The sequence below is a fragment of the Ictidomys tridecemlineatus genome, chromosome 8 (genome assembly GCF_052094955.1).
Source record: "Ictidomys tridecemlineatus isolate mIctTri1 chromosome 8, mIctTri1.hap1, whole genome shotgun sequence".
Taxonomy (NCBI): Eukaryota; Metazoa; Chordata; class Mammalia; order Rodentia; family Sciuridae; genus Ictidomys; species Ictidomys tridecemlineatus.
The window spans coordinates 116951405-117076181 of NC_135484.1; the positions used below are offsets into that span (position 1 = coordinate 116951405).

The following is a 124777-nucleotide window of genomic DNA, read 5'->3' on the forward strand; positions in this document are numbered from 1 at the left end:
CCTCATGGTGACCAGTAAATGAAAGAGAGAGAATGGCTCGGGGTCCCAATATCCCCTTCAAAGGCACACCCCCAGTGACCTAAGTTACTTCCACTAGGTCCCACATCCAGAGGCTGGCAACCAAGCCTTTAGCATATGGACCTTTGGGGGATATTTAAGATTCCCCCCAAACTGTAAGAGACATCATGTATCCATGTATCGGAAGTTATTAGCACAATTAGTTCAATCATGTGTATCCCTGAATTACAGCAGAGTGGGATAGACCAGAACCAGGCTCATCCAGCATGCAGAACAGGAGGGGCTAAAGCACCAGACAATTTGGGGAGGTGAGGATGGAGGGTTAAGCGGGAGTGGGCAGACCATGAAGGCTTTACCTGGGGATAGGAGCAAGAGGTGGTAGAGGACTGGACGTGGTGGCACCTTCTTATACTCCCAGCTACTTGGGAAGTTGAGGTAGGATTGCTTGAGGTGAGGAGTTATAGGCTAAAAAAAAAAAGTTAGTAGAGGAAGTCATCTATAAAGCTTCCAGTAGGCGTGGGCCCCTACTTCCAGGTTGGGGAAGAATGAAACTTTACAGGGACAAAGACTATGCAAAAGTAAATGCTCCTCTTCGTATGCACTGAGCAGTTACACTACTTGGAAGCAATCTGCCACCATCTGCCAGTGGAAAGGCCCATTGGGCAAAGTTTCCTGATGGGACACTTCAGATGTGGTTGGGCTGCCTGGTGTCCAGGGTTACTTCTGGCCCAATCATTCAACCTTCGGCCCATGTTTTATACTGGGCAAATACTTATGAAAACCACAGCAGTATTGCCTTGGGGAGAAGCTTCTGGGCCTGCTCCCCACCTCCACATTATTTCTTTAATTTAATTAAAGAAATTAAATTAATTTAATTTAATCCATTGATGAGTTACATCCCCAGATATGTAATTTTTATTTGTTCTTTTTAGTTTCACATGACAGTAGGATGTATTTTTTTAAAAAATTTTTTTGTAGTTATAAATGGACAGCATAACTCTTTTTTTTTTAATTTTATGTGGTGCTAAGGATCAAACCCAGTGCCTCACACATGCTAGGCAAGTGCTCTGCCACTGAGCTATAGCCCCAGCTCAGTAAAATGTATTTTGACATATTATACATACATATATATACATTAGAGTACAACTTCCCATTCTTGTGGTGGTACATGATGTGGAGTTATACTGGTCATGTATTCATATATGAACATTCCTCTTTTTTTTTTTTTAAACCCAGGGTCTCCTACATGGTAGGTAAGTACTTTATCACTGAGCTACATCCCCAAACACTCTTTATTTTGAGACAAGGTCTTACAAAGTTGCCCAGACTACCCTTGAACTTTCCTCCTGCCTCAACCTCTTGAGTAGTTGGGATTACAGTTGTGCATCAGCCTTGTCTGCTTCACTTTTTTTTTTTCCATTTAATAAATCCTGAATATTTAACAAGACACCTATTTTTTAAAAAGAACCTTACTGGGTGCTGTGGTGCACGTCTGTAATCCCAGCAGCTTGGGAAACTGAGGCCAGAGGATCATGAGTTCAAAGCCAGCCTCAGCAACAGCAAGGCCCTAAGCAACTCAGGGAGACCTGTCTCTAAATAAAATATAAAAAAGGTCTGGGGATATGGCTCAGTGGTTGAGTGTCCCTGAATTCAATTCCAGATACCTCCACCCCCAAGAAAAGACCCCCAATTTCCAGTCTTCCATGACACTAGGTATGACAGTGATTTGGGTTCTGGCCCACAGAATACAAATACAAATCATTTATTTACATTTCAGGGAGGGCTCTTGAAGGCAGGATGTGCCCTCCTCCTGTGTTCTGTGCACATACAGTTGACAAACAGGAGGTATGAGCCATTTTTTGAGGATGGAAGAATAACAACTTAGAAACATCTTACCTCCCTAATGATCTTGGAGGTGCCACACCAGATGGAGGCTAATCACCTCAGATTTCCTGAACTTTCCTGAAGTTCATTTCTCTCTTGTATAAGCCATTGTTATTTGAGGTTCTCTGTCACATGCTGCTGAACCAGTCCTATCTGATGTAGGCATAATTAGAACTTATTCAGGGTGTACAAGATTCCAGTCACTGCATCGGTTTGTAGCTAAAGCTGCCAGTGACCTCTGGTACCTCCCAGAACTTCAGTCCAGGATATGTTGACAAAGGAACTCCCAACTCACCACCTCAGCCCCTGGGGATCAGCTTTCAGCCAGTGAGTGAGTCAGTAAAATCAACCCTGCTTCAACTCCTCATCCTTTCCACTTACTACTTCTATGTCCCTTTATGTCCAGACTTATACAGCAAGGTGTCTGCGTTGTCTCCGCTTGCCCGTTCCCTCCTCACTCTCATGGGCTTCTATTCCTAGCTCTCATCTAAAACTGAGATTGCGAAGGTTGCCCCCGCCACCTGCATGTCAATGAAGCCAGTAGCAGTTGGAATCTTCCTCCTACTAGACTTCTCAGCAAGAAGGAAGTTGCTGACCATACCTTTGTTCTTGAAATCTTCAATAATTTACCTCTATGATGTTTCCGAGTCTATTTTCAGGCTGTTATCCTCCCCCTGTCCTTCTAGCAGCTCTGATTTCTTAGTTCTTCTGGTCTTTCTCTCTAGATGATCACATCCAATCCTCTGCTTTGATGGTCTCTGTATGTTTATGATTCCGAATCTCCATCCAGCACAGACTTCTGAGTTCTAACATCTATGTCCAGATTTCTTTTAGACACCTATTCTTTTTTATTTTTAATATTTTTTAGTTATAGATGGACATAATACCTTTATTTTATTTATTTATTTTTATGTGGTGCTAAGGATCGAACTCAGTGCCTTGTACGTGCTAGGCAAGTGCTCTAGCATTAACCCACAACCCCAGGCCTAGACACCCATTCTTGCTGTGCCTTAGCACAATACCACCCTCAGACCTAAGTAGTGTTGGCCACTGCCCCTGACCAGGTGCTTCAGGGAGCCCTGCACTTTGGATTATCTTCCTTGACATTTCCTAAGTAAACCTACAGAGCTTGGAATCAGCCTAGGCCAGCATAGGATTCACTTTCGTGGGGTGATTATGGGGTTCTGTAACCCCACAGAACCACTCTGGTCCTGCAGTCCGGAGTGGTATTTTGTTCATAGATCATACATTATCAGGCTAATGTCATGGTTTAGATATTTGGTGTCCTCCAAAAACTCCTGTGTGAGACAATGCAAAAACATTGAGAGGTGAAATGATTGGGTTATGACAGCCTTAACCCAATCCTGATGGGGATTAATTGAGTGATAACTAAAGGTTAGTAGGGTGTGGCTGGAGACGTGGGTCCATGAGGCGTGCCTTTCAGGTATATAATTGGTGAGCTGAACCTAGGATCTCTCTGCACTCTGATCATCCTGTGAGCTGCTTCCCTCCACCACACTCTTGCACCATGATTTGCTGCCTTATCTCAAGCTAGGAGGAATGTAGTCAGCTCTCTGTGGACTGAGGCCTCTAAAAGTGAGCTCCCCTATAAACTTTTCCTTCTCTAAAGTTGTTCTTGTCAGTCTTTTAGTCACAGCAGCAAAAAGGATGACTAAAATAGCTACTAAATGGTATACCTTGACCTTGGGCTTGAGCTCTGTGTGTCAGCCCTGGCATTGGCTCCCAATCCCAGCTCTCTGCATCTCTGCCACCCTAGGGTGGCAGGTGGTTGACATACCCTGTGTGCCCCCCACTATTGGCATCAGTCCATAGGCTCTGCTGGCATCCAGGGAAGTCACCACAAGTACCCCCCAAGTCTCTGTGCTACATGGTAGGCTGTCTTCTGCCAGTCTCCTCTCAGAACTTTCAGGATAATTGTTCCACAACCCAACATGCTCTTCCCAATAATGTCCTTTGTTCCCTTCAATTGATGTGGTGACTCCAAGCTCTCAGAGCTGGGTTAGTCTTTAGCTATATAGGCCAAGGGCTGGGCATTCCTTGTGTAAATGGGACTATTCTTACTCCACTTACCAGCCCAGCCATCTCCTATCCACCCTGCTGGCAGTGTGGGAAAGGCAGGAATGCCACCATCAGTGAAACTGGTCATATTCTAGGAATGCAGTGATTATGGTCTATAACCTCAAGAGAATAAATGGGAGAAAAGGGTCATTCTATGCCTACATTATCAAATTCCACATAACAAACTTAACATGACCAAAAAAAAAATTATCCCTTACATTTTCCTGCATATCCTGCATAAGATTTGCAATTGTGGTCAATATCAGTGAAACTCTGTGATAACTGTTGAGAGTGTTTAGAAGCAAGAATCATAATATGATACAGGGTCATGAGTAATGACATAATGACATATTAACATTAAGTAAATGGTATGAGAGGATTGCAAAAGTAAGAAATTTATGATTTCATACAAAGAGCCATGACATTGTGCATGATAATATCATTGCTGACTGATTCTTTTGGTAGAAGGTATGAAGAGTAGCATATTTGACAATAAAGAAAATGAAGCAATGGTCCTTGAACCATAATGGGAAGAGATGCTATCTTCAAACAATCTTCATGTGCATTAATTAGACAATTAGAAATGCATAAGTACATTTTTTTACCCATTAATCTAGACTTCCTTCAATACATCACTATACTTCACATAGGCCTTGACCTTCTATAAAACTTATAGAAGGTACTTGACTTTCAGTGATGAACTTTTCCACCCAGTTTCTCAATCCAGAAACTTAACATTCCCCCTCCAACTATGCTTTCTCCTCTAACACCCGCCTTAAATCTCATCCGAGTTCTGCAGGTTCTACCTACTAAGCTTCCTTCCCCATCTCTGACCTCTCTGAATCTCCAAGCTTGCACCTTTATCTAGGTTTCTTTTTCCTCTCACCTGCATGACTACAATAGCATCCTGATTCCCCTCATCCTTTCCTAATTCTTGCCAACCTATTACGACATCTGACCCTGGATTAAGAGCATTGCCTCTCATGGCTAAAGTGTAAAGTCCAAACTTCTTAACAGGGCCTAAAAGAGAGTACTAAAGAGCATTGTTCCAAGGGCCTGAGAGTATAGCTCAGTGGTAGAATGCTTCCCTAGCAGGAGTGAAGCACTGAGTTTGATCCTCAGCACTCCATTAAAATAAATAAATACATAAAATAAAGGTATTGTGTCCATTTGCAATTAAAAAAAAAAAGCATTGTTCCACGTTTGGGATTCAGGGGGTTAAACATTTACTGCATGGAGCTCTGTCCTCCATCTTTCCATGTCACTATAGGGTGTCAAGAATATCCTAGCTGTTGTCAAGAGAATCAGCAATGCTGAAAAAAAAAAAAAAAAGAGGTAAACACCAAGTTATTATTAGGTCATGTCTAAATTTATTGTCTGATTTCTAATTGTGATGATAAAACATGATTATATTGGCAAGTTTGAGATTATTGATTATCATAAAGCTGGGGAAATCATGAACTTCACTGGTAGTATGGAGTGATCAGCTCCAGATCTAATGTGCAACTCAAAGACCTAGAAAAATGGCAGAATAATCTAATCCCATCCTGTCAGTTTGATTTCATTGTACTGACAACCTCAAGGTATCCTGGACCACAAAGAAATAAGACAAAGACCCACAGAAAGGAAAATCTCAGGATTTTCTTTCTAGGGAGTTGATACATTACACACAATGAAATGCACTGATGGACAAAAAAATAAATTTAAAAAAGTAGTCTTTAACTACTTTTATCACCAGTTTTTGTTTTGTCTTTAAAAAAATAGCACAATTTTGGGGAAAACCTAGTAAATTTACTTATGCCTCATTAATTAACTTACACAAATTTTTAAACCACCATTAAATTTCACAGACACCCTTATAATTTCTCTAAACAATGTGCTGGAAGCATTTGAAACAACTGAATCATATAATAACAGGTCTTCACAAATTACCAGCCCTAGGAGAATTCTTTTTTATTATTATTATTTTTTTTTTGTAGTTGTAGATGGACAGTATGCTTTTATTTGTTTCATTTTTTATGTGGTGCTAAGGATCTAACCCAGTGTCTCACACAGGCTACACAAGTGCTCTGCCACTACTGAACTACAGCCTCAGCCCCAAACATTGTAATTTTTTTTTTTTCTTTTTGGTGCTGAGAATCAAACCCAGGGCCTTGTGCATGCAAGGTAAGCACTCTACCAACTGAACTATATTCCCAGCCCTGAGAATTCTTATTTTTTTTTTCCCCTTGGATACTAGGATATTGAGAGCAGTGAGTGCAATCCAAGAAAAAAAATGCATTTGCTTTGAAAACTTTTTTAGCTTTTTCAGGTTTCCTAAATCTAGCCAGTGATCCTTTTGCTAATTAAAAACATACTTCTACTCTTCAAAGGAAAATTCATATATCTGATCTTATGTTTTCTTTTAAAAGAAGGCCTTAGCCAGGCCTATAATTCCAATGACTTTGGAGGCTGAGGCAGGAGAATTACAAGTCTAAGTCCAGCCTGGACAATTTAGCAAGGCCCTGTTTCAAAATAAAAAGGGCTAGGATGTAATTCAGTGGTAGAGTGCCTTGGGTTGAATCCTCAGTACCAGATGATTTGTACCCCCATAGCCAGACTTCTGACAGGCAAGTTTTCTCATAGCAAAATCCAGCCATAGAAGCTTTTTTTTTTTTTTCCCCAAATTCCTCCAAAATGCCACATTCTCTCTCACATCCAGGCTTTCATGCTTAAACTAAAAAAAAAAAAAAAAAAAAGTTCTCCCATCTCTTTCGCTTTGGGAATTATAAAATACTTAAGTAGAAAACTATAGAATAACTCTAAGGAATGTCTGAGCCTCCACCCTCTTATCCAACTGTAAAAGGAAAAACCATACTGTTTTTCTCTTACTATGCTCCCACATGACACAGAATACTGTGACCAGATGTGGGGGAGGGGGTTCCTGAACTGTTCTCCAGTGGACACCAGCTGAGTACCCTCTAATTCAGTTCAGTTGATCTCCAGGTAGATGGTGTCAGCTTCCACAGGGCAAGAGCTCAGTCCCACAAGACTGCCCGCCCCCTTCAGAAGTCAATCAAAAGTTCTTGTTGGGCTGGGGTTGTGGCTCAGTGGTAGAGGGCTGGCCTCGCATGTGCAAGACCTTGGGTTCCATCCTCAGCACCACATAAAAAAATAAATAAGTGAAATAAAGGTACTGTGTCCAACTACAACTAAAAAATAAATATTAAAAAAAAAGTTCCTGTGCTTCTGACCAACTGGCTATAAATCAGCATTCCCACAATCCTCTTCTTTGGGTTCCACAATTTGCCAAGATGGCTCACAGAACTAAAGGCACGTGTTTTTTGTTGTTGTTGTTGTTTGAGAGAGAGAGAAATTCTTTTTTAATATATATATATATTTTTTTTTTAGTTCTCGGCGGACACAACATCTTTGTTGGTATGTGGTGCTGAGGATCGAACCCGGGCCGCATACATGCCGGGCGAGCGCGCTACCGCTTGAGCCACATCCCCAGCCCCTACCATTTTTTAAAAATATTTATTTTTTAGTTGTAGTTGGACACATACACTTATTTTATTTATTTATTTCTATGTGGTGCTGAGGATCCAACCCAGGGCCTCCCACCTGGGAGGTGAATGTTCTACGGCTGAGCCCCAACCCCAGCCCAGGGCACCATTTTAATTGGTTTAGTATAAAGGATATTTTACAAGATACAGATGAACCATCAGATAGGAGAGGTGTGTAGGGGGAGGTATGAGGCAGCAGAGGTTCCCAGTCTTCATGCCTTCTCTAGTCATACCACCTTCCCAGTATATCCACATGTTCACAACCAGGAAGCTTGTCAATTCTTCCCCAAAGGAGACAGGATTTCACTATGTTACCCAGGCTGGCCTTGAACCCCTTGACTCAAGTGATCCTCCTGCCTCAGCCTCCTGAGTAGTGGAACTACAGGTACACACTCAACCATTGCATTTTTAAATGGATTTATTTATGAGCTAACACATTGAAGTTTAATTTTGTATTCAAATTATATTTGTCTGTTCCTTCTTCCTTTACAAGCACTTTTAAGACTTTTGGCTACACCCAAAGGTTTTCATTTCCATATGAAACAAATGCAGAGAACTGAGCAAGAGTTTACTGTAGAAGTTTGGGTGCAAATATTCAGATATCACATTCTGGGGGCTGGAGTTGTGACTCAGTGGTAGAGTGCTCGCCTAGCATCCATGAGGCACTGAGTTTGATCCTCAGCACCACATAAAAATAAAATAAAGATACTGTGTCCACCTAAATCTAAAAAATAAATATTTTTAAAAATTCATATTCTGTTGACAGTATAAAATCATCACTGAGAAGAAAAACAAGATTTCTTTTACCTGGTGAATGGGTTTCAATAAATACCAATAAAAATGTTTTTGATAAAATCCCAAAAAGCTGTGCAAGCATTGGCTCTTTTTCTTGGACTTGGTTGAGGTTAGGAGAATTTATTTGATTATTTTTGAATAGATGATACAGTTGCATGGTTCAAAGTTTAAAAGATACAGCCTATAGTCCAGCAATTTGGGAGGCTGAGGCAGAAGGATCACTTGAGTCCACAAGTTCAAGGGGCCAGCCTGGGCACCATACAAGACCCAGTCTCAAAAGAAAAAAAAAAATTAAAAGATGCTAAATGGTGTATATAAAAAGTTTCTCTGCCACTTTGTCCCTCATCCACATACTTCCTTCCCCTGAAGGCAACTAATGTTATCAGTTCCTTCCAAACTTTATTTAAATGTGAAGATATTCCAAGTATACTTCTGAAACCTGCTTACTTTTTTCAACCAGCTTTATATTTCTGAGACCTATATTTTGAAATATGTAGATCCAGATGGCTCATTTTGTTCCCTAGCAGTGCCGTCCAATAGAATTTTATGCACTGATGGAAATGTTCTATATCTGCATTGTCTACTATGGTACACACTAACCACACGTGGCTACTGAGCATGTGAAATGTGGCTAATGTGATTCAGCAACTGAATTTAAAATTTAAAACATAGAATTAATTTTAATGAATTTAAATTTAATTAGATTTAAGTTTAAATAGCCACATGTAGCTTGTGGAACCATATTGGACAGTGCAGTTCTATAATATCCAATTATATAAATATACCACAAATAAAGTATCTATTTTTGTGTTTATGGGTATTAAAAATAGTTTCTAGGTAGGAAGATCTCAAGTTCAAGGCCAGCCTCAGCAATATAGGAAGACCCTCTCTCAAAATTTTAAAAAGGGCTGGGGCTGGGCACAGTGGCCCATGCCTCTAATCCCCATGGCTCAGAAGGCTGAAGCAGGAGGATAGCGAGTTCAAAGCCAGCCTCAGCAGAAGCAAGACACTAAGAAACTTAGTGAGACTCTGTCTCTAAATTAATCAATAAATAATACACTGATGAGGTCAGAGCCCTCATGATCTAATTGGTTCCTCAAATCCATAGCTCTGAACATTGCTACCCTGAGGAACACACTTTCACCACATGAGATTTCGGGGTCATTCCAGATCCAACCCATAACAATGCCATATATGATGTTTACTACGCTGTGCCTTTCATTTTAATTTTTAATTTTTGCATTATCAGTATATTCACCTGGGTCTGGTCATGATGCTCTATGGTAAAGCCCTTTAACATGTGAGAGGCCCTGGGTTTGATCCTCAGCACTGAAAGAAAAAGAAAATGCACACACCTATACACACGTATTTCAAAAGGTGCCAAAAGATAATCAGGATCTTCAAAAAAGTTCAACAAAAGTGCATATGACTGACAAAAATTCTCTTCTGATCAAACTCTAGCCAGGAAGATAAAGACAAACTAAATTTCTAACATAGAAACTGTGTTTTTGTTTTTGGGTGGTAATGGTGGTGGTGGTGGTGTTGGGATTGAACCCAGGGCCTCACAAATGCTAGGCAAGTGCTCTATCACTGAGCCATATCCCCAGTCCTTCTCTCTCCTCTTTCTCTCTATTCCCTCAAACCTTTTTTTTTTTTTTTTTGGGGGGGGGTGGGAGAAACTGTGTTATAAAATAGCTTGAAAGTATACTTCCTTTAAGCTTTTATGGAAAGGTGTATTTTTTGGTCTTTTTTTGTTTGTTTATTATAAATTTTTTTTAACATTGATTATAACTCTGGGTGAGGGGATAATAGTCTCATGAAGTGTTTCTATGCTATTGAAAGCAATTTGTATAAATCAGTGAGCCTCCCTTCCCCAGCTCCGTCTCTGGGCTAATTTCTATTCATCCCTCAGTTCTCATTTAAACCTCATATCCTCAGAAAGATCTTTGCTGTCTCTTGCCCTGGCGTCAGTGTTCCTGTTCCTCACGCTCATGGCACACTGTATTTCCTGGGTCCTGGCTCTGCATTTCATTGGTGCGCATCACTAAACATTGGTAATCTTAGCCAGACCAAAGACTACAGGAAGGCAGGGGCCTAATGTTTGTTCACCACTAGCCCAGTGTTCACCATGTTGATGTCACAAGTTGGCCATCGATAAAAATGTGTTGACTGAGTGAATGAATGAAAGGAACAGCCTCAAAAGAGGACATAAATCAAGTTGTCCCTCCATATGGGCAAACCTAGCTCCCTGTGAAGGCCTCCTGCTTCAGAACAAGGGAGAAGACAAGAATCGAGGCAGGTTGCAGCCTCTCTGCAGAGCAGAGGCCTATGGAAGGAATGAGTGGTCCCCACCCCTCTGTACAGGAGTGTGGTATAAAAACAGGGACCCCATCATCACTGGAGGCCAGGGACATCAAGGAATTTCAGCAGATGCAGCACAGCTAAACACTTAAGAGAGTCTGGGACTCATCAGGCCACCTGGGAGGGAACAACAATGCAGGGTCATGGGGCCCACAGCAGAGCTTCCTAGGGATTCCCTTCACAGAGAGAAGGGCTGGAAAGGGACTAGATTTCTCTTAATAGTGCAGGTCCCCCATGCCCCAAATATCAACTTAAGTGTTTTTTGTGTGTTTGTTTTGTACTTTACGGTCAAATTGTATCCAAGCCTGTGGATTAGATTACATTTTTAAAACTCCCAAATCCAGGGCTGGGGAGATAGCTCAGTTGGTAAAGTGCTTTCCTCACATGCACAAGGCCCTGGGTTCAATACTCAGCACCACACACACACACACACACACACACACACAAAAAAAAAAAAAAAAACAAAAACAAAAACAAAAAACCTCCCAAATCCAGGCTGGGGGTATAGGTCAGTGGTAGGGTGCTTAGCATGGAAGAGGCCCTGTGTTCCATCTCCAGCACCACAAATGAAACCCAAAACTCCCAAATCCACTCAAAGCCAGGATGAGTCAATGGCTTCTGCAGGTCACCATGACCTTGCCTCTCTAACTCATGCTCAACAACCACCTCATTTAGAATATAAACTCAATACTAGGCAGTGCCTTGGACAGAGGCCCTCCCTGGGCAAACAGGATATTCTGGACTCCAGATTTTGTCAGACTCTGTGACTCTGGCTAATTATGAGATTACATGCCTCTGCTACAAGGTCACAGTCTTCCTGCCACACCACACTCCACGGTAGACTCACCATTGGGGAAGGGCTGGAAAAGGAAACTAGACCCTTTTTTTCAGCCAGTTCATCCTGATGTGCCCATTTACCTGTACTAGGCAAAATGTTTTACTAGCTTCAATAATTTCTTAGATTTTCTAGATATTTCTGAAGGCACTTCCCAAGTTAGGGCCCAATGATGCCTATCTTACTTGAACCTCCCAGTCAATCCTAGAGAAGAAGAAGAAGGGGTAGGGTAGGCTTCTCTTACACACACACACACACACACACACACACACACACACACACACGAGCTGGGGACTGAACTCAGAGCCTCACACATAGTAGGCAGTTGCTCTACCTCTGAGCCACACCCTGAACCTGCTTTTACTGCTTTCACATCATATCTTCAGCTTTCTGGCTATAGTGGCCCCTTCAGCAGACAAAGGTTCCTTTTAGAAACAATCCTTTGAGGTAAGTGTTACTATCCTCATCATGGACAGATTGGAAATTAGAGATGAGAGAGTCAATTACCTCCTCCTTTGGGAGAAACTTGATTCTAGATCTGTATCTTGATTATGTTAAAAGGGAGCTTAATGAATGCAGAAAATTGTTTCTTTCTCACAGAGTTCGGTTTTCGATCTATTGTCTTTGCGCAAACCCCTATTTTGAATTTCAGTAGATGCATATAAGGTTTTTTCCTTCTCTTTTTGCTTCTAAAACAAACTTAATATTCTCAGAAACAAATGGATGCTACAGCCAAATAAGGGGGAACTTATTATTTGCTGAGGGCAAATGAAAAAATAGTCCCTTCATACATTTTCCATCCCAACTACCTGCTTCCATCAGACTTCCCCCACTCCAAAGTCTGGAGAATTTTTATCTAGTTTTTCAATGTATACAGGTACATGTGTGAGAGTGTGTACATAAGTGTATATGTGACAATGTTAAGAAAAATGAACTCAATTATTCTTCCAAAGCTGTATGTATTCATAATGAGTCCTTGGCCTTTAAAACTCCAAAGTTAATAATTTGACTCATTTATAATTGATGTCTGCTGCCATTTCTTTAGACAATAAAGCCAGAATTCTTGTGTGTGAGTATGTGTGTGTGTGTGTGTGTGTGTGTGTGTGTGTGTGTGTGTGTATGTGTATGTGTATGTTTTGTTATGGGAGGTAAGGAGAAGAGTTACAGGAGACAGAGACTACCAGATAAATATTTTTAAAATATTTTGTAGTTGTTGATGAACCTTTAGTTTTTATTTATTTGTATGTGGTGCTGAGAATCAAACCCAGTGCCTCACACATGCTAGGCAAATGCTCCACCACTGAGCCACAACCCCAGCCCCACAGATAAATATTTAAAAAAATATTCTCTTTTGAGCTGGGCATGGTGGAACATGCCTATAATTTAGAGATTCCAGAGGAAATCCTAGCAACTCAGGAGGCTAAGGCAGGAGGATCACATGTTTAATCCCAGCTTGAATAACTTAGTGAGACCCTGTCTTTAAATATATATATATATTTGTAGTTGGACACAAGACCTTCAGTTTATTTATTTATTTTCATGTGGTGCTGAGGATCAAACCCAGTGCCTCACACATGCTAGGTGGGTAATCTACTGCTGATCCACAACCCCAGCCCTGAGACTCTGTCTTAAAATAATAAAAAGTGTGGGCTGAGGATATAGCTCAGTTGGTAGAGTACCTGCCTCGAATGCACAAGGCCCTCGGTTCAATCCCCAGCACCATGAAAATAATAATAATAAAAAGTGCTAGGGAACCCAGCTCAGAGATAAAGCATTCTTGGGCTCAATTTCCAGTATCAAAACAAAATTTCTCTCTCTAGGCTCAACCCCAGAAGGGATGGAAAGAGAACAATGGTAACCCAAACAAACGGCCATTGACTGAATCATAACGATGGTTGGAACAGCCTGCCAATGCAGGAAAATAAAACCAAGCTATTTTTGAGTGTCAGTGATATGCTAGGCAATATATGATACACTTTTATATCCATCACCTCATTTTCCTCAAGGTAATCCTGCAAGGTAGGCATCGCTGAACTCACTTTTTAGGAATGAGGGAACACAGGCTGAGAAAGGTTGACTAACTTCTCCAGGGCCACACAGAATGAAAGAGGTAGGATTCCAACTCTCATCCATGACTGGTAACCTCACCATCCTTTACCTACAATAGTATTCTTAAGAGAAAATGTGTTAGCACTATATGTTGAAGGCTCTATAAAGATTTTTCTACCTTATAGGAACTAATTTTTTTTTTTGAGAGAGAGAGAGAGAGAGAGAGAATTTTAATATTTATTTTTTTAGTGGCGGACACAACATCTTTGTTTGTATATGGTGCTGAGGATCGAACCCGGGCAAGAGGTATGGAGACACATTTCCCTAGGTTCTGAGTAGAATTAATTATCAGCTTCTGTTTAGATTGCCATTGCATATTGTAAGCAGCCTTCTAAAATGGTTCCAAGCAATCCTCACTTCCTGGCTTTATTCATGCCCTAAGGTAATCCCCTCCTTTTGAGTGTGGACTGTACCTCATGACTTGTTTCCAACAAACAGAATATGCTAAAAATGATGGATATCACTTCTAAGATTAAGGTAAAGTTATAAAAGATATGGCTTTCATCTTGCTGGAACTCCCAGTTTGTTGTTATTGTTTTGACTAGGGATTGAACCCTGGGGCGCACTATCATTGGGCTATATCCCCAGTCCTTTTTATTTTTTATTTTGAGACAGCTGTCTTGCTAAATTTCCAAGGCAGGGCTCGAACTTGCAATCCTCCTGCCTCAGGCTCCTGGGTCACTGGGATTGCAGACCAGCACCACCACACCCTGTGAACTATCTGTTGGTGCAGTGACTTGTGGCAGTGTTGGGGTATTTTTGCTGATGGTGTCATCGGTGGTACAATTTTTCCAAAAGGAGCCGTCAATTGGCTTGGTGTATCTTCCTCCCTTCTGCTTGTCATGGTCGTTCAGCTAAAATTTGGGGGCCAACAGAGGTGAGGCAAAGAACCTCACCCACCCACCCACCCACCCCCACACACCCCCTTACAAAGACCTATCCACAGGTGTGGCTGTATGCTGAACCAGTAGTCAATAATGGGTAAGATCCAATTGCAATGGTACCAACCTAAGACAGGAGGCTGACGCCTTGAGGTCATCCGATTACAGGTAAGGACAATATGTACTATTGGACAACCTAAGGCAGGCACCGTCCCTAAGCCACATGCTTGTTGTTTAAACAGAGAGGGGGAGATATTGAGAGCCACAGCGGAAGGGGCCCCAGCAAACTTCCAGCTGCCAGCAAACTTCCAGCTGCCGGCTGATGATTGGCTCACAGTGGCCCCAGCAACTTCTAGCTGATTGGCTCCTCTGTGGTGATGCTCATTGGGCTGTTTCCCCGCCCTTTCAGACTACCGAGCTGCTCATTGGGGGACTTTTTTTGGCTCCGCCCATGTGACCCAGCCAATTGGCCTCAAGAGCAGGAGGAGTAGGGGAGGTGGCGAGGCTTCGGAGAAGCCCGTGGTGGCAGTTGGGCTCTGAGGGTTTTTCCTGAGGAGCTGTGTGGTTTGGTGTGTGTGTTCTAAAAATAAAGTTCGTTTCTTTTGACAAGTGGCTCCTGAATTGTGCCCAGCCAGACTGCAGCAACACCGGACTCTGGAAGAAACAATCTGCCAACTGGGAAAGGCTTACTTGGCAAGAAACTGAACATGGCCTCAAGACAACATGCAATATGGAATCCAGACTAAATCCAGAGGTTCTGATCCCCACCCCCTCACTCCCCAACCTCTCCACCTACCAAGGTTTTATGTTCTCCAGATAATTATGTTGCAACAATCAACTCCCCTCTCAGCTTGTAAATAGATGGTCCAGCAACTCCTTAAGCCCAGAATGCTTGGCTTTGTCTGCTATGTAACCTTCCTGGGGTGGCAGTAGTAGGCACCTCTGCCATCTTTTACCAGTCAAGAGCTTATGGACCCAATGTGCATGAGCAGATCACCTTTACAAGTGCAAGCCTTGGTGCTACGCGAAAACAGGACTTGTGCAGAAATCCTGGACCTTGTACAATAGTCACCAAGTACACCTGCACAAGCAGAGCTGTAAAAACTTTGCCCTAAAGTCTCCTCTGAGAGCCAGTTCAGGAACCTTATCCCTTACGCTGTCTTCCTTGAACTCAAGCATAAGACCCAATAAAGCCTTTTTGGTTGATACTGCTTGCCTCTTTATGATTTTTATCTCAAATTGAGAAAAAGAACCTTGGGCTGATTGGTAGCAGAGCTGAGATCCAATCCTTAAGGATCTGAATCCTGCCAATATTTAAGTGAGCTAAGAACAGAATCTTGGAGCTGGGGTTGTGGTTCAGTGGTAGAGCCCTTGCCTAGCACATTCAGGGCCCTGGATTGGATCCTCAGCACCACATAAAAATGGATGAATAAAGATATTTTTTAAAAAAAGAACATATTCTTTCCCTTTTGAGCTTTCAGATGAGATCTCTTGACTGCAGTTTTATAAGAGCCAGTAAAAGATGGACCTAGAAAAAGATTCACCCAGATTCCTGACACATAAAACCATGAGATAACAGGGATTTGGTTTTGGTTTTGGTGCTGGGGATCAAACTCAGGCTTCACACATGTGAGGCCAGCACTCTGCCATTGAGCTACTTCATCAGCCCCTTTTTGTTTTGGTACAGGCTTCTAAAATTGCCTGAGGAAGCAACCTTGAACTTGTGATTCTCTTGTCTCAGCCTCTGAAGTAAGGGGATTACTGGTGTGCATTACTGCCCTCAGGGCATGTCTGCTCCCCACCCCCATCATTTTTATTGCTTACCCATTTTATTTATTTGTTTGTTTGTTTATTTATTGCTGGGATCCAACCCAAGGCCTCACACATGCTAGGCAAACACTCTACCCCTGAGTTACACCCCTGGCCTCTGTGTTTTTTATCTAGAGGATGTATGTTCCATAATTAACGTCACCATTCTCCTGATGGACTGAAAAGTTATTTCCCATTTGTTATTATGTCTAATAAGACCTAAATGAATATTATTGAACACAAATTCTTAGATAAACATGATTGTTTCTTTATAGAAAAAATGAGGAAAGTGCTAACGGGGTTAAAGTAGAAAAACAGTGATGATTGTAAATTTTTTGAATATTACTAATATCTTCTTCCAAACATGTTATTTCCTCACATGTATTTTATTTAATCAGTTTTAAATTTTTGAGAGAAACTTTTGGTGAAAATTATATTGTCTGACTGTTAATTCAATTTTAAAATTCTTTTAAAAACCTGATATAGTATCTGTACATATTTGTGGGTTACAGTATAATAATTTGATCTGTTTATGCAATGTATAATGATCGAATCAGGGCAATTATCATTTCCATCTTCTTAAATGTTTATCATTTCTTTATGTTAGGCAGTTTCAAACTCCTTTTTTTATAGTTCTTTGTAAAATGTATAGTAAGTTGTTGTGAACGGTAATCATCATGCTATTGTGCTACAGAATAGTAGAACTTATTTTTCACTGGACTAACATGGTAGAGCACTTGTTTAGCATTCTCGAAGGCCCTAAGTTCCATCTCCAATATTGCAAAAGAAAAAAGTCTATTTTTCCTCTTTAACTGTGTTTTGGTACTTTGTACTTTGGTACCTCCCTCCCTCTACCCCCTCTCCCTCTTACCCTTCCTAACCTCTAGTAGCCACTCTTCTACTCTAATTCTATGAGATCAGCTTTTTTTAGCTTCCACATATAAGTGACAGCATGCCATATTTGTCTGCCTTTGCCTGGTTTATTTCACTTAACATAGTGTCCTCCAAGTTCCACCCACATTGCCGCAAATGACAAGATTTTTGTGGTTGAATCAATATTCCTCTGTGTGTGTGTGTGTGTGTGTGTGTGTGTGTGTATGGATGAATAGATAGACAGGTAGATAGATAAATCACATTTATCCATTCACCCATCATTGGACACCTCAATTAATTCTATATCTTGGTTATTGTGAATAGTGCTGCAGTCAACACTGGGGCACTTCGATATACTGATATATATATAATCTCCACATCTTTTCACTCCAGTTGTGCTAGGGCAATGGGATAGGTTGCAGGAAAGTATTTTTAAAAATATGGGGGCTGGGGTTGTGGCTCAGTGGTAGAGTGCTTGCCTAGCATGCATGAGGCACTGGGTTCCATCCCGGCATCACATAAAAATAAACAAACAAACAAATAAATAAATAAATAAAGGCATTGTGTCCATCTACAACTAAAAATAAATAAATAAATAAAATGAATGCCCAAGGCAGTCTGGAAGACATGGTTTATTGAGGAAAGCTTACAGGAGATCAGTGACTGCTCCAAGAAGAATTCAGGAGTGACAGGTAGACAGACGGCATCTCCGTCCCTCACCATGCTTTCCCAAGCAGTGCCTCCTTTCTCTCACGGTGCCCTGTCCAGAGGGGTCAGCTGGACAAGTGATACATATCCTTTCCACAGTGTTTTCAATTCTGTTGCCTATCCCACTCTGAGACGGGATTTATATGTGAGGCTGCAGAAGCAGTGACATTAGTGTGCTTAATATGCTTGTAGGACCTGCATCCCAAGGAGAAATTGTCCTCGTGTAGATGCAAGAAAATAGCTCTCTACGAGATAACACCAACTTTCCCTATTTTCCAGTGTGTAGAAGAGAAAGTCATTGTCTTTCAAGATAATATATATCTGAATTCCTGCTCAAGATTGCTCTCAGTGTTCCTTAACTTGGCTAGGTTTTGAGGAACAGAGAGACAGGATTCAGGGACTTGGTATTTTACTGTTTCCCTTTTCGCTGCCTCCTCCTCCTCCTCCTCCTCCTCCTCCTCCTCCTCCTCCTCCTCCTCCTCCTCCTTTTTCTTTTTGGTACTGGGGATTGAACTCAGGGGCACTTAACCACTGAACCACATTCCCAGCCCTCTTTAATTTTTATCTTGAGATAAGGTCTTACTAAATTGCTAAGAATCTCCTTAAATTGCTGAGACTGGCCTTGAATTTGAGATCCTTCTTTTTCAGGCTCAAGTCACTGGGAATAAAGGCATGCACCACCACACCCAGCTACCTGGGGCCTTCTAAATTGTGGAGCTAAAAGCAAGTCTCTTCCTATGCAGTATAAGAACTGTACTAGGATTAATTCATCAGTCTTCAAATTTTTGGCACGCATGCTCCTTAAAAACATTTTGGAAAGACAGGCACTATGTGACTCATGCTTGTAATCCCAGCTACTTTGGAGGCTGAAGGAGGATTGCAAGTTCAAAACTAGCCTCAGCTATCTAGCAAGGCCCTAAGCAATTTAGGGATACCCTGTCTCAAAATAAAACATAAAAAAGACTGGGGATGTTTAGTGAGTAAGCACCCCTAGGTTCAATGCTTGATACCAAAACATAAATAAATCATTAGCACTTTAATTTTTTTTTTAACTGTAACACTCTTTAAGTGCTTAAATTTTTCTTCTGGGCTAAGGGTATAGCTAGATCAGTAGCAGATAATGTGCTTAGTATGCAAGCATCCTTGTGTTCAATCCCCAGTCACCAAACAAATTTCTTCTGTATGGAATCATTAGTAGCACAAATTGATCAAAATCAAGAATACTATAATGGTTTATAAATAATTATCCAACATAAATACAAAATTTTATCAGAAATACATTTGTAGTCATTTGTAATTTGTGTGTCATTTGATTGTATTGCTCAATGACATGGCATTTAATATCAATTCTCTGGATTTTTTCTTTTTTATTACTATAAGGGCTGAGTCCTTGCTCACGTAAAAAACTGGCAACGGAAAGATTTTTATTCTATCAATGACACTCCCTTCTTTGAACTCCTTCTGAAGTATATGTCAAGAATCACATTGTGAGCTATCATTAAAATTATTTTTAATCATATTTAAGCTGACAACTCAATTAGATTCTCCTACAACATCTTCGAAAGCAAAGAATCTGGAAACCACTTGACTTGCTAACAGGGCTCATTACTCAATCATTAGACTCATTCACTTTCAAAAGTGGTATTTCCAATATTTCAAATTGCATTTTTGTTTGGCAACCCACGTGTTTTTTACATTTTCCTACCTTGAGAGAGAATGGGGCAATGATAGAAGTCAAGGAGAGATATCAGATCTGCACAATTCCCAGACAAATCAGTTTTAGGAAAAAGACAAGGAGAAATAAAGAATAATATAGAACCAGGTGTGATGGTACAGGCCTCTAATCCCAGCCTCTTGGGAGGCTGAAACAGGAAGATCACAAGTTTCAGGCCAGCCTCAGCAACTTAGCAAGACCCTGTCTCAAAATAATTGTCAGGCATGGTCTGTAATCCCAGAGGCTTGGGAGGCTGAGGCAGGAGGATGTTGAGTTCAAAGCCAGCCTCAGCAATGGCAAGGTGCTAAGCAACTCAGTGAGATCCTGCCTCAAACCTCTCTAAAGGGGATAGTAAGGATGTAAAAAAAAAAAAGGCACAGACCTACAGGGACAAAGAGAACAGAAGAAGAGATCAACATCATTCAAGAAAGGACAACTTTTAGAAGGAGAGAGTTCAGAGTGAGAGAAAAGTATTAACCAACTTCTCCACTGGAGAAAACAAAACCTGAGTGGGGAGAGTGGTTGCTAGGCAACAAGAAGCAGGCTGACTGGGGCTTTGGGGCTGGGGTTGCAGCTCAGAGGTAGAGCTCTTGCCTGGTATGCATGAGGCCCTGGGTTGATCTCTAGCGCCACCAAAAAAAAAAAAAAAAAAAAAGATAAAAGAAAATCAAGTCCATTCTAAAGGCAGAACTGGGGGAAGGCACAGAAGTCAAGGCCCCATTTCCTTTGATAGAGGAGTGCAGTGTCGCAATAGGAAGATGGACTTAAAATCTTGAAGGGATCAAGATGCCTGCAGAGCTAGTCACCCTCCCCCACACTGGATGACCAGGCAGCACTCCCTTCACCCCACCTAGTCACATGGGAGAAGTGGGTGGGAAAGGACAAACCAGATAGTCTGTCTTTGGGGACATCAAGCCCAGCAGAAAGACAAAATAAGGCTCCAAACTGAAAACAGGGAACTTAGTAAAGGTGTGCCGGGCAGTGAAGCCTTCTGAGACCCCTTTCAAACTGGTTTCCAGAAGGTTGGCAATCCATCCCCCCGCCCCTTGTATTCTGAACCTCTGAGGAACTGACCTCACCTAGGAAAAATACCTAGAGGAGCTGGGTGCAGTGGGGGACATGCTTGTAAATCCCAGCAACTTGGGAAGCTGAGGCAGGAAGGATCCTGCCTGGGCAACTTAGCAAGACCCAGTCCAAAAAAAAGAAAAGAGAAAATACCTTCAAAAATTGACATTTGGGTGTAATTCTTAGGAAAAAAAAACAAAAAAACAAAACAGGTTCTTTCTTAATCCCATTAAAGTGAGGGCCACGAGGTTTCTGCCCAGGTGCTAGAGCAACCCATCAATCTGTTGGTGGCTGTCTCTTAAGTGTGAGTCTTCCATTAAGGACCACCAGATATTTGAGGAAGACATGAGCAAAAAAACCAGAATTACATGTAAAAATCAAGATAGAGGAAAGAGAGATAGTCAGAAGACAAACACTTCACATCAACTATAACAAACTTCCTCAGAGTGAGAGTGACTCAAAAACAGGGTATTATGAGAAACCAAAAAGGAGGAGCTGTAAGATCAACATAGAGAGGAAATGAAAACTTAAGCCTTTTATTTTTTTTCTTGGTTTTTCACCATTCAAACTTCCTTTCCTATGAATAGCTTACATGCTTTGTCCATTTTCTATTGGTTATCTTTTTCTTGTTGATCTGAAAGAGTTGTTTTTTGTTTGTTTGTTTTTGTTTTTGTTTTTTTGGTACCAGTGGTTAAGTACCCACACCCCCAGCCGCCCCCCTTTTTTTTTTTTTTTTTTTTTTTTTTAGAGAGAGGGTTTCGCTGAGTTACCTTGCACCTCTCTGAGTTCCTAAGACTGGCTTTGAACTCATGATCCTCCTGCCTCAGTCTCCTGAGCCGCTGGGATTACAGGCATGTGCCATCGTGCCCGGTTAGCTCAGGCTTCTATGGGTCTGCAGTACGGGCTGGGCTCCCACAGGCAGTTCTTTTCATCTCAACAAGGTTTTAGTGGTCAGCTGCTAGTCAGCTAGACAGCTCTGTTCTAGAGGTTTTGGGATGACTAGGCGCGCCTGAACCACATATCTTATCCTCCGCAAGACTGGCTTGAACTTGTTTGCTGGCCTTGATCCAGGATTGAGAGCAAAGTGAACAAGGTTTCCCTAGGCCCAGGCTCAGAGCCAGCACAGTGCCGCTCTGCCGCGCTCAATGGCACAATCCAAGTCACAAGGCCAATCCAGATTCAAGAAATGCAGAGCAAGCTGGGCAGGGTGGCACACATTCTCACCCCAGCTGCTTGGGAGGCTGAGGCCAGAGGATCAAGAGAACTCAGGAGTTCAAGGCCAGCCTGGGCAAAACTCTATCTCAAAGGAAAAAAAGAATAAAGGTGAAGGGATGGAAGAACAAACTACCTTTTGATGGGAGTTTTAGGAGACAGACGGGTGTAAATGGTGGGAACAGGAGGCTAAGGGAATGATTCTATAAAATGGACCCCCTGTGCTGACCCCTACATACTTTCTTTTCCAAGAGGCAACTTACCTGTAGCTCTGCCTAGCCTAAGTGGGCAGGCTGAGTCACATTCCTCTGAGAACTATTTGTTATCCTTAGGAGAAATGCAGGCCCAAGATGATGTGTATAAGAGGGACTCAAATTACCTTGAAGGCAGAGACTTTGTGACCAGATCCTGAAACTCTGGGAAATAAGGATAATTTCTCCTAACCATAAAATCTGTAAGAATATGTGGTTAAGAATCCAATCAGAACAGGCCAGTATGGGCCAAAGTGACCTAGAGTTGCCATGGCAGTGAGTACTTGAAAATCTGATGTCATCTTGCTTTTAGTCAAAAGTTAAGAGGTGGGTTTGGGTGGGACTCTCTGAAAACTTCTCTGGGATCCCAATACAACTGGAGTGCAGGAGAGGCACATTAGCCCTCTCCTCTCTGAGAGGACCCACTCTCTCCCTTTTAGTAGTCAGCTGCTGGTCAGCTAGACAGCTCTGCTTCTAGAGGTTGCTGGGATTGCAAGGCCTGCCTGAACCACATATCTTATCATCCATAAGACTTGCTTGAACTTGCTTGCTGGCTTTTCCTATCCCTTTGATAAACTCATTCCTATTACTCAGAATGACTTATCTGAAATCTTTCTGACCTGATCAAAAGAATTAGGGTTTGAAGTGGTGATCTTCTAGAATAGCTAGCTGGAATTTCTCCTACACACACTCTGATAAACAGTCTGGTCTTCTGAGGGAAACCACTTACCACCAGGAAGGGAGTATCTGTTTCAGATCTGACCAGTCCTGTTCCCAGGCCTGGTGGTGGTTGGCCCACTGAAAATTAATAAATCTGCACCCAGGTTTATTGTCTAACACCTAGACAAATTGAAACCTTGGGAGTGGAGGTAAGAGATAGCCTGCAACTTGCCTGTGTCAAGCCAGTCTTTGCTGGATAAGAAAAGACACTTCATTCTAAGTTAGGAGGTTTTGGGGTTTTGGTGGTGGTGGTAATGCCTGGGATTGAACCTAGGGCTTCCAGTAAACTAGGCAAGTGCTCTACCCTGAGCTAGGCCACCAGCCCCAGGGCTGATTTACTGTTGGGTGAGGGATGGCAGGGGACGGGGTGCTAAGAACTCCTAGATGATAGCAATCTCCAAGTCCAGAGGTTCAAAGTCCTCCTATAGATGGAAAACAAAGATAGATTTCAGAATAGTTTGGGAAGGGCTCCCTAAGCAGGCAGCTTAAAGCAGGAGAATGTCCCAGCATTGCAGGCAAAGAAGCAGTTAGTGCAAGGTCCAGAGACAGGAAAGACCTTGACATGTTCTAAAGCACTGGTTTTCCTTCTCCTTTAAACCACAATTCATGGAGTAAAAAATACACTGTAGGATGGAGGATGTAGCTTAACGGTAGAGCATTTTCCTAGCAATACTGAGGTTCTGGTTTCAATCCCCTGCACTGAAAAATAAAACTCCTTCTACATAAAATACTAAAATGCCCTCTTGTTTTTTTTTTCTTTTTATCTTCCCCTCTCCTTTTTTTTTCTTTTGAGTGGGGAAGAACTGGGGATTGAATTCAAGGGTGTTTTACACTGAGCTACATCCACCGGCTTTTTTTTTTTTTTTTTTTTAAAGAAAGAGTGAGAGAGAGTTAGAGAGAGAGAATTTTAATTTTATTTTTTAGTATTTGGCGGACACAACATCTTTGTCTGTATGTGGTGCTGAGGATCGAACCTGGGCCGCACGCATGCCAGGCGAGCACGCTACGGCTTGAGCCACATCCCCAGCCCCCAGCCACCGGCTTTTTTACTTTTTTATTCTGAGACAGGGTCCAATTAAGTTGCTTAGGGCTTTTCGAGGTGGCTGAGGCTGACCTCTAACTTGGGATCCTCCTGCCTCAGCCTTCCAAGTGGCTGAGATTGCAGGCATCTGCCACCCCATCTGGCCTTTATATTTTCTTTATCATCAGGTTACTGAGAGATAATTTAATACTATAAAATTCATTCTGTTTAGATAAATAGTTCTCTGTGCTTTGACAAATGTACCCAATCATATACATCATCCGAATCAGGATGTAGAGCCTGTCTAGCTCCTGAAAGTTCCCTTCTTTCTCTTTACACTCAGTCCCCTCCCCCAATTTGCAACCTGCTGATCTTGATGCACTCTGACCTGTTCTCTCTTTATAGATTTTTTCAAAATAGTTTTTACTATTTATGTGTCTGTTTAGAAATGAATTGATTTTTTTCTTTGCTTTTTTTAGATGTTAATCGATGTAATGATCATTTTATAAAGAACAAGCTCTTGTTTATCATTGATGTCTCTTTTTTCTGTTCTCAATTTCATTGATTTCTGCTTTAATCTTCTTTCTTATTGGATTTAACTTGTTCTTTTTTTCTGATTTATTAAAAGTAGAAGGTTTAGTCATTGATCTGAAACTTTTCTTATTTTCTAATGTAATGTTTAAATTCCCATTTAAAGGCTGGGGATGTGACTCAGCGGTAAAGCACTTGATTAGCATGTGGAATGCCCTGTGTTCATTTCCCAGCCCTGAAAAAAACAAAAAAAACAAAATGAACAAACAAACAAAAAAACCCAAAAAAAAACCATTTAAGTACAATCTTGGCTATGTTCCACAGATTTTTGTGTGTTATGTTTTCATTTTTATTCAATTCAAAGTATTTTCTAATTTCCCTTGTGACTTTTTTGACCCATTGCTTATTCATACATGTGTTGCTTAACTTGCAAATATTTGGCAGATTTTCCAGACATTTCTGATATTAATTTCTAATTTAACTCAGTTGTGGTCAGAGAATATCCTTTTTATTATTATAATTATTGTAAGTTGGTTGAGGTTGGCTTTATGGACCAGAATACAATCTATCTTGACAAATGCTCCATGTACCCTTGAAAAGAATGTGTGTTCTGTTGTTGCATGAAATTCTCTATAAATGTCAATTAGATAGTGTTTTCAGGTCTTCCATATCTTCAGCTGATTTTCTGTCTACTTGTTGATTGCTAAGACAGGAATACATCCCCAGCCCTTTTTATTTTTTGAGACAAGGCCTTACTAAGTTGCTGAGGCTGGCCTCAAATTTATGATCCTCCAGCCTCATCCTCCCAATTTACTGGGATCACAGGTGAATGCCACTGTACCAAGCTCTGTTTCTTTCTTTTTTGGTAACAGGAATTGAACTCAGGGGCACTCAACCACTGAGCCACATCCCCAGCCCTATTTTGTATTTTATTTAGAGATAGGATCTCACTGAGGTGCTTAGTCCCTCATTTTGCTGAGGCTGGCTTTGAACTTGCGATCCTCCTGTCTCAGCTTCCCAAATCGCTGGGATTACAGGCATGTGCCACTGTGCCTGGCCCAGGTCTGTTTCTTCATCTATGTGGTAATTACAAGGCTGGGTTCACTTTCTGGAAAAAAAAAAAAAATCAAGTTGTATACTTATGTATGCTTTGAGTATGCATGTTATATTTTAATAAAAAAAATCAATGAAGAAACCAAAGAACAAAAAGTCATATCATTTTATAGGACATTTTACAAAAACAACAGGTATTGATTCCTACTTTTATCTCCATTCCTGTCTGAGGCTCCTGTGTGACCCAGATGAGTAGTGCCAGTCACCCTCCAGCCATTCAAGCCCTCCAAACTGAGGCTCTAGACATTTGAGTTAAAAAGTCTTCATGTTAAAAAAATAATAATAACCCATTCAGTAAATGAGCAAATAAACTCAACAGACAATTCTCAAAAGAAATATAAAGGCTAACAAATATATGAAAAAATGTTCAACATCTTTAGTCACCTGGGAAGTGCAAATCAAAAACACACTGAAACCATTCCAGATGGCCAATGCCTATAATCCCACTGTCTGGGGGGTTGAGGCAGTAGGATTAAAAATTCAAAGCAGTGGGGGTGGGGGGCTGGGGTTATGGCTCAGTGGTAGAGCACTAGCAAGTTAAAAAAAAAAAAAAAATTCAAAGCCAACCTCAGCAATTCAGTGAGGCCCTAAGCAATTGAGACCCTGTCTCTAAATAAAATGTAAAAAGTGTTGGACTGTGGCTTGGTGTTTAAGTGTCCCTGGGTTCAATTCCTTGGTACAAAATAAAATAAAACAAAACAAAACACTGAAATTCTAACGTCCAGTTAGAAAAGCAGTCATCAGGGGCTGGGGATGTGGCTCAAGCGGTAGCGCGCTCGCCTGACATGTGTGCGGCCCAGGTTCGATCCTCAGCACCACATACAAAGATGTTGTGTCTGCCAAAAACTAAAAAATAAATAAATATTAAAATTCTCTCTCTAAAAAAAAAAAAAAGCTTCTTTAAAAAGAAAAGCAGTCATCAAGGACACCAACAATAGTAAATGCTGGCAAGAATGTGGGGGGGGGGGCAGGAAACTGACTCTGGTGGGATTGTAAAAATTGTAAATTAGTACAGCCACTATGGAAATTAGTATGGGGTTTCATCAAAAGACTAGAAATGGAACCACCATGTGACCCAGCTATTCCACTCCTTGGTATTTATCCTACAGAATTAAAGTCAGCACACTGTAGAGATGCATGCATACCTATGTTTATAGCAGCACAATTCACAAAAGCCATCCTAGGTACAGATAAAGAAAATGTGGTATGTATACACAATGAAATCTTTTTTTTTTCTTTTGGTACCAGGGATTAAACCCAGGGGTACTTAACCACCAAGTCAAATTCTCAGCTCTACCACGCGGCCTGCGCAGTGGTTTCATTAATGAGGTTCTAGGCATAAAGTTAGTTAGAAGAGATCGAAATAAAAACACAGACTCAGTTACCTTATTTTTATTGCTAGGTCCAAGACGGCTCCCCTCTGGTTCCCTCCTCCAACCGCCCAGCAGGGCAGCAGGGATTACTCAGGGCTAGCAGGAGAGAGAGAGCGAGCACGCTGGGGATCAGCCTTTTATTGGGGAACAAGAGATTTAGGGGAGAATTCCATCCAATGAAGGTTGAGGGGGGGCTGCACTCCAAGGTCAGGGTCAGTGATTGGGTCCCCGGGGTCAGTGGTCAGGCACACCCCCACACGCATGGGCTCTCTCATCAGGAAAGGGCCGGGAAAAACTTTTGCCAAAGTGCCTCAGACCCTTAACGGGAGCCACCCAATCACGTGTTAGAATGGCTTCCCACACTCAGCCCATTTTTTATATTTTATTAGAGACAGGGTCTCACCGAGTTGCTCAGGGCCTTGCTAAATTGCTGAGGCTGGGTTGGAACTTGTGATCCTCCTGCCTCTGCCTCTGCCTCCTAAGTAGCCGGGATTACAGGCACGCATGCGCCACTGCTCCTGGCACCCAATGAAATCTTATTGAGCCATAAAGAAGAACAAAATCATGCCTTTTGCAGGAAAATGGATGGAACTAGAGAGCAACATGTTAAGCAAAATAAGTGACTGAAAAAAATCAAGGTTTTGTTGTTGTTTATGGTACTGGGAATTGAACCCACGTGCTTGATCACTGAACTACATCCCCAATCCTTTTTATTTTGAGACAGAGTCTTACCAAATTGCTGAGATTGTCCTTGAACTTGTGATCCTCCTGCCTCAGCCTCTTAAGTCGCTGGCATTATAGCCCTATGCCACCATACCTGGTTAAGGGTCATATGTTTTCTTGCATATATGGAAGCTAGAGAGAAAAAAGCAAAAAGGGGCATCTTATGAAAATAAAAGGAAGACCAGTAGGGTAGACAAAGGGGGTCAGGGTTCAGCATACAGCCACACCTGTGGATAGGTCTTTGTACCAGCGGGGGGGTGGGGGGGTGAGGTTCTTTGCCTCACCTCTGTTGGCCCCCAAATTTTAGCTGACCAACCATAACAAGCAGAAGGGAGGAAGATACACCAAGCCAATTGACGGCTCCTTTTGGAAAAATTGTACCACCGATGACACCATCAGCAAAAATACCCCAACACTACCACAAGTCACTGCACCAACAGATAGTTCACAAGGTGTGGTGGTGCTGGTCTGCAATCCCAGTGACCCAGGAGCCTGAGGCAGGAGGATTGCAAGTTCGAGCCCTGCCTTGGAAATTTAGCAAGACAGCTGTCTCAAAATAAAAAATAAAAAGGACTGGGGATATAGCCCAATGGTAGTGCGCCCCAGGGTTCAATCCCTAGTCAAAACAATAACAACAAACTGGGAGTTCCAGCAAGATGAAAGCCATATCTTTTATAACTTTACCTTAATCTTAGAAGTGATATCCATCATTTTTAGCATATTCTGTTTGTTGGAAACAAGTCATGAGGTACAGTCCACACTCAAAGGGAGGGGATTACCTTAGGGCATGAATAAAGCCAGGAAGTGAGGATTGCTTGGAACCATTTTAGAAGGCTGCTTACAATATGCAATGGCAATCTAAACAGAAGTTGATAATTAATTCTACTCAGAACCTAGGGAAATGTGTCTCCATACCTCTTGTCCTGTTGTTGAAACAAAAAAATGACCAAATGCTGTGAAGATTTATGGATTGTTCTGCTGCTGACTCTAGAGAAAGACCCTTGTTTAGAATTCAAGGCAGAATTTGAGCAATACAACTGAATAGGGAAGAAGAAAGACAAATTAATGAACTTTCCAAAACCACGTTCTCAGTCAATAGGGAATGCAATACCTTCTAACATAGCGATGGTGTCTGTAGGGCCACAGTTACATATGGTGGCTGAGCAACATTTTCCTATACTAAATGGTTTCTGTTATTCTTAAACTTGTTTATAGTTGCTTCTTTTCTTACAATGAGGTCTCATCTCTCTATATGCATTGGAAGTTGAAAATATTGTAAATTAAAAATGCATTTAATGTATCTAACCAGTTGGGCATAGTAGCACACGCTTATAATAACAGCTATTTGGGAGACTGAGACAGGAGGATCACAAGTTTGATGTCAGCCTCAGCAACTTAACAAGACCCTATCTTAAAATAAAAAAATAAATAGGGCTCGGGGATGTAACTCAGTGGTAAAGAGCCCCTGGGTTCAATCCCCAGTGTAGAAAAAAAAGAAAAGAAATACACCTAACTTATCAAATGCCATAGCTTAGCAACACAGTACACTATAGAGCACTTATTATCCTTGTGTATTACCCTTGTGATTATGTGGGTGACTGGGCCCTGAGGCTCTCTGCCACTGTACAGCATTGCAAAGAATACCACATATCACCAACTAGGGAAAAGATCAAGATTGAGATTTTAAGGTGTAGCGTCTACTGAGTGTGTATCAGTTTTGTACCATCGTAAAGGAAAACATTGTAAGTCTAACCATAAGTCAGAACTGTCTGTATACATAAACCTAGGTATAACAAGCATGACTCTTGAAGTTACACTAGCAAGTAGATGGGTGACCAAAGCTTGAATTACATGTAGTTTCTAAAAGTTTTGATAAAATGTCAGATTTCTGTAAACAATTTAACTTTTAATATCTATTAATTATAATTTGCAATTTTGTTCTTTAATTTTTATTTTTGTGGTACTGGGAATGAAACCCAGGGCCTGATCAGGTACTTTACCACTAAGCTACATCCCCAGCCCTTTTTATTTTTTATTTGGAGACAGAGTCCCACTACATTGCTGAGGCTGGCCTTGAATCTGCAATCCTTCTGCCTCAGCCTTCCCAGTAACTGGGATTACAGGCGTGTGCCATCATGCCTGGCTACAAATTATGCAACGTTTGATCATAGTTGGATTTAACTTTTTAATTTTTTAGTTCGTTACCATCAACTGAACACAGATTATGTGAAAATCTTGATTATAGCAACATAATTAGTAACTTCACTGAAATGAAGACAAGAAAAACAAATTTGTAGTGTGTATATGTGTGTGTGTGTGTGTGTATTTATAAATAATGTGCTTCTGTTTTATTACTCATTCAACCATATCTGGTCTACCCTCAGAATTCCTAAATACATGCAATAATAAAAAAAATGTGGTCATTTAAATATTTTCCTAACTGTGTATCTGTGAGGGGCAAAGAACCAATTTTTTTCTCCCCCTACTCCTGCTCTCTTCTGGTACCAGATTTTTATGGGGTCCCTCCCCCCACCACACACACACACCAAGAAATTCTCCAATAGACATCTACTGGGTGGTTTTGTTTTTGTTTTTGTTTTTGGCACTAGGGATAGAACCCAGAGGCCCTTAATCATTGAGCCACATCCCCAGTCCTTTTTTATTTTTTATTTTGAGACAGGGTTTTGGTAAATTGCTTAGTGCCTCACTAAATTGCTGAGGCTGGCTTTGAATTTGTGATCCTCCAGCCTCAGCCTCACGAGAAGCTGCTGGGATTACAGGCGTGTGTGACGGTGCCCAGCTATTGGGCATTTTTAATTAAATTCTGACACTAACTACCTGGAGTTAGATCCTATAGGGTGTGGGCTCAGTCCCACAAGACTGCTCTCTACCAATGGAAAATAGTGGAGTACCACCTATACTTCTGACCCACTAGTTACAAACCCGGGTTCCCACAATTCTCTCCTTGGGTTCAATTAATTTGCTGGAGCTCACAGGACTAAGGACAGCCATTTCTTGATTATTACAAAGGTTATTTCAATACAGAGATATAGCCACATGAAAAGTGCACAGGGCAAGATCTGGAAAGGAGCAGGGAAAGGGACAGGGAGCTTCTGTCCCTGTGAAGTTGGGATGGATCGTTCTCCATCCAGAAAACTTATCAAATCTTGTCTCCAGAGTTTTTTTTTTTTTTTAACATTTATTTTATTTTTTTAGTTCTCGGCGGACACAACATCTTTGTTGGTATGTGGTGCTGAGGATCGAACCCGGGCCGCACGCACGCCAGGCGAGCGCGCTACCGCTTGAGCCACATCCCCAGCCCAGTCTCCAGAGTTTTTAATGGAGCTTAATCTCCAGTCCGCCTCCCTTCCCTGAAGTTGGTGGATGGGACTGAAACCTTGGTCTTTCCGGAGACCAGACTCCACAGGCTAACTATGGGTCCCACTAAGTCACCCCACTAGCATAAGCTCTGATGCCCCAGTGACAACTTACTCCCTCCAGGTTTCTCCACCAGCTACTGCTCAGAGCACAGCGCTCCGCAGGCAAACTCTCGGTCCTCCTTAGAGTTTCCCCAATAATCGAGTTCCAGACACACGCCCTCGCCCCGCTGACCAATCACGCTCTTTCTTACTTCAAGAACTTCTCTTGACTCAGGCAGTCCAGTTATAATCCTCCCGGGGCATCGCAGGTAACAGGAATTAGGGAGTCCTCTTGGTTTTAAAGAGTCCCACCCTCAGCCACCCACAGAACCCGAAAGCACTGCGCCTGCGCGAACTGGGACACCGCCCCCGCCCCCTGCCTCCGAGCCCTCCCCGCCTTCCCTACCCAGTGGCTCAGCCGAGACCACCTAACGCGGCGGCTACCCGCCAGAAAGCCGCAAGTGGCTACAGCTGCCCGATTGACCGCGGCTCACACTAGGTCATCTTGCTCACTGTGGCGGCCCAAGACTGACCCTTGAGCCTAGACTCAAAATGATGGACAGTTGCAGTTTATGTCTCTAGGTTGGTCCCTCCGTTTTCAAATCACTGGATTATACTATGGTAAAGCTGATCAGAGTTGAGAAATCATTTACTGTAGGCCTGTCACGTCACCCTGGATGATTGAATAATTGCTCCCAAGATTCAGAGACCCTTTTCTCCTTTCTCTCCGGTGTTGGAATTAGGGTCAAGAACGGCAGGTGCAGGACTTGCCATAGCCTAGCCGCGTCCCTTAATCTTGGCAGTGCTGAGCCAAGGCTTGCATCCCAGGCCCACTTATCCAGCCAGCTGTCAGACCATGGGTGAGAATGGCACAGGAGGAAGGCAATGTGGAGGGAGATGTGTTCCTGGCATTTGCTCAAGGTCCCTCTCCTCCCAGGAGTCCCCTGCAACGTGCTTTGGACAAGGCCTTCCTTATTTTCCTGATTCTGTTCTTGACACTGCTGATGTTGGAGGCTGCTTATAAGCTGCTGTGGATTCTACCATACGCAAAACTGGGGGACTGGCTCCTAGGGACACCTCAGAAAGAGGAAGAGCTGGAATTGTGACCACCATTCCTATAAACTTCCTCTTTCCTTGCCACAGAGGTGAGAAGGGAGACAGGAGGGAAATAGGACTGTTGGGGCCTGTGGTGGGGATACTGGACAGCTTATGTCAGCAGTCTAAAATTTCTGCACCTACAGTCTGGGTAACAATTTGTTTAAAGTATATGCTCCCTTACATATTTTGTAAAACTTTTAAATTGACACAGAATTATTGTACATATTCATAAGGAACACTGTTATTTTGACCCGTTTATGATGCGCAGTGATCAAATCAGAGTAATTATCACATCCATCACTTCAAATATTTATCATTTGTGTTAGGAACATTCAAAGTCCTGTCTTCCAGCTATTTTGAAATATAAAATAAATTATTAACTATTGTCATCTTATTATTCTATAGAACACTAGAACTTAATAATCCTTTTTTTTTAAACTCTCTATCCCCCTATACCCTTCCCAACCTCTGACAACCACTATTCTACTCTCTACTTCTATGAGGTCAACTTTTTAAGCTTCCACATATGAGAACATGTAATATTTGTTCATTACTTATTTCACTTAACATAGTGTCCTCCAGGTTCATTCATGTTGCCTTTTTATGGCTGATATCTCTCTCTCTCTCTCTCTCTCCCCCCCTCCCTCCCTCCCTCCCTCTCTCTCTCTCTCTCTCTCTCTATATATATATATATATATATATATGGATATTTATGGATATATATGGATATATATATATGGATATATATATATATGGATATAGATAGATAGATAGATAGATAGATAGATAGATAGATACATGGTATTTTGGTATTTTCTTCACCCATTCATCCATTATTCATGGACACCAATGTTGATTCTGTATCTTTAATTTTTTTTAGTTGTAGTTGGACACAATACCTTTATTTTTTTAATTTTTATATGGTGCTATATAAAACCCAGCGCCTCACACATGCTAGGTGAGCACTCTACTGCTGAGCTACAACCCCAGCCCTGATTCTGTATTTTGATTTTTGTATATCCTGGATATTAATCCCTTGATGGATGATGGTTTGCAAATATTTTCTGCTGTTCTGCCTGCTGTCTGTCCACTCTGTTGGATGTTCCCTTTGCTGTGCTGGAACCTTCATATATTTCAAAGTAGGCATCCAAAATTTTTCATTATCAATTAAAATTGTTTCAAGGATGTAGTTCCTGGCATGTTAAAAATATTCATGTTTTAAGATAAGAAAAATTGCTTTTCTGAAAGTCCAGGGGGTTTAAAATACCACAGCATCTTGGTACCTACCACCACCCATTTAAAATAATCACTTATGAATTGGGACACATTCCTTTTTTTTTTTTTTTTTTTTTTGTGGTGCTGGGGATTGAACCCAGGGCCTTGTGTATGCAAGCAAGCACCCAACCAACTGAGCTATATTCCCAGCCCAGAACACATCCCTTTCTTTCATCAATTTTTCTTCTTGAACTCTTATTACCATTTCACTTTTTTTTTTAGAGTTTTTTAATATATATATTTTTTAGCTTTCGGCGGACACAACGTTTTTGTTTGTATGTGGTGGTGAGGATCGAACCCGGGCCGAACGCATGCCAGACAAGCGCGCTATGAGCCACATCCCCAGCCCACCATTTCACTTCTTGACAATTGTTTTTTTTTTTTTTTTTTTTTTGAGGGGGGTGGTACCCAACCACTCTGAGCCACATCCCCAGACCTATTTTTTATTTTTTTTTTAAGAGACAAGGTCTCAGCGAGTTGCTGAGCACTTTGCTTTTGTGAGGCTGGTTTTGTATTCAAGATCCTCCTGCCTCAGCACCAGGGTGCCCGGCTTGGCCAGGCCGTCTGTTTTTTTTTTTTTTTTTTTTAAGGGAGGGAGGGGGGGAGAGGGAGGGAGAGAGAGAGAAAGAGAATTTTTTTAATATTTATTTTTTAGTTTTCGGCGGACACAACATCTTTATTTGTATGTGGTGCTGAGGATGAACCCAGCGCAGCGTGAATGCCAGGCAAGCAAGCCACCACTTGAGCCACATCCCCAGCCCCAGGCCGTCTGTTTTTATACTTGAAAGTTTTTTGTTTTGTGCTGGGGATTGAACCAATGGCCTTGCACATGCTAAGTGGGGATTCTAAGCCATATCCTAGCCCCTAGCCCTGTAGTTTTTATACTGACCAATCATATCTCTCTGTATATACATATATATTGAGAAGCAAACTCTTTGTTATGATTGTAGGACTCCAGTTAAAAATTTTTGTGTTATCATTATAATAATCCGCAGGGCCCAGTGGTCTACCCCTGTAATACTAGAGGCTCATGAGGTTGAGGCAGGAGGATCCTGAGTTCAAGGTCAGCCTCGGCAATTTAGTGAGGCCCTAAACAACTCAATGAGACCCTGTCTCTAAATATATAAAAGGGCTGGAGATGTGGCTCCTTGGTTAAACGGCCCTGGATTCAATCCCGGGTTAAAAAAAATATATATTAAATAGTGTAAAAATATGCAAATTTTTATATTAACGCGAAATTTTAATAAATTAGAAGAGGTAGTGTTCACAGAGCTTTGATGAAATAGGCTACATGCTTCTATATTTAACAGGTAAGATTGCCCCAGAGGATTTCATAGTTGAGAACTACCTCTCTCTCTCTCTCTCTCTTTTTTTTTCCTCTTTTTAAGAGGAAGAAGGTCCATCATGAAAAGGAAGGGGAAAGGGGGAATCTAATGTCCGTGTCTATTTAGGAAGACCAGTTTCAGGAAAATCGAGAATCTGAAAATTAAATTCTTTATATCTCAAGTCTCAACTTTTTGGAAAGTTTTCCTGTTCCCCAATTTGAAGGCTGTAGGTTTAGACAATGTAGAGAAGCGATGTGGGATTCCTCAATTGAAGGGTGACTTTGAGGTTCTGGGAGTCCTGAGAGTGACAGGAACGTAAGGTCTGCGGTCTTGGATTTTGGCATGGTGCCCACCACTTGTGGAATGCGGAAGAATGAACAGGTGGGGCTCTCAGTAACTGGGACCATATTAACCTTTCTGGTTTCTTCATCTCTCACCTCTCGACCCAGCCTTGCCTCCAGGAGCCCCTTCAACCTCCCTAAATTGGGCGAGGCGGGCATCACACCCGATTTCTTCTCTCTTCGTTCTTTACTCGACTCTCAAGAAGAGGAGGCGAGACCTGCGGTATTTTATGAGCCTCATTCCGTCTCCCAGCTCTCCTGGCGGCAATTTGCACGAGTTCTTCTCAAAGTCCCAGCCCCTTCATCACCCGCCCTCCGGGCTCTGGACCTCTACGACAAAGCAGGGTCTTGGTCTTCACCGCCGGCCCTTCTTGTCCTTCAGAGAAGAACCACTCGGGCCCCATCAGCTTGGTTGGTCTGTAGTTCTCTAGTGGAGCTTGAACAGCAAATCAGCAATAGCAATAATAAGCACAACCCATCTGTGTAGCGCGTTGTGCTCATTTGTATGTATGATGATTTCTCAATCAGAGACCCAGCCTCCGGCAGTGGAGGTAGCTGCTGGACAGCGGCAAGCAGCGCGCTGCCTTTGTAGTGAAGGGGCAAGCGCAGTCGATTAAGCCGTGGAAACAGGTGCCTCCGAAAAGGGAAAGCGGGGCCGGAAGGCGTGCCAACAGCCCAGCGAAAGGAAAAGATTTTATTTCCCACTTCAGACACTCCAGCCTTTTCAGGAAACGCTGCACAGCCTTAGAGTGACCAATGCTTTATCTACCCTGCACCGCCCTCTTCCCCTCCGTGGAAAGGTGGTTTAATCCTCCCTGCACGCGACTCGCGGGCGGTTGGGCCCGAGACCAGGAAGTTTCTGATTGGTCAAGTCGTAGAAGCACCGGATGAAAAGAGCTCCAAGGCTGCAGGCCCGAGTCCCCAAGAAGCCAGTGCCGTACGGCAAAATGGTGGTTCCCAGGTACTTTGGGACGCCTTGCGGGGACAAGCCCCGCCCCTTACAGGTTAAAGGGAAGAGAATCTTAGAGTATGTGGGCGGGCCTACAGCCACTTCCGGCCACTGGAAGCCTGAGTTCCGTACAATATGGCCGCGCTTGGTTGCATGTAGGCGGAAACTCTGCGACTTCCGGTCCGGAGTGGGGCCTGCGGTGGGAGGGGGAAGAAAGGCGCAGGGAACCATGCGAGGTTCCGAGATCAGCGGCGAGGGTCGCCTGGAGAGACCGTTTTTGAGGTGGGGGCCTGACCATGCGGGGAGTTAAGGCAGGGGCGGGGATATAGAGGAAGAGGTATTGGGGTAACCTGGGTACTGAGTCTGAGGGGCAAGCTATAGTACCTTCCCGTTCCTGAAGGGGAGTGGGGCGGCCGGGGCCCGAACTGGGGGAGGGGGTACTTGGCGGGAAGCTCATACACCGACCCGGCCTGACTCAGTGTTGGAGTCCGAGAGGAATCTGGAGAGCCTGGAGGCGGGGTGCTCACAGTCGGTTACTAGTCACTGAGAGAATGGGGAAAATTAGGGTGGGGTGGCAGGGAGGGGACTTGTTGAAAAATCTCCACATAAAGGTTCTTTAGAACCTGAGAGGAACCAATTAGAAGGTGAAATATGAAGATAATTAATGGAGGGGAAAGGAGAATGGGTTGTTGGGAGGGACCTCTTTCACTCAGTCTAGAAGTTGGGGTGATCATTCGGGATGGAGTGTGGGTTTGGCGTGTTTGAGGGTGAGGGGTAAACACGTGAGATGGCATTGACAGGAGGGGTGTGTTCCCTATGGAAGCGGGTTTCAGGGAAACTTGGGATGCAGTGTAGGAGGTGGTACTAGAATTGAGAGTAAGAATTGCCAACTATGAAAAAGTGGGGAAATGGAACTGAAAGACCGGAAATTGACATGAGGGGTGGAGCTGGGGGCGGGGCCTTAAGGTTTCGAGGAGGTTTGCCCTCTCACATGTAAAGTTGCTGAAGATAGGCAGTGAGGACACTTTTGGCAGAGCTAGGAGGTACTGAAACGTAAGGTGATTGGAATATGTGCGAGCTGAAGGGATGGGGCTGTCTATGCTGGAGGGGTTCTTTCTGAGGCCCCATCCCCTTCCAGCAGGAATTCCGAAATCCCCAACACTTCCTCCCTCCTGGGGATTTGATCCCCCATGGCCACCGCTAATAGCATCATTGTGCTGGATGATGATGATGAAGATGAAGCAGCTGCTCAGCCAGGGCCCTCCCACCCACTCCCCAATTCGACCTCACCCCGGCCAGAAGCCCCTGGCTCCTCTGAGCCCCATGGGGCCGGAGGAAGCAGTAGTTCGGGCGGCAAGAAATGCTACAAGTTGGAAAATGAGAAGCTGTTTGAAGAGGTGAGCTTTAGGGGAGAAGATTCTTGTGCCCTAGGGAGGGGGATGGCTGACTGGCTCTCCTGTCTTGTCTTCCTCACTAACCCCAAGTTGCCTTCTTTCTCTCAACTCTCTCCCTTGTTTCTTTCCCCTTCCTTTTTTCCTTGAATCGTCTAGTTCCTTGAACTGTGTAAGACACAGACATCGGACCACCCTGAGGTGGTCCCATTCCTCTATAACCGGCAGCAGCGTGCCCACTCTCTGTTTTTGGCTTCTGCGGAGTTCTGCAACATCCTTTCTCGGGTCTTATCTCGGGCCCGGAACCGGCCATCTAAGCTCTATGTCTACATCAATGAGCTCTGCACTGTTCTCAAGGCCCACTCAGCCAAGAAGAAGCTGAACCTTACCCCTGCTGCCACCACTTCTAGTGAGCCATCTGGGAATAATCCTCCCACAGATTCTGCTTCAGACCCTGCAAATGCTGAAACTACTGCTTCTGAGACCCCAAGGACCCGTGGTTCTCGGAGGCAGATCCAGCGCTTAGAGCAGCTGCTGGCACTCTACGTTGCAGAGATTCGTCGACTGCAGGAGAAAGAGCTGGATCTTTCAGAGTTGGATGACCCAGACTCCACATATCTGCAGGAGGCCCGGTTGAAGCGTAAACTGATTCGCCTCTTTGGGCGTCTGTGTGAGCTGAAGGACTGTTCTTCGTTGACAGGCCGTGTCATAGAGCAGCGCATCCCCTACCGTGGTACTCGCTACCCAGAGGTTAATAGGCGCATTGAGCGGCTCATCAACAAGCCAGGGCCTGATACCTTCCCTGACTATGGAGATGTGTTGAGGGCTATAGAGAAGGCAGCTACTCGTCACAGTCTTGGCCTTCCCCGCCAGCAGCTCCAGGTCCTGGCTCAAGATGCCTTCCGAGATGTGGGCGTCAGGTTACAGGAGCGACGCCACCTTGATCTCATCTATAACTTTGGCTGTCACCTCACAGATGACTATAGGCCAGGTAGGGGGTTAGAAGGATGCTCATCAGTGATTCTTTAGTAGCGGAGGGGGCATGTCCCTAATTCCTTCCAGGGTTTGGGCTGAGTGCTCTCACTATATCTTCCCACATAGGCATTGATCCTGCACTATCGGATCCTGCATTGGCCCGGCGCCTTCGGGAAAACCGAAGCTTGGCTTTGAGCCGGCTGGATGAGGTCATTACCAAATATGCAATGATGCAAGACAAAAGTGAGGAGGGCGAGAGACAGAGGAGAAGAGCCCGGCTTCCCGGCACCTCTTCCCCCTCTGCAGAACCCCGCAAAGCCTTGGATTCTGGTGAGGTGTGGAAGGGATACACCCTTAAGAGAGACCTTATCCTCTCCCCCACAGTAACCACCAGGGATTCCAGGGTGACCAAGAGGGGGTGTGCAGAAGGAATGCAAGAACTGAACCCTCTGGGGCAAGGAATTTCTTAGGAAAACTGCTTTTTCCCTCAGGGCCCTAGTGGCATGGCATCTCCAAAGTGCCCTGCTACCTCCAAGGCTGAGACAGATGATGAAGAAGATGAGGAAACTGATGATGAGGAGGAGGAGGAAGAGGAAGAGGAGGTCACTGATTCTGAAGAAGAGGAGGATCTAGAACAGATACCTGAAGGTCAGGGGGATGATGAAGAGGAAGAAGAGGAAGAAGAAGAGAAGGAGGAGAGAGCAGGTATGTAAGAGAAACCTCCTTCTTGTAAGTTCTACTCTTTTGGGCATCAGCCACCTGTTGAGACTCTTTTCTTTCCTCTTATTCTTAGTTTATTTTCAGTAGTATTTCCCTCTTAGTCCTCATACTACTACTCCCTTCTTTTTTTCTTTCTCAGGTAAGGATGGAGACAAGAGCTCCATGTCCCCACCACATATTTCCAATGAAAAGAAGCTGGAATCTGGCAAAGAGATCAGCAGGTCTTCAGGGGAGCAGCAAAACAAAGAACTCACACTGTCACCAGCTTCACAGTTGGAAGAACCTCTGGCTCCCTCCAGCATTCATGCAGAAAGCAGTGGAGAACATCTTGAAGAGTTGCCCCTGGAGGAAGAGAGCCCTATGTCTCAGATCTTTGAGCTAGAGATTGAAGCATTGCCCGTGGATGCTACCCCTTCCCCTGAAGGCAGCGATATTTCCTCATCCAGGAAGCAGACAGAGGATCCCCTCACCACTGTCTTGGAGAATGGGGCAGCCATGGTCACCTCCACGTCCTTCAATGGAGGTGTCTCTCCCCATATTTGGGGAGGTTCCAGTCCCCCCTGCAAGAAATCTCGGAAGGAGAGGAAGCATAAAGGATCTGGACCATTAGAAAACAGGTAAAAACAACAGGAGGAAGAAGAGAAGTTGAGGAGGGATTGCCGGGGGCTTTCTTCAGAGAAATACTGGAGAACTGAGTCTGCTGGGAGAGCCTGTGCACCCTCCCTCCAGCCTTAGGTCCTCATACTCTTCATGCATTTGTTTTGTCCTCAGCTTTGTAGAAGATCAAAAGGCAGTGCATGAGAAGAATGGGAAGAAAATATATACCCTGTCCAGCCCACCTTCCCCCTTGGCTTCCACAGTCCCAGTTGCCGATTCCTCCACGAGGGTGGACTCTCCCAGTCATGGCCTGGTGACCAGCTCCCTCTGTAGTCCTTCTCCAGCCCGGTTGTCCCAAATTCCCCAATTACAACCTCCCCGGCCTGGCACTTACAAGGTAAGAGGGGAGGCTGTTTTTCCCCTTACAGTTCATTCTCTTTCATTGCTTCAGTTCTGTAAATATGACACCTGCCACATCTTCCCTTTTTCCCATTCTGTTTTTTTTAATCTCCTAAGTCATTCCCTCATACTTCTCCTCCAGTACTCCAGACTTTTCTCTCACTTCCCTGCAGATGAGTGTGGCCACACAGTGTGATCCAGAGGAGATCATCGTACTCTCAGACTCTGATTAGCTGCCTCCTCCTCTCCCTGCCTCTAAAATGTTTTGGGATAGCATTTGGAGGATGGTGGGAAGCAGATGACCGAGGAAGGGATGGACTGAGCTAATCTCTTTTTGGTGGTGATTCTTTTAAACAAAGCTTAAGTTTTACACAGAAACATTAATAAAGTTCTTTTCTTATTGTATTCCTGTCTTTTCCTTGTCCTTCTGTTGTCACAGCTTGGTATCAGCTGCCCCTTGGCTCAGGTTAGCCCAGGACCCCAAGTAGTGCAAGATTTGCCCTTTTTACCCTGGCCCGCACACCTCTCTTGAGGCTTCCTAGCGCTCAGGCCTTCCAGGTGCACTCCACTAGGCACTTAAAAAAAACAAAAAGTGCTTCAGCCTCCTTAACGCGCTGTACTTTCTCACTTCAAGCTATAAGAAGGAAAAGGCCAATCGGAGGCCGACTCAAGGTTACATGGCCAATCCAGGCCCGGAGGAAGGGGGCGGGGCTTCAACGAGACTGTCAGAAGCAGGGAAGAGGGTTATTAGATCCTCCAAAGCCGCTAATGGCCACAGCTTGGGGGCGGAGCCAGGAGTGAAGACCAGGACCCGTCACCAGTGGCTTATGGAATTAAAGGGGAATGAAGGATTTGGCTAAACCAAGTCCCGGGTCTTCAACAGAAGAGGGAACCAGGTACCTTTAAGGTGTAATGCGGCGACGGTTCTTTAAAGGAGAAGTGGCTGAGTCGGCGGAGTATTGCCCAGCGGCACGGGCGGGTGCCCGCCTGTGCCTTTAAAGTCGGAGGGGCAGGAGGCGGAGCGGAGGCGGAGGGCGGAGGGAGTCGGCGCAAGATGGCGGCGGGAGGGGCCCAGGCTGCAGCTCTGGCCGCCGAGTGAGGGGCGGGGGGGGCCCGGGGGCGCGCGGCCCGGTAAGCGGGGGCGCGCGGGGCTGGGGGGCGCCTTCCGGGTGGGAGAAGAGGCCGAGGTAGTGCTTGGGGCGGAGCAGGGGGGGCGGGGTCCGATGTGGGCGGGGGCAGCCAAGGGGCGGGGTCGAAAGATCCTGTGGGGGCGGAGCACGGGGAGGGTCTCGAAAGGGGCGGGGTTAGTGGTGCGCCGGGGCGAAAGGGGCGTGGTCTGTGAGAGGTGGCCAGAGCCCCAAGAGAAGGAGCCAAGGGTGGTTTTCAGTAGAGGAGCAGACCTGCCCCGCCTCAAGCAATGAGTGCAAAACACCAAAAAGGTGGATTTTTGGAAAGTCAGACTCTCAGGCAGATGGAAAATAGGATGTAATTCCAAGGTGAAGTTACCCTTACTCCCTATGAGTCCCTTATTTCTCTAACCTTCAAGGAAAGGGTACTAAATTTGGGGTCCGGACACCTGCGTTTTCTGGTGCTGCCATTTATTGGTTGTGTGACCTTGGATAATCTCTTAATCTTCCTGAGCCTTAGTTTACTCATCTGTCAAATGGGGTTGAGAGGTATACCTTACCTAGTATTGTAAGGAGTTGCTTAGAGACCAGCATGAACATGTTTTTAAACTGCAATAGTCTGTGTCTTTATAAAATGTTATTCTTTTTTTTTCCCCAGAGACCCCCCCGGCCGCCCTCCTCCTTCCTTTGTTCCAGTGGCTGGGGGGGTGTCCCCTCCCTCCACAACATGGAGCCATCTGGTCTATCACCCAGTGGGGCAGCACTCCCCCTGCCTCTATCGCTGGCTCCACCCCCACTGCCCCTGCCAGCTGCTGCAGTGGTACACGTGTCCTTCCCTGAAGTGACCAGTGCCCTTCTGGAGTCCCTCAATCAGCAGCGGCTTCAGGGCCAGCTCTGTGATGTATCCATCCGAGTGCAAGGCCGGGAGTTTCGGGCTCATCGGGCTGTCTTGGCTGCTTCTTCTCCTTACTTCCACGACCAGGTCCTACTTAAGGGCATGACCTCCATCTCACTGCCCAGCGTCATGGACCCAGGTGCCTTTGAGACTGTCCTGGCCTCTGCTTACACTGGCCGCCTGAGCATGGCTGCTGCTGACATTGTCAACTTCCTCACTGTGGGGTCTGTGCTCCAGATGTGGCACATTGTGGACAAGTGCACTGAACTCCTCCGAGAGGGCCGAGCGTCAGCCACCACAACCATCAGTACTGCTGCAGCCACTTCTGTCACTGTGCCTGGTGCTGGGGCCCCATCAGGGAGTGGGAGTACTGTGGCCCCTACCACCACAGGCTCTGTGCGCTCCCATACCTCCAGCCGGGCCAGTGAGAATCAGTCTCCCAGCAGCAGCAACTACTTCAGTCCCCGGGAGTCTACTGATTTCTCATCTTCCACCCAAGAGGCATTTGCAGCTTCTGCAGTGGGCAGTGGGGAGCGACGAGGAGGTGGCCCTGTATTCCCAGCTCCTGTAGTTGGCAGTGGGGGTGCCACCTCTGGGAAGTTGCTGCTGGAGGCAGATGAGCTATGCGATGATGGTGGGGATGGGAGGGGGGCGGTGGTCCCTGGGGCTGGGCTTCGGCGACCCACCTATACACCTGCCAGTGTCATGCCACAGAAACACTGGGTATATGTGAAACGGGGTGGAAATTGCCCTGCACCAGCACCCCTGGTTTCCCAGGACCCAGATCTAGAGGAAGAGGAGGAAGAGGAAGACCTGGTGTTGACCTGTGAGGATGATGAAGATGAAGAGCTGGGGGGTGGCTCTGGGGTTCCAGCTGGGGGAGGGCCTGAGGCTACTCTCAGTATCAGTGATGTCCGGACCCTGACTGAGCCCCCAGACAAGGGCGAGGAACAGGTCAACTTCTGTGAGTCCTCTAATGACTTTGGCCCTTATGAGAGTGGGGGTTCTGGGGCAGGGCTTGATGACTCAGGGGGACCCACCCCCTCCTCCTATGCCCCCACCCATCCCCCAAGGCCCCTCCTTCCCTTAGACATGCAGGGCAACCAGATTTTGGTCTTCCCATCATCTTCCTCTTCCTCCTCCTCACAGGCTCCGGGCCAGCCACCAGGGAATCAGGCAGAACATGGGGCTGTCACCCTGGGGGGCACATCAGGGGGAGGCCTGGGTGTGCCAGGTGGCACTGGTGGAGCCCCTGGAGGGACCAGCAGCGGGGACGGTAATAAGATCTTTCTGTGTCACTGCGGGAAGGCCTTCTCCCACAAGAGTATGAGGGATCGGCACGTGAACATGCACCTCAACCTGCGGCCCTTTGACTGCCCCGTGTGCAACAAAAAGTTCAAGATGAAACACCACCTGACGGAACACATGAAGACACATACAGGTCTCAAGCCCTACGAGTGCGGTGTCTGTGCCAAGAAGTTCATGTGGCGAGACAGTTTCATGCGTCACCGGGGACACTGTGAGCGCCGGCACCGCATGGGTGGGGGCGGGGCGGGACTTGGACCTGCAGCGCCCACTGGGCCAGCCTTGCTTCCCAAGAGAGAGTCTGCCAGTGCAGGCGGGGGCAGTGGTGACGAGGCGAGTGGCACGCCCCCATCCAGCAGACGAGTCTGGTCCCCACCCACTGTCCACAAGGTGGAGATGGGCTTCAATGGGGGCGGCGGAGCAAACTGAAGAGGCAAGCAAGTGGGGTTACTTCGGGGGAAGAGGGAATAGGGAGCACGATCCAGGGGCACCGTGGCCCCCTGGTGATCTCCCATCACACTGTCTTCCTTTATCTCTTTGGACTTGTATATATTGTGGAGGGGGAACTACATTGCACCACCGCCAGCCCATTCCACTCTTTAGCCCCTTCCTTCCAAGGTATCCGGAATTAAGTCACCTTTCTTTCCCCTCTAGTGGGTATTCTGAAGCCCCAGTTCCATATAGGAGGGCGAACATGGTGGGGGAGGGAAAGGGGCGTGTAGAGCATCTTGAATTCACAGGGTCAAGGGTCAGGTTGTTGTAGTCTGTGCCTGAAGTCTGTGTTTGTGTTGTGGGGACAAGGCCTTTGAGCCCCACTGTTGTCCTAGAACCTACCCCTTCCTGCAGGATGCGACCCTTATTTCTATGCTCTCTCACACACACACCTCCCCTGGGGATCCTCACTCAACTTGGTTCTCAATAGGGAGTGGGTGGAAATAGGAGGGAGTAAGTCGTAGTACAAGCTTTTAATTTTTTAAACAGTGATTAAAATATTTATTGGTCATTTCACTTGGCTTCCCTATAACCCCTACGTGCTTATTGGGGACCTGACACCGGTGTGCGAAGCGGGAGTAATAGTTCTCAGGGAAGTGCATGGTGCGGGGAAGATCCTAGAGGGGAGTTTAGGTTTGGGGAGGGCTCAAATCCGGCGATGCTGGGTAGTCCAGGAGGTGGTGGCAGGACTGAGGCGTCCACTGAAACCTGGAGAGGAAGTAACCAGAATATCCCTGCTTGACCAGTGGGGGATACATCCACCTCCACGGTCCTCACCTAACCTGAGCGGGGATTTCCTCGGCTCCTCCTGCCGTCCTTTGGAGGAAAGGAAAGCGAAACTGAAAGGAGGAAGAGAAGGCTTCTCGGGGCTGAGGAGATCGCAGCGCCATGAAGCCCCTGTCCCTGCTCCTTGCTGTGACTTTGGGTGAGCGAACCCCGCGACTTCTCGCCCAGGAACAGGGGTGGGGAAGCGGAGAAGGAAGCCCCACCGAGCGTCGGCACTGTGTGTGTGGGGGGGTCGGGGGTTGGGTCATATGACATCGGCCGCCCAGTCACCCGCGGCCCGCTCCCCCAGGCCTGGCGACCACCGTCTCAGCAGGACCATCTGCGATCGAGTGTTGGTTCGTGGAGGATGTGGGCGGGGGCGGCCTGGCCAAGAGACCCGCTGCACTGCTTCTGCGCCGGGGACCCGAGGGACCGCCACCCCGGCCAGACCTCGACCCTAAGCTCTACCTCAAAGTGGACGGTGAGTCTTCCGGGACTCGCCCCCATCTCTGTGTACTCTACCGAAAATCCCTCCTCTTTAGAACGCGCATTGACCTCGGGCCTGAGTTTCTCCCTCTTATCTAAACGAGTCTGGATTACCTCAAAGCTTCTCGCTTCGAGGTACACTGTTCAACTGAAGTTTACTGAACCGTACCCTTCCAGTCCCGGGCAGTGACTCTACAGCTGCATTTCTTCCCCGATCTCACAGACCCCACGGGCACCCTGCAGGCTGCCTTCAGGAGGTACCCCCGGGGCGTCCCCGCACCACACTGCGAGATAAGCCGATACATCCCGCTCCCTGCCTCTGCAAATTGGGCCAGCGGCCTGACCCCGGAGCGGAGCTGCCCGCGGGCCCTGGACGGGGCTTGGCTGACCGTCAGCATGTCCAGCTCGGTTCTAAGCCTCTCCAGCCTCTTGCGACTCCAGCCAGAGCCTCAGCAGGAGCCTGTTCTTATCACCGTGGCAACAGGTAGCTGGGAAGGGGAGATAAGAGATGGAGGGGGAAATTCTAACCATTCTGATTACCTGGACTCGCAGTATGGTCTTAAGCTAATCATTTCTGCACTCAGGGTTCAGTTTCCGTTTTGTAAAGCGAGATAGTTTAGCTAGAATTAATCGGCCTCTAGTGCTCCTCCTAGCCCTGAACCAGTAAGATAAAAACCAACCGCGGTTTGGGGGCGGGACTTCGTGGTGCTTTGAAGGGCGGGGCTTTGGAGAGGCGAGGTTTCTGGGCATCAAATTTTGGGATATTTGTAAGGTTATGGAGTAGGGAGGTGTTTAGAAGCTGGAATTTTTTTTCTCCGCTCCTCTCAGGTCTGTATCTTGTTAGGCTACCCCCTAGCTTTGCAGTGCACCCTGTTTCAAATACCAATCTTCGACCCTCACCCGCTCCCACAAGCCCGTTGAGGCAATCAACAAAGCAATGGCTGTTGCTCTAAAGTGCATTTTCCTTCCCTTAGGCACGTTGGTATGTGCTATGATTCCCCAAACAGTGGGCTCTAGTGGGCTAAAGGGACGTGGCGGGAGACCACCTATGGCGTGGTACAGTGCGGTCCTAGTGTCCAGACGTCTGACACCTTGCTGGGCAGTGGGTTTCTAAGTCTAGATTGGAGCAGATCTGACCTGGATGTCTATGAGCTCTTGCTTCTTCCCCCTGTGAGGCCAGGTAGTAACAGGTAGAGTCCTCGGCTTCTCAATCTTGTCCCAACCTGATAGATAGGTCAGCCGCAATGGAGCTCCTGCTTCCCTTCCCCGCTTCCTTTTCCCTTAATCACTGGTAGAGAATCACACATAGGAATATCACAAATATTCCTCTGTTGAGCACTACTGTCCCCACTACTCTCTGAGACTCCAAAAACCTCAACTGTGTCAGCAGCTCCCACACTGGGCAGAGGCAGAAGAAAACTGCTCTTTGTGGGGACAGTAGTGCTCAACAGAGGAATGTTTCCTAGGGCTGCTGGCTTCACTATGAGGTGGTGATGAGAATGTTTCTCTCTGAGTTTGTTCTTCCACCTGTAAAAGGTGCATACCATTTCCCACCTGCCTTTTAGTTGTGACTATCAAGGGAAGCATTGTGTTAATTTATTCACTGATTGAATAAATATTTGTTAGCACTAAGAAAAAGGGCTCAGGAGTTCTTTGATAAGGTTGCAAATAACACTTATGTTGGAAACTTCTAAAATATCCCCAAACCACAGGGAATTGAGGCGCACTGCTGTAATCACAGCAGCTTGGGATACTGAGGCAGGAGGATCACAAGTTCAAGGCCAGTCTCAGCAACTTAGTGAGGCCCTCTCAAAAATAAAAAGGGATGGGGATGTGGTTCAATGGTTGAGCATCCCTGGGTTCAATCTTCAGTATCAAAGTGTGCGTGTGTGTGTGTGTGTGTGTGTGTGTGTGTGTGTGTACACAACAAAACCTGGGTCCCTCTATAGGAAAATTAAATCAATATATGGGAGCTGTGTGTGTAGCTCAGTGGTAGAACACTTGCCTGTTATGCTTAAGGTCCTGGGTTCCAAATCCAGCATCGGAAAACAAACAAACAAACAAAAAAATATGTGGGGTGGTCCTGAATACTGTTAAGGTCACAAACGTTATCAGGTGTAGATTGTGCCCTCAAAGAGGTTCTCAGATTTGTCATAGATAATCCTAACATAAAGTAGAAAGTGACTTGTGGGGCTCAGTTGGTAGAGTGCTTGCCTCACATGTATAAGGTCTTGGGTTCTATCCCCAGCACCACAAAAAAAAAAAAAAAAAGAAAGAAAGAAAGTGACTTGTGTATGGCTGAGGGTCTAGCTTTGTGGTACTTAGTGCCAGTGCTTAGAATGCATTGAAGGCCCATTTCTAATGGCCTTCTAAAAACCATTTCTATATGATTAGGGACTATAAAAGCTATTATTATGATGTAACATTAGAAATGGAATCTCTTTAGGGTCATATATCATTGATAATTAATTTTTACTTTTTAAAAAAAATTACGTGAAACTGAGGATTGAACTCAGGAGTGCTCTACCACTAACTTATATCCCCAGTCCTTTTTATTTTCTATTTTGAAACTCTCACCAAATTGTCCAGGCTGGCCTCAAACTTGTAATCCTCCTGCCTCAGCCTCCCAAGTAGCTGAGATTACAGGTGTAGACCACTACATTATGTATTATAAATACACTTTTTTGTTTTTTTTTTTGTTGTTGTTGTTTGTTTGTTCGTGTCATGTGGTGCTAGGGACCATGTGTGCTAGGCAAGAGCTTCCACTGAGCTATCACTCCAGCCCTCAAATATATATATATTTTTTAATATTTATTTTTTAGTTATCGGCAGACACAACATCTTTGTATGTGGTGCTGAGAATCGAACCCGGGCCGCATGCATGCCAGGCAAGCGCGCTACCACTTGAGCCACATCCCCAGCCCCTCAAATATATTTTTTTGGCAGATTTTGGGTATATAGTATTTAATTCTCACCTTTTTTTTGTTTTGTTTTGTTTGGTACTGGGGGGGATTGAACTCAGCCCACTCAACCACTGGGCCACACTCCCAGCCCTTTTTCATATTTTATTTAGAGACAGGGTCTCACTGAGTTGCTTAGTGCCTTGCCATTGCTGAGGCTGGCTTTGAACTCACAATCCTTCTGCCACAGCCTCAGGAGTCACTGGGATTACAGGCATGCACAACTGCGCCTGGCTAATTTTCACCATTCTTTTAGAATATTTTTGTGTAAATGTTAAAGATACACAAAAGGGCTGGGGATGTAGCTCAATGATAGAGTGCTTGTCAAGGTCTTGGGTTTGATCTCTAATACCACAAAAACAAAACAAACAAAATTCCCCATAAAATTAGAGAACATGGTGAATGAACTCCTCTATGTCCATTTCTACCCATTATGCAGTTGGAGAGTTATAAAATTTTATCGAATTGTTTCACTTACCCTCCCTCTTTTTATTTACTTATTTTTATGGGTACTTAGGATCGAACTTAGTACCTCACATGTGCTAGGCAAGACTCAACCACTGAGCTACAACCCCAGCCTCTTTTTTTTTTGAAGTGTTTGAAGGTATATTCCAAGCACCATATTATTTTACTCATAAGTACTTCAGAATGCATCTCTATTGAATAAGGGTTTTAAGAAAACTTGATCATAATATGTTTATCATACCTAACAAAACAAGTAATAATTCCTTAGTATCATCTTGATCTGGGGATGTAGTTTAGTGGTAGAGTACTTGCCTAGCATGCTCTGGGTTGGATCCTCAGAACTGTAAAACAAACACCTATTGATTTTTGGGGGGAAACGTGGTCACTTGTTCTGTAGAATTTTCTTCATCCTGAAGTTGGCCAATTTTTTCCTCCTGTGTCATTTATCTTATTCCACTTTCCTCTATATTTCCTATAAATTGGTAGATTAAAGATTTAGATTTGTTTGTTTATTTATTTATTGGTACTGGGGATTGAACCCAGGGGCACTTAACCACTGAGCCACATCCCCACCCTTTTTTTGTATTTTAGAGACAGGGTCTTACTGATTAGGGCCTCATTAAGTTACTGAGGCTGGCTTTGAACTTGTGATCCTCCTGCCTCACCTCCTGAGTGGCTGGAATTACAGGCAGGCGCCACCACCTCCGGCTAGGTTTGATTTTTTTTTTTTTCAGTAATATTTGATAATTAGTTGTTATTCACTTTTTTTTTTTTTTTTGCTGTACTGGGAATTGAAGCCAGGGGGCGATCTACAGAGCTACATTCCCAGTCCTTTTTTAGCGACTCACTAATTTGTTCAGGTTGGTTTGGAACTTTGGATCTTTCTGGCTCAGTCTTTGGTATAGCTGGGAATACAGGACCAGACCACCAAGCCTGGCTGGGTTTACTTCTGTATTCCTACAGAGTACAATTTAAAGGACGCAGGTCTAAAATTGCTTTCCATAGTGCTTATTAAAGATCACTATTGCAGGGCATGGTGGGGCATACCTGTAAAACCAGCTATATTGGAGGATTGAGGCAGGAGGATGGCAGAATACCCCTGGGTTCAATTCCCAGTTTAAAAAAAAAAAAAAGGTCACTGTTAAATTGAGAGTTAAACTGTAAAATCTTTAGATATTTATTAATCCTGATTTTTTTTTTTTTTTGTACCAGGGATTGAACACAAAGGTGCTTAACCATTGAGCCACACCCCCAGCCCTTTTTTGTATTTTATTTAGAGACAGGGTCTCACTGAGTTGCTTAGGACCTTGCTAAATTGCTGAGGCTGGCTTTGAACTCGTGATCCTCCTGTCTCAGCCTCCTGAGCCACAGGGATTATAGGCATGCAGACACTGCACCTGGCTAATCCTGAGTTTTACTTTTGAATTGCTTTTTTTTTTTTTTAAATCAGGATTAAGAAAAATCCAGAAACATACTTTTGAATTGCTTTTATTTATTTTTTTAAATCAGGATTAAGTAAAATTGCACTTTTTTTTTTTTAAACTAAACAATTGACTGAGACAAGATGCTATGTTGGACTTGAACTTTGCCCACATGCCCCCCACCCTTGAGGCCACTGCATCTCTGGCTCCAAGTCAGTGTCTGTCTCTCTCTCTCTCTCTCTCTCTCTCTCTTTAACTAAATTTATGAGGAAAGTTTAACTTCATAAGCCTCAGAAACTAATATTAAAAATAAATAACCAAGGTGTGGTGCTTGAACCTGTAATTTCAGCTATTTGGGAGACTGAAGCAGGAAGATGACTTAAGCCTAGGAATTCAAGACATCCTGAACAAAATAGCAAGACCTTGCCTCAAAAATAAATAAATAGTGCCCAGTGTGGTGGCCCTCACCTATAATCCCAGTGACTGGGGAGGCTGAGGCAAGAGGATTGTATGTTCAAAGCTAGCCTCAGCGATTTGGTGAGACCCTAAGCAACTTGGTAAGACCCTGTGTCTAAATAAATAATAAAAAGGGCTGGGAATGTGGCTCAGTGGTTAAATTTCCCTGGATTCCATCCCCAGTACCAAAATAGTAGTAGTAGTAGTAGTAATAATGATAATAATAATAATAATAATATACATAAATAGTAAATAATAGCAAATAGGAAATAATAGTAAATAAGGAAACAAAAATTTTTAGCAGTAGCACATACCTGTAATCCCAATGTCATTGGGAGATTGAGGCAGGAGGATCCCAAATTTGAGGCCAGCCTAGGCAACTTAGCAGAGACTCTGTCTCAAAATCAAATATAGAAAGGGCTGGGGATATAGTTCAGTGGTAGAGTGCTTATGGGTGCAACCCCCAGCACCCCAAAACATGATAAGAAAAGAAAAATTACTTCTACATTAAGGACCTAGACATTTCTGGGAAGAAGTAGCAGTGGAACTGGCCTTGAAGGACATGAAGTGGTATTTAGATGTCTGAAGAAATAGAGGAAATACTGACTAGAGATGTAGCTCAATATAGGACACTTGCCTAGCATGCTTGAGTCCGAGTTGGATAGTTGGATCCCCAGCACCACAAAATAAAACAAAAGACATTAGAAACTGTAGAACCTCATAACCAAAGCAAAAAGATGGCCAACAATTAAAATTTAGTCACAAGAAAGGCTTTTTTTTTTTTTTTGTACCAAGGATTGAACCCAGGGACATTAACCACTGAGTCACATCCCCAGCCCTTTTTATTTTCTATTTTCGGACAAGGTCTCACTAAGTTGCTTAGGGCCTCAATAAATTGCTTAGACTGACTTTGAACTTGTGATCCTCCTGCCACAGCCTCCTTAGCTGCTGGAAGTATAAGCAAAGAAAGGGATTCTAATGTGACTAGTTTTCAGGATATGAAGCAGTCTGGAAAGGTCGTTTGGGGATTGAGTTTTCAAATACCTGAAGGCTGAGTTGTATTCTGTAGATGATAGTGGACCATAAGAAGTTGTTTTTGTTTTTGAGGAGGAGTCATTTATCCCCAAAGCCTGTTCTTTTCTTTGATTATCACAAAATATATTTAAGAATTGGCTCATGGGACTAGTGAGGAAAATAGAGGTTAAGTGATGTATCTAGGAAGTCCATAATGATGATGAAGGTAGTGAAATTAGTAACAGCTAACATTTGTGGAGTATCTTCTATATGCTAGGCCCTGTTCTAAATACTTTATATGCATAATCTTATTTATTTCTTCAAAAGTCATAGGACATGGGTGTGTTAGTATTTTTTTAATATTTCTCTTTTGGGCTGGGGATGTGGCTCAAGCTGTAGTGCGCTCACCTGGCATGCGCAGGGCGCTGAGTTCGATCATCAGCACCACATAAAAATAAAGATGTTGCGTCCACCGAAAATGAATAAATAAATATTAAAAAAATTTCTTTTTTAGTTGTAGTTGGACACAATACTCTTATTTTATTTATTTATTTACTCTTATGTGGTGCTGAGGATGGAACTCAGGGCCTCACACATGCTAGGCGAGCACTCTACTGCTGAGCCAGAACCCCAGCCTGGGTGTATTAGTATTATTGCCATGTTGCAAATGAAGAAATCTGAGTAATTAGGTAACTTAACCAAGGAATATAGCTTATAAAAAGAAGGGTTCAAAATTGAACCCAGGTTATGTAGCTCTAGCCTGCGTACCTTTAGCTACTGACTTCCTTGGTAACTGGGATTTTGAGGGGTTTTTGTTTCTTTTTTGAGTCAGTGTCTTAATAGATTGTCTAGGCTGCCCTTGAACTCCTGGGATCAATTGATCCTCCTGCCTTAGCCTCCTGAGTAGCTGGGACAATAGGTGTGTGTCAACATGTCTAGGTGGCAGTTGGGATTTTTTTGGGGGGAGGTGGTGGTACTGGGGATTGAACCTAGAGGCACTCCAACACTGAGTTACTTTCCCTGCCCTTTTTATTTCTTGAGACAGGACTTGCTAAGTTGCCCAGGCTGGCCTGGAACTTGCAATCCTCCTGCCTCAGCCTCCCAAATTGCTATGATTATAGGAGAGCACCACTGCACCAGTTGGCAGTTGGAATTTTTAATCAGGCAAGTGACCTGAGCAGACATGTAGCCACACTGTTTGATTACAGGGTAAAGTAGGGGTTGAAGGAGAGAATGACAATTGAGAGACCAGAAAAGAGGCTATTGTAATTGTCCAAATATATGTTGTAAAGTACCTGAGTTGTAAACAGGTATGAGATCGTGATGAGAATAGCACATGACATATTATTTTTGGCAATTTGCTTTTCTCTCATATCTCCTCCCCTCCCCTCTCACGCTGTCTTCCCCAGTGGTGCTGACTGTCCTCACCCACACCCCTGCCCCCCGAATCCGACTGGGACAAGATGCTATATTGGACTTGAGCTTCGCCTACATGCCCCCAACCCTAGAGGCTACTGCATCTCTGGCCCCAAGTCCCCCTCCCTTTGGGCTGGAGTGGCGACGACAGCACCTGGGTAAGGGGCACCTGCTCCTGGCTGCAACTCCTGGGCTGGGTGGGCAGATGCCAGCAGCCCGAGAAGGAGCAGTGGCGTTTGCTGCTTGGGATGATGATGATCCATGGGGCCCATGGACTGGGAATGGGACCTTCTGGCTGCCTGCTGTTCGACCCTTTCAGGAGGGCACCTATCTGGCCACTGTACACCTGCCATACCTGCAAGGACAGGTCTCCCTGGAGCTTACTATGCACAGTGAGTAGGGCCAGACGTCTCTGGGGGTAGAGGGTGGCCACTGGGGTTAGGAGGATACTATGACAGAGGGAGGGGTGATGAAAAAGAGGGGCCCTGAGAATCAGAGAAGCAGTAGTGTGGGGTGGAGAGTCCCTGGGGATCTGATAGACTTTGGCTTGGAGATTCCTGTGAAGCACTCATGGGGACAGTGTGTTCCCCATTCTTGGAGAATACCCCTTGTCATTTTGGGGGAAGCTGGAGAGTAAGCTGAGGGAAGACATTGTGGACTGACTTCTCACGTTCATTTCCTTCTCTTTCCCCAGAGCCCCCCAAAGTGTCCCTGTCACCAGCACCCCTTGTTTGGGCTGCCCCAGGGGAGGCACCTCCAGAGTTGCAGTGCCTTGTGTCCCACTTCTACCCTTCTGAGGGCCTGGAGGTAGAGTGGGAGTTCCGGGGTGGCTCAGAGAGTGGATCTCAGAAGGCCGAGGGGCAGAGGTGGCTCTCCTCTCTGCGCCACCATTCAGATGGCTCTGTCAGTCTCTCCGGACACCTACAGCTGCCCCCAATCACTGCTGAGCAGCATGGGGCTCAGTACATCTGTCGTGTCCACCACTCCAGCCTGCCTGCCTCGGGGCGAAGTGCTGAGGTCACTGTGGAGGTGGCAGGTAAGACCTAGGGGCACTGTGGAGCCCAGGTGATGTCTCGGAAGACACGAAGTTCACTCTCTTTTCCATCTGCCAGGTTTCTCTGGGCCCTCCCTTGAGGATGGCGTAGGGCTCTTCCTGTCTGCCTTCCTCCTCCTGGGACTCTTCAAGGTGCTGGGCTGGGTCGGTGAGTGTGACACTATCCCCACCATGGGAAGGACAGGAGCTAGACACCATTCCTCTGCCCTCCCCCTCTATATTCCCACATCCCAACCCTCTTAAATTTTCTCCACAGCTGCCTACCTGATCATTCATAAGGATTCCAAGGAGAAGGTAAACAGTGCTCCATTTCCTCTTATCTTCTTCCCCTTCTTATTTAATCCCTCTCTTCCCAACTCATCACCCATGGAGGGAGGCTGCTGCTGTGGTGGGCAGAATCAGACTTGGAATTCACAGAGACCTGCCCTACATTCTAACTGTAGGGCCCCTTGAACATGCTTAAACTGCATCTGTTTCCTTGGATGTCTTGATTTAAAAAAATTACTTAGGCAGTGCTGTCCAATAGAAATATAATGTAAGCCACATATGAAAATTTGAATAATCTAGTAATCATATTAAAAAAGTGAAAAGAAGTTGATTGTGGTGGTGCACATCTGTAATCCCAGCTACTAGGGAGGCTGAGGCATGAGGATCACAAATTCCAGGCCAGCCTGGGCAATTTAAGTCTCTGACTGGAAATAAAATTTTAAAAAAGGGGAGGGGGTGTGTAGCTCAGGGTAGAGTGCTTGCCTAGCATGTTTATAGGCCCTGGGTTCAATTCCCAGTATTGCAAAAAAGGAAAAATTAAAATTAATTTGATGCTTTATTTAATCAAATCCAAATATTGTTATGTAGACATAAACAATATTGGGCTGGTGGTGTGGCTCTGGATTCAATCACCAGTGTCAAAAAGAAGAAAAATATATATATATATATATATAGAGAGAGAGAGGGAGAGAGAGCCTTTTTTCTAACCTAAGTGTTCACAGCTGGAGTTGATTTTAAACTATCAGCACATCAATTCACATTAGCCACATTTCAAATGCTCAGTAGCCATATGTGGCTTCCACATTGGTGGTACCTTGACTAACAAAATGGTGGCTACCACATTGCACAGAGGAGCTCTGGATGACTATTAGGGGGATTAGGATCTGTTAGAAGATGCAGGAGACAAAGCACTCAGTACAGTAAGTGGCAGGCAGAAAATGTGAGCCCCATCTCTCTCCCACCTGCTGGACTGACCATGGGCAAGTACCTCACCCCACCTCCTGAAACCCCCAAATTCCTCACTTCCTTCTTATTTTCTTCCAGAAAACACAGTGAAGGCACTCAGCACTACCCTGTGGAAGCTACCATCATCTCTGGCCCTAGCTACTGTAGCAGCTCCCCCAAACAGTACCCCATCACCTGCTCCTACTCTCTCAAAACTTCCTACACTGAATGGCTGGAATTTTTTTTTTTTTTTTTTTTTTTAAAGACAAATCTTATTGCATTTGTCTTCTTAAAGCTCTTGGGCAGTGGTTCTCAAAATTTTTGGTATCAGGACTCTCTTAAAAATTATCAAAGTCAGGCCTGTTGGCACATGCCTGTAATTAGGTGAGCCGCAGCAATTTAGTGAGGCCCTAAGCAACTTAGTGAAACCCAGTCTCAATAAAAAATAAAAAAGGCTGGGGATGTATCTCAGTGGTAAAGTGCCCTAGGCTCAATCCTCAGGGCCAAAAATCAAAGACTCTCAAAAGCTTTTGTTATCTGTGCTATAACTATTGATATTTATTGTACTAAAACCTAAAATAGAAAGATTTTAAACACGAGAATACATAAATACACATTCTATTAGTTTTGAAAGCCATGGTGTCAATACATATCATGTAGCTTCTGGAAAACCCCGCATGTACACTCTTAGAAAATTATAATGAAAAATGCAAATAACATCTTTATAGAGTTGTTAAGTTTTAACCTCAAATACCCACTGAAATTGTCTTGGGGACCTCTGGGACAGAAACCAACCTTGGAGAACCAGTGCTCTGGGGTAAATTCCTTCTTCCTGCTCCGTCCTGTGAGTCCCCCCCACCCTGCCCGAACACTGCCTACCTCTCCAGTCCTACTAGGTGCTCCCCAGCCCTCCTCTCAATGCTCATCAACAGACAGCTATTCCTTTCTTCCGATGAACCAAAGGCCTCCCGCCAGCCTCGAGTTCCGCAGCTTGATTCCCTCCGCCTGGCTCCTTCCCTGGGCCCCCGACTTAGGTCTGCCTCGTGATTCCCCTCAGGCGGTCGCGTGTCTGTCTTGTGAGGTTCACCACAGCTGTAGTTAAGTGATTGTGAGAATCGTGGTTAAACGCCCGTCTACCCTCCCGGACTGTGGCTCCTGTGGCTCAGCGTGACAAGCCTGTGTGTCCTCTGCTGTATGACTGGCGCCCACTGGAGGGCGCTCATTAAAAAGCTGCTGAACTTAGAACCGAGGAAGCCGCAGCACAAGGGGCTGGACGGTCGTCGGCCAGACGGATGGGGAACGGGTCTAGTGTGGGAATAAAGTAGTGTTCCAGTGCTTCCAACCGGGTGTCGCATTCTATTCCTTTTCCAAGCACAGTCACCTTTGGTTTCTTTCAATTACCCCGTCTCCCAAACGCCTCGGAGATATCCAATCTCCGGTGGCAACAATGCAGAGTCACACACCCAGAGGCTCCAAAGACGCCTTAAGCAAACGCTACCTCGAACCTCCAACGAGCCGCGAGGACCGGAAACGCCCCAGAGGCGAGTCTCAACCGGATGTGGCGGCTTCCTGCCCCGCCCCCAGGGGGTGGGCGGGAACTGAGTGCTCCTCAGAAAACCTGGCGTGGATTCGGTCCGTTGCACTCGTGGGTTGGGGCTGGGAGTGTAACCTTGTGGGGTGCAGTAACCCGGTCTTTTCTCGGCTAAAGCACTTTCCGCAATAGTGTTGGCCTTGTTCTTGCTGGTGAAAGGAATGTCAAATTCTGCTCCTGCCCTCCTCCGGAGGCTGGAGACTGGAATTTTTATTCCAATTCAGTGAGGAGCGACATGAGCTCCAGAATCCAGGAGAGGAGGGGCGGGGGACAGTGGAGGTGGGGACCCGAGCCCCTGCGTCTCGGCCCCAGGACGTCCAACGTTCCCCTAGTCCGCGGCTCTGGCTCCTGTCCTCACTTCCTTCCCTTTTTGGCTCCTGCTTTCGGAGCGGGCGGACGCGGGGGGGAGCGGAAAGGGCGGGAGGGCCCGGGAGCCCCGCGGGGGGGGTGTAGGGGGGTGCGGAAAAGCCGCGGAGGGGACTCGGTCCAGGGACTCTGTAGAGGGCCGGAGACCGACAGGAACAGCGGCCCGGGACCCGCGCTGCCCCCACCGAGCAGGTCAGAGCCAGAGCACCGAATGACCCTGCCCGTCCTGTACTTGTGACCCCCTCATCCCTAAAATGCACCAAGGGCCCTCGTTTTCCACCCCTATTTTGCTCCCTCCCTCAGCCTTCCTGCAGGACTCCCATCCGGTTACCTTTACACTCACCCGCATTCTTTCCCTGTCCCGCTCCCGCACGCCCGCCTGACTCCACCCCACCCCCATCCCCGTCTCTCCCCAGGCGCCCCCATGGCCCGACCCCGCTGATTCCTTCACTTGGCCATGCTCCCGCGGCCCCTGCGGCTGCTTTTGGACACGAGCCCCCCCGGGGGAGTCGTGCTGAGCAGCTTCCGGAGCCGAGATCCCGAAGAGGGTGGGGACCCAGGTGGCCGGGCCGTGGGCGGGGGGCAGGAGGAAGAGGAGGAGGAAGAAGAAGAGGTGAGACGCGGGTGGTGGGAAGCAGGGGCAAACATATTTCGGAGACTCTCCGCCTTTCTCTCGGTGTCTCTGGGTTCCTACGGCGCTTCCTCCCTGCCTCAGTCATTTTCACGCCTATTGCTGTGTATCTGTCTTCCTGAAGCGGGGAGTCCTGGAGTCTCTGTCTTCTCTGTCAGTGTGACTCAGGATCTGCCCGCAGGAACCTGCCTTGTTCCAGTCTGGGGCCCTGGGCCTCTCTGCCTTTGCCTGCCTGAGATTGTCTCTCGGGGTAGCTGTGTCCTGGTCCCGGTCTTCCTCATTTTTGTTTGGAGGGGAGGGGTTTGTTTCCACAGTAACCAATTCCTCAGACTCTGGGATTGGGGAGGGAGCCCTCAGATTTCGTGACCCCTCCCTCCTTCCCTCCCTCTCTCCTCCTCTTCTACCCTTGATGTTAGATAGAGGCCGGGAAGCCAGGGTTCTGGGACCTGGAGGGACAATCTCAGCTGGGTAGAGTGTGGTTATCTGTTTTCTCTAGGGACTAATGGTGGTGGCCAGAAGCACGGTTTGGAGCTTCAGGAAGTTAGATTTTTACCCCACTTTGATGGTGCTTGGGATCTAACCCAGGGCTCTGCATGCTGGGCAAGCGCTGTACTACTGAGTTACATTTCCAGTCCCAGATGTTATATTTAAGGCCCAGAAGCCCTGGACTCCTGGGTCCAGACACTGGGTGAAGGCGGGGTGACTAGCAGGGCTGGTTTTTCGGGACCGGCCAGGGGAGGGGCCGAGACCACGTGACTCTGAGTCTACCAGCCTCTCCCCCCCCCATCATTCCCACTTCCCCTTCTCCTTCCAGTACTGGGATTGGAGCAGCCACCTTCAGGGGGGGTCCTCAGGGCTGGGATAGTGGAAGCCCCACCCGAGGGACCTGGGGAAAGGGGGCCTAAGGGGACAGACTAATTCTTCTGGCTTGTCCGGTTTTTGGCGGGGAGGGCGGGGGCACGCTGCTGTGCCTGTGCCTGATTTTTCTGCTTCTCAAGGTCTCTGGCTCTCGGCCTGTTTCTCTTCCCTCTTCTGCCCTTTGTACCCTGCTTTTTACTGTGCTAGGGTTCAGCTCTGGGGGGAAGGGTCATTGGGGGTTTCCAGGATCCTGATTTCTGCGTTCCATCCAATCCCCCACTGCAACCCCCCCGACTTTACCGGGTCCTGAGGCTGCTGGGGGGGGGCTGTCTGGGCCCCCGTGGGGGAGACCTGGGGTCACCAGCCCCCCCCACCCCTCGCACTCGTTGGTACTGTCCCCCTCCATCACAGGTGAGGGGTACAGAGGGAGGAGCAGGGCCTGGGGTGAGAGGGAGGGACAATAGAGATGGTATGGAGTTATCTGACTTCCTCTTCCTTGCTCCTCCAGGCCCCTGTGTCTGTCTGGGATGAGGAGGAGGATGGTGCCACCTTTACTGTCACAAGCCGCCAATATCGGCCTCTTGATCCCTTGGTGAGATCATGACTTTGGCTTCTCACCTCTGACCCCTCTTGTCCCAGTCCCTTTCCTCTGGCTGACTTTCTGACCAGAGTACCGGGTTGGAGGTCCAGAGCCTACCACTCTGCTGTGTGATATAGGCTAAGTCCTTTGCCCACTTTGAATCTCATCAAAATGATTCTGGATCAACTTCTTAGTCTGGAATTGTCCCCAGATATCTAGGGGGCAGTGTTGAAGGAAAGGCCAGTGACCAACTGTCTGTGTCCTCCAGGCCCCCACACCTCCACCACGGTCCTCCCGACGGCTCCGAGCTGGCACCCTGGAGGCTCTGGTCAGACACCTGCTGGATCCCCGGACATCAGGGGCTGACATGACATTCATGTCAGCCTTCCTAGCCACCCACAGGGCCTTCACCTCCACGCCTGCCCTGCTTGGGCTTGTGGCTGACAGGTCAGGGTCATAAGGAGCCAAAGGTCACGGAGGTGTTTTCTAAAGCTGGAACATCCATCCAAAGGAGTCAGAGCCATGAAGGGGGTGGGCAGGGGCGGAGGTGGTTGAGGGAGTTGGAAAGATGCACAGATAAGTTCTCTCCCCTCAGGCTGGAAGCCCTTGAGTCTCATCCTACTGATGAGCTAGAGAGGACAACAGGGTGAGTGATCCTATTCTCAACCTCAGTCTCCTCTGCCCAAGCTGTGGCTGGACCTCTGACCCCTGGCTGATTCCCCGTCTCCCAGGGTAGCCATCTCTGTACTGTCAACCTGGCTGGCCTCTCACCCTGAGGATTTTGGCTCTGAGGTCAAGGGTCAGCTTGACCGGCTTGAGGGCTTCTTGCATCGGACAGGGTATGCAGCTGGGGAGGGTGTTGGGGGGGGCAGCGCTGACCTCTTCCGCAACCTCCGGTCCCGGGTGGACCCCCAGGCCCCCGACCTTCCTAAGCCCCTGGCCCTCCCCGGCGACCCCCCTGCTGACCCCACGGATGTCCTGGTGTTCCTCGCTGACCACTTGGCCGAGCAGCTGACCCTGCTAGATGCGGTGAGACCCTGACCTTTGATCCCTATGTCCCTTGACCCCTTACTAACCTCTCCTTGACTCCAGATCCTTGTCCTTGCTTCCACCCCATTCCTAATCCAGTTCCTAGCCTCCTCCATCTACTGTTTTGACTTTTTCCCTTGGTGGTTACCCTTTCAAACCCTGTACCCTTCTGGTTCCCTGGCCACCTGAGATCCTCAGATCCCTGGTATTGGAAGGCTCAACTCACTTGACTGTGAACTTTAACCTTTGCCCTCTGCCCTGCAGGAACTATTTCTCAATCTGGTCCCCTCTCAGTGCTTGGGGGGCCTGTGGGGTCACAGAGACCGGCCAGGACATTCCCATCTCTGCCCATCTGTCCGAGCAACTGTCACACAATTCAACAAGGTGGCAGGGGCTGTGGTTAGCTCTGTCCTGGGGGCCACCTCAACAGGAGAGGGACCTGGGGAGGTGACCATACGCCCACTTCGACCTCCCCAGAGGGCCCGGCTCCTAGAGAAGTGGATCCGTGTGGCAGACGTAAGTAAGGATTGTCCTGTTGGGGACCATGGTTTGGAGAGGGGTCCCACAGCCTTGGCTTTCCTCTTGGACTCCCACAGGAGTGCCGACTTCTCCGAAACTTCTCTTCAGTTTATGCTGTTGTGTCAGCCCTGCAGTCCAGCCCCATCCATAGGCTTCGGGCAGCCTGGGGAGAAGCAGCCAGGTGGGGAGGCCAACACGCTGGACTGAGGGTGGGAAGACAGGGTGACTAAGACAGGCCTGTCCTCAGGGCCTTTGTTCTCCTTCCCCCAGGGACAGCCTCCGAGTCTTTTCTAGCCTCTGCCAGATTTTCTCTGAGGAGGACAATTATTCCCAGAGCAGGGAGCTCCTCCTGCAGGTGAGGCCCTATTATCTGGCATACCCAAACTTTCTTGTGCCTACTTGCCACATATCTCCTTGTTTTGTCACCACCAGGAGGTGAAACTGCAGCCCCCTCTGGAGCCACACTCCAAGAAGTCCCCGAGGTCTGGTTCCCGGGGTGGGGTGAGTGATTAGCAGAGGGTTGGGGAGAGGTATGGAGTGCCTTCATAGGAGGAAGTCTGAGGGGTGGGAAGGGGAACCATAGGTGATTGAGGAGAATAAAAAGTTGTTCTCAGAGGCAATGAGGGAAAGTATGGAGGGATATAGGATCCTTAGACCAGAGACAGGGCCTCTGATCCTGACGTCTAACTTCAGGGTGTGGTCCCATACCTTGGTACCTTCCTGAAGGACCTCGTGATGCTGGATGCAGCCTCCAAGGATGAACTGGAGGTCAGTGGTTTGTGTTTGCACTGTAATGATGTAACAAGGGGGCCTTACAGTCAGGTAGACCTCCCTCCAAAAGGAGCTGGGAGGCCTAAGCAGCTGAGCCCAGGGTTCTGGAGCCAGGTTGCTGGGGTCTGGTTCTGTTTCTGTGACAAGATGCTTCACGTTTTTGTTATCTGTAAATGGGAAACTAGTGGCAATATCTATATCAATCTATTATTTATGAGTTAAATGAATTCATATTTGTTAGGTACTTCCAGCATGCTTGAAATGTTGGTATATAGAATTTGTTAATTAAACAAGTACTGAGGACTGGGGAGTAGCTCAGTAGTAGCTTACCTGCCTAGCATGCACTAGGCTCTGAGTTTGATCCCCAGCACTGAGAAAACAACAACAGATACCTTGTCCTTTCTGAGCCCCATTTTCTCATCTGTAAAGTAGACACGTTTTTTTTTCTGAGTTATTAACTTAAAGGGTTAAGTGGAGTGTTTAGGGCATGAGAGAGATGAGAAAGAGGGACAGGAAGGATGGAAGAGTCAAAGAGGCCAGCGGAGTGTAGTGTTTATGGGTTGGATGTGGCGGTGTAGTGTTTAGGAGAGGGAACATTCTCTCTGTTGCTTGGAAGGCAGGGTTAAGACTTTTACTCTTATCCCATTGTCCTTGCAGAATGGTTACATCAATTTTGACAAGCGTAGGAAGGTGAGAGGAATGCGTGGGCTGGATGTTGGACATCTTTATCTGTGTCCCAAGAAGAGAACGAGGGGGGAAATTGGGGGTCCCTGAGAGTTTTGGCTCCTGCAGTTGAGGACTCCTTCCCAGGAGTTTGCTGTCCTTTCTGAGTTGCGACGGCTCCAGAATGAATGTCGTGGCTATGACCTTCGACCTGACCCTGATATCCAACAGTGGCTCCGGGGGCTCCAGCCACTGACTGAGGCTCAGAGGTGACTGGCTGGATGAGGTTGGGAGTTCTAATTAGGTACAGGGGCTTGGTTTCACATCCTGACCTCTACCCTTTGTTCCCTTCCCCAGTCACCATGTGTCCTGTGAGGTGGAACCACCTGGTACCAGTGATCATCCTGCCCCACGGGTGCTTCGGCCAACACTAGTCATCTCGCAGTGGACAGAGTGAGGGAGTCAGCAGCTGGGGGGTGGTTCCTTGGGAACTTGTCATTCTTCTCTGATCCTCCCAATCTCCTGCCACTGTAGGGTTCTGGGCTCTGTTGGGGGCCCCACCCCACTTGTATCCTGGGACCGGCCCAGTGTAGGGGGAGATGAGGTTCCTGGAACACCTGCCCCTTTGCTGACCCGAATAGCCCAGGTGAGTTCTGCTCTTGACCTCTGGTTTTCACACTGACCCCGACTCTGTAAATGTGTTTTCCTTAACTTCCCTGTCTTCATGCTAGTCTTCCATGTCATTTGTCCTAGCATATGAAGTGGCCATCTGTCTCATCTCTGGATTCTGCCCTGGAAAGCAGTCCCTCCCTGCATAGTCCAGCTGACCCCAGCCACCTCTCTCCCCCAGCCTCCTCTCCTAGGCCCTCTCGAGGCCACCGCCGCTCAGCCTCCTGTGGGTCCCCATTGAGTGGGAGTACAGGAGAAGGAGCCTCCAGGGGAATTGGATATGGGGGAGGGGGATCTTGTCCAGGGGCCTCTGATTGCCGAATCATCCGAGTCCAGATGGAACTGGGGGAAGATGGCAGTGTCTACAAGAGCATCTTGGTGAGGAAGCCTGGGGCTGGGGCTGGGGGGTAAAGGATGGTGCTTTGTTGAACCAAAAATGTTGTCTTAAATTTGGGGAGCTAAATAGATTTGAATGTAGTTTTAATTTTGTCCTTTAGCTTTAGCAGTTTGGTTTATTTTGAAGGCTACTATGCATTACCTTGAACTTCTGAAAGTCATTTAGACTTCAGAACCAATAGCAATTACCCTACAGGGAAATAGCCCTATCTCATGGGACACCATTTGGGCTGGTTTTTAGGGTACAGGGAACCACCATATTGGGTTTCCTATTAATTTTTAAAGTGTTAGACACAGGGAAACCTGTTTTTTTTTGTTGGGTAGGAGGTTGAAAGATAGTAGGTTGGTAGGATGGGAAATGGATCATTATAGTTGATTTATTGCTCTTTTGGTCTCCTGTCCTGCTAGGTGACAAGCCAGGACAAGGCTCCAAGTGTCATCAGTCGTGTTCTCAAGAAAAACAATCGTGATTCTGCAGTGGCTTCAGAGTTTGAGCTGGTACAGCTGCTACCAGGGGAGCGAGGTCAGAGGCCAGGAGGGAAAAGAGACTTATGGGGGGACTGGTACCCATCAGTGGAATGCTTCAACAACTGGGTGGTTGTTGGAGGGGATGACTATTTATGTTGACACCCACCTCTGATCTACAGAGCTGACCATTCCACCTTCAGCTAATGTCTTCTATGCTATGGATGGAGCATCTCATGATTTCCTCCTCCGACAGCGGCGAAAGCCCTCCACTGCCACACCGGGTTCTGCCAGTGGCCCCTCTGCCTCAGGAACTCCCCCAAGTGAGGGTGGAGGGGGCTCTTTTCCCAGGATCAAGGCCACGGGGAGGAAGATTGCACGGGCACTATTCTGAGGAAGAAGCCCTATTGGCTTACAGAGGTCATGGTGTTCAAACCAGATGTGGGTAACCATCCTGAATGGTATCAGTTACATCACATTGGGACAAATTCTGAAAGGTGGCCAGCCACCCTGGGGCAGTGAAGTGCCACTCATTTATCAGGCAGCAGAGAAATTCAGCCATGTGGGAGCTGGTAATCTTGTAACGAAGTCAGATACCTGTATACAGCTCCTCACCTCTCAAGAATGCAACAGAAAGGAGCACCAGTTTCTGATTCCTGCCACATCCTTGCATGTGAAAGGCCAAGGAAAGGCCTACAGGCTCTGAGCCCCAGGGCAGAGGGGAAGGCAAGAAGTAGGTTCTAGTGGGAATTCCTTTTCCCACTGTGGGGCTTCCTGTCACTGTGACAACACTAAGATAATAAACCAAAACACTACCTGAATTTTACTCCCCCATCCTTGCGGTGCATATGAACTGGCTACTGGTAGTGAGGGTGGGGAATTTGATGAAGATGTACACAATGTTTTCTCCCATGAAAAGCTGCAAGTAAGGTATTGGTGGAAATGGTTTCCTTAGAATGATTTATTTCCCTTCAGGAACTTCTCCACCCCTTATTCCTTTATTTACTCTTAAAATTCTTCTCTTCACTGGTCAGGCCTTATCAAGAGGTAGACACCAAATTAAAGTGATCTGTATAAAGGGGCTGGGGTTGTATCTCAGTGGTAGAGTGCTTGCCTGGCATGTGCAAGGCCCTGGGTTCAATCCCCAGTACCACAAAAACAAAGTGATCAGTATGGAGAACTACTGGGGGCAAATTTGTAAGAAACAATTTTAGGACAAATCAAAGAACAACAGTTTGTAGATAACACAAACTTGCAGGAGATTTAAATAAATTTAAGCTACATTCAGATAAACTTTTAAGAGGCTAAAAAGAATTACAAGAGATACCAGGGCCGTTTGGAGGCTGACAAGTATTAATAGCAAGGAGGCTAAACACATTTTTGTCCTGGGGTCCCAGATCAGAAAAATATGAGTTTCTTCAATTAAACTGATCCCCAAAATATGCTATATCATGTATATCCTTCTCAGGCTTCTTAAAGGGTCAAGCTAGCCAAAATAAAGGAAAGTAAATGGTTGTATACACAGGCAAGCAGATTTGAAACATTTCAGGGTAGTTTCAAGAAAAGAAGGCTCACTCTGTCAGATTCCAGTATCAAGAATCTGGACCTAAGGGAGTAAGGCAGAAGGTGTATGTATAAGGTGAAAGGGCTAGGGAAAGGTTGGAGACAATTATGACAGAAAGGGATGGTCAAAAACAGAGTCAAGTATTTTTACATTTTATTAGCTACAATACTATAGACCCTAGAGCTGCCTCATTCCCTCCCGTCCCCTTTCCCCCAGCCATGGGGTCAGGCCTTTCCAGGAGCCCCTGCCTTTGCTGCCTGAGCCCGTTGAAACTCCTGTTGTAGCTGAGCAAGGGTCTCCCTCTGTTGCTCAGACTGTCGCTCAAGGTCTCGGAGCTGGGATTCATATCGCTTACTGATGAAATGCAAGGGAAACAAGCAGAAAAGGAAAAATTAGTGGGACTTACCATTTTGAGAGGGTACTGAAGAAAGAAAGAAATTGTTGGAAAAGTTGAGATCTAAGGGACAGAGAAGGGGACCAAAGAGGAAGGAGCTGGGAGAACTGTATAATTGAGGAATATGATGGAGAGCCACTCTACACAGGTCCCTCAACATTTATACTCCAACAGTGTCAGTTGTGGCACAGGGTGGTAGAACAAAGACTTACATTTCTGCTGTTATATAGTCCAGTCTCTTCCCCACTGTGGCCCGAGCTTCCCCCAGCTCCTGTTTGACCAGCACAGGACCCAGAAGTTTAAAGACCACGTTGGACCCATCCAGCAGGGCCAGTTCCTAATGAAGGGGTGGAAAATATATCATCAGAACCACTGTCAATACAAGTCTCTTCTTAGCCCGTAAATCCCAGTCCCTCACCTCTTTTACGATATTATTTTCTGTTAGTTGTGCCTCAAGCTTCTGCCTCCCTGACATGGATTTACTCAAATCTGGGGGGTGGGAGGGAGGAAAGACACGATTAGAGACATCAAACATGCTGCTACCACAACCCTTTCAGAAGAAAATGGATGTAATAAGTAGACAAGGATGGGGTCAATGGTAGGGCAGAAAATTAAGGCGGGGAAGCGCCTGCACGCCATAGCCGGAATGGAGCGGTAAATCTTATTTGGTATGGCTGGGTTGTGTGTGCATTGGGGCGAGGCCACACCGAACCCGCTCCCTTACCTTTTTGTAGCTGTTGATATTTCTCCACTTCTCCCTGCAGCTTCTTTTGGATCAACTCAGCCATGGCGGGGACGAAAGCCTGCTGGGAGCTGGTTGGGGGGGCTGGGTCTCAAGCCCTGTAAGAAGCCCGACCTCCCTTTTCTGGCCGGGCCTGCGAAAATGACAGCTCTTGAAAGGCAGCCTCTCCTTTTCCGGGTTATCGACGGTATCCTCGTCCCAGGAGATGGAGAGTGAAACGAGACCCCAAACCCCTCGATCGAAACCCTGACCTACTCACGTTCTCCCTTCTGTATTAATAAACCCGGAAATAAACAAGGAACTCTGGGAAAAGCATGGCGCCGGAAGCTACCATTTAATACATGCCGGGAAATGTAGTATCTAGTTCTGTCTTGTTTAATGAGCGGTCTTCTGCTAAAATGATTGTTCTCGGTAGTTTTAGAAAAGTTGAGGAACCGAACACAGAAAAGGAAATGCATTGTTATTTTGTCCTTGGCCTTCCACTTGCATTTGTTTCATTACTCGGGTATGCTGCCCTTAGGAAGAAGCTGCCCTTAGGAAGAACCTGCTCCGCCCCTCAAAGGAGAGCGTGCCCTCACTCAAGATGGCGCCGAGAGGCTTCAGATATGACCGGCGCTGATTGGATGAAGAGAAAGGACTTCCGGAAGTCTCAAGTTGACTGTGGGACTGCCAAGAGTTTTGCACGCGGATTGTTGTTCGGGTGGGCGAGATGGAGACAGCCCCCAGGCCGGGCAGGGACGTCCCACTCAAGAAGGATAAACTTCAGGCCAAGAGGAAGGTAGAGACCTCTCTGGGTGGGAAAATAAGTTATTTGCTGCGGGGTCGGGAGTCAGGGCTTGGGCTGAGGAATATCAGGCCTTTTGATCTGCCCGTAGAAAACGCGGCGATACTGGGAGGAAGAGACTGCTCACACCGCTGCGGGGGCCTCTCCGGGGCCCCCTCGTAAAAAGAAGAGAAATGGGGAGCACCGCCTCCAGAAGCCAAAGAACACTCTCATCTCCAAGAAGTCTCGGATCTCCAAGAAGCCTCAGGTTCCAAAGAAAACCCAAGAACGAAAGAAGCCGGAGCCCCAGCGGAGCTTGTCCGGGGTGAGCCTAGGACCTGATAGGGTGGCAGGACAGATCTTTTATGCTTTGAGAGTGAGAGGTATGGGGTCAAACAGAGCCTGTACCTTATTGCCTCATTCCCATCCCAGGCCCAGGACCCATTTCCAGGCCCCGCCCCCGTTCCTGTGGAAGTAGCCCGGAAGTTCTGTCGTATTGACAAATCCCAAAAGGTGAGGACAGTAGACAGTGGGGAAGGATTGAGATTGGGAGTGTCTCTATGAGTTGGGTGGAGGCTGGCTGGACTGGGTTTCCCGTGAACCTGTCTATTCTTTGGTTCTTTACCTGTTCCTTCCCATCAACGTTTTAGTTAACACGTTTGAAGTCCAAAACCCGAAGCAAACTTGAGGTGGCTGAAGCAGAGGAAGAAGAGACAAGTGTCAAAGCTGCTCGTTCTCAGCTGCTGCTTGCTGAGGAACCTGGGTGAGTGGACCCCAACCTGAGCTTCTCTAGCAACTGCTTTACAGAACTCTCCTTTGACAGTGTGTGTGTGTGTGTGTGTGTGTGTGTGTGTGTGTGTGTTTTGTACTGGGGATTGAATTCTTTTGAAGCTCTACCACTGAGCTATGTCCCCAATCCTTTTTATTTTATTTCATTTTATTTTATTTTTTGAGACAGGATCTCCCTAAGTTGCTTAGGGCCTTGCTAAGTTGCTGAAATTGGCTGTGAACTTTAGATTCTTCTGCTTCAGCCTGTCCACTTGCTGGGAGTACAGGCATGCATCACCACAATGGGCTTCATTCCTCATTTTTATGTTGTTATACCCATCTAATATTAGGAAGCTTTGCTGCAATTGTAATCATTACTTTCAGGTTTCTGGAAGGGGAGGATGGGGAAGACACAGCAAAGATACGCCAGGCTGATATTGTGGAAGCTGTGGATATTGCAAGTGCAGCCAAGGTGAGCTTGTGGAGGGAAAGGGGCCAGTGGGTTGATTGATGGTGCAGGAAAAGAGAGGAATGGTGACTTGGCAGAGGAAATTACCCAGGGGAGCTGATTTTTTTTCTTGATTTTCTTGATTGTGTATGGTGCTTGGGATTAAACCCGCTGCCTTGCATATGCTGAGCAAGCACTTGACCACTGAGCTACAACCCCAGGCTCTGGTTATATTTTTTCTACTCTTTTCCTTTTTCAGCACTTTGACTTGAATCTGCGACAGTTTGGACCCTATAGACTTAACTACTCTCGAACTGGGAGGTGAGACTGAATTCCAATCACTGGTGTTTGTGCGTGTGTGTTTGTTTCTGGGGATTGAACCCAGGGCCTCATACATGTCTAGCCCATGCTGTGCCACTGAACCATACTTTATACTCTTAGGCTCCAGTGACTCTTTTTTTTTGAGTACCAAGGATTGAACTCAGGGGCACTCAACCACCGAGCCGCATCCCCAGCCCTATTTTGTATTTTATTTAGAGACAAGGTCTCACTGAGTTTCTTAGTGCCTCGTGGTTTCTAGGGCTGGGTTTGAATTTGGGATCCTCTTGCCTCAGCTTCCTGAGCCGCTGGGATTACAGGTGTGTGCCACTGTGCCTGGCCTCCAGTGACTCTTGAATTAAGATATGGATGTGTTTACTTAGCTATACCACCTGTGCCCTCTTCAGCTATATATGTATGAATGGGTTATTCATGAGGAGTGTGCACATTTGTTGTAACATATTTCTTCTCACTTGGAAAGAAGGAGCTTGAGTCAGAGTTTTTTCCTACATTAATATCTTACCTTTCCTTCACCTTAACAGACACATGGCTTTTGGAGGGCGTCGGGGTCATGTGGCTACTCTTGATTGGGTGACAAAGAAACTCATGTGTGAGATCAATGTCATGGAGGCAGTGCAAGATATCCGGTCAGTGTCCTTGCTGTTGGTGGTCAGTGGGGGTGAGACAACCCATTTCTGATTGAATGATAGCCCCTGATCCCATTCCTCATTGACTACTCCTCTGTTCCCTCAGGTTTCTTCATTCTGAGACATTGCTTGCTGTTGCTCAAAATCGCTGGCTCCACATCTATGACAACCAGGGCATTGAGCTCCACTGCATTCGCCGCTGTGACCGAGTAACCCGGCTTGAGTTCCTGCCCTTCCATTTCCTTCTGGCTACAGCTGTGAGTGGCTGCAGAGCACAGGGACCAACCGGGTTGCAGCCCTTGGGAAGATCATTCATTCTCTTAAGGGAGACATGGGCAGTCAAAACTCACTCATTCATTCTTTTTCTCTCTCAGTCAGAGACAGGGTTTCTGACCTACCTGGATGTGTCAGTAGGGAAGATTGTGGCAGCTCTGAATGCTCGGGCTGGACGACTCAGTGTCATGGCTCAGAACCCTTACAATGCTGTCATCCATCTTGGACATGGCAATGGTCAGTTCTGACTTAGCTTGGTTTTTCAGACAGGGTATCACTGTGTTGCCTGGGCTGTTCTCTAACTCGTGGGCTCAAGTCATTCTCCTGCCTCTGCTTCCTGAATAGCTGGGACTATAGGTGCATGCCTCTGCACTCAGCTCTTGGCTTAACTTTGATTTTCTGACCATCCTGACCTGCTTTTTAAAAAAATACTTTAATGAGTTCTTTAAAGTTATCCTTTTTATTTTTCTCTCTTATCTTTGAGGCCCTATCTTCCCCAGGTTTAATAACTTCAGGGTTAGGTTTGTATTAATAATTCTAGGTCTTTTCTTACTTCTAGGTACTGTGTCTTTATGGAGTCCAGCTGTAAAGGAGCCACTGGCAAAGATTCTCTGTCATCGTGGTGGGGTCCGGGCTCTAGCTGTGGATTCTACAGGCACGTAAGTCATTTATTTAGGGATGAGGTGTTAGGGATTGTGTCAGTTTTTCGTTTCTATGACCAAAATACCTGAAATGAACAACTTAGAGAAGGGAAAGTTTTATTTTGGCTTATGGTTTAAGAGGTCTCAGTCCATGATTGGCCAATTCCATCACTCTGGACCTGAGGTGATGTAGGACATCATGGCAGAAGGATGTTGTGGAAGAAAACTGTTCACCTCCTGGCAGATGGGAAACAGAGAAGCAAGAGCCAGGGAAAAAATATGAACCCCAAAGGCACGTAATGACCTACTCCCTCTAGCCACAACCCACTACCTATAGTTAACAACCAGTTAGTCCATTCAAATTAGGATGACTGATCAGGTCACATCTCTCACAATCTAATTATTTTGTAGCACAGGGTATAGAATTGAGTTCTTTGGTGAATTCAAAGAATGAAATCCACCCACAAGGATGACAGCAAAGTAATAGGATTTATTAGAATAATAGAAAGCGGAGTTCCCAAAAGTTTGGGGTCCTGAGAGAGATACCAAAGAGTGGTTATTGTCTAGGGGTTTACATAGCTCTACAGGGTTCAAAGAGCTAGTTCCCTACCCACTCCTGGGTAAAGGCATTGTGTCCATGAACTCTTCACATGCCCTTTGGTCCAATCAGGTTACGATGTCTCTCTTTTTTTTTGATGGGGTGCAGATACCAGACAGCAGATGTCCTACTATCAATTTTTTCTGCCTAAATAGGAATCAGCCCGACCTTGATGAGGCCTGGCTTGTGTCTGTATTTTCTCTCCTTCCTTGAAGGAGCCCAAGTTTCCTGCCTATTCATTTTAACCCTTTCTCCTGCCTTAATTTCACCTCTGAACAATCAATGCAGGAATTGAGCTTATTGGAGGACACCTCACATTCTAAACCATAACAAGAGTCACAGCTGGGCAGAAGGGTATGGAAGGCATTATGCCTTTATTTTTTTAAAAATTTTTTTATTTTTTTAAATTTTTTTTTGAGAGAGAGAATTTTAATATTTAATTAAATTTTTGGCGGACACAACATCTTTGTTTATATGTGGTTCTGAGGATCGAACCCAGGCCTCACGCATGCCAGGCGAGCGCGCTACGGCTTGAGCCACATCCCCAGCCCAAGGCATTATGCCTTTAGTTCCACAGACTCAGGCTGCCTGGCTAGACATCCTGGATTTGCTGCTGACCAGACATGTAAATATGAGCACACAACACTACTTCTGTGTGCCACAGTTTACTGATCCTAAGAGTGGGAATGTGAATGTGGCCCTGGGTCAATAAACTTTTCCTTTAATAAGATAGATAGTAAATATTTTAGGTTTTGCTTCAATAAGAGCTAAAATAAAAGATATTGTTTAATAATTAATGAAGAGAAAATAATTATCACAAATTTCTAAGCAGTGAAATTTAAAGATATAATAATTGAATATGGTATTTTTTTGTGTGTGTGTGTGGTGCAGGGCCTCATGAATGCTAGCAAATACTCTTCCATTGAGCTACATCCCCAGCTCTGAATATGGTATTCTTGTAATACTAGTCTATTATATGGGAAGAATTGAGGATAATATTTGCTTATTTTGATGATAATATTTGCTTAATTGAGATTCAAGATTGGTTCCAAGTCATCAAATTTGACCACAAATGTTCATCTGTTAATTTAACTTTTCACACAGGTATGTGATGAGATAGATGTATGCAAGGTGCCCAAAGGCCATGAATTATAACTATGTCACTGAGACTTGTAGTTTACAGAGCAGCAGTGCAAATCAATTGGATGCTACGAACAGGGTTGGGGTTGTGGCTCAGTGGTAGAGCACTTGCCTAGCATGTATGAGGCACTGGGTTCGATTCTCTGCATATTTTTAAAAAGTGAAAAAGATGCGGGTTGGAGATATAGCTCAGTTGGTAGTGCTTCCCCTGCATGCACAAGGCCTTGGATTCAATCCCAGCACCACCAAAAAAAAAAAGGACAAAAAGATGTTATGTACAGCACCCTCTGACTGGTGTTATAGTATAAAAGTTGCTATGCTTAAGTAAATAGTCTTGGCTGCAATAAAACTTTATTTGTGGATATAGAAATTTGAATTTCATAAAATTTTCATGTCTCAAAATATTCTTTTGATTTCTTCATCCACTGAAAAATGTAAATCCTGTTCCTAGCCTATGACTTGTATAGAAATAGATGGTGAGCCAGATCTGCCCCATGGGTGGCAGTGTGCCGAGCCCTAGTTTAAAGCCTTCATAAAGCTGGTGTAGACTTTAGACACATAAAGTTTAGCACAGTGCCTAGCAAATAAGTAGTGTCGTGCTTAACATCATCAAAGATGGTCACTGTTGCTAGATGTGGTAGCATATGCTTGTAATTCATAGTAGCTCAGGAGGCTGAGACAGGAAAATTGCAAGTTCAAAGCCAGCCTTAGCAAAAAAGTGAGGTGCTAAGCAACTCAGTGAGACCCTGTCTCTAAATAAAATACAAAATAGGACTGGGGATGTGGCTCAGTGGTTGAATGCCCCTGAGTTTAATTCCTGCTCTCCTCAGCCCCAATAAAAAACGACCACTGTTTTCTGATCTAGCTGGTCATGTAAGGAGTGGGGGTGGTGTGTCTGCTTTGGATTTCTGCTGTTCCTGAGAGCGCATCTGCATTTTTACATCTGTTCTATCTGATCTGTATTTTCCTTTTAATTCCTTTCACTTGGTTAGGCATTCACAGGACATGTTGTTGGCTGGACTCTGCTGGGGTTCTGAGGTTACAGGGATGAGTCATTGCACCTTCCCTAGGTGGTGGTCCATTTGCATTTTATGTAAACAACAACAACAACAACAACAAAACAACAGGTGGCTATAGTTTATGAATGACTGACCAGGTGATGCATTTTGTTTCTATTCAGTTGCCTTCTCTTACTAGATTTGATGTGTCCATCACTGAATATGTCACTTAATTGTCACCTGACTCCCAAAGTTCCTTCTCCCATTTGCCCAGGATTTTTGTGTTGTCACCCAAAATTTGACTTCTTTGACCCCTGCAGCTAGGTACACAGCCTCCAAGTTCTTCAGCAATCTATATTATAAGAAATCAAAAGCACTATTTACTGAGTGCTTTCTGGGTGCCCGGGCTCTGATACTTGCTTTGGTGGCATCACTTTGGTGGTACTCATGACCACCTCCAAAGTCCTAATGGATTTTTCTCAGGGCTCTCCTCAGGTGTTTTTCTCTATATATACTGTGGTCTCCTGTGGGCATGAGCAGTATAGCCAGTTTGTAGTCTTCCTGTCAGGTGTTGTGGTCAGAATGATGTTTCCTACAGGCTGTTATCCTTTTACATTGCTGCTCAGGAGTCTTCTGCATTTAATACAGAGTATATAGCTTTACTTTTAAGTTGTTTTAAAAGAAATCAGTAAACAAATGCATGGGAAAAGATAAAACCCAGTGGTCACCAACTTAAGAAAGCCTTCAGGATTTTCTGACACCTTTGGCTGCCATAATTTTCTGTTGTGGACTAGTGTGATTTGGTTTTGCCCATTTTATTCCCTATCTATGCCAAACTAGCTCTGGAGAGTGAGGGGGCCTTTCTGAGGTTTTCTGCCATTTGTGGGCCACTGGGCCTAACCTGTGACTTGCTGTCCCTGAGTTGTCTAGGCTACCCACTCCTTTGCCAAGAGCTTGATCACTTAATTCACTGAGGACTGGATTTTAGTTAGCACCTTGGTGCTGAACAACTCAAGTCCTCCTTGATCTTAGGGACATCACTGCTTATCTTTGATTCCCCTCAGGAGCTCTTCAGATAAGCCTCATAGCTCCAAAGGTGAAGCTGACCTTTTCTACAAGAGGCTTTCTGGAAACTTGTATTAGGATTGGCTTGGCTTCTGAAGGCTGAACTGCTTTTTGTAAGTGTAGTAGTATAGTAGTAGCCTAAACTCCCATCTGGCTATTGGGCTGGTGTTTACCCAGGAGTCCCATAAATGGGTATGTGGTGGTGGTGAGCCTGCATATATGCTCCTGAGTTGAATTGTTGGTTCACTCAGGGCGTGCCCTGTGTCCCAGGAGCCCTTGGTCATTCCTGGTTTGCACTAATGGTCTTTTGCTCCTGTTGTCAGAAGTGTCTAGCTGGGCTTCTATTGGGCTCCATCACAAGGCAAGTCTGCTCATAGAAAACCTTTAGTCCTCTTTTCCTGGGTTCACAGCCAAGGCCAAAAAGAATTTCTTTGGTCCATGGGCAAACATATGTCCCTGGTCTGGCTGAACTCCCTTCAGCCTCCCTGTTTGAGAAACAAAATGAACATGAAAATTCCAATCTTTGAAAGTAAACAACTTATGGAGTGCATGATTCCTTGAGAGGACTTGATCACCAGCTTTGCTGGGAAAGCAAGGTGGTGGGCAGGGCCCTTTAGCATATCACTTTACAACTTTCTGAGTGGGTTTTCTCAAATCCATGTAGTCTTCACCTTGTGATCTGGCACTGCTAGGTAAATGTTGGGATAATGATTTACGGTCTTCAATCTGACTTTAAGGAAACCCTACAGTTCATCCCCTCCTGGTTTCCCTCACCTTATTCCTTTCCACCCTTTCTTTTCTCCCTCTTTCCCTTCCTCCCTCGTATTTCCATAAATCCTGAAGACAAACCTCTGCTTCCATCTCATTGTGTGCATACTCTGGTGCTGGTGTATCTGGATTTGTTCTGTTTCTTGTGCTTTCTTGAGAAGTATTTAGCACAGCCTAGCTAATTCTTCCTTTACCAGGGAGCCTTCCCTGACCACTGCAGATGCTCTTTCCCCTTGCTGAGCTGCTCTACTGTCCTCTATGCAGTGGAACACAACATTTAAGTGCATACTGGCATTTGTTGTCATTAGATCCATGTGTCCTGAAAGGGCAGTTTGGTGCTAGTACAAGGAAAGCAGACACAAAAGAAATGGGCCTTACTTGACCTCCAACTCCGACCATTCACTAACCCAGATTGCCTTTCTCTGAGCTTTTTTCAGCTATAAAAGGAAAATAGTACAGAGTTGTGTGAAGCATAATGGAGTGTTTAATGTGATATTAGTGGTTACTACCGTCTTTTCCAGATCTGACACTTGGACTTGACCACAGGCTTTAGTAAACCCATACCAACAGATAAATTCATTCTCCATTTCCCTCAGGTACATGGCTACTTCTGGCCTGGATCATCAGCTAAAGATCTTTGATTTGAGAGGGACATTCCAGCCTCTGAGTGCTCGAACCCTGCCACAGGGAGCAGGACACCTGGCCTTTTCCCAGCGGGGACTGCTGGCTGCAGGAATGGGTGACGTCGTTAACATATGGGCAGGGCAGGGCAAAGCCAGCCCACCCTCCCTGGAAAAGTCATACCTCACCCACCGGCTCTCTGGCCATGTGCATGGTCTTCAGTTCTGCCCCTTTGAAGATGTGCTGGGGGTGGGGCACAGTGGAGGCATTACCAGCATGCTAGTACCTGGTAAGTGTGCCAGGGCATGGGGCATTTAGTGAATGAATTCTAGATGAAAGTTTGGGTGGCCCTGAGACAGCCAGGGGAGAGGCAAGGGACTAAGTTGGGTTGGAGATAAATGGCTCCATGCTCCTCCCTCCAGGGGCTGCCGAGCCCAACTTTGACGGCCTGGAGAGCAACCCATACAGGAGCCGGAAGCAGCGCCAGGAGTGGGAGGTGAAGGCCCTGCTAGACAAGGTGAGCTGCTCCTTGCTGGGGCAGGTGTCCCCCATGTGGCTTGAGACTGGGGTAAGGACCTTCTTGGTGCTTTTGGACCAGAGGTCTTGGGAAGAGTAGCTTCTCTGGCTTTTGTCAGGATCCTACGACCCCTTATCCATTCCTGTCCACCTATGACACCCCCAGGTACCTGCAGAGCTCATTTGTCTGGACCCCCGAGCCCTGGCAGCGGTTGATGTCATCACTTTGGAGCAAGAAAAGAAGGAACGGATAGAGAGGCTGGTATGGAGTGGCCCCTGAGTGCCCAGGCCCTTCCTCATCCCCACTTCCTATCCCACCACAGGCCTATCCTCAGAAATGATGGATGCTGCCAGTTCCCTGAGTCTGAGGCTATTGCTGATTTTGCTTCTGTTTCCTTCCTCAGGGATATGACCCTGAGGCCAAGGCTGCCTTCCAGCCAAAGCCAAAACAGAAGGGCCGTAGCTCCACAGCGAGCCTGGTGAAGAGGAAGAGGAAGGTCATGGACAAGGAGCACAGGGTAATAGCGTGCGAGGGGTCTAGATTTCCCTCTGGCTGCACCCACCTCATGTGTGTACCTTGGGCTTTGTCAGTCCACCACTGCTCACCTGGCCCTGTGTCCTCTACCCCACTTCTCTTTTTTTCCTTTTTGGTGGTACTGGGGATTGAATCCATGGCCTCAGTCTACCAACTGAGCTATATCCCCAGTTGCGCTCCAACCCATCTCTTGTTCCCAGGACAAAGTCAAGCAGAACATTGAACAGCAGCAGAAGCAGCAGAAGCAAGAGAAGGCCAAGCCCAAGGGGAGCCGGCCATCTGCCCTGGACAGATTTGTGCGTTGAGCCAGGCTTCAGGGTGGCATGGGATCACCTGTATGGAAATGACTATTCCCTAGAATAAAGTGACAGTGTGCCCTCTTTCCCTACTGGTGTTGGACACCTGGCTCCTTGGGTGGTTAAGTATTAAAGAAGGTGGGACGTTTTTTACATGGGTCTGGATCTTCCTGTGCACCTACTCCCCTCTTCCTTGTCCAGAGTGGGACTGTTCTAGGCTCAGGGGTCAGTGTCCTGCCTCCATCCCTGTCCTATACCTTATGAATGCTGTGGCTTTTGCCTTGCCTATTAGGGGCTTTCCTCCCCAGAGGGGCCATCCTCTTTCTTCCTTGGCCCTAAGAATGTCCTTATCCAGGAGGCTTAGAGCCTCTTAGCTCTCTAGGTTTTTGTTCGGGGAGTCCTGGTGAAGAAACAATGCATTTGAACAGTTGGAGAGACAAGTTTATTGGCGGGCTCTTGTGCCTCTCCTGCCCTGGCTGGAGGGAATTACCAACATTTTCCCCCCTCTCCTTGGTGATCATCTTTGGGGCTGGCAGACCAAGCCCCTACATTTAGTCTGGATCACGATCTTTGGTGACAGACTGAGGGTCAGGTATGAGGAAACTAATTAGCTACAGCCAACTAGGGCTCCTGCTTTGGGCCTGGGAAAGAGGTATTTTTTGGGGTGCTGGCTGGACCCACAGTTCCTCAGTCCCCTCATGGCCCCACACTCAGCTGTGCCTCCAGGCCATCATCCGACACCGCAGGATGCCTAGGACTCCCTGGAGCCAGGAGCAAAAGGGTGTAGTCCTTTCCCCATCCAGTCCGCTCACCAACTTCCAGGCTTCCTGCATCTTCCAGGGATCCAATTTGTGGGAAGTCAGCAGGAATTTCCCATAGCAGCACCGGTCCAGAGGATAGTGGGTGGCACCAGCCAGCTTCACACAGTGGGTTGGGGCAAGGCCTCCTCGTCGTGCACTTACCCCCACAAAGACATCCTCCAGTGGCAGAGGGGGTATCCGACTGGCCACCTTCAGAATGAGCTGCACAGCAGAAGCTGACAGCACATACCCTGTACCAGAAGCATAGGGTGGAAAGGGGCCCCAGGTGAGAGGCCACTGCTCTTCTGATACTCTGTGCCGGTCCCCAGGTGTCCGAGAAGGTTTCACCCTCCAATGTACCCGGCCTAGGTACAGAAGTGGCACTGCCTGACTCCCCAGTGCCTGGCTTTCTGGCTCTTTGTTTACAGCAGCAGCTGATCTCTGGGGCTCCACACCCCTTTCCCATTGCTCCCCAGGACCCCCTCTCAGGATCAGTTCTGACACCAGTTCAGGAACGTTGACATAAACATCATCATCTGTCTTTAGGACGTAGCGGGCCATGGGGCAGTGTTTGTTGACCCAGTTCAGCCCACTGAGGGTCTTGAGGGTCAGGTTGCGATAGGAATCCTGGAAAGCAGCTTGCAAGATGTCCCCTTGGGCCGCTGACTCCCGTGCCAGATCATTCTTCTGGGCACCACTGTTGGGATGCTGCTCATTGGGCTCTCCCAGCAGAAAGAGTGTCTGCACCCTCAACCCTTGGGCCTCGCGCAGTCCGCCCCACGAGGCCCTAATGGCATTTCTCTGGTTCAGGTTCTCCGGGGCCGTGCACACCAGGATTAGCAAGAAGGGAGGGGCGCCGGGCCCACTGCAAGCCTCCTGGTTGGGGATCAAGAGGCGGGGCAGGGCCAGAGGTGGCCCCGGCAAGGCAGGGGCTGGTAGCAGGGATGCTAGCGAGAGGCTCAGCAGCTCCTCCCCCACCCCTGAGGGCCCAAAGAGGGTCCAGACGATCACCAGCAGCAGGGTGGCAAGGAGAAAGCGCCGAAAGAGGCTGAGGGGCATGGTGTGACGTGACGCGGTCAGAGAGGATCTGGAGGGAAAGGAGGGCGGTTAGAGGGTGGAAAGCCCGGCTGGATAAGCAACCGCAACCGCAGCCGCCGGGGATGGGGGTAGGGAGGTTGCAGGGCGTGTGGCAGGTACCAACGCACCACAAGGGGTGTGGGGAAGTAACCCGGCGGCATACCACTGCTACAGCTGTGGGGACCGTTACCTTGTCACCCCGGCCCCGCCGCCACCAAGCTCGGTTCCATGGCTGGCCCACTGCAGTGCCTGCCGCCCTCCCCGCCTTTCTCCCAGTAATGCGCTGCGTTCCCATCATCCCCCGCGGAAGGAAGCGGTGCACAGGAGCAGCAGCATGGCACGAGTTGTGCCAGGGGGAAGAGGACCCAAACGCCAGCCATTTTTTGCCCCAAGTCAGGATTTTGGGCGTACTAGGTTACCCCAGATTTCCCCATTGAAGACTTCATCCTTTAAAAACTGTAGACAAGCCTGGCACAGTTGTGCATGCCTGTAATCCCAGCGTCTTGGGAGGCTTAAGTGGAATGATCAATTTAAGGCTAGTTTCAGCAATTTAGGGAGACCTTACCTCAAAAAGCAAAAAAAAAAAAAGCACTTGGGACTGGAAGTCAATGGTAAAAGGCGCCTGGGTTCAAGGGGAAGGAGGTTGAGAAGGGTAGTAACTCACAAGAGTTGCAGCTTGCTGGACTGTTTGCCCCGCTCCAGCTCCAGTTACCACTCACCAACCCCACAGAACCTGGCTTAGGCTCCCCCTCCAGGATGCAAGTGTTCACTGTTTCTATTTTAAACAGGGTGAGGTAACTACCAGCTGGAAACAGGGTCGCTTCAGATAGCGGATAAACAGCACAATGGCTACTTTTGAATAGGAGAGGGGGACACCTCCAGATTAAGTGGAAAGGGAGAAATGACAGGGCCCAGCATGATCATGACATCCCAGTGTATCAGTGACACCAGAAGAGAAGCACAAAGAAGGAAACCATTGGTATATAAACTATTTATTAACAGAAAAGGCCTACAGACTCATTTCTTCTTAGATACACCCACGGTGCGGCCGCGGCGCCCAGTGGTCTTAGTGTGCTGGCCTCGGACACGAAGGCTGCAGGTGGAAAAAAGAAGTGTCATACACAGCACAAAAATCTGGAATAATAATATGAGGCATGGCTGTGGGAATTTAGGAGCAGGCAGGGAGGTAAAAGCCCCATTCCCACTTACCCCCAGAAGTGGCGCAGTCCCCTGTGGGCCCTAATCTTCTTCAGTCGCTCTAGGTCCTCACGGAGTTTATTGTCTAGACCATTGGCCAGAACCTAGATGTGGAGACAAGGGATGTATTTTTGTTCCCTGACCTGTGCTCTATAGGAACCCCCAAATACTCCTATCTCAATACACACCTGGCTGTATTTCCCATCCTTTACATCCTTCTGTCTGTTCAAGAACCAGTCTGGGATCTTGTACTGTCGTGGATTCTGCATAATGGTGATCACACGTTCAACCTGGTAGGCAGGACAAATTTAGATGGCCCGTCCCCTTTCTAAGGTGGGCCCAACTTCCAGCCCCCGTCAGTGTCCTCACCTCATCTTCAGTGAGTTCTCCAGCCCTCTTGGTGAGGTCAATGTCTGCTTTCCTCAACACCACATGAGCATACCTTCGCCCCACACCCTGAGGTTAAGAGGTTTCAGAATTAGATTTGAATCTGAATTTTTGGTTTCCCTTAAAGCCCCAATATTAAAAAAGCCCGCAAAGATAGGAAAGCAATAATTTAATGCTTTGCAATTTCCTAGATCACTCTTCTCTCACATCCCCAGATATAAAGCCTAACCACTAAATACAAAGGAGAAAGAACTTGATTCAGGGTAAGGGCTGGACCAAAGAAAGAAATCCAAGATGAGTCCTTTTCTTCCCCCTCACTGCGCAGTGTATGTAGGTGTGCTTTGTAATTCCTCCATCATGAAGAATAAAGGCCTCTTTCTCCAAGCTGATATAGCAAAACTGGAGTCCTGTGAGTTAACAAGGTTGATTAAGATGCTGGACTGCCAGCTGTCAGGATCTCTAAGTTTAACAATTCTTTTGGCAAGTCAACAGTGACCAAAGTTTTCCATGTCCACAAAATCAAAATTTGCCCTGGTTTCTAGTACATAGGGAGCCTGCCCAAATTAAAACTAATGTTCACATTTGTCAAAACACAGCAACCAGCACCCAACTCTCTGAATCTATAAACCAAACTGATTTGGATATTGAATGTTGTATGAGTTGAATAGTACTCCCCACCTGTTTTTGTCCACTTAGACTGCCAGAATGTGACCTATGTCCCCTTTGTAGAAGTGTTAGGTAAAGTAAGGTCCCACGGGATCAGGGTGGGCCCTAATTCCGATGATTGGTGAACTTATGAGCACATAGACATAGGATAGACAATAATGGGAGATAGAGAGAAATTATTTGTTTTAAGCTACATTTGCAGTAACTTGTAATAGTAACCCTAGGAAAAGAAAGCATATGGCACTTCCTCTCTGTAAGTGACTTAGGACCAAATATCAAATATTGTGTAGAGTGCCTCTCAAATTTACTTAAAAATATTTATTATCTCATATTTACTTCAAAACGAAAATGGGTATGAATGAAACAAGATTTCTAATTTTTAATTTGTGACCAGGTCTTGCTAAGTTCCCCAGGACGGTCTGGAACTTGAGATCCTCTTGCCTTAGCATCTAAAGTAACTGGGATTATAGGTGAGCACCACTGCTCCTGGCCCAATTTTTAGTTAGAATATACAACTATGAAATGTTTCATTTCCTCATCTTTGTAACCCAAAAGCCTGACCGTATTATAGAAGAGTTAACACCAACTTGATATTACTCTTACAAAGTATTTAAAGCAGAGCCATTCATGGGGGGTACAGGGGTTTGGGTAGGACAAGAATTCCTTTTTTAAAAAAATATTTATTATTTATTTTTTAGTTTTCGGTGGACACAACATCTTTGTATGTGGTGCTGAGGATTGAACCCGGGCGGCACACGTGCCAGGCGAGCTTGAGCCACATCCCCAGCCCAAGAATTTCTTTTAAATAAGGATAATGGGCATTTCCCAATTTCAATCTCCCCTCTACCAATCTTCCAATTCCAAATAGCCAACAATTAGCAGTTAACACCCTGGGATGAAGGCATAGACCAGCCCTAAAGAATACAAGCAACAATGAGGAAGCCGCAAAGCCAGCCTCAGGAACTTAGCAAGGCTCAAGCAACTCAGTAAGATCCTATATCTAAATAAAACCTGAAAAAGGACTGGGGATGTGCTCTGAGTTCAAGCCCTACTGGTACCAAACAAAAACAAACACACACACAAAAAACGAGGAAGCCATTATGGCATGAAATAATCTCACAGGATCTATATTGTCTCTCAATAAATACCCTCTTCTGTCCATGTAAACTTCTTTGTCCTTTCCAGATTTATTTTGCTATCACATCTTTGGAGACCCCCACCCCCCAATAACCAACCTCTCAGTATCCTTTCAATTACTTCCCACCCGTTATACAAATCCTTTAAAAAGACAACCTCTAGGGCTGGGAATATAGTTCAGTTGGTAGTGCTTGCCTTGTATGCACAAGGCCACTGATTCAATTCCTAACATCACACACCCACAAAGACATATTTAGGGCTGGGTTTGTGGCTCAATGGTAGAGCACCTGCCTAACATGTGAGGCACTGGGTTAGATTCTCATCACTGCATATAAATAAAGCCCCATTGACAACTAAAAAATAGACAATCTTTAGTTCTTCCACCAGGGAAAAGTTCTAGCTGACTTTGATGGTTTTCTACACAACTATTAAATAAAAATCTTTACAAACCTTATAAAGACTTACTCCATAAGTTATCTTTTTGATAACTATACACCCACCTTTACCCAAGTACCATCCACTGCCCAACAGGTACAACTACCATATATCAGAAGCTGTAGGTGATGATTAAGACATGCTGAGCCCTACCCCTATGGAGGCAAGAAAAACATTCAGATAATCCCACAATTAAATATATGTTTTGACTGAAACAGGGAAAAAGAGGCTAGGGATGAGGTTTGGTGGTGCACAGCATGTGACAGACCAAGTTCAAATTCCAGTGCACCCCATACAAAGTTTCCATCTGGAAGGTCAGAAATTCTTTGTGAAGAGAAACATCCAAGCTTTCACTGTTTCAATTCTTACAAGCCATTGACTAGTGATGGGTTTCCACTTCAACTGGTTAGGAGCTGTACTTTTCACCTCTGGCATCCTGCTCACACACCCCCACTTCACATTTGGTATCTGTTAACCTTTCTATTCATCCCTCAAGACGTACAGTACAGAAATTATAATGCACTGGGGGAGAGAGGAGGTCCTGAAGAAACTGAATCTAGAAAGGATCTCAAACTGATAATCCAAGAAAATTTGGATTCGATTCTGGCTTTTACTAATTCCCTTTTGTGAGAAATATGCTAAGGGTTAAGGGAATAAAGTCATTCTCTTTTTCATTTCTTAACCCTGAAACTGAAATAACATAGACGGACTTGTGTCTCCTCAATCTTGCCTCTTTTCTAGAGAGCTAAGGTCTTAATTACCCAGGTTGCATTTGGGTTTCCTTACCCTACTTTACCTTAATGGCAGTGATGGCAAAGGCTATTTTCCGCCGCCCATCGATGTTTGTGTTGAGTACTCGCAAAATGTGCTGGAACTTTTCAGGAATCACTAGAGACTGAAAGGATATGGGGGAGATACAGGCATCGTCAACTAGCATCAAACCGTAAGGTCGCTAAGGAGAAGAAACAACCCCCAACAGGAACTTTAGGCTTGTCAGAGCGAATACCCCCTCCCTTTTTAAGATTTCAAACCACAACTAACGCCTCAGTCCACAGGGAGCGGGAATGTGAATCGTTCAAGCTTGGGAAAATGCAACCTCTTGAAGGAGGTTGCACGTCGGCCGTTCCTAAAAGTACACTCTGGGGGAAGCCGGAGTCACCACAGACGCCCAAGCCTCTGGCACCTTTGGGTGCCCGGGGAGCGATTCTTCCTCGAACCCTACTCCCCGGAATTTCAAGGTTTTGGCGTCCCTTCCCAGGGTTGCGATCCAAGGCTCCACATAGAAAGTTGAAGGCCCCCCAAATAGGGCGTTCTTGATATCCTGGCAGCAAACTTTCCCTGACCCGGTTCCGATGTCGCTGGATCCCGGCACCGAATACAGTCTTACCATGGCGGCAGCAGAGCGGCGGCGTGTAGGCCTCCTGTGGAAGAGAGAGCGGAAGTTACGTAATAACCTTATATAGTTCTCAGACGGAAGAGGCGGAGCAATATAGGAGAAGCACTTCCGGACACTACTTCAGCGGGAGTTGACTTCTGAGAGTCTGGATTGGGTACCACAACTTCCGGTGTGGCCTTTCCCGGCGTAAAGTTCCTGAATATAAAAGCAGAGAAAGTTCCGGCGCGAGACTATGCTCAAGATTTCCAAATTTTCTCTTCGCGCTTGAGTGGTCAGAGCTGAAAGGGGAAAGCTGAAGCCATACAATCTAACTCAAATACCTGGGAACCATTTTGTGCTTTGCAAGACACTCTGGGACTTGTAGTTCTACTTCGGGAACGGCCTCACTGGGACTGACAGCTGCCGGAAGTGAGGCTGCGGGGAATGGCCGCCGCGGCGACCATGGCGGCAGCTGCCCGGGAGATGGTGTTGCGGGCTGGGACCTTAGATATGGAGGAAGAGGAGGGCCCGCTGGTGAGAGCGCGGGGCTGTTGGTCCTCCGTAGTCTCGTCCGGTCGTCCTCGTGTCCGAAAGATCTGGGTCGAGTTTAAGCCCAGGGTTGGAGCTTGCCTGCCACCGGTGATGCTATGTGTTTGGCTCCTCATACCCATCCTTGGGATAGGACCCGAGCCTCAGTGGGGACTAGGATGGCTGGAACTCAGGTTCCAGGAGCACAGTCTCAATTTCGCATTCATATATATTATATATATATATATATAATTTTTTTCTTTTGTAAAATAGTGAAACAAACTAGTATAAATCTTAAGAACATAGCCTCTGCAGCCAGACTGCCTGGGTTCTAATTCCACCCTCTGCTACTTAGACATATGTGTTCTTGGGCAAATTAACCATGCTCTCTGCCATCACCTTCCACCACTTCTCCATAAAGTGGAGAAAATAAGAGGACTTACCAAATAGGTAGTCGTTAGGATTAGATGAATAAGTATGTGTAAGACTCCACCTAGTGTACAGGTGAACATTATGTGCTGACAATTCTAGGAAGTCTGGGGTTCCCCAGAAGTATGATAGAACTGCTGAGATATCATGAGTTTGAGGGTACTAAAGTGAAATGCAAGTTTTGCTCATTCCTCTGCGATTTCTATTTTTCCTGATTTTGGACACCTCCACTGTCTTCATAGATTGCCTAATTTTTTTTTTTTTGGTACCCTTTAGCCCAAAGGAGAGTACATTGTAATAATTAGAAGTTCTTGATTTAGTACTTACGGTTTCCCACTAAAAACACCCTCCCTTCACTTAAGGGATTAGGGAGATCCAATTATATTTTGTTCTCCTCTCTCCTGTATCCCCTTCTCATTATTGTATCCCTTCCCAGGGGGGTGGTCCTGGGCTTCAGGAGACACTGCAACTTGGGGAGTTGGATATCACCTCTGATGAGTTCATCCTGGATGAAGTAGATGGTAAGTAATGGCATAGGGTAGGATCAGAGTTCGCTAGTTCCTCTTATCCTCTGGGAATATGTTACAGGACTTTCCTGTGTCTAGTAGATGAGCCCTGGTACCAAACCTTATACATACTATGTTTTTTCCTGTATATGCATACCTATAAGTTAAGCATAGTGAAATATTAACAATAACTAATGATAGAGCAATTTGTAACTATGTTGTAATAAAATCACCAGCTTCACTACTCTTGCATTTTGGGGCCTTCACTTAGTAAAATAAGGGTTATTTGAATAACCTTCCATAAATAGACAATTGATCTGATAATTGATAAGGCTATTAAGTAACTATGTGGCTGGTAGCATATATAGCATGGATACGCTGGACAAAGGGATGATTCACATCCTGGAATAAAACAGGATGGCACAAGATTTCATTAAGTTACTCAGAATGGCATACAATTTAAAATTTATGAATTGTTTATTCTGAAATTTTCTATTTGGGTTCATGGTTGACCACAAGAAACTGAAATAGCAGAAAGGGAAACGATCTGAGAGGATTATACCTGTAATCTGAGAGGCATAGGGTTAGAAGCAATAGTACAGGGACTGATGTTCTGACGCTCAACGTGGGGAGAAGAAGCTGTGGCACTGGACCTTATGATAAACTTCTATTTCCAGTTCACATTCAGGCAAATCTGGAGGATGAGTTAGTGAAGGAAGCTCTCAAAACGGTGAGTGTCTACACTATTAATCTTTCCCTTCCCTCTTCACTCCCCCAAAGAAGAAAATAATCTCTTGCTCTTACAATATCACCTTGGTGTCTTACCCTCTTGTCCTTTTCTGATTCTGTTCTGGTGTCCCTTCACTGTGATTTTTTCCTGACCTGTCATATTTATGTTCTCCCAGGGTGTGGATCTACGCCACTACTCAAAGCAGGTTGAACTGGAGCTGCAACAGATTGAGCAGAAATCCATTCGGGATTGTATCCTCCAGCAAAGGGAAAAGACATTGTTATTGACTTGGGGATTTTGTGGGTGTGGTGCAGACTGCCCAGCTGTGGCTGACATTTTCTTTCTGAGGTTTTCAGTTACTTCAGGGAGAAATTGGTGATGTACCACAGGTCTGAGGATCTCTATCTTCACTATGAGGCCCTTGACTTTTGTGGATTAGATATCCAAGAGAGTGAGAATATAGCATCTCTGCACAACCAGATCACAGCCTGTGATGCTGTCCTGGAGGTTAGTAACCTTCGCCTGTGACCTCTTATAACTCTGAACCTGATTATGGTCTCGTGCCATTCTTTAGATCATTATCTTCAGTGACCCCAGGTGAGGGTCACTTTCAGGATGACTTCGAATAGACTTTTTTGGTTTTACTGCTATAACTCAAGTTATTTTCCTGTGTCCTTTGGAGTATCTTCTGCCACCCTCGTGGACTGGTAGATACTAGACTATTTACCAAGAGACTCAGGTGGTCTACTTGTCCTCTACCAAACTTGTGACACTCTAGCCACATCTTATACTATTCCCTCAGCGCATGGAGCAGATGTTAGGAGCTTTTCAGAGTGACCTCAGCTCCATCAGCTCTGAGATCCGGATACTGCAGGAACAGTCAGGAGCCATGAACATTCGACTTCGAAACCGCCAGGCAGTTCGGGGGAAACTTGGGGAGCTTGTTGATGGTCTGGTGGTGCCCTCTGCTCTGGTCACGTGAGTCACTGGTTTGAAAGGTCAGAATGTCTATAGCAGGTAGATGGGCCGGGGTGACCTTCCCTATTTACCACCTGAGTCTCCTGGCTCAAGTCATTCTGTTCCTCTAGAAATTAGTGAGTAGGTTGATAGTCATTTCTAACCTCATTTTATGTTCTAGGCATCACAGATTAGGAATGATCCAAGGTCAGTCATGAAGGGAGGGGGCCCAAGGTTTAGGTGTGTATGAAGTGGAGATCTAGGAGTAGAAACCTTTGTTGTACATACATCTAGACTATGTGAGACACTGTAAGAAGGTGGAGAGGACGAGGCTAGGTACTGTTTGGGTCAGGTTTAGAGACATCTGGACTTCCCTTCTAATCCATCCCACCCATCCTCCCTACCCAGGGCAATTCTAGAGGCTCCAGTGACAGAGCCTAGATTCCTGGAACAGTTGCAGGAGCTGGATGCCAAGGCAGCTGCAGTCAGGGAGCAGGAGGCTAGAGGCACTGCAGCCTGTGCAGATGTCAGAGGTGTGCTCGATCGGCTCCGGGTCAAGGTAGGGGATACCTCAAAGGCTATTAGAACTGGCCTCCTTGGAAACATCACCTTGCCTCTTCCTAGGAGATCTCATCTTTGTTTCTCTGGGTTTCCCCGAAAATATGACAGGATACTAAGAAATATTCTCTACCCTTTGTCATATATTTAGTATTTTTCACTTTTCCTTGTTTATCCTGCACAGTAAAAGGGTTACAACTTCATGCCCTGTGTTTGATTACTTGTATCTAGGCAGTGACGAAGATCCGAGAGTTCATCCTCCAGAAGATTTATTCCTTCAGGAAACCAATGACCAACTATCAGATCCCTCAGACAGCCCTACTGAAGTACAGGTCATCACCCCAAGGAAGGGCATGGGATGGCTTCTGAACTTTTGAGTAGCCCAGTGCAGGCGTCTTTTTTGGGGAAAACAGAAAGACTGACCTATCTCTGGCCTTTACAGATTCTTTTATCAGTTCCTACTGGGCAATGAACGAGCAACAGCAAAGGAAATCAGGGATGAGTATGTGGAGACGCTGAGCAAGATCTACCTGTCTTATTACCGCTCTTACCTTGGGCGGCTCATGAAGGTGCAGGTAAGGCCAAGGAGGAAGAGGTAGTTCTGGACACATGGACTAGGAGACAGGGACAGCTCTGAGCAAGGAGGGACAGGGATTTTTTTTTCTTGCACTATTATAAGAGATGGTTACCAGCTCTTTTATTTCTTCTCTCTAGTATGAGGAAGTCGCTGAGAAAGATGATCTAATGGGTGTGGAAGATACAGCGAAGAAAGATATCCTTGGAGCTGAGAACTCTCATGCAAGGCCTTGGGAGCATGAAACTTCTGGCTCCAGCCACCAAGGCACTGCTTCTTACCTTTTTACTGTGGGGCAAAACCTTTGAGAATATGATGAAAGCTATGGCCTCCCTCCCAGAAAAATGTGTATAATCTTTTTTTGGGAGGGGAAATATATATTTTTTAGTTGTAGTTGCACACAATACCTTTATTTTGTTTATTTATTTTTATGTGGTGCTGAGGATTGAACCCATCGCCTCACATGTGCTAGTTCTGCACTCTACCATTGAGCCACAACTCCAGCCCATACATCATTTTGACACCTAGTTTTGCATATTGATTCTAGAAGGTGTAGAAGCTCATTCATAGAGGTCATCTGAAATGGGGCCCCAGGCATGGAAAGAGGGATGTGTAGGCTTTGTCTGGCTGCCTGGCATCCCCAGAGGTTCTGAATCTTTGGGTACCATTGTACTCCCATTGTTTTCCCTGACTCTGACCCTTCTCACGATTCTTCTCGAAGCCATCCCTCCGTAGCAGGAACACCATCTTCACCCTGGGCACCCGTGGCTCTGTCATCTCTCCTACTGAGCTTGAGGCTCCCATCCTGGTGCCCCACACAGCCCAGCGGGGAGAGCAGAGGGTATGAGGAGGAATGAGCTTCAGTTGTGAAGAGGACTCTGGGAAGGGAAGGCCAGACCTGGGGCAAAACTTCAGCCTGTGGGCCCTGTATTAATCCCCTTAGAATGGCCTTCTCCCATCCCTCTGGTCTGCTGTGATGTGAGAGGGGTTGGGAGCCATAGACTTCAGGGCATGTGGAGGGAGTGAATGGTTAAGGGGAATGACTGTTTTGAGGCAGTGGTTGAGGTGGATGCAGGAGTTACAGAAGCAGGTGAGGTGAGCACTTCCTCTTGTGTCCTGTACCTGCCAGTTTAGAGTCTTTCCCAGCCTGGACTGAGATTGGATGGGAAGGGTCTGCTGAGTTTATCACCCAGGTTTGTTGAGTTTCCAGCTGTGTTGGTGGAGAGTCAGTGTTGGATCCATCTCTCCTTTGTCCTCCCCTCCTAGTATCCATTTGAGGCCCTCTTCCGCAGCCAGCACTATGCCCTCCTAGACAATTCCTGCCGTGAATATCTTTTCATCTGTGAATTTTTTGTGGTGTCTGGCCCAGCTGCGCACGACCTATTTCATGCTGTCATGGGCCGTACGCTCAGCATGACCCTGGTGAGATCCTTATTTCCTTGACTCTTGAACCCCTGTCTCTTCAGTCCTCATCAGCACCTGATGGGGTTATAACTCAAGTACTGACTAAAACCAGGATCCCCTTGTTTTAAAATGTCTAAGCCTTATACTCAGATGTGACTTCTCATGAGAAATTCTCAAGAGTTTGGGCCTCTGATACTGTCCCTACTGCTGATTCAAAGGCGGGCAGTTGTACCCTGAAACTGAGAGGCCTCTAAATCTTGGTGCTCTGATAACCCAATCTGAGCCCTGAACTATGATAGGCTTGTGATTTGAGACCCTGGTGAACAAGTGGCCAACCAAGGAAGAAGTATTTCCCTCTTAGGTCTTTTCCTGCCCAGTTCCTCATCCCCAAAGACACATGTATTTATGTGTCCATAATAAATGGGAACAACAAATTAACTAGCATTCTCTTTTAATCCTCTGCTTATTTCTAACAGAAACACCTGGAGTCCTATCTGGCTGACTGCTACGATGCCATTGCTGTTTTCCTCTGTATCCATATTGTTCTTCGGTTCCGCAACATTGCAGCAAAGAGGGATGTTCCTGCCCTGGACAGGTCACTGAGTTCTGGTTCTTGAGGCTCTGCAGACCTTGAATTCTTTGTGTGAACTTTGGGCTTCTCCTGACCTGATGTCATGGATCCTTGTTCCCATTTGTCTGCTCCAGAGGCAGCACTGCTATTTTCTGACATACCTTTCATATACACCCGGCACCCCAATATCCATCAACCTGAAGGATGCCCTATTCCCTCCCTACCCCCTAACATTTCTTGCCAGCTGACCTCTGATTCTGTTTAAGCCCACAGGTACTGGGAACAGGTGCTTGCCTTACTGTGGCCACGGTTTGAGCTGATATTAGAGATGAATGTCCAGAGCGTTCGAAGCACTGACCCCCAGCGCCTTGGGGGTCTGGATACTCGGCCCCACTATGTGAGGGAGAGCAAGGGTACCAAAGAGGGTCTAGAGGACAGGGCTGTAAGCTTACTATGGGGCTGCCACTGTCACAGTTGTGGACCACACCATGTAAGGGGACAGTCTGAGTATGGTCAGACTCACAGTGGGTTGAGCACTGTTGGTAGGAGGCATTGGAGGTGGGAGCCATATGGAGGTTGGTTGGTGAAAGGAGCGGGGAGGTCATGTTGGTTGGGCTGGTGTGATTCTTCTCCCCTCTTTCTCTAAGATCACACGCCGATATGCAGAGTTTTCCTCAGCTCTTGTCAGCATCAATCAGACGATTCCCAATGAACGGACCATGCAGCTGCTGGGACAGCTCCAGGTGACTTCTATAGTGCAGGAGTGACTTTCCAGCAGCAAAGCATGAAGAGGGGTTGGATGACCTTGTTGTATTGTGTCACTGTGTCCTTTTGACTTTTTCAGGTGGAGGTGGAGAATTTTGTTCTCCGAGTGGCAGCTGAGTTCTCCTCAAGGAAGGAGCAGCTTGTGTTTCTGATCAACAACTATGACATGATGCTGGGTGTGCTGATGGTAATGGATTCTCTTCCTGCCCGTTTCCCCACCCACAGAGTTTGGGTTCCCCTAGGGCTCTGTTTACTTTGGAAGGGCAGAAGGTGATGTCTGTGTGCTTCTTCCATGTTTTACTCTAGGGAGTCTGGCACAGTGTCTGAAATGTGGACCATCCTGTAGTAAAGGACTGCTCTCCCAAACTGGACTTTTCATTTTTTCTTCCTTTAGGAGCGGGCTGCAGACGACAGCAAAGAGGTGGAGAGTTTCCAGCAGCTGCTCAATGCTCGGACACAGGTGGGGGATGGGGAAAGGGAAGGGACAGTGTTGTGTGCTGTATTCAGTTTAGTGTGTGGGTTGGGGGTATGAACTTCAGGTACGTAGAATTTTAATTTAAACTTCTGGATTCACAGTATGATATTGATCTATTTAATTTTTTAATTTTTTGGTGGTACTGGAATAGAACCCATGGTCAGTTTAGCACTGAGATACATCCTGGAACCTTGTAAATTTTTATTTTAAAATAGGGTCTTGCTGAATTTCCCAGACTGGTCTTGAATTTTTGTTCCTCCCGCCTCAGTCTCCTGTACCATAGCACCCAACTTCATCTATTTAATTTAACTAATTTACTTATTTAATGATATGAACAACTACAAATTCATCACATAATCCAACAAACCTTGGCAAAAATCAATATCAAAATTTGAATTCCTCTTCATCCCACCCCCTACTTCTTATGCAGAGGTATCAAATATAACCTAAGTGTTGTATTTAGAATTTTCTTGATTCCCACTGTTGTGTGGGTATTTCCCCCTCATGCTCTTGCTTTAGAAATAAAGTTATAAAAGAAAACTTAAAAGCAAAATAAAAATGTAGCTATATGTATGCCAAAATAATAATTATTTATATTTTTGAATGTGATATTTATATTTTTGAGTGTGATAAAAACAGATTCACAGGGTTTGTTTTTACAGTATTTGGGTTTGAACCTAGAGGCTAATGTGTGCTAGGTAAGTGCTCTACCATTCTGCCACTAAAATACATGGCCAGGCCTTTTTTTTTTTTTTTTTTTTTTTTAGTTATACATGGAGACAATATCTTTATTTTGTTTATTTTTATTTTTATGTGGTGCTGAGGATCGAACCCAGTGCCTCACATGTGCGAGGCAAATGCTCCGCCACTAAGCTACAATCCCAGCACCCCCAGCCCTTTTTTATTTTGAGACAGAATCTTGGTAAATTGTCTAGGCTGGCCTTGAATTCGTCTCCTCCTTTTTCAATCTGGGATTACAGGTGTCTACCACTATGCCCCACTTGGTTATATTTTTATTTTCTTATCAATAGTTGAGGGAAATAAAATGCATGGATTTGTCTCTTTGTCTCTATATATTTCTATCAAATATTACTTTTAAATAAGCTTTAGCTTATCTTATGTAAATTTTTAAAAGTTTAGAATGGTTAGAGCCAGGCACATTGGCCCATGCCTGTAATGCCAGCAACCTGGGAGGCTGAGGCAGGAGAATCACAAGTTTAAGGCCAGTCTTAGCAACTTAGACTATCATAAAATAAAAAATAGAAAGAATTGGAGCGTAGTTCAGTGGTAAAACACTCCTGGGTTCAATCCCCAGTATTAAAAAAAAAAAAAAGTTTAGAATTGTTACATTTTATTGTTATTATAAGAGCCTTTGTGCCTTAATACTTTTTTTTGTCTTCATGTCTATTATGTTTGATAAGAAGATAGCTCTGTCAGCTATATTTGCTAAATATTTGTCTGTTAATTTGTTTCCATTCTTTTAATATTTTTGTGTTTTCTTCTTTTTTTTTTAAATATTTATTCCTAAGTTTTAGGTGGACACGGTATCTTTATTTTACATTTACATGGTGCTAAGGATCAAACCCAGTGCCTCATGCATGCTAGGCGAGCATCTACCTCTGAGCCTCAACCCCAGCCTCTTTTTGTGTTTTCACATGTTAAGTATCTTTTGTGAATAACATATAGGTGGAAGTTTTAAAAAATTCAGTGGGATTAACTCTGCCTTTTAACTTATGATTTAAATTCATTTATGTTTATTGGGATTGATGTTACATTTAGACTTTTATTTATCATCTTTATTTTTCTGTTTGTCCATTGTCTTCATCTTGCCTAAGTTCTTATTACATTATTTTTTCTCTAATTTTGTACTCTATTCTTTTAGAATTGTTCTTTAAAATATACCCTGCATGCTGGGCACAGTGGCACACACCTGTAATCCCAGTGGCTCAGGAGGCTGAGGCAGGAAGATTGCAAATTCAAAGCCAGCAATTTAGCAAGGCTCTAAGCAACTCACTGAGACCCTATCTCTAAATAAAATATAAAAAAGGACTGGGGATGTGACTCAGTGGTTAAGCACCCCTGGTGCTTTTTGGTACCAATCCCTGGTACCAAAAAAAAAAAAAAAAAGAAATGGGCTAGGGATATAGCTCAGTTGGTAGAGTCCTTGCCTTGTATGCACAAGGTCATGGGTTCAATCCCCAGCAACACACGCACACACGCACACAAATTTACCTTGCATTTAGCTTAACACCTAAACTTCATATTAAATGCTCTCTAAAATAATATATAGACATATAGTGTGTGTGTATATATAATATATAATAATATATAGACATATAGTGTGTGTATATATAATATATAATAATATATAGACATTTTAGCTGGGCACAGAAGTGCATGCCTGTAATCCCAGTGATGCAGTAGGCTAAGACAGGAGGATTGTAAGTTCGATACCAACCTGAGCAATTTAGTGAGGCCCATACTAAGCAATTTAGTAAGACACTGCCTCAAAATAAAAAATGAAAAGGGCTGGAATGTGGCTCAATGGTTAAGCACCTCTGGGTTTTATCCCTGGTACCAAAAAAAATTTTATTTATTTATTTTATTTTATTTTTTTAAGAGAGAGTGAGAGGAGAGAGAGAGAGAGAGAGAGAGAGAGAGAGAGAGAGAGAGAGAGAGAGAGAATTTTCAACATTTATTTTTTAGTTTTCGGCCGACAACAACATCTTTGTATGTGGTGCTGAGGATCGAACCCTGGCCGCACGCATGCCAGGCGAGCGCGCTACTGCTTGAGCCACATCCCCAGCCCCCCAAAAAATTTTAAATGCTTTACTCTTCCAGTCACTTCTCTTCTGCCTTCCATTGCTAATTATTGACCAGTATTTTATTTCTATTCTAGTTTAATTTTTGTATTTTATTTTTTTTAAGAGAGAGAGAATTTTTTTAATATTTATTTTTCAGTTTTCAATGGACACAACATCTTTATTTTTTTTTTAATTTTTATGTGGTGCTGAGGATGAAACCCAGTGCCCCGTGAATGCCAGATGAGCGCATTACCGCTTGAGCCACATCCCCAGCCCAAATTTTTGTATTTTATACTAGTAATATTTAGATATTCATGTGTATGTTTCAGTTTTTCTTCTTCTTCTTCTTTTTTTTTTTTTTTTGATGGTACTAGGGCTTGAACCCAGGGGTGTTCCACCACTAAGCTACACTCTTAGCCACCCCTTTTTTGTTTGTTTGTTTGTTTTAGTTGTTGATAGACCTTTATTTTATTTATTTATTTATTTATATGTGGTGCTGAGAATTGAACCCAGTGCCTCACATATTCGAGGTAAGCACTTTACTGCTGAGCTACAACTCCAGCCTATCCCCCCAGCCCTTTTTATTTTTATTTTGAGACAGGGTCTCACCATGTTGCTGAGGCTGGCCTCAAACTTGCAATCCTCCTGCCTCAGCATCCTGAGTTGCTGGGATTACAGGTGTGTGCCACCATGCCCAGTGTTACTATTTCTTCTTAAAATAAAAGATTTTTCTGTGGGTATCATTTTTCTTCTTCCTGAAGTAGATCTTTTAGAAGTTCCTTTATTGGAAATTTGTTAATGGTAAACCTTGTTTTTGTACTTATATAAATGTCTGTATTTCATCTTTGTTAAGGAAAGATTTTTGCTAGTTTACTGTCAGATTCTAAGTTAACAGTTGTTTTCTCTCAACACTCAGAAGATGTTGTCCACTGTCTTCTGGCTTACATCATTGCTTCAGAGAAACCATGTTTTTCTTTGTAGGCAATCTGTTGTCTCTGCTTTGAAAGTTTTTTTTTTCTTTGGTATTCTGAAGTTTAACTACAGTATGTCTTGATGTGGCTTCTTGTATCTTTGAATTTATGTTTTTTGGGTGTTTTTTTTTTAAGAAAGAGAGAGAGAGAGAGAGAGAGAGAATTTTTAATATTTATTTCTTAGTTTTCGGCGGACATAACATCTTTGTTTGTATGTGGTGCTGAGGATCGAACCCGGGTCGCACGCATGCTAGGCGGGTGCGCTACCACTTGAGCCGCATCCCCAGCCCAGGTTTTTTTTTTATATTTATTTTTTTAGTTGTAGTTGGACACAATACCTTTATTCCATTCATTTATTTTTATATGGTGCTGAGGATTGAACCCAGGGCCCTGCGCATGCTAGGTGAGTGCTCTACCGCTGAGCCACAATCCCAGCCCCAAATTTATGTTTTTAAATTTATTCAGAAATTCATAATATCTTTTGAAAGATATCCTGCATCCTTTCCTTTTTTTCTCTTCCTGGGAATCTGATTAGTTCTAGGTTAGATTTTTCAAGTCTATTCCCTTTTTATAAGCATGTAATTGGATGAGAAAGGAAACATTTATACTCACTGGAACAGTTATTGTGATTAGAGGGAATGTCAACTCACCTTCACATTGAGGTACCATTGGATTTGCCAGGCAGGTTGGTCAACTCTCCATCACTGTACCAAGATGAAACAATTAACTTATGAGGACAGAAGTTTTTTTTTTTTTCCCATATTTTTGGGAGACTGCCCAGGAGGATCACAGGTTTGAAGTCAGCCCCAGCCACTTAGCAAGACCCTATCTCAAAATAAAAAGTAAGCCAGGTATGTTGGTGCATACCTGTAATCCCAGCAGCTCAGGAGGCAGAGGCAGGAGGATCCACAAGTTTAAAGACAGGCTCAGCAACTTAGCAAGATCCTGTCTGTCTCTAAATAAAAAAGAAAAAGGGCTGGGGATGTGGCTCAAGTGGTTAACATCCCTGGGTTCAATCCCTGGCACCAAAGTAAATAAATAAATAAATAAAATAAAAAATAAAAAGGGCTGGGGATGCAGCTCAGTAGTAGATTGCTTACCTAGCAAGTGCTAGGTTCTGGGTTCAATCCCTAGTATCACCAAAAAAGTTAAGAGCCAGACATGGTGATGCATGCCTGTAATCCCAGTAATTTGAGAGATGGGTAAGGAGGATCATAAATTCAAGGCCACCCTCAGCAACTTAATGAACCCTGTCTCAAAACTAAAATGATTCAGTGGTGGATCACCCTATGTTAAATCCCAACACCAAAATTAAAAAAAAAAAAAAAAAAAGATTTATTTTGACTCACAATTTTGGAGGTTCCAGTCTCTGACTGATTAACCCTGTTAATTTGGGGCTTGTGGTGAGGCTCATCATGGCAGAAGCACATGACTCTACCTCATGGCCAGGAAGCAAAAAAAAAAAAAAGAGAGAGAGAGATAGAAAGAGCCCAGAGTCCCACAATTCCCTTGCAGGGCTTGTCCCTAATGATCTAAAGACTTCCCACCAGGCCCCAGCTCTTAAAACATTCACCACCTCCCAATAGTGCCATCCTGGAGACAAAACCTTTAACACATACACATGGACCTTTTGGGGACATACACAATCCACACTGTAGCACTGAGTATGGGAGCCAGCTGCCATCTATGCTCCCTGTCTTTCAGTTGTCATCTGTTTGGTACTTTGTAGGAAAGCCTAAGTCCAGTGCCCTGTTTCCCTCTGGCCAGTCCTCTGCTACCAAATATTCTCTTTTGCTGAACAGAAAGTTTAAAGTTTATCCAAGTCTGGACAAATAGAAAGTACTGTCCAATAAAATACAATGCATGCCACATTGTCAGCCACCTCAAGTAACTTAAAATTTTCTAGTTGCCATATTAAAAAAATCTAGGGGTTGGGAATATAGCTCAGTGGCAAAGTACCTACTAGCATGCACAAAGCTCTGGGTTTGATCCAGTACTGGGGATTGAACTCAGGGGCAACCACTGAGCCACATCCCCAGCCCTATTTTGTATTTTATTTAGTGAAAGGGTCTTGCTGAGTTGCTTAGCACCTCACTTTTGCCGAGGCTGGATTTGAACTCATGATTCCCAGCATGGCAAAAAATAAAAACATGGAAAAAAAAAAAAAAAAAGAAAGAAGGTAAAATGAATTTAGTAACCTTTTGTTTTAACCACTCTAATCAAAATATCATTTCAACCTATAATCAGTTAAAAAATGTAATAATATGTTTAAATTTTTTCCCAGTACAAAGTCTCCAAAACCTGGTACATATTTTATGCTTATTACTTGTTTTAGTTCAGATTTCCCATGCTTTGTAAAATAAGTGGCTTGTGACTTATGGACTTGTCACAAGTTAGCTCATTTTTTCTTTGCAGTCCACTTCCTGGATCTTATACTATTATAATGTTGAGAGAGAATAATTGCATTTAGGCAATGATATAGGTTGAATTTTGTTATTTAATCTATGTCCAAAATCACATCGTAAATAATGATGGCTTAATTACAGAAAGATTCTTTTTTTTTTTTTTTTTAAAGAGAGTGAGAAATAGAGCGGCAGAGAGAGAGAGAATTTTTAATATTTATTTTTTAGTTTTCGGCAGACACAACATCTTTGTTTGTATATGGTTCTGAGGATCGAACCCGGGCCGCACGCATGCCAGGCGAGCGCGCTACCGCTTGAGCCACATCCCCAGCCCCAGAAAGATTCTTTCTTGAAGTCTGTCTCCCTAAGTCTCACATTAGTTACCTGGCAACCCTCAGTGGATATAAATGGATATTTTGAGGGAAGAGTGGAAAAGATACAAGTAATGTATTTTTAAATGGGCTAGTAGTTTCATCTGTTCATATCTTGGCTCTCTGGGATTTTTCTTATTGTTATTGTTTGGTATGTTGTTGGGTGCTGGGGATCAAACCTAGGGTCATGGGCATACTTACCATTGAGCTACAGCCCTAACTACCACCCAATCCCCCCCTTTATTTATTTATTTAATATTGGTTGGTACTGGTAATTGAACCTGGGGTCCTCTACCACTGAGCTACATCCCCAACCCTTTTTATTTTTTATTTTTTTGTTTTGGTGATGCTGGGGATCAAACCCTGGAGATTGAACCCAGGGCCTCACACATGCCAGGCAGGTGCTCTAGCACTGAGCCATATCCCAAGCCCTTATTTTTTATTTTGAGACAGGATCTCACTGAGTTGATGAGGCTGGCCTTGAATTTGCAGTTCTCATGCTTCAGCCTCCTAAATCACTGAGATTACAGTGTGCCCCACTGTGCTCTGCCATCTCCCTCTTTCTCTTAAAAGGGTCTTGCTCTGTTGCCCAGGTTGGCCTTAAACTTCTAGGTTATTTTCCCCAGTAGTTGAGACTATAAAGTTGCATTCTACCATGACTAGTTTTTTTTTTTTTTTTTTAGGTTTTTAAAATTTGTTTTTTTATTTATCTCCTGTTTTAATTCCCTTCTATTTATTTATTTACTTACTTACTTACTTAGTGGGAGGTACTGGGGCTTAAACTCAGGAGCACTCAACCACTGAGCCACATCTCCATCCTTGTTTTGTGTTTTATTTAGAGACAGGGTCTTACTGAGTTGCTCAGTGCCTCACTTTTTTTTTTTTAATTTAACTTTTTATTGTGGAAAACTTCAAATGTATATGTTTATAGGATAGCACAATGAACCCTCAAATACCTCCACTGATCTTCACCCAATAACAACTCACCAGCAGTTTTATTGTACTGATATCCAATCCTCATCCTCCTTCTCTACTCCTACTTATTTTGAATTAATCTTATATATCATTACCACTTCATCACTATCAGACTATGTCCTCACATATGTCCTTATAGGTGTGTGCCAGGTATGGTTGCACACAACTGTAAATCCAGCTATTCAGGAGGCTGAGGGAAGAGGAAAAAGTTTGAGGCTAGCCTCAGCAACTTAGCAAGACCCTGTCTCAAAATGAAATTTAAAAAGGGTTGGAGATGGAGCTATTGGTAAAGTACTTCATGCAGAGGCCCTGGGTTCAATCCCTGTAACTCAAAAAAATAAAAAAATAAAGTGTCTGCATAAAGTAGTATTCAGATTCACCAGTTATAAATGATATTCATGGTTCATATCAGGGCAATTGTAAGACACAAATATGCCTTTTTTAAAATCTATAGATTTCTATCTTTGCCCCTACTCGTCCACAACTTATTTGTGGAGGAAACTGAGTTGTTGAGTCATTTGTCATGTAGACTGACGTATAGTCTAGAATTTGCTGATTGAATTTCATGGTTGGTTAAACTTCCTCTATCTGTGTATTTCCCATAAATATGTAGTTAGATGGAAAGGCTTGATCAGATTTCAGTTAGATTTTTAATAAGAATATTTAAGAGGTACTGGTATGTGCTTCCATGAAGGATCCTGTAATGTCATCTTGACTCTCTTCTTGTGATGTCAATAGCTATCAGTTATCACTGCCTAGGCACATTAGTTAAATTTCTGTATGTTTTGCTGTCTCAGAAATTTCCTGCTCCTTGTCTGTGCTGCATTCTGAGTCATTTCTTCAATTATAAATTCCATATCAGTGTGTCATTCTTCAGTTATAGCTGGTCTGCTGTTTAACCTGTTGATTTTTAAAATTAATTCATTTCTAAAAAAAAAATTCCACTTTTTCAAATCTGACAATTCCTAGTTGAGTTCTTATTAATTTTTCATCTTTATGTCTGCATCCTTATATTTAAAAATTTCATTTTTGAATATTCAGCTGAGCCAAGTGTGTTGACATAGACCTATAATCCCAGTGACTCAGGAGGCTGAAGCAGGAGTATCCGCAAGTTCAAAGCCAACCTCTGCAACTCAGTGAGGCCCTATGCAAATTAGTGAGACCCTGTCTCAAAAAAATAAATAAATAAATAAATAAAAAGGGCTGGGGATGTTGCTCAGTGGTTAAGCACCCCTGGGTTCAATCCCAGTACCAAAAAAAAAAAAAACACATCAAACTGCTATGTACCTGACAGTTCTACCCTAGTTGCCTGGTCGTCTAATTCCACTGTTATTGTGTTTGTTGACTTTTTTGGGAGCGTGCCTCCATATATATGTGATGATCTTCAAGTTCATTGTTTGACCTTAATCAGTGGGAGTCATATGGGTTTGCATTAGGATTGAGAATATTTTCCTCTGAAAAGGATTTGCCTCTGCTTTTGCAATAGCTCAAAGATGCATTCATCTGGATCTACATTGGTGCCTCTTTGAGGCTCTCACAAGACACCCAGGCCCAGCTTCCCCACCTGAAGTTGGTGTCAGGTTCAGTTTCCAGATATTAAAGGAGCCGTGGCTGTTTGCCTTCTAGTGGCCCTGCCTCTCCCAACTACCCACCCACTTGGACTCCAGCCTTGACTAATTCCTTGTTGCTCTGCTTCCAGCTTAAGTTTAATTTAGTTTAGAGTTTTGTTTTTGTTTTTAAAGAGGAGAATTCTTGGAGATTTCCCCTACTCTTATGAGACCATCAATATCTGAAAATGTGTGACCTTTCTAGAGTTTAGTTGTTCTGCTGTGTCTAAGCACTTAGTCATGATGCCAGAACTGGGAAAATCTACTGACACCAGAACACTGGACCCTGTGTGTATGCTTGCCTGTCTGTTTCTCCAGGAATTCATTGAAGAGTTGCTGTCTCCTCCTTTTGGAGGTCTGGTGGCATTTGTAAAGGAGGCTGAGGCTCTGATTGAGCGTGGACAGGCTGAGAGACTTCGAGGTGAAGAAGGTATGAGAATAATGTGTTAATGATGCATTCAGTGATAAGGTGAGTAAGAAGAATGAGCAGAGCAGGAGAGGTCAGGTTGGAAGAACACCAGGAAAGAGGGGTTGATGAGGAGGACAGCTTGCCTTGGGGAGGACTTTGTGGGGTGGAACTTCTCCTGGCCTGGTCTCTCTCTGCACTCTCTCTTTCTTCCCTGCCATCAGCCCGGGTAACTCAGCTGATTCGTGGCTTTGGTAGTTCCTGGAAATCATCAGTGGAGTCTCTGAGTCAGGATGTAATGCGCAGTTTCACCAACTTCAGAAATGGAACCAGTATCATTCAGGTAATGTGCTCCCATCCCCCATTGCTGATTATTTCCCCCTCTTTTCCCTGGGCTCGGTATCATCTAAATAACCTCTGTTTTTAACTGCTACCTGTGCCTAAAGATCTGGATGCATCCTAAATGTGATTCCTATCATAATCATTAGCACCACCCCACAGCCTGATTCCTCTGTGACTTTTTCTGACCAGGGAGCCCTGACCCAGCTGATCCAGCTCTATCATCGCTTCCACCGTGTGCTGTCCCAGCCCCAGCTCCGAGCTCTCCCTGCCAGAGCTGAGCTTATCAACATTCACCACCTTATGGTGGAACTCAAGAAGCATAAGCCCAATTTCTGATATGCCGAGATTCACACTGAGACCTGCCAGTCCTCTCCATGGATTTCTGCACCCCATCTCGTACCCTGCATCACCTGGGTCCCCCTTCTAGTTTTGCCAATGCCTCACCCAATCTCCATTGCCAGGACTCTGCCTCAACAGGATCAGCCCTCGAATCTCCCAGCATCTTCAGGTTTCCCAAAACCACTTCCTTTTGGCTTCAATAATGGTCTTTATCATTTCTCCAGTCTTGTCACCCTCCTCTCACACACCCAAGGCTCCTCTCTTCCCCTGGTTAAAACTTTACTGCCTCAACCTCTGGTTCACTTAACTGGAATCCTATGGTGTGAAGCCTGAACTCTTGGAATTGGTGACCAGGGATAACAAACTGATTTTTGTTTGACTCAAAGTAATTTCTGTAACATCTTGGCCTAAGGTCTCAGCAACTTGAACACTAAACCAGCCCTTCCCGGCTTGAGAATCACTCCAAGGTCAGTCTGCAGAAAACAATAAATATTTAATATGACATAGCACTCCTCCCTCATTTCCTTTCTCCTTCTCTCTGGATCTTTCCTCCAGAGTCACCTTTTCTGCAAGAGTACTTCCAGGGATTACATCTTTCTGGTGGGTATCTAGAAAGAAGGGGCAGGGACAGCAACCTCTAGCCTATAGCTACTTCAGGCCAAACAGGAGGTTGCGTTGTTCAGGGAGGGGATGTTTCCCAAGTAACCAATCTGATGGAAGAAGGTGGTCTCTGGTTAAAATGGTAGAAGCTTCAACAGCTGGGAGCATGACTGTGCAGCTTCTGGCACTGTCCTGAGGGCTACCTTGGGAAAAATCCCCAAATAACTCTGGTATTGTGCCCTCTCCCTCTCTCAGCCCGCAATATCTCTGCTTGTGACTATCATAGCCCTTTATTGGAGGGCAGCACCTGCACCCGTACCCACATCCACACCTTTGGGCCAGGAATAGACCAGGTTCTCAATTTATTCATATCCTCATTTCTATGTTTGACTCGGAGCCTCCTGCACTCCGGCTTACACCTCATTTGAACTCAGACTCGACTAGAGACACATGAGCGCCTTTAAGCCTAAGGGAACATATGCTGCCCAGAAAAAAATGGTAATTTGGGGACGTTTTCTCTGTTCTCTCTGCTGGAAATCATTCCCTCCTCAAGTCCCTGGTGGTCCTTCCTTAGGGTCCTCGGATGCAGGCCTCGCTCTCCAAGGAGCCGGTGTCTTGGCTGAGTGGCGCATCAGCGGTGGGCAGTGGCAGATCCCCGCCAGTGGGTTCGAATTGCCAATTGCCTGGGAGAGGGGGCGGGGCAGGGGGCACTGGAGTCCATGTCTCTGTTCCCGCATTTTTAGGATTCCACCCTATCTGAGAGCAGCCTTTGGTTGATTTTGGAAACTATCTCAGAGCTTCTGCCTTGCCTCTTTGAGAATCTTCAAGCCCAGAAGCACCGAGAAGGACAAAGGGTGGGTGGAGAAAGAGGGGATAGTCTGATGGGGGCTCCTGATTGGTCTGAACTCCCTAAGGGCAGCGCCAGAATTGTGTTCTTAACTGACCTCTCCCGCCATACCTGGCTTTGCCTCTTACCTTGACGTAGTTTCAGGTTTACCCAGTGTGACTGGCCGGCAGAAATCCTCTGCTCCTCCCGGTCTCTTGTCCTGCCTTGTCCACCTCCGCCACTCCCTTCTAGGTTTCAGTCTTGGGAATCCATCCTCAGTACGGAGAGGACAGGAGAAAAATCAAGGGTTTGGGATTTGGAATGGGAGGAGCTTAGGCTGCTTTGACAAAGAAGGCGAGTTGACAAAGAAGGGGTCCCTGGATAGCCCCCGGAGAAGATTGCTTATTTTTTTTTTTTTAAAGAGAGAGTGAGAGAGGAGAGAGAGAGTTTTTAATATTTATTTTTAGTTCTCGGTGGACACAACATCTTTGTTGGTATGTGGTGCTGACGATCGAACCCGGGCCGCACGCATGCCAGGCGAGCGAGCTACCGCTTGAGCCACATCCTCAGCCCCGAGAAGATTGCTTAGATAGGTGACTTCATTGAAACTCATCCAATGGGCCTGGAGGGGGTAGCTCAGTTGTAGAGAGCTTGCTTAGTATGTATCAGGCCCTGGGTTCAATCCCAAAACTAGCAGAAAGAAAACAGTCTTCAACTAATGCTCTGATAGGGGGAGGACTGTTCAGGCAGACACTGTGGTTCTTCATAGGTTGGTCTTTCCTTTCCCTGCCCATCTCCAACCCCAAATATTCAGACTTAATCCATAAGCGTGGGTTTCTGCAAACCAGAGGGGCAATGCTGGAGTGTGGACGGAGGGGCTACAGTAGTTTAGGAAACTTGTGATTCTGGAATCCGGTGGGCATTCAAGTGAAAATGAAGTATGTGGTTTTCGGGGACATAGGAAACCTCTGACCCAATAGTCTCTTAGGATAAGTTGATCCAGAACTGAGAAGATGGGGACAGTGAAGAAGAGAGCCGCAATACCCATACGGACCTCTAGGGGTCAGCATGGACCAGGAGATGGAGCTGTTTTTGGTTCCCTCAAACCCTGAGCCCTCTGTGCAGCTAGAGGCTTTCCTTTCAGGCTTAAATCCTCTGTTCTGTGATTATATGGATCCTGTGATCCCCAGCTGAAACTTGAAAATTGTGGGGAACATCAGTACCTCTAAAACTTCTCACCTATTTCTTTTTTGAGAACAAACACTGATCTCAGACCAGGAGCATCTGGGGTCACTCTAGGGACTGAGCTGGTCAGTATCCTCTTTCCCTCTGCTAATCCCTGGGATAGGTGTCTGTATCTGAACCTATGTCCCTAGTGTCACATAAGAGGGACTTAGAGTTGTTCTTCGGGCTATAATGACCCCCAGTGCTGTTCAGGGATTTCTGTCCTTTAAAGAAATATCATTTTCTGCTGGGTGAAGTGGCGCACACCTGTAATCTCAGTGGCTGAGAGAGAAGGAAATCACAAGCTCAGGTCAGCGTCAGCAACTTAGTGAAATCACATCTCAAAAAAAAAAAAAAAGAAAAAAAAAGTCGAGGGAGGCTGGGGTTGTAGCTCAGTGATAAAGCGACCCTTGATTAAATTTCCTGTGCCAAAATAGTAGTAATAATAAGTAATAATAATACAAATAATACAAATATCTTCATACTCTCACATTGCCCAGTTGTTTCCAAACTGGGCTCTCCGGGGAACATTTACTAGATGTTCAACAGCACTGTCACTATCACTATGGTGATCCCCACCCTAGCATATTTCAGAGCTATCAAATGGGGACATGTATCCTGAAGACAAAAGAAAGAAGGCATATTCTCCTTCCCTCCAATCCTGTAAAAGTAGACCTTCCTACGCTCCACTCAAGAAGGGTGACTTTTCTGATTTTAGGATTTTAGACCCAATTAATTTGCCTGGAGAACAGGCAAATTAATTGGGTTCCAAAATAAAGTAGTCAGACTTAACATAAAGATTCAAGGAAAAGGCTGGGGTTGTGGCTTAGTTGGTAGAGCACTTGCCTTGAATATGTGAGGCACTGGGTTCGATTCTCAGCACTACATATTAAACAAAGTCCACTGACAACTAAAACTATTAAAAAAAAGATTTGAGGAAAAGAAAGCGAAATCAAGACTAAGACAAATTTTTTGAGGAGAAAGAGAATAGAAATCAATTCTTGTCATCCTGGGCATAAGGACACAGCTCTTCCTATTACATACTAAAGTTGACAGTGTTTCAAAAGCAGTATTCAACAAACCAGTGCATACTTATTGATACCATTTTCTTTGTTCTACAATAGGCACTGTGGGTACAACAGAGGCTAACTCATACTCCCTGATCTCCTAGAGCATATATTTTGTCTCACTGAATTCACACACCAGCCCTATAAGGTGTTCTGCTTGTTTTAAGTAATGAGACCAAAACTATACTGCCACTCAGTGTTTTGAACCTTTTGTGCCATATTCACCTTTTGTTCCATGACTCCAGGTTGAGAGTTATGGAGCTTAGGAGGCAGCCAGTTGTAAAGAAGTGACAGATTTAGTAAGAGTCAGTTATTGGAAGGACATTCACAGAATTGAAGGAAAATCTGAACAGGAGTCTTTAGAAAGGAGAGAAGTCAAGACAGTTCCGGCATTTAGGTAGCTAGGGTCAGTGAAACAAAGGAAAAATATTCTGACTGACCTAGCTTGGTCAATTGCCTACCTTCTACTGAGAGAGGGCAGAGTCACTTGACAAACATACCTCAGCACTATTTGATGTTGGAGGTTAGAGGCCTTAATACAAAAATGGAATCCTACTGGCCAGAAGAATGAGGACTAAATTAGGTGGCAAACTCCAACAAATAGCCACATGCTCAAATCCTGATTCCATCACTAATACACATGCAATTCAAGTGCTGATGAAACTAATATCAAATTTCATTTCATCTCACCATTTTGGTATACACCATAGTTACCTTTACTCTTTACCTTTGCTTTCTGAAAGCTGTCAAAATCAAGCAGATTTTTTATTTTCTTTTCAAAAAGCTTTTTTAAAGCAAAGAAAAAAGTTCATTGTCTTGGTCAATTTAAATTCAGACTAGTATGGGCTGGGGATGTGGCTCAAGTGGCATGCGTGCGGCCCGAACTTGATCCTCAGCACCACATACAAAGATGTTGTGTTCGCCGAAAACAAACAAAAAAATAAATAAATATTTTTAAAAAATTCTCTCTCTCTCTCTGTCTCAAAATAAATAAATAAATAAATAAATTCAGATTAGTAATATTAAGTACAATACAGAGAGGATTCATTGGAGAAGGACCAAGTACAACTTAGAAGAAGTACACTGTGTATTGGAGAATAAGTTTATCCTGCCCCAACTCTAAAGCTTGACCAGGTCCTTCTCAGGAGAAGTTTGCCTCCATCTCCTCTGGAAAAAAAATTCTTAAAATGTAGCTTTAAAAAAAAAAGAATAGAAATGTAATATTGGAGCAAAATCAAGCCTTTGCTTTTATTTCTGTGCTTTGTTTTATAAATGTAGCAATTTTTTTATACTTTAATGTATTTTAACAGCACAGAAGTTGTCCTACATTAAAAACATGTAGGACAACTCAGAAAAGTATAGCAAATGAATAGTAAGGCTACAGTATGATAAAAGTGCTACAAATACCATTTAGTTGCTGTCCATAAGAAATTTACTTGTTTAAAAAAATCCAAGGGGCTGGGTTGTGGCTCAGTGGTTGAGTGCTCGCCTAGCACACGCCAGGTGCTGGGTTCAATCCTCAGCACCACATAAAATAAATAAATAAATAAATAAATAAAATAAAGGCATTGTGTCCAACTACAACTAAAAAATATTTTTTAAAAATCCAAGAAAAAAATAAATTTTATTTATAATTGTTATAAAGTTGAATTGCTGAAACTTGTTCACTGAAACATTTTGACTGACATCGATATTAAAAATTCACTGCATTTATTTTAAAATTATAACCCGCGCATTTATATTAAAAATTCACACACAAATGAAAGTGGAAAAATGACCAGAACCTGGTATCTGCTTCCAGTTTTTCCACTTGCAGTCATATACTTAGGTACCTTTTGACCCCATGGGGGAAATTATCTGATGTTCAGAATTACCAATAACAGGAAGAAGAGAAAAAAAATGTGGCACCATTTGATGTTGGAGGATAGAGGCCTTCCTAGTGAATTCGTTAGCACATTCTCACATGTGTTGTGCTAGCTGATGTCTTCTGGCATCATTGTTACACGTTTGGCATGTTTACCACACAGGCTGGTGTCTTCAAAAAGGCCAACCAAAACCACATTCGCCTCTTGCAAAGTACCAGTAGCTGCACAGTGGAATCACATCTGTTTTGAAGTCCTGAGCAATTTCTCCCACCAGATGCTGGAAGGGGAGTTTGTGAATCAGAAGTTCAGGAGACTTCTGATAACCTTTGATTTCACAGAATAAATGCCACAGTAGCAGGCTTGTAACAATGAGGGTTCTTCACCCCTCCAGTAGAGGGCGCACTCTTGCCAGCCACTTTTGTAGCCAGTTGTTTCCTGGGCACTTTACCGCTGGTTGATTTGTGGGCAGTCAGCTTTGTACCAGCCTTGGTACAAAGACCTCCTTATCCACTTTCTCTTTCACTGGAGCTTGGCAAGGTACAGGTGGCTGCCCTGGAGTTAGAGAGCCACCCAGGGGCAGGTGGGAACACAAAAGTTTGTTGCCGTGTAACAAACTTTTTGAAAAGTGAAACAAAGGGCTGGGCCTGGGGCTCAGTGGTAGAGCACTTGCCTCGCATATGTGAGATACTGGATTCGATACTCAGCACCACATAGAAATAAATAAATAAAGATATTGTGTCCATCTACAACTAAAAAATATTTTTTAAAAAAGTGAAACAAAACAAAGCACCTCTTTGATGGAGATGCAATTTATGATGAATATAAGATACAAAATTTACAAGCTCTGGCACCGAGTAAATCCTCGGGAAATGTTAACTCTCTGTTCCCATGTGATATGAAAGGCTTTCTGGACCAGTGTCACTTACTGGTGGCTTTCCTGACAAGTGCTGTGTGTCCCACTGAAGTCACCCTATGTCCTCTGCCTTTAGAGCGCTCTCACCTTAGAAAAGCATTATGGTGTCATTGTCCCTGTGAGCCAGAAAACAATCTGAACATTTACCTTAGAGACGATGATAGAGCTGAATCCAAAGGTCAATTCATTTTCTATCCCTGACTTACCCAGTCTTTTTTTTTTTTTTTTTTTTGTACTAGGGATTGAATCTAGGGTTGCTTAACCACTGAGCCATATCACCAGCCCTTTTTATGTTTTATTTCTTTTACTTTGTGGCGGGGGTACCAGGGATTGGACTCAGGGGCACTCAACCACTGAGCCACATCCCTGGCCCAATTTTGTGTTTTATTTAGAGACAGGGTTTCACTGAGTTGCTGAGACTGGCTTTGAACTCATGATCCTCCTACCTCAGCCTCCCAAGCTGCTGGGATTACAGGCATGAGCCACTGTGCCTGGCCTTGATTACCCAATCTTGAGGGCTGTAGCTCACTGATTCAAATAGTTGGAGAACATTGTCACTGTGTGACTGAGTACCAGATCTTTTTCTTTCCTTTTCTTTTTCTTTTTTTGGTACTGGGGATTGAACCCAGGAGCACTTAAGCACTGAGCCACATCCTCAGACCTTTTTTTACATTTTATTTACAGACAAAGTCTTGCTGAGTTGCTGAAGCTAACTTTGAATTTGTGATCCTCCTATCTCAGCCTCTAAACTGCTAGGAGCATACCAAATCTTTTCTCCAAATGTCACATCCTTGGGCACTTTGGATTATGAAAGGGTCTTTCATAGAGGTTCAAATGGAAGCACAACAGATATGTGGATGATGCTCACTCCCTGAGCCCTGAGAAAGGTTTAGGATGGAAAAGAGACTGCTAGGAGATGGTCTCTGACTGTAAAGCTGGCGAGCACCTCCTGCTGTCAGAGGCTCATGGGCAGGGAGTAACCCATTCTCTTGACCTGGCTTCCTTTCCAATCTGAGACATCACTGGCTCTGGTGCAGGGCTCTTATCCCAGGGTCCCAAAGGGTCCATGTACAAGGATGGGAAAAATTACATTCTATTTCCACAGCCCTCAAGATTGGGTAAGTCAAGGCCAGGCACAGTGGCTCATGCCTGTAATCCTCCCTCAGTAATAAATGTAAGCCACAAATCTATGCAAGTATTTGCAGTAACTGTGATCATTGCCAATAGAATTCACAGACTTTATGTAATTTTCCAGTTATTGCAGAGATTTCAAAATGTCATGCATATTGGTCATTATTTTGTAGTAAACAGTAACGGTTAGAACCACCACTACATCTTGCCCTCTCATGTTTGTTTTTTCATTTTGATAACTACTTCAATACAATTACTTTCCTCTGCAATCTTCTGTATTTCACTTTGTGCAGCTGTAAACTTTCCTGAGATTCTACAGACTTCACCAGACTGCCATAAAGCAAATCCAAGGCACATAAAGCTAAGAACCCTGAGAGCTCTAAGGAGATGGTGAAGTTTCCTATTTTGTATGATTTTACAACCATGGTAATTGGGAAGGTTTTCTTTGCATTTAAACTAAATGTCTGCTTGTGTAATTTCTGCCCATATTTTCTTGTCTCCACCATTACTCAATTCAATTACTCATTCACTCACCAATGACTTAGGAAACACATCTCTTGTACAAAACTGTGTTATTATGTGAAAAATAATCCTGGCTCACATGGGGGGGTCCCATCCCCATCCCCAGTCCAGAAGGGGAGCCAGACTCTTTGCTTACCTAGGCCACACAGGCTGCAGTCTGCCAAAGGCTGGGTGAAGGGCAAGCAATAAGAGGGTCTGTAGATAATTAAAAAAATAGTTCTTAAAGTTCACATTTCCCATTCTTCAAGAAAACTCTGGATTTCTGGGTCTCTCCAAGGTTTAAGTAACTGGTTTGAGGTCTTCTCTGATCACTGAGTTTCTTCCCTTTCTTTCTAGTAATTTTTCCTGGAAGTGTCACTGTCCATTTTTATACCTGAGTTGTCTCGATTCATCTCCGTGAAGCCACAGGGTCTCATCCGCAGCCTGAGCCTCCAAGCCACCTTCCATGGAGGATTTGAATACAAGAATCAGTCTTCTCTGAATTCCTTAGGGAAACAGAGTCCAAACGGTCTGCATGACTCTCACAGAAGAAGAACCTCCTAATTTGTCCCCACTTTGAGCACTCCACACAAAGGTCTGCTCTGCTCTTGGTCACGGATCACTCTTAAGGTCCATGGGGTGAAACCTATTTTGGATGAAAACAACTTACTCGTGGAGCTTTCCAGATGGCCCAGCTCTCCTCTCAGGTCTCCAGCCCAGCTGCTTTTGCTGCCAAGACAGCTTCTTCTGATCTTTGCACTTCTATTTTTAGGTATTATGTTCCCCCTTTGGTTGAAACTTTGCCCCCTTGACTTATAATTTGTAGCCTCTAATTTCATCTTCATCTAAAAGCTTTAATGCCCAGATGTGCAGGATCCCTCTTCAAATAACAGCAAATTTAAGATTTCTTTGATTATCTTTGAATAGCTTGACCTAAAATTCTTCTGAAGATTTCTCATAATAATGCAACATTTGGAAGTATGCAGTACAAATTTATTCACTGTAATGTCTGGTCCCAGACATATATATCTTGTATTTCTATGTTCTTCTACCTGAAACCATTCTGATTCCATTCTTAATTTTCTCCCCTCTTTTGGGGATTGGTAGGTTGGGGGTTTTCTTTGTGGGAGTTCCTCGGCATTCCTGGCTTTGATATCTTGTACATTTGCAGGAGAGCCAGATGTCCCACCATTTGAAAAAGCCTTAACTTGGCCTGATATGTAGCATTGCAACCTTCAGTGACCTTGGGGAACCAAGCCCTATTGTCCAGATCCCACTTATAGGGGGTATCAGCAGGATGCTGCTTGAAAAATCCATTTTTCCACTGAGCTCATGAATGTCATCACCCTTAATGTCTCCATATACAGACATGTGTTACTTAACAGTAGGATACATTTTGAGAAGTGCATTGTTAGTCAATTTTTTTTTTTTTTGTACCAGGAATTGAGCCCAGTGGCATTCAACCACTGGACCTCATTCCCAGTGGTAAAATGCCCCTGGCTTTAATCCTCAATACCAAGGAAAAAAGTACACACACATATATATATACACACACACACACACAGAGAGAGAGAGAGAGAGAGAGGGAGAGAGAGAGAGAGAGAGAGAGAGAGAGAGCGAGAGAGAGAGAACATGAACTGTATGAGGCTGTTTTTGGTGATACATACATACTGTGTTATGGTAAACCTCTTTTTTAAAACATAGAAGGAGTTTACCCTAAAATAATAATAAAGACTATAGTAAATACATAAACCAGTTACATTCATCTGTTATCATTATCAAATATTATGTACTGTACATAGTGGCATAAGCTATACTTTTCTGTTGCCTGGCAGAGTAGTAGCTTTGTTACACCAGCATCACCACAGGCACATGACAAAATCGTTGTGCTACAATGTTATGAAGGCTACATCAACTCTGGGCAATAGGAATTTTTCAGCTCCATTATACTCTTTTGGGAACGTGGTCTACATGGTCCATTGTTGACTGAAACCTCGTTATGCAGCACTTAAATGTAATTCTTGCATATGTGGCAACTGTCTATCAAACTCTTCCCAGCCAAATTGCTGCTGCTCATATTTCCTACCTAATGAGGGTCAGGTTCCAGGTGAGTGACTAGGCTGCTCTGCGAGGCCTGGCAGTGCCCACCAAGTGTATCTGAGGCAGCTGCCCAGGCTCTATTTTAAAATTCAACACATTATATCTTGAATTGTCACAGAACCCCTGTGGAGGGGATACTATTGTCATCCCCATTTACAGAAGGAGAAATGGAAGCCCAGAGACCTCGCCCGAGTTATAGACAGCGAGTGGGTGCCAAGGCTGGGATTGAATATGGGTGGGTTTGCTCTAGAGGCCACGTCCTGAGCCACCATTTTTTTTTATAGACTTCAAGACATGAACTGGATGAGATCCAGGCCACTTCCCATCACAGTTTCTATCATTTAATAGTGAAAGTGCAAATCTCCTTGTCTGCCAACTTGCTGGCACCGTTGTCCCTTCACGCTCTGTACTCTGTCTGCGACCTCCCCCTCCACTTCCCTCCCTGACCTTCCCCGCATCCTCTAATGAACTGCAACCCCCTAATACCCTTAATTTCTCCTTGGAGCATTCTCCCCACGCCTGGCTTTAACTGAAATTTAACTCTCCCTGGGGGGCACCACCTCCTCCGCAAGCTTCTGAAATGAGAGCTGTTTATTTTCTTCCAGGCGAGGGTGGAAAATACCCTACCCCTGATTGCTGCCTGCAGACCACTCCTCCCCCAACCGCCAATTCCAGCTTAATAGAACCCTCTGCCTCCAAGACGCAGCCATTGTGCTGAACTGCCCTCTCCCCTACTCACTGCTGCCATCTGCCACCTGCCAGGCCTCTCTTCCCCACTCAGGGAATGCTGAACCCCAGCCGATTGTCTGTCTTCTCCTCGGTCCTCCCACTGGGCGACTTCATCGCTTTCCCCACCTGACCTCTCAACAACTGGGTGACTTTATCCCTGAGGACCTGCTCCACTGCCACTCAGCCACCCGTCCTTGTTGTCACACTCCTGACCTTGTCACCTGAAGGAGATCTCAGGAACCATTCAAGCAGCCGCCTCTCAGCCCTCATCCCCTGTCCTCCCATCCATCATTGGATGCTCCCACACAATCATGCCTCCTGGGACCTCCAGGGTCAGCCATCGATGCTTCCCCCCTCCAACTCCTCAGTCCCTCCATATCCAGTCCCTCCACTCCATGACCTCTTTTCAACATCTCTCTTGACGACATCCTGAACTCACTTGCTCCTCTTGGATCCTTTGCGCTGAGCTGGCCAAACCTCAACCCTGCTTGAGCCTGGTGATCTGCTTTCTTCAGGAATTTACTGATAGCTCAGAAGTACTGGGGGAAAATCTACAACCAGGGAGTGATCGCCACTCCTCATTTACGGCCACCAACCCTAACAAGACTCTCAGCATTGTATAGTGAACCAACCACATCCCTCTGGACAGTGGCTACCTTCAACCTTCCCGATCCTTGGTTCTGTGATGCTCTTTTTTCTCTCTCACCTCAATCTTGGCGAATGGTCTCTTACGTCACAGGGAAAACTGGAGCTATCAGAGGTGCACCCTTCAACACCTATCACTCAATCCACACCCCTCCACATCTGTGTCCATACCTCCCTGTCATGTGATCATGATACTGTGGTTATGGAGGGAAAAATGTTCTCATTTGTAGGAGATGCATGCTGAAGTCCTCATGTGTAAAGCATCATGCTTTCCTAAATTTTTACATGGTTCAAGAACGACATATAAATGTATAAATATTTGCATATATGCACAAACAATAATTGTTATATCTAAGTAAAGTGGTGGATACATACAAATAAGAATTTTATTATATTTATTTTTTCAATGTTTCTGCACGTTTGAAATTTTCCATAATAAAAATTGAGCAAAATTGTCTCTGTGTCCCTTCACTGCTCAAACCTTTCAGGAAGTTGTTCACCTCTGCCATGTCACTCAAATGTTTTTGCAATGACCTTTATGCCACTCAGTCTGTTTTTTAAGTTTTCCTCTTGAACTTTCACTAATATTCAGTGTTATCAACTCTTTCCTTCTTCTTTCTCTCTTTTTCTGTCTCTGTCTCTTTCCTCCCTCCCTCTCCTTCTTTATTTTTTAAAAATATTTTTTTTAGTTGTAGATGGACACAATGCCTTTATTTATTTATCTTTATGTGGTGCTGAGGATCGAACCCAGGCCTTACACATGCTAGGCGAGCGCTCCACCACTGAGCCCCAGCCCCGGCCCTCCTTCTTTCTTTCTTGTACTGAGGGTTGAACCCAGGAGTGCTTTACCACTGAGCTATAGCCCCAGTTTTTGTTTTATTTGCTAAAATGTAATTCTGTTTTTAAAATTGGTCCTTTTTGATTATACATGACAGTAGGATTCATTGACATAATTATAAAAGCATGGAATGTAATTTGTCCTCATTCAGTCCCCAGGACTTCCCTTTTTTCTCCCCTCCTCCCTCCCTCTGTTTCCTTCCCTCTACTGAGCTTTCTGTATGTTTAAAACACTAGAAAAATGAGGAATAGAAGGAACTTATCTTAACATTGTAAAGGCTCTATAAGACAAACCCAAAGCCCACATCATTCTGAATGGAGAAAAACTGAAAACATTTCCTCTAAAAACAGGAACAAGACAAGGATACCCACTTTCATCACTCCTAGTCAACATAGTCCTTGACACTCTAACCAGAGCAATTGGGCAATAGAAGGAAATTAAAAGGATACAAATAGGAAAATAAGAGCTCAAATGATCTCTGCTGACGACATGATCCTATATTTAGATAGACCCAAAAAACTCCACCAGAAGACTTCTGGAGCTCATAAACGAATTCAGCAAAGCAGCAGGATACAAAAGCAACACTCATAAATCAATCGTGTTGCTATACTCCAAGGTTGAATCTGCTGAAAAAGAAATTAGGAATAGGAAAACTATCTCACTCACAACACCCTCAAAACAAAACAAACAAAAACCTTGGGAATAAATATAACAAAAGAGGTGAAGTGCCTCTATAAAGAAAACTATAGAACACAAAAGAAAGAAATTGAAGAAGTTCTTCGAAGATGGGAGGACTTCCCATGTTCTTGGATAGGCAGAATTAATATTGTCAAAATGGCCATACTACCAAAAGCACCGTGTAGACTCAATGCAATTCCCATGAAAATCCCAATCCTTTTTATTTTTTTATTTTAAGGCAGGGCCTCATTAAGTTGATGAGGTTCTCACTAAATTGCTGAGGCTGGCCTCCGACTTGTGATCATCCTGCCTCAGCCTCATGAGTCACTGGGTTTGCAGGCATGTACCACTGCACCTGGCCACCAAAGTTTTCTTGCAACACTGTCTTTCTTTGGCCTCCAAAACTTGGCACCTCTCTGGGTTTCTTCCTAGCCCTCTGGCTGCTCTTTCACTCCTCTTTTGGCTCATTGTACTCTACCTGCTCATAGTGGACTTCATGTAGGGTGACGGGTCCTGGACCCTTCTCTTCTCAAGTTATACTCTCCCTCCAGGGGATCATACCTGTCTCATGGTTTAAGTTCCTATCAACTGATTACTCTCACATTTATGCCTTTCCTCTGATCTCCAGGTTTGTGTATCTAACTGCCTAGCTGGCATACCCTAATTGGAATCTCAAAGGTACCACAAACTTGGTGTATTTAAAACAGGAATCATGACCCTTCCCTACAGGCAGCATAGCATCCTCCTCAGATCTGGATCATGGGGGCCCTGCCTTGGCCCCCATATTTTAGGAGACTTCACCATCACAAATAAATTATCCCCCACCATACTTGTTAAATGACATTGGGTGCCTCTGTCACTTGGGACCTGCCCTCAGTGCTGGCACAGCACAACCTGAAACCCTAAACATCTGCTCTTGTAATTAACACCATTCAGGCCCCAGGGAACTGCTTCTGCAATCTCTCCTGCTGTAACCTGGGAGCAAAAGTAACTACTGCAATTCTCCTCAAGTTTGAGATTGTGCCTCTGCTGGATTCCAAGACTCTGCTTTGGAGTGTAGGGAGGATTTAACCAGTGGAGGAGTTTGGGTAAGAGAAGATGCAAATTCATTAACTTGTCAGATATTGCCTCTCAGTTTGTCTGATAGCTTCTCACTTCTTAATTACTGTTGCAGGTCCATTTTTCTTGCTACTTTTTGTGTCTTGAGGTAATGAGTCATCTGATGCGGCATGACAACAGTTGCAAATGATCACTGAGGAACATTTTGCTCCATTAAATAATTCTCATTACTGTCAGATTTGAGGTGTGCAGGTCTAGATGTAAGTTATGTGAAGTACAATATTGATTCTCTTTATTGGTGAGTAGATGGACATTGTGTACTAGATGAATAATTTAATTTTTTATGAATAGTTTAATTTTTATTACGAGGATTTTTTTAGTTTAATTTTTATCAAACTATTCTCTTAGTCTGCTTGTACTACTAAAACAAACATCTCAGACTGGGCAATATAAAAATGACAAGAGATTTATTGCTCAGTTCTGGAAAGTGGGAAGTCCAAGTTCAAGGTGCCAGCACATTCCGTGTCCAGGGGGAATTGGCTGTGTTCCCTAGATGGCATCTTCTTGCTGCATTCTTGCATAGTGGAAGAGCAGGCAAGCACCTTTGGGTTTCTTTTATTAAGGCACTAATTGCATTTCTGAGAGTAAAGCCCTTATCACCTACTCACCGCCCACAAGTCCCACAGTGATACTAAATAGCAATATCATCATCATCATCATCACCATCATCATCATCATTTTATGAATTTTGGAGGAACACAAACATGCATCCACTAGCACTTCTTAACAAAATTTAATAAAAATGTCAAAAAATAGTGACGCTGGGGTTGTGAGTAGAGCGCTTGCCTAGCATTCATGAGGCCCTGGGTTCAATCCTCAGCACCACATAAAAATAAATAAATGGAATAAAGGCATTGTGTCCAACTATAACTAAAAAAATAAAAAAAAATTAAAAATGCACTGGCTGTGTCCTTTAAAAAATGTCAAAAAATAAACAGATGGCTTTGTCTAAATTAGTTTGATCTTAAATATTGATATTTATTAATTATAATTTGTATTTTCCTTTGAATTTCAGTAGGTTGTTTTGAATATTGTAGAAGAAATTAACCTCAGTAAACCTACGAAAAATTATTTTAAGTTTTGAAAATTTGCATTTTGGTGGAAATATAATTTTTATAAACTTTGGTTACAGTTATATTTTATTTTAAAATCCAAGATTATTGAAAATGAACACAATTGAGATATAGTAGAAATAAAACTATAAATGTGGAACCTCAAAATGTAAGCTGATGATTAAAAAAAATCAAAGGAGCTATTTATTTTTAAAAGTTTTGTTTTTGTTTTCTTTGTACTGCAGATAGTGTATCCACGGAGCTCTATCACTGAGCTAACTTCTCAGTCTCTGTCTACTTAATTTTTGTCAGGGAGGGTATTGGGGATTGAACTCAGAGGCGCCTAACCACTGAGTCACACCTCCAACTCCTCCTCCCTGATGAAATTTTTAAAAACTGGGGAAAAATATAAATGGAGGCTACATAATCTTCATTGCTTTGATTAGTAATTAAATCAATAAAGAATATTAAGTTTGCATGGATTTTCTCTTATCTGTTGTATATGGAACAAAATAATTATATATATCAGGTTGCATAGTGGACAAAAGAATTTTTTATTATTCTTTTGAATTAATTGCAACACTTAAAAATGGAGAGATCTTAAAGAAAAATTGGGATTTCCCGTTTCTTGTGGTTATATCAGCTCTGAACTTGGTAATACCCAACTGGGAGCTGCTGCCCCTCAGGATGGGGAGGGTTACAACCTCAGCAGGGCATGGTGTGCGGTTGTGTGTTACCTGAATGGCCTTTACAAGAATTTGGGTTTGCAGATTGATCTAATTCCTTGAGGGAAAAGTCCCAAGTCTTTTCAGTTTTTGGGCACTTTTTTTTTTTTTTTTTGCCAGTTAAGGTTCTTAAGAAATTTTAAAAGAATTTATATGCAGCTGGAGGTAATACTAAATAACAATATCATCATCATCATCATCATCTACAACAACACAAAAAAACGACCTGAGAGTATTCTAATAGTTACTCTGAGCCACATACTGTTCTAAGCACTTCACATTAACATTTAACTCTCACAATAATGTTCAGAGGTAGACACTTTAAATACAGGATACACATCTTCTAGATGAGGAAACTGAGCATATAAGTGATTGCCTAAAGTCCTTCCCCCTGTATGGCCACTTTTTTTTTTAAATCTTTATTTTATTTTTATGTGGTGCTGAGAATCACACCCAGTGCCTCACTCATGCTAGGAGAGCCTGCTACCACTTGAGCCACATCCCCAGCCCCTGAACCTCCACTTTGATCTACTCTTCTAAAGAGATTAGCAACAAACTTTCATTTAGCTCTGAAGTGGGAGTTAACCCATTCTATTATTGCAACCACCCAATTAAATCCTCACCTCTGCATCACTTCTTTTACATTGTATCTCTTTTTCTTTAAACATTTAAAAAAGTTACAGATTTGGCAAGATCCTGTTCCATTTCCCTCTTTCCTTGTGATGATTGTCATTCTGAATTTGTTGGGAATTATTCCCATGTGCATTTTGTACTTTCAGCAAATGTTTGTTTTCTCAAATGATTTATACCACTGCTTTGTGTATTTTAAAACTCAAATAATATGCAACACCACGTTCTGTTTTTTTGTAGTTGTTGGTTTTGCTTGGGTTTTGTGGTACTGAAGATCCAATCCTGGGGTGCTCTACCAGCCTCTGGAACCACATTCCCATCTCTTTTTATTTTTTATTATTTTGAGACAGGGTCTTGCTAAATTGCTGAGGCTGGATTCGAACTTTCCATCCTCCTGACTCAGCCTCCCAAGTCACCGGGATTATAGGTGTCTGACACCAGGTCTAGCTTGTTATTCATTATATTGGTAAACATAGCCATAATTCATTTATTTTAACTGCTATGTAGTATCCTATTGTGAGAATAAACCAAATTTTATTTATGCTTTCCTCTGCTTTAATAGGATGGGTTGGTTGTTTCAACTTTTTCTTGTTGGTCCAGTGACCCTGCAGTGAGCACCCTCACCTTCCCTCCTTGTACATATGTAGAAATGTTATTTAAGGAACTGATTAGAAACAAGGCTGCTGGTTGTAAGGCATGTGCATTTTCAGCATTTGGTTTTGCCAAAATTCTCTTTAAATTTGTAATATCCATTCATTTACTAAACCAAAATGCATTCGATCCTATTGTCCCATATTTTTGTTATTCAATTTTGCTGATTCAATATGTGTAAAATAGGGCTGGAGTTGTGGCTCAGTAGTAGAACGATCGCCTTGCACTTGTGAGACCTGGGTTGGATCCTCAGCACCACATAAAAACAAATAAGTGAAATAAAGGTATTGTGTCCAACTATAACTAAAAAATAAATATTAAAAAATGTGTAAAATAGTGTGCTGCAGCCTGGCTGGGCACAAAATAACCGAGCTGCCACACAGCCTTGTAGGTTCAAACAGCAACCTTTATTCCCGAACTCTCACCGGCACTCTACACACACTTCCCGGGAACACACTGCCTCCACTGGGCTCCGCACCCCAGTTCTCTCAGAACCCCGGGAGAACTCCACAGGAACTCCAAAGTAGCGGTGCCTGAGGCAGCAGGATACGCCCTAATCCCTGAGCCACCCTAATCCCTGAGCAGGGTCACCTTTCAACCATTCCCTCTGGCAAAAATGCCAGGCGTCATTCTGACTAAACTGTGGCTCTTAACATCTCCCCTCTTCTGTTTAATTAAACAACAAGCATGTGGCTTAGGGACCGTGCCTGTCTTAGGTTGTCCAATACTACATATGGTCCTTACCCGTCATCGAATGAGCTGACCTCAAGGCATCAGCCTCCTGTCTTAGGTTGGTATCATTGTAATTGGATCTTACCCATCATTGGCTACTGGTCCAGCATACAGCCATACTTGTGGATAGGCCTTTGCACCAGTGTGTCGGGGGGTGAGGTTCTTTGCCTCACCTCTGTTGGCCCCCAAATTTTAGACCATCACAAGCAGAAAGGGAGGAGGATGCAAAATGCCACGGCACCAAGCCAAATGACAGCTCTTTTTAAAATGACACCATCAGCAAAGATACCCCAGCAATACCACAATTCACTGCACCAACAGATAGTTCACAATGCATGCAAGTGATACATAGTCCAGGCAAGTTCTTTAAGCAGTTCAAAGCAGAGGAATCCATTAATATGTCCATTTCCCCCCAAAGTAAATCGACTTCTTGATTGAGCATCACTTGTTGAGTTATTATTCATTGATGCATCAGTTTATATAGTTTACTGTGATAGCTATCAAAGAAGCTGCAGTTTGGTTTTATCTTTGTCTTCACCAACTCTGGGATGAAGATAGGAATTCTGGCAATGATGGCTAAAAAAAAAAATTATGTAACATTCCAGCAGGCACTAAAAGAAAGCAATTTTCTAAACAATTTAGTATCCTGAATAGAATTAGATATAATGAAAAGGAAAGGTGAAAGTAAACAAACAGATCTGTTGACCTCCTTTTTTGTTCACATATAAAAACAATCCTCAACAGCTGTTTACCCAATTTAAATTAAACCATTTAAATGACATGAATAATAAAAATATTTGGATCCATTTTTTCATGAGTGCTCCTCATATATGATATATGGACATACACACATACAGACATACAACACAAAACACAAATATGCACACATAACATACAACACATAAGACAATAGTAAAGGCCTTCTAGCTTTACACAGGTGAAATTTCCATTGCAATGTTTAAAAACTCCACAGTCAAAAAATAGAACTGATCAGAAAAACATTAACCTAGGTCTGTATGAGCTCAAAAAATAAAATGGAACTTTATGATGTGGGAAAGGGCAATAATAAAATAGATATTGAAAAAGGCATCCTGGTTACCACCTGGGATTGACTCTTCTTTGGATATCCCATCCTTCTTCCTGTAACTTGCATGAGTCTGAAGGTATTCCCACAAGTAAGCCCCAAGTTTTCTTACATTTGAAATAGGCCTTAATGGTATTCATTATTCATTAGCCTCCAGGTGTGGGAGAATCACTGTCGCAGATGTAAGAATAGCCAAACTGGAGTTCTGAATATCAGCTGTTATGGATTTGAGCCAAATCATCTTCTTTTTGGTCTGTAGAAATCGCTTTAGTTAATCTCTCTGGAATCCAAATTGGCTGCTGTTCTCCCTGTGGAAACACACAAACAGACCCCTGACTCCAGACAATCACGGGGTCAGGACCTTTCCATTGTCCTGTTAGAATATCCTTCCAAAGTACTTTAGGCTTATGTACATTTTTTGGACACATATGCCTTTCCACAGCACTAAGCCCTGATGAATCCAATTTAAAAAGTTGAGAGTAAAAAGGGTTATTTCAAGTTTATCTTTGGGGGATATATACCCCTTTCCAATTCCCTCTTTTTGCTTTAATAAGTACATTTTAATAGTTTGATGAGCTCTTTCAACTATGCTTTGTCCCTGTGGATTGTATGGGATTTCTGTTAAGTAAAACATTAACTGATTTTTCTTCAGGAATGATGTTCCAAAATATCCTATATGCATCCTTTGGAAATTTAAAGATCCTTTTAAATTAAAGTCTTCCAAAAGGATTTTTGCCTTAGTTTTTAGAATTACTTTAGTCCTTTTAATTTTTTGATGTGGTTTTAAACCAATTTCCTTCTAGTTTAACGTTTTCTAAATTGGCTCTTGTCTATAAATTTTAACACCCTCATCTGAGACTTCTAATTTCTGCACCACCAGAAATTAAAGTTGATGGGCTTTTTGAAAAAATTACTAATAATCTCCTTGTTCTTCTTTTTTATCAAATATTTGACTTTAAACTTCTCTCTTCTACCTTTTCTATCTTGAATGTCTGTACCTAATAGTTGTCTTAGCTTTTTGTATTTTTTATCTGAAATATTTTTATTTGACATTTTTAACCATTTTTTATCTTGTTTCTATCTTCTAGTTTTTAAAGGTTTGTACACTCACCCTTAGTTGCTTTTTTTTCTCCTAGTTTTTTTTTTTTTTTGCTTCCTATTTTGTGGGTTTAAATTTTTTGTCTTCCTACATCTTCTCTCTTTTTTTTAACCTTTCTGTACTTCTGTCTTTAAAGTTTTTCACTTCAAATTTTTAATCTTCTTTATCTAAATATCTTGTATCCTATTATCTTCCCATTTTCATGTTTTTTTTAAAGTAATGCTTTTAAGATTAACTAGGCTTCGAATGACGCAATCTTTCCTCTGCCATGAAGTCATCTTAACCACCTTTAATTTAACCTTTTAAAGCCTTTTATACCGTACTTAGACATTTTACAACTTTTTTCTCGTGCTTGACTTGCACTTCTATGTTACCAGTAGAGCATCTTCACATACTTACTGGCCATTTTGGTTTCCTCTTTTGTGACTTGCCTGCTCATCACTTTGACTTGTTTTCTCTTGTTCTTTTCATATTGATCTGTTTTTTTTATATAAATAAAATTTCCGGATACAATCCATCGTTGCTTTTTAGATAGATCATTATTAATGTATACAAATGCTACTGATATTTTTCAATAGTCGATTCTTTTTTAATGCTGCTGATTTTTTGTCTGTTATTTTTGTATTGTAAAACTTCACCAAATTTGTTTATTATGAGGGTTTTTCATATAAGAGCATGTCATCTGCAAACAGTGACAATTTAACATCTTCCTTTCCAGTTCAGATGCTTTTCCCCCCTGCACTTATTGATATAATCATATTATTTTTGTCTTTCAAGTTCTTAATTCTATGAGCTTTTTGTATCCTGTTTTGAGAAGTACTTCCCTACACTGATACCATCAATATATTATATTTATAAATTTAAACTACAAAATAATTTTATTTAACTTATATTCTCTTTAAAACAGTTTTAAGTTTGGGTTTTCACATATATAAGCTATATGGAATTTATTTGGGGGTATGTTGTAATGTAGAGATCTATGTTGTGGGGAAAGAAGGATAGTTAGTAAACCCAGGACCATTGAACAAATAGTGTATGATTTTTCAATTGAATTATATCATTTTCATCATATGCTAAGTTTCATATATTTCAGGATCTGATTTCAAAAATTTTATAGTCTCTTTATCTGTCCACGTGCCAGGAGGATAATACTGTCTTAATCACATTTTTCTTCTTTTCAAGAATCAAGGTCTCCCAGGTTGCATTGGTGTAGGCCTGGAATCCAGCAGCTTGTGAGGCAGGAGGATCACAAGTTCAAGGTCAGTCTCCTCAACAACTTAAGGAGACCTTGTCTCAAAAAATAATAAATATAAAGGGCGGTGCTGGGGATGTGGCTCAGTGGTAAAATGCCTCTGGGTTTAATACCTGATGCCAAAAAGAAAGAGAAGAAATAGGGTCTCATACATTGCCCCCTGGCCTGGAACTCCTGGGCTTAAGCCATCCTTTTGCATCAGTCTCCCAGTAGCTGAGATTACAAGGCACATTCCACTGCAGGGGTCTTAATCATTCTTACTTTTTAAAAAATATAATCATAATATATGGTAAGGCAAGTACTCTGGTATTTCTTCTATTCAAACTTGTTTTAGTTTTAAAAACAGATTGTCCAGTTCCATAAAACATTTTTAAAGAATTAAACTGAAGTTATAGATTTGAGAAAAATTATCAGCTTTGTATTGAATTTTCCTCTTCACGAACATGGCATATCTTTCCATCCTTTTATGCTCTCTAATGAAGTTGTATAATTTTCTCTATAAAGATCATATGCACCAGGTGTGTGGCACTTGCCTGTAATCCCACCAGCTCGGAGGCTGAGGCAGGAGGCTGGCAAGTTCAAAATCAGCCTCAGAAACTTATCGAGACCCTAAGCAACTCAATGAGACCCTGTCTCAAAATAAAAACTAAAAAGGACTGGGGATGTAGCTTAGTGGTAAAGTGCCCCTGAGTTCAATCCTCAGTACAAAAACAAAGCAAAACCAAACTCCCCAAAATATACATTTAAAAATATTTATTCTTAAATATCTTACAGTTTTTCTATTACATCTTATGACTTTTACTATTACAGTTTTTTTTTTCAATACTGGGGATTGAACCAGGATGCTCTGCCACTGAGCTATATCCCCAACCCATTTTATTTTTTATTTTGAGACAGGGTCTCCCTAAATTGCTTAGGGCACTGCTAAGTTGCTGAGGCTGACTGTGAAGTTGCCATCCTCCTGCTTCAGCCTCCTGAGCTGCTGGGATTATAGGCATGTGCCACTGCACTTGGTTCATTAGTTACTTTTTAAAGTAGACTAGCTATGCATTCCTGGAAAAAACTCTGCATGTTTTCCCTAAATATATATGCAAATATGTACATAAACTCCACAGGATTCAGTTTGCTAATATGTTATTTAGAATTTTTAATTTCAGAAGTGTGATTGGCTCTTTTTTCCTGATGTCTGGAACAGTTTATATAATAACAAACAAATAGTTCATTTAACCACTGATGGAATATACCTGTAAAACTATTTTGGAGCAGGGTATGGTGGCACATACCTGTGATCTCAGCAGTTCTGGAGGCTGAGGCAGGAGGATTGCAAGTTTGAGTCTAGCCTCAGCAACTTAGCACCCAGAATTCAATATCTGGTATAAAAACAAAAACCCAAAACCAACAAACTATTTTGTTTTGTTTTTAATTCTTTAGAATTTCTACATCTATATTAACTTTTTCTATTTCTTTTTGAGTTGTCTGTCATCTAATTTCTCCTCCTTTTTAGGACCAAAGTCTCATCCCTTGTCCTTGGGAGGCAGGTAAACTCAAGCCATTAGTTTCCAGAACCGGTTCCTGCCTCCCCTCCCTCTACAGCCAGCTCATCCTCTAGCTTTTAGTTTCCACTCTGTTGCTAGCACCTAGGATGTTACTTTCCTTTTGAGATGTAATCATGATTAATTTTTTCATAGTTAATTTTTGTTCATATTTTATCCAGTATT

The 124777-nt window shown here is 44.5% G+C and overlaps 10 protein-coding genes and 3 long non-coding RNA genes across 25 annotated transcripts; 8 read left to right on the plus strand and 5 right to left on the minus strand.

Annotated features, from left to right (window-relative positions):
- Positions 1 to 24718: 24718 nt before the first annotated feature.
- Positions 24719 to 31374, minus strand: LOC110597490 (uncharacterized). 3 transcript variants are annotated; one of them, XR_013425269.1, is made up of 4 exons: positions 31252 to 31374; positions 28536 to 28657; positions 27630 to 27752; positions 24719 to 25519 (listed from the first exon to the last, which is right to left on the minus strand). It is a non-coding gene; the product is annotated as an uncharacterized LOC110597490 (long non-coding RNA). The 3 variants fall into 3 exon arrangements; XR_002483244.3 differs by lacking the exon at positions 27630 to 27752; XR_002483243.3 differs by lacking the exons at positions 27630 to 27752; positions 31252 to 31374 and adding an exon at positions 31113 to 31245.
- A 199-nt stretch (positions 31375 to 31573) lies between these two features.
- On the plus strand, positions 31574 to 35705 carry Smim40 (small integral membrane protein 40). The gene is made up of 2 exons (XM_040283685.2): positions 31574 to 32184; positions 35187 to 35705. Exon 1 carries the CDS (start codon positions 31906 to 31908, stop codon positions 32143 to 32145), a length of 240 nt encoding a protein of 79 aa, XP_040139619.2. The 5' UTR covers positions 31574 to 31905; the 3' UTR covers positions 32146 to 32184; positions 35187 to 35705.
- Positions 35706 to 35897: 192 nt separating this feature from the next.
- On the plus strand, positions 35898 to 40514 carry Daxx (death domain associated protein). Of its 3 annotated transcripts, none has more exons than XM_040282454.2 (8): positions 35898 to 36039; positions 37166 to 37424; positions 37578 to 38409; positions 38520 to 38728; positions 38885 to 39098; positions 39253 to 39730; positions 39885 to 40107; positions 40283 to 40514. In XM_040282454.2, exons 2-8 carry the CDS (start codon positions 37218 to 37220, stop codon positions 40340 to 40342), a joined length of 2223 nt encoding a protein of 740 aa, XP_040138388.2. In that variant the 5' UTR covers positions 35898 to 36039; positions 37166 to 37217; the 3' UTR covers positions 40343 to 40514. The 3 variants fall into 3 exon arrangements, with proteins under 3 accessions (XP_040138388.2, XP_013211280.2, XP_013211279.2); XM_013355826.4 differs by lacking the exon at positions 35898 to 36039 and adding an exon at positions 36152 to 36309 and having other exon boundaries at positions 37169 to 37424; XM_013355825.4 differs by lacking the exon at positions 35898 to 36039 and adding an exon at positions 36164 to 36309.
- Positions 40515 to 40862: 348 nt separating this feature from the next.
- Positions 40863 to 44444, plus strand: Zbtb22 (zinc finger and BTB domain containing 22). Of its 3 annotated transcripts, none has more exons than XM_021722026.3 (2): positions 40863 to 41005; positions 41895 to 44444. In XM_021722026.3, exon 2 carries the CDS (start codon positions 41964 to 41966, stop codon positions 43863 to 43865), a length of 1902 nt encoding a protein of 633 aa, XP_021577701.1. In that variant the 5' UTR covers positions 40863 to 41005; positions 41895 to 41963; the 3' UTR covers positions 43866 to 44444. The 3 variants fall into 3 exon arrangements, with proteins under 3 accessions (XP_021577701.1, XP_077876342.1, XP_077876344.1); XM_078020216.1 differs by lacking the exon at positions 40863 to 41005 and adding an exon at positions 41103 to 41240; XM_078020218.1 differs by lacking the exon at positions 40863 to 41005 and adding an exon at positions 41582 to 41605.
- Positions 44400 to 45870, minus strand: LOC144366256 (uncharacterized). Its single transcript, XR_013425270.1, has 2 exons — positions 45720 to 45870; positions 44400 to 44636 (listed from the first exon to the last, which is right to left on the minus strand). It is a non-coding gene; the product is annotated as an uncharacterized LOC144366256 (long non-coding RNA).
- Positions 44587 to 56519, plus strand: Tapbp (TAP binding protein). Of its 2 annotated transcripts, XM_005318816.5 has the most exons (8): positions 44587 to 44853; positions 45004 to 45174; positions 45403 to 45663; positions 52905 to 53303; positions 53606 to 53947; positions 54024 to 54113; positions 54222 to 54259; positions 55277 to 55435. In XM_005318816.5, the coding sequence occupies exons 1-8, from the start codon at positions 44817 to 44819 to the stop codon at positions 55286 to 55288; spliced, it is 1350 nt and encodes a 449-aa protein (XP_005318873.2). In that variant the 5' UTR covers positions 44587 to 44816; the 3' UTR covers positions 55289 to 55435. The 2 variants fall into 2 exon arrangements, with proteins under 2 accessions (XP_005318873.2, XP_077876345.1); XM_078020219.1 differs by lacking the exon at positions 54222 to 54259 and having other exon boundaries at positions 55277 to 56519.
- On the plus strand, positions 46376 to 52773 carry LOC144366257 (uncharacterized). The gene is made up of 2 exons (XR_013425271.1): positions 46376 to 46470; positions 46618 to 52773. It is a non-coding gene; the product is annotated as an uncharacterized LOC144366257 (long non-coding RNA).
- A 666-nt stretch (positions 56520 to 57185) lies between the features above and the next one.
- Rgl2 (ral guanine nucleotide dissociation stimulator like 2) lies at positions 57186 to 64536 on the plus strand. 5 transcript variants are annotated; one of them, XM_013355802.4, is made up of 18 exons: positions 57187 to 57326; positions 57551 to 57747; positions 59132 to 59215; positions 59472 to 59650; positions 59799 to 59849; positions 59935 to 60232; positions 60497 to 60748; positions 60829 to 60932; positions 61022 to 61106; positions 61184 to 61252; positions 61445 to 61519; positions 62180 to 62212; positions 62315 to 62454; positions 62543 to 62638; positions 62720 to 62831; positions 62939 to 63232; positions 63659 to 63773; positions 63898 to 64536. In XM_013355802.4, the coding sequence occupies exons 2-18, from the start codon at positions 57592 to 57594 to the stop codon at positions 64107 to 64109; spliced, it is 2355 nt and encodes a 784-aa protein (XP_013211256.2). In that variant the 5' UTR covers positions 57187 to 57326; positions 57551 to 57591; the 3' UTR covers positions 64110 to 64536. The 5 variants fall into 5 exon arrangements, with proteins under 5 accessions (XP_013211257.2, XP_013211256.2, XP_005318874.2 ...); XM_005318817.4 differs by having other exon boundaries at positions 62333 to 62454; XM_013355803.4 differs by lacking the exon at positions 57551 to 57747 and having other exon boundaries at positions 57186 to 57326.
- An 879-nt stretch (positions 64537 to 65415) lies between these two features.
- On the minus strand, positions 65416 to 66716 carry Pfdn6 (prefoldin subunit 6). The gene is made up of 4 exons (XM_005318819.5): positions 66398 to 66716; positions 66092 to 66162; positions 65886 to 66010; positions 65416 to 65633 (listed from the first exon to the last, which is right to left on the minus strand). The coding sequence occupies exons 1-4, from the start codon at positions 66459 to 66461 to the stop codon at positions 65504 to 65506; spliced, it is 390 nt and encodes a 129-aa protein (XP_005318876.1). The 5' UTR covers positions 66462 to 66716; the 3' UTR covers positions 65416 to 65503.
- A 315-nt stretch (positions 66717 to 67031) lies between these two features.
- Positions 67032 to 76902, plus strand: Wdr46 (WD repeat domain 46). The gene is made up of 15 exons (XM_005318820.4): positions 67032 to 67193; positions 67291 to 67503; positions 67611 to 67691; positions 67829 to 67941; positions 68331 to 68418; positions 68654 to 68715; positions 69255 to 69359; positions 69466 to 69616; positions 69734 to 69869; positions 70192 to 70291; positions 75439 to 75752; positions 75886 to 75980; positions 76146 to 76241; positions 76384 to 76497; positions 76715 to 76902. The coding sequence occupies exons 1-15, from the start codon at positions 67125 to 67127 to the stop codon at positions 76817 to 76819; spliced, it is 1842 nt and encodes a 613-aa protein (XP_005318877.1). The 5' UTR covers positions 67032 to 67124; the 3' UTR covers positions 76820 to 76902.
- A 327-nt stretch (positions 76903 to 77229) lies between these two features.
- On the minus strand, positions 77230 to 79007 carry B3galt4 (beta-1,3-galactosyltransferase 4). Its single transcript, XM_005318822.5, has 2 exons — positions 78878 to 79007; positions 77230 to 78697 (listed from the first exon to the last, which is right to left on the minus strand). Exon 2 carries the CDS (start codon positions 78667 to 78669, stop codon positions 77521 to 77523), a length of 1149 nt encoding a protein of 382 aa, XP_005318879.1. The 5' UTR covers positions 78670 to 78697; positions 78878 to 79007; the 3' UTR covers positions 77230 to 77520.
- A 656-nt stretch (positions 79008 to 79663) lies between these two features.
- On the minus strand, positions 79664 to 84045 carry Rps18 (ribosomal protein S18). 2 transcript variants are annotated; one of them, XM_005318824.5, is made up of 6 exons: positions 83897 to 84036; positions 83306 to 83404; positions 80254 to 80340; positions 80073 to 80174; positions 79897 to 79988; positions 79664 to 79780 (listed from the first exon to the last, which is right to left on the minus strand). In XM_005318824.5, exons 1-6 carry the CDS (start codon positions 83897 to 83899, stop codon positions 79705 to 79707), a joined length of 459 nt encoding a protein of 152 aa, XP_005318881.1. In that variant the 5' UTR covers positions 83900 to 84036; the 3' UTR covers positions 79664 to 79704. The 2 variants fall into 2 exon arrangements, with proteins under 2 accessions (XP_005318881.1, XP_040138392.1); XM_040282458.2 differs by lacking the exon at positions 80254 to 80340 and having other exon boundaries at positions 83897 to 84045.
- Positions 84046 to 84076: 31 nt separating this feature from the next.
- On the plus strand, positions 84077 to 102100 carry Vps52 (VPS52 subunit of GARP complex). The gene is made up of 20 exons (XM_005318823.5): positions 84077 to 84418; positions 85278 to 85362; positions 86025 to 86077; positions 86253 to 86328; positions 86517 to 86584; positions 86880 to 87055; positions 87443 to 87593; positions 87824 to 87924; positions 88035 to 88167; positions 88307 to 88364; positions 88874 to 89007; positions 89433 to 89588; positions 90047 to 90165; positions 90415 to 90538; positions 90789 to 90884; positions 90986 to 91093; positions 91301 to 91366; positions 100830 to 100941; positions 101142 to 101260; positions 101449 to 102100. The coding sequence occupies exons 1-20, from the start codon at positions 84329 to 84331 to the stop codon at positions 101593 to 101595; spliced, it is 2172 nt and encodes a 723-aa protein (XP_005318880.1). The 5' UTR covers positions 84077 to 84328; the 3' UTR covers positions 101596 to 102100.
- The last annotated feature ends 22677 nt before the right edge of the window (positions 102101 to 124777 follow it).

Excerpts from the sequence above, each read along its gene's own strand:
- Smim40 (XM_040283685.2), top strand. The coding sequence starts at position 31,906 with ATGGCACAGGAGGAAGGCAATGTGGAGGGAGATGTGTTCCTGGCATTT.
- Daxx (XM_040282454.2), top strand. The coding sequence starts at position 37,218 with ATGGCCACCGCTAATAGCATCATTGTGCTGGATGATGATGATGAAGAT. Across the intron at positions 39,099-39,252 it reads AGAGAAGGAGGAGAGAGCAG|GTAAGGATGGAGACAAGAGC; the intron begins GTATGTAAGAGA and ends TTTCTTTCTCAG. Across the intron at positions 39,731-39,884 it reads TCTGGACCATTAGAAAACAG|CTTTGTAGAAGATCAAAAGG; the intron begins GTAAAAACAACA and ends TTTTGTCCTCAG.
- Zbtb22 (XM_021722026.3), top strand. The coding sequence starts at position 41,964 with ATGGAGCCATCTGGTCTATCACCCAGTGGGGCAGCACTCCCCCTGCCT.
- Tapbp (XM_078020219.1), top strand. The coding sequence starts at position 44,817 with ATGAAGCCCCTGTCCCTGCTCCTTGCTGTGACTTTGG. Across the intron at positions 53,948-54,023 it reads GGTCACTGTGGAGGTGGCAG|GTTTCTCTGGGCCCTCCCTT; the intron begins GTAAGACCTAGG and ends TCCATCTGCCAG. Across the intron at positions 54,114-55,276 it reads CAAGGTGCTGGGCTGGGTCG|AAAACACAGTGAAGGCACTC; the intron begins GTGAGTGTGACA and ends ATTTTCTTCCAG.
- Rgl2 (XM_013355802.4), top strand. The coding sequence starts at position 57,592 with ATGCTCCCGCGGCCCCTGCGGCTGCTTTTGGACACGAGCCCCCCCGGG. Across the intron at positions 59,651-59,798 it reads CTTGGGCTTGTGGCTGACAG|GCTGGAAGCCCTTGAGTCTC; the intron begins GTCAGGGTCATA and ends CTCTCCCCTCAG. Across the intron at positions 63,233-63,658 it reads GTGTCTACAAGAGCATCTTG|GTGACAAGCCAGGACAAGGC; the intron begins GTGAGGAAGCCT and ends CTGTCCTGCTAG.
- Pfdn6 (XM_005318819.5), bottom strand. The coding sequence starts at position 66,461 with ATGGCTGAGTTGATCCAAAAGAAGCTGCAGGGAGAAGTGGAGAAATAT. Across the intron at positions 66,163-66,397 it reads ATATCAACAGCTACAAAAAG|ATTTGAGTAAATCCATGTCA; the intron begins GTAAGGGAGCGG and ends CCCACCCCCCAG. Across the intron at positions 65,634-65,885 it reads GACTATATAACAGCAGAAAT|TAAGCGATATGAATCCCAGC; the intron begins GTAAGTCTTTGT and ends GCATTTCATCAG.
- Wdr46 (XM_005318820.4), top strand. The coding sequence starts at position 67,125 with ATGGAGACAGCCCCCAGGCCGGGCAGGGACGTCCCACTCAAGAAGGAT. Across the intron at positions 67,194-67,290 it reads AACTTCAGGCCAAGAGGAAG|AAAACGCGGCGATACTGGGA; the intron begins GTAGAGACCTCT and ends ATCTGCCCGTAG. Across the intron at positions 76,242-76,383 it reads AGGAACGGATAGAGAGGCTG|GGATATGACCCTGAGGCCAA; the intron begins GTATGGAGTGGC and ends TTCCTTCCTCAG.
- B3galt4 (XM_005318822.5), bottom strand. The coding sequence starts at position 78,669 with ATGCCCCTCAGCCTCTTTCGGCGCTTTCTCCTTGCCACCCTGCTGCTG.
- Rps18 (XM_005318824.5), bottom strand. Across the intron at positions 80,175-80,253 it reads GAGAACTCACTGAAGATGAG|GTTGAACGTGTGATCACCAT; the intron begins GTGAGGACACTG and ends CCTGCCTACCAG. Across the intron at positions 79,989-80,072 it reads AGGATGGGAAATACAGCCAG|GTTCTGGCCAATGGTCTAGA; the intron begins GTGTGTATTGAG and ends CTCCACATCTAG.
- Vps52 (XM_005318823.5), top strand. The coding sequence starts at position 84,329 with ATGGCCGCCGCGGCGACCATGGCGGCAGCTGCCCGGGAGATGGTGTTG. Across the intron at positions 84,419-85,277 it reads AGGAAGAGGAGGGCCCGCTG|GGGGGTGGTCCTGGGCTTCA; the intron begins GTGAGAGCGCGG and ends ATCCCTTCCCAG. Across the intron at positions 87,056-87,442 it reads GTGCCCTCTGCTCTGGTCAC|GGCAATTCTAGAGGCTCCAG; the intron begins GTGAGTCACTGG and ends CTCCCTACCCAG.